The sequence below is a fragment of the Solea solea genome, chromosome 20 (assembly GCF_958295425.1).
Source record: "Solea solea chromosome 20, fSolSol10.1, whole genome shotgun sequence".
Taxonomy (NCBI): Eukaryota; Metazoa; Chordata; class Actinopteri; order Pleuronectiformes; family Soleidae; genus Solea; species Solea solea.
The window spans coordinates 2,611,203-2,755,381 of record NC_081153.1 but is presented as its reverse complement, the minus strand read 5'-3'; the positions used below and the strand labels follow the sequence as shown (position 1 = coordinate 2,755,381).

The 144,179-nt window shown below is 41.0% G+C and overlaps 1 protein-coding gene across 3 annotated transcripts; it reads left to right on the top strand.

The window, feature by feature from the left end:
* Positions 1-25,337: 25,337 nt before the first annotated feature.
* On the top strand, positions 25,338-134,115 carry khdrbs3 (KH domain containing, RNA binding, signal transduction associated 3). 3 transcript variants are annotated; one of them, XR_009234103.1, is made up of 11 exons: positions 25,338-25,827; positions 73,712-73,830; positions 85,378-85,494; positions 91,392-91,538; positions 92,991-93,130; positions 99,386-99,566; positions 112,159-112,256; positions 124,454-124,506; positions 127,384-127,535; positions 130,251-130,305; positions 131,737-134,115. XR_009234103.1 is itself a non-coding variant. In XM_058620046.1 (9 exons), the coding sequence occupies exons 1-9, from the start codon at positions 25,737-25,739 to the stop codon at positions 127,473-127,475; spliced, it is 1,038 nt and encodes a 345-aa protein (XP_058476029.1). In that variant the 5' UTR covers positions 25,338-25,736; the 3' UTR covers positions 127,476-127,884. The 3 variants fall into 3 exon arrangements, 2 of the variants coding, with proteins under 2 accessions (XP_058476029.1, XP_058476030.1); XM_058620046.1 differs by lacking the exons at positions 130,251-130,305; positions 131,737-134,115 and having other exon boundaries at positions 127,384-127,884; XM_058620047.1 differs by lacking the exons at positions 25,338-25,827; positions 73,712-73,830; positions 130,251-130,305; positions 131,737-134,115 and adding an exon at positions 79,436-79,531 and having other exon boundaries at positions 127,384-127,884.
* The last annotated feature ends 10,064 nt before the right edge of the window (positions 134,116-144,179 follow it).

The following is a 144,179-nucleotide window of genomic DNA, read 5'->3' as shown; positions in this document are numbered from 1 at the left end:
TGTTGGCAAGTGAAAACTGCATTTTACTGAATCTATTCACCCTTTAATGGTGGTTTTTAAACAGTTAAAAAAAAAGGACTGATTGGGTGACAAGTCTGTCAAATATCATCCTCATGGATGAAATCAAGTGATTTTGAGATAGATAGAGTTGTTATTTGCACTTCAGGGCCACCATACCAGGTGCAGCCGTGTTTGCTCCTGTGTTAAGAGAGAGCGTCAGCATATCAGAGACTCTGCAGTAAAAACAAGTGTTCTTAAGTGCTGGTATTCATCACACAGTAAGCCGTGTGATTGGTTGACATTTGGAAGGTAAACGCTCTGTCAAATGTCATAAATCTTGCATGTGCATCCACAGAAAAAAGCCACAGATTATTAAAGATGCAAGAATAAATTCACCAAAAAAGGAAAATGCCATGCTTTGAATGTTTCATGATTTATTGTGTTTACCCAGATAGCCTGCAAAAAACTGCAGAAGGGGCGGCAACAATTAGAGGTCATGGTGTAGTCAAGGTCAAAAATCAATGTACTGCTGTGTGCTTGTGTTATTGTTAGAAGGGCACTTGAATAAATGAATCCGTTGTTGTTTGCGCCAGACGAAAGGAGTGCAGTCAACAGCTACTGTCCTGTCTTATGACGAGGACTGTATACACAGCTATAATATAAATAACAATAACTGCAGTCCTGGGTTACTTTAACAACCCCTTATCCACTGTAATGTTGTGAATGTCACTCAGAATAACGTTTAAATAGATTGGATAGTGAAAATGTAATTTATTTTTAATCATTATAATTCAATAAATATGTTAAATAACCGTGCTGATGTCAGTGGCATGACATTTGCAAAGAGTGTTTGCCGGCAGTGAAGGTGTTGAGGTGGAACCTGAGGACACGTCTAAAGCTACGTGGCAGCCTTGTGTGTGTCTTTTCATGCCTCGCAGGTTAAACCAGCCTAACCATTAGTCTCAAACGTGATATAGTTTTTCCAAATATGACCTTGAAGCGCCACCTTGTGGTGCAATCTTTATTAGTTTATGTGAGATTTTGAAAAGGTGAGACCAGGTTAGACTCATAATGTATGGTTAAACTTTTGAACACATGAAAGAACATTGACTTTTGAACAGTTTCATCTTTATAATATATTTAAAGTATAGAACATTAATTATTTTTATATATTATTATATTATTTACATTTCATCATGTTTTGTTATTTGTGTAAAGAACAAATATGTAGTTAATTCCAAAATCTATGGTTTTAATCCACTTTTAAATTAAGAAAAGTAATCAAAATGTAATCAAATGTAATTAAATATTACTTTGAGAAAGTAATTGAAATAATGCAATTACAAGTTACCCTGTAATAGTAACCAACTACACTTCCAAAGTAATCTTCCCAACACTGGTAACATGTTGTGAGTTTGTGTGGGTGAGTCAACCACTGACTGACTGACTGACTGAGGTGTGGCGGTTGCTGTTGTTGTTGGTTGAACACAAGTTTTCTTTCATCTGACAAAGTTTGCATACTTTCTGCTTCTCATTCCTCCACGTCAGTGTTTTGTGAACGTGTGACTCGGTGCTTAGGAGGATATGAATTAAATGAAACACTAAAAGTCAACAATCACTTTTCATGTTTTTTTTTGATTTACAACATCTAATTTACTAAGTCTAAGTCACACATGACACCTGTGACAAACAACAGCATTGTTTCTTGGCCTTTTGTAGATGTTGAGATGTTTGGAACAATCCAGATAAATGTTGAAACAGTTCTTTAAGCTTGTTTGGATTAAATGTTTTGGGATTAATAGGAAAGTATGTGTAAAGTGTTTGGAGATTCTTTGAGATTCTGAGGATAAGTGTCAATGAAAATACCTAATGAGTGAATAAGTTTGTTCAAATACCATTGGTGCGAAATCGCACAAAAATAGCCGTCCTTACAGCGAAGTCCTCATTGACTTTTTGGACTGTCCTGATGCAATTAACACGTACACCAACTTTCGCATGTGTACCTGATATACGACAAAAAGTCCCCCAATGGAAACTGATGTACATGTTCTTAAGCCCCTCCCACTTCCAATTCTACCCCGCCTTTTCACCAAACGACTGTCACGGGTAAATTTTCACAAGGATTGATGCAGTCACAGAAATCCATGAGTCTTGGGGAATGGGAAAGGCTTCAAAAACGCGATTCATTTGAGAGAATAATAGTAATAATAATGATCATAATAATGATAACTACTCGCATTATTGCCATAAACGGACTTTAATAGGATTTCTGAGTGATTAGGTTACAGGGCTTCCCTCACACACATCCACATTGTCTCATTGTCTTATCCACAGAGTGCAAAACTGGAAAAGTGGTCCAATTTTAAAAGCAATCTCCAGGTCTCCGTCATAGGCCACAGGATTTTCATTAGCATCTTGTTACTGCTCAAACTTCCAATTACCTCTTGATTGGAGCTCATTTCGCACTTATTTATAGAATAATGAGCAACACTGAATGCTACTGCGGCCCAGAATATGCCTTCATCATGTATGCCATTAAAAAAGAAAAGGTACAGTTATCAGCTCACTGAGGCTTTACTGAAGTACAATAGTACCATGAGTCAATAACCTTGGTGACCTTCAGCAGTCATAGCACATCAATGACCAAAATCAGGTTAAAAATACATGCAGTCAAAGGTTTTATGTCCCAAACAGACCAGAGAGGCTCTAATATTTCCAGGAACAGTCTTCTGACAGAACTGCATCAGAACGCTGCAGCTGCAAAAGACCAGAGTGCATTTCTCCAATGCATTGTATAAAGCAATAATCAACTCCAATTTAGTCTCACATAAGCACTTTTTAAATAAATAAATAAATAAATAAACAGAAAAACTATCAAATTTGAGGTGTAACAATCAGGAAACAAGTTCTGAACAAGACTTGACTATGCTGTCTAACATAATGCAAATCAGACACTTTTACTGTACAGTTTTAGACAAAGAAGTTAAAACTCCCATAAATATGATATAGATGGATTTACATGAAAAACATAGCTGTGAGGATTATTATTTTCCCCATCCGAACATGGGCTTTCAAACGTGCACTCAAGAGAGACTGTGTTTTATTTTGAAAACCGGAAGTCAATATCCTTAGAAATCAGCTTGATTCATTGGTTCACGGGCAATTTTTTTTTATTATTCTTACCGTAAAAGCCTTTGTTTTTACAAATTCAGCAATTCTGATGAGTCAGTCCGGCAGTTTCGAGGGGTTGATTTTAAGCTAAAACTGAGAATATCTCTAACTTTTATTAACAGTAAAACTGCAGGGTTATATTCTCTCTCTGTGGCTGCTCACGTCTGTGCAGCGTATAGTAAAGTCAATATAGCTCGTGCGCACGTTGCCTGTCACTGCGCTGCTGCTCAAACGTCACAAGTCTGACATCTAGTGGTGAAATTCAAGAATGTCCTTAACGGTACAAACCTTCAGTTTCACATCTTACTCAGACAGCAATGCCCACGAAAATTCCTCTCTGATTGGTTGAACCTTTGAAAAGTACAAAAAAAAAACTTCATTTCCACCTCATGATTTTTGGATTAAACTTAATCAGCAAAAATAAAAATCACATCTGCCCTGATAAATCTCATTGCACTGGCACATGCAGGATTTAAGAAAAAGTCATAAACTTCTCATTTCTGTACAGTTTTATTAAAGTTCTTTCCAAACAATGTCAGTGAAAATGTAAGTTTCCTATTTGTCTCCATTGCAAAATCTATTTAAATTAAAATAGTGCTATAACTGAAAATACCTGATGCACAACACTGATACGACTCCTGCAGTAAATCACAGTCGACGATGCATTGACGGAACACAAATAGGGGTTAAAATAACTTTTCTTCTCACTAACCTGCCTCCTCTTGCTGATTAATGGATGAATCCAGAAATTAAGAGTGCTCTGTTAGGCCCTACACCAGCATGTCTATTTATAGACGTCTATTTTTGAGGTCACCATGAAAGCAGGAACAGGAACTCTGATGGAGCAGCACATCCTTTGATAAGGAACCTTTTTTAGTAACGGTAAACGAGATGTAGTGACGATAAGGTGACGATGACGTGACCCTCAATAGTAATGAGGATGTGTATTTTATATAAGATTGTGTTCCATCAAAAGAACACAATCTTATAATTCTGCAGTGGTCACATTGACATTTATTCCAACATAATTATCACACTGTTTGTCAGAGCAGCAGCCGGTGATAATATTCGATAAAAGGCACAAAAACAAAGCAGTGACGTTCTCGTCTTGTGTCACTTCCAGCCAGATCAAGTAAACAACCTTCTCTCAGCCTCTGCTGCCACTGATTACAGCTGAGTGTAGGATGTTTACACGAACTAAGCCTGGACAACTGTTAGCGAGACATGCAGCAGGGTAGGTTGTGGATTTAAAAGAGCGGGTCTGAAAAAATGAGAGAGAAGAGGTCGGTCGTCTGTTCCTGTGGAGGTGGAAGGCAAGTCGGCGGCAGCAAACATCAGACTGAAAGCTCTGTGGAGAGACAGCTTCCAGTCGGGGATGTTTACAGCCACAAACTACCCAGTGGACAGAAGGACATATCTGGACACGTAATGGAAAAATCTGAACGTAGGAGCAGGACTTACAAGTCGAGATGTCCTTGACAAATGAGCTAAAGGATAGATGTGTGGGCTTTCTACCTGCAGGAGTCACTTTCATAGGGGCAAGTGACATTGTGTGTGTGTGTGTGTGGGGGGGGGGGGGGACAAGGTGACACACTGTCTGCAACGGCAGATGAAGTCTTTCGATAATCCAGCGTCAAGGGCATAACTGTCTGTTTCGCCTTGTCTCCGTAACCTTTAAAAAAAACAAAGGAAGCAGAAAGTTATCCTGACCTCATTAGCTTTGTCAAGGAGGTTGCATTTCCAGCTGTCTGTCTGCCTGTCTGTCTGTAAGGACATATAAAGGACTAATATCAGCTTTATATTTTAAAGCAACGTTGTTAAGACAAGAGACTGATTTCAAACTGCAGTGTTTTACCTAGCTTTAGCATACTGATGCTGAAGATGTCTTACACAGTAATAACACACACACACACACACACACACAATAATCAACTGCCTGTCTAATGACAAACCAGCAGCGACAGCTAAGAACAACAAAGTCCGTTAAAACAACTTTCTGAGGTCTAGACCTTGATCCCGGACCGGTAAGAGAGTTCAATTGCAAACATTAACACGTTATAACCTTGGCATGTCACATTAACTGGAGCACAGGTTAACACCGCGGTTCAAACGGTTGAGCTATTGGCGGCAGTAAATAACGGTTCTGTAATGTCAGTGAAGTTTACAGATGTTCGTGAACACACTCTCTACTCTACAACAAGGCCAGCAGCTACTGTGTCCTCTCTTGACTCACTGCAACATTGAGAGGAGGAGAAAAAGCGAACTTAAAAAGCAAAACATCCTCCAGTAACACGCGTCAAATGCCGCAAACACAAGAGCGAAACGCTTGAAGTCACTCGGACTCGTCGCGGACAAACGGCCAAAGCGAACAACACAAGTGTTAGCACCTAGCTCCCGTGTTAGCCAACGACCTAGGCTACAGCTAGCTCGCTGACACAGCTAGCTCCCGTTAGCTTGCGTGTGTGTGACCCTAACCTTCTGCTGTCTGACGTCTTTGCTTACCGGCGTGTAAAACGCTTTTTTCCCATCCCGCACAGCATGAGGTCGACACGCAGAGCCGCGCGTGTCAACTGTGAATTTTGCGTGGATTTGTGCCCGTGTTCTGTGTCTTTCTGAGCAGCCTTTTAAGTTTCCTTCCGTTTTCATTCACTTGTCTTTATTTTGACCTTTGGTTACTCGACACCAACATTGACGTCACTGTCATAGCAACAGAGCCCCGCCCACCTCGAGCCTGGACACAGAGGGCAATAATTGCGTTTACATTTTCCACATTCAGTCACGACCTTAGGCTCAGGAACAGCATCTGTGACGTGGAATTTTACTCGTTTCTCACACACGGGTTATTTATGTTCAGCTCAGGATTCACCTGAAAGCAGCTTAACAAATTAAGAGCCCCAGGTGACAATGAGTAATGGTGTGAAGGTAGTATGGAATAGAGATTATCTTCCAAAGTAAAAGCACAAATATGACAATATTAGGATTTATAATTCATCTTCAAATAGTACAACAGAAATATTAGAGCTGCGTGACAAATAAGTAGTAACTTTACTGGGGGCATAAAATAACATCACAAATGAAGGCACTAATATAGTAAAGTTACTATAAAATTATACTGTAGTTACAGTATGTACAACACTGTACTTTTATGTATGTCATTTGACACATTTGTACATAAACCTTAAATAAAACATGTAGTACAAGGGAAAACTAATAAATAAAAATGGTCCATAAAATGTCAGAAAACGTTTAAAAATATAGATCAGTGTTTGTCAACCCTGTAAATGATGATGTTCTCAAATGTCTTGTTTTTGTCCACAAACCAAAATGATTGAGTTTTGAATGATTTCTTTGTTTTATGGAGCAAAGGAACAACAAAAATATACACATTTAATCATGTAAAAAGCTTCAAACTGATGAATCGATTATCAAAATAGTTGATTAATTTAGTAATCGAGTAATTGTTTCAGCTCTAAATATGACAATATTAGGAATTATAATTGACTTTCAAATAGTACAACAAATGAAATATTAGAGCTGCGTGACAAATACTCGTCATGAGTGCTTGTAAGTTTACTGGAGGCATAAAATAACATCAAAATAAAAGCACTAATATAGTAAAGTAAAAAAAATGTACTATAAAATTATATTTATCTACACTACACATATATATATATATATATATATATATATATACACATATATACTGTATATTATCCTTGTGTTCACACTGCTTGCTTGTATATATTTATTTTACACTACACTGCTGTAACATGACATATTTCTCCTTTAGTGGGACTAAATTATATATTATATATATATGTACATATATATATAAATATATATGTATATATATATATATATATATATATATATGTATATATATATATATATATATGTATATATATATATATATATATATACATATACTGCTTTGCTTAAGAACACAGACTGAGTAAGAGAAGGATTTAACCATTCTGTTCTTTTAGAAATTGCTCTGACCAGTATCCTCCACTAGAGGTCAGGCTGCTTCCATGAAATCACCTTTACTTCTTCTAACTGATGACGTTTGACAGTTGCTTACTATTCAATACTATTCAGTGCATTAGTGTGTTTTTAAGGCTGAATTAAAAAAATAAATACAATTGGTCTACAATATAATGGTAAATAAGCAAATCAAATTTTTCTGAATATATTATAATAATCATAATAATAATAATATCCATTAGGTATCACAGAGCTGCTCAGCTGTTGAAGATTTCTTAATAATTAATACAACACATCTCAGTCATTTCTTATGAAAAGCCTGGGTGAAGAAAATCCATCTATAACCTAACCAGGGAAATTGATTCCCTTGTCATTCTGTGTGGTCTGAAATTGCCCAGAGCTATTATGAGAGAGACTGATTTTCTCTGTGCAGTGGAGTGGAACATTCTCTCTTTTTTTTTTTTTTGGCGAGATGTGAACAGATTCATAAGCAAGAGACGCCTCTGAGAAGGTGCGTCGTGTCACGTGCCTTCGCTCACACATCCTTAACATGTTAGGCCCAGCGTGTTGTCAAGTGAAATGTTACCGTGCGGTCTCTGATAAAAGGTGGAATAATATTTATTAGTGTTGTGGAAGAGCGTGCATGCACACAGCTTTTTTTTCTCCCCCACTGTTTTTCTCTGGTCCACCTTCATTCATATAAATTGGGTGAAAGCAGCAACGAGAAACACCTGCACACCATGGTTTCCTTGATATTGCCAAATGAATATAAATAAATACAGCAACCCCTGAACACTCCTTAAGGAACTGATCCAGAAATCACAGAAATCCAGATAAGTTGAAGCAAATTAAACATAAAATAACATAAAATGAGTGTCAAATTGTCCAGACTTAAACGCACCACTTGCTGCCTCATTGGTTAAAAAGGTTATTTGTTCATTTACTGTTCTGAACGTGACATTGTCTTCATATCCTGATAGGCATTAGGATTCTAATCCTTTTCTTTGTTCTTATGTAGACAACGACATATATCATAGACGGTGGAGTTGTGGTGATACACTATTCAGTTTGGGCATGTAAAAAAAACATACATAACAGGCGTGATGTTGTATCACATGGTGTATCACAATAACTCGCATTTGTGATAGTGATATTGGTAGAAACTAGCATTTGTGGTATTGGTAGAAACTCACATTTTGTCATTGTGATATTGGTAGAAACTCATTTTGTGATAGTGATATCGGTAGAAACTCGCATTTGTGGTCTCTGTATTGGAAGAAACTAGCATTTGTGAAAGTGATATCGGTAAAAACTCGCATTTGTGGTCTCTGTATTGGTAAAACTCGCATTTGGGATAGTGATATCGGTAGAAACTTGCATTTGTGGTCTCTGTATTGGTAAAACTCGCAGTTTGTCATCGTGATATCAGTAGAAACTCGTTTTGTCATAGTGATATCAGTAGAAACTCATTTTGTGATAGTGATATCGATAGAGACTCGCATTTGTGGTCTCTGTATTGGTAGAAACTAACATTTGTGAAAGTGAGATCGATACAATCTCGCATTTGTGGTCTCAGTATTGGTCATTTCCTCTGTGTCCCCTTTACTCTCACCCAAAGAACGTGGTTAAGTTGGGGGCTGGTTAAGGAAAAGGAAGCATAATTTGACATTTAGAGAGCGGGGAGTTACAGTATATATAAATATCTAAAAAGCCTCAATGATTGAAAAGAGAGAAAAAAAACACTGATCATTTCTGTGGTTTAATCGCTACAATCAGGACAAATGACTCTTCTCACACATCAGTATTTACCTTGTCATACGTATATATCACGGTGCCTTATGGTAAATGACAGATGGATTGCACACAAACTGCACTTTACTACTCCAAATCAAGCCCTTGTAACCCTAACCCATACCATTCACATTCATCCATAAACCCACTCATTCACATACTCATATTACGACCAGGCCGGGACATTGTAGGGTCACGTCGATCACTCAAGGACACTTAAACATGTAGAGAGTCTCTAATGAAACTTACTTGTTAGACAGAACTGGAAATGAAATCCAAAACACAAGGTGAAGGGGACACAAAAACTCAGAGAACTGAAACACTGGGACAAATAACAAATAGACTGACAATGACACGTGGGGAACAGGAAGATAACTCACCAGAGACTAATCTCAAGAAAACATAGTCGCAGGAAAAGATGCACAAGAGACTGAAGTACAAATCTTAAGTAACAATGTCAAATATGAAGTCCATAATTGATTAAAACATTTGAAACAATGTATATGTGTAGCCTATGTAAATGAAGGTGAATATACAACTACATAAAGACATTGTAGTAGTATACGGTACTGTACTATCTATCTATCTATAGATATATATGTATCATTAGGGTACACATAAGGTTGTGGATCAAACGAGGTAAGTGATGGACCACCACTGGAGTCTCCCTTCCATCTGGAAGTCAGATTTAAATTGCTGAGTCTTTGCCGCTCGTGTTACTGCGCGCTGAAGACTGTCAAAAGTGAGAAGTTCAAAGTGAGCTTCGACAGCGTACATGCAGCTACGTGTCAAGGCATCAAGTGGAATTACGCCTTGCATGGTTTTAAGTGGAGAGTGCACCTTTCAGGAATTCACCTGACTGACTTTGGGGAGACTTTTAACCAGAAAAAAAATTAAAAATAAAATAAATAAATGTCTTCTTGCAGGTGAAAGGTGTTTGAATATTTTTGGTGGATTGTCGTAAGTCTTTCTTATGTAAATACAATCAAAGCCTCTTTGCACAAGAGCGCTTTACACTGGCCTATAGGCCATAATAAACCCGGGGTATAATCTAGCATAGGCCCGATTTAATCCTGCGTTTATTCTGGACTGGGGGATTTATACTATGGCCTGTTACACCGGGAATCATTTATTATATATATATATATATTTTCACTGTGACTACATTCATTGTTGACACAATTTTCCATTCTATGTGTTGTTTAAGGTGCTGAACTTTGACCTTAAAGGATGAGGAGGGAGTTGTTTTGCACATGTGGGAATTATGCTGTATACACTTCGCTTCTCAGAGCTGGTATCTGCAAAAATCACCTGCGAATGCCTTGACTGGGCATTAAATGCCCATCTTTCTGGTCTCAATAAGTTAGAATGCTACATTTGGTGTTATCCTAGTGTGTGCTGTACTTTGACTGTAAGCTTGATATAACTCACTGCCCATGCTGCTTCTCCTCGGTTGCCTTGAACCATTTATGTTTTGTGTTAAGTAAGGCTGAAGCGACTCATGTTATCTCACTCCATCAATAGCAAATACATTAACAATATCTAGTCGCTGCGAGCACACTATTAATTTACCACGACCTGTCCCTACAGGGGCAGAACGATTGTTGGAAGCAACGAGGTATATCCGTTTACCCCTCCCTGGGACACGGTGTCGCTGCTGGGGGATCAATGCCCATTGAGTACGGACGAAGAGGGGGCGGGCAGGCAGCCAAGCAGCCGACTGAAGGAAGCCCTCCACCTGAGCTCGAGTGACGCTGTCACCTAAGAGGTCCCAGCAGGCCTCGCAGAGACAGAGAGGAATGTGCCGCCTGATGCTGGAGCCATGTCCTCTCGCAGAGGAACATGGGCCATCGTCCCTCAAAGGTTGAAGAGGACGGGGGTAATGGATATCGCGAGCTCCGGTTCGTGACAGGAAGAAACCAGATCGTCACTGACAGTTAACTGTCAGTCAGACTTTATGATATTTATCATTATTTTTTCTTCGAAGTGCAGTTGTTCTCAATTAAGGCTCCGATATGCAACATTCACTGCCACGCTGCACATGTGTAACGGCCTTGTATATCGTCAGTAAAAATACTTTTCTCATTTCAGTGATTCAGTGATATGTTTCAGTGAGCTTGTTTAATTACAGTTTTCCACATTATTATTTACATTATTTTAAATAAATGTCTCTTTTTGATATTAACAGATTCCTTTTATCGTTACCGCGACCCTCTGGCAGAGGATAAAGCGGTAGATAATGACTGACTGACTTTTATCGTTAATGTGTTTTATTGTGAAGTATACGTCATTCCATATCAAAACAAACACTTTTACTTTTTAAATTCGGGGAAATATCATCATGAATATCTTAATTGTGATATCAAGATGCAATATTGTGTTTTAATGTTAAGCTTGTGCTACTGAACAGTTGTTTTTTCCCTCTTGACCAGATTAGACACTCACTGGCCCCCAGGTCATGTGTTCGACACCCTGATCTATTATGATATTATTCTCTGTTGTGCATTAATTTACACTTCTTTACCTACAGGAGGATATGTCACATGGTCTATGCACAGACGTCATTCATGTACGTATACTGAATTCCCTCTTACGAGGTATACATAGAAACATGTGTATGTGTTTAAACATAAATCTTCAAGAGGATGAATGAATATGTGTGATTGAATATACAGTATCACCACATGTGGTGATGAGTTGACATTATCGTCTCAAACTCAATGACCTGCACTGAGCATCTATTCACTGAGCAAGGGAATAAAAAGCCCAACTTTTCAAGGGAAAAAGCAACTGTTAAGTAGGGGTGGTTTTGCAGAATTTCAAAATAAAAGCGTCTGTGTTGACAAGGACCAATACAGTATACATATGCTAACACTTTATATTAAAGTACACATATTAACCATTAACTTGGTGCTTACTAACATGCATATAAGTAACATACTAGCCCTTTATTATGAAGCACATATTTTAATCAGGAAAAATCTTAATTCATGTCGTAATCGAGGTAGAATAAGGTGTTAAAATGTGCTTAATAATTACCAATAACGGGTTAGTATGCTACTGATTCATGTTAGAAAGCATCTAGTTAATGGTGAATATGTGTACCTTGATATAAAGTATAACCATATATATTTATATACAGTATATACATATATCTATCTATATAGATATATATAGATAGATATAGATATTTATGATGCAAAATTAATCTATTTAAAAAAAATATAAAAAAAGTTAAGAAATAACTTGATATTGAGTAGTGGGCCGCATGAAATTGATTGGAGGGCTGCATGTGGCCCTCGAGCCACAAGTTTGACACCTTTGGTATGGGGTATATTTATGTCATATATTACATTATATCCATACAGGGAGTTTGGAGTTGTTGGAAAGCGCCTTCAATTAATAAATAAGTTTGTGCTGAACAATGCAAAAAGGCAAAGGAAAAGTTAAGGTAATGACTTTTCCAAACACTGAACACTGAACTATGACTCTCACGGACCCTTTAGTGCAGTTACACCATTTATTTTACCAATGAAGTAAGAATATATGGGATAGAAAAACTAATGAAATAAAAGCTATAATGGCTCAGTTTGCTGTTTTCCAAATGAAGTAGAAATGGAACACTGTAGTATAACCAGCTCATTTTTTACATAAACTGGTGTCTTTGCCCTGCTCAAATCCAAAATAAAGACAGATGCAGTATTTCTACTGCTGCTGAATGAATAAATGAATAAATAAATAAGGGAGCACACGCGGGAGCAGGAGGAACGCTATGCAGTATAAGCATGCTGACTGTTGCCCTCAGTGAAGGTTAAAGTTCAATCATGGAGCAATTTCCAGCCAAACATGAAACACCGGGGTTTGTGGTTGGACAGCGAAGAAGTACAGGTTCTGAGTATCGTACAATAAACAAGAAGAACAAGAAGAACAAGAAGAAACCAGGACTGACAGCAGCTGCTTATCCACAGCAAATATACAGTACAACTGTGGGCAGCTCGGTGGAAATGCTTACAGCAACATTCAAACAAAGCTTCCCTGCAAAATAGGTTTGACATTGGGATTCCAGACAAGCAGAAAATTGAGTCTTTGATCAGTTCCATCATGAGGGATCACTCGGTCATGTCACAATCACGGCTCAGAGAGTGTGTTCTGCATTGCGAGCGCGCGTCATGTATCAAAGACGAGTCAGACACGGTGTGATTTTGTGCTTATTCTTTTTCCTCGATTAGCCGCTTCACTTGAAAAGACGCCGTCGTCCCTGAGAAGTCACAATTCCTGTCGCCCAGACCGGAGACGCTGCGGCACGTGGCCTCGTGCATGTGGCATTTTTTGTCTCGTCTCTGTTGCTCTGCAGAGGATTGAAATTCAAGCGTGTGAAATGATATTTGAAGTGATTAAAGCGAGTCATTCAGCTGAGCTGACAGTTCTAATGGGGGGGGGGGCAGGAGACACTTGTCCGGCACTGATAGCCAGACAGGCTTCCTGACGGCTGCCAGAGGAGGAAAAAAGAAAAGAAGAAACCACTCAGAGAGAGAGAGAGAGAGGGAGAGAGTGAGAGAGAGAGTGAGGGGAGAAACTAATGCCAACACAAGTAACTGAAGTAACATCTTTGAAGGCACGAGCTCTGTGAGGTCACACAATGCAACTCGAGTGCAACGCAGTCTTTAGAAATATATATATATATATATATATATATATATATATATACATACTGTATATAAAAAACATTACATTTTTTAGACATTGAGAGACAAAGAAACACTGAGAAACTAAAAAAAAAGATGTTTTGAACTGTGTGTATATAAGTGAAGTATAAGACACAAAATCTGGTGTCTCTGTGTTTAAATGGTTAAACATGGCAGTAAATTGTAAATGAATGCAAAAGGACTCAGTTGCAGCATCATTTTCTGGTCCTTTTATTATGTTTTTACGGTTATTTCACTCGCATTGTTGCAGGAAGGAAGCGGGCAAATCAGCATCTTTTTCACCAGAGAGGAGAGAGTTGGAATAACGCCCGTTACATAGTTTCCATTTATTTTGGACATAGAGACAAAAACTCAAACAAATGTTATTTTAAATATGTTTTATACTGTTCACATTTCAACTTTAACACAAACAATCTGGTGTTCTTTTACAACTACCGTTGTTTCTTTTTGTTTTTCTTCATTTGAAATTGTTAAAACACTATTTTAACATGCAGTAAATTGTAAACAACAGCCAGATATTGAAAGTTATTCTGATCATTTCCTGACATTTTTGGGCCATTTAATGGTTAAACTAAACAAAAAAAGTCCAGACGCTTAAGTGTTAATTTATAAAATCAATGATCACGCGCTTCAGTATTAAGATGTGATCATACTGACTTTGGCCACTGGTCATGAGGAATAAAAAGAATGGAGAATCTCCTACAGCCTCCTGTCTTCATACTTCTCGATTGATTTATTTGTAATGTGATGAAAGTAAGTCACTAATCTAAGAGTTTAGGAGCTAATTTACTGAGATTGTATTTAAATGATGCATTTCCCCATACGTCACATTTGATGGGAGCACAATTTCTACTTCAGTCTGACGGTGACAATTTTCACTCCTTCCTTCTTCCCAAAACTCCACATTCTCATGCAGACATGATTGTTACTTCCACTCACTTGTATATGTGCACAGATGGCAGTAGGTGGTCGTCAGTAACAGCTAACATTTGTTTATATCAGTGAAGTTATGAAGAACTCCTTCTCTCCTGTGACGTGTGCTACAGTTTGCTGGCATTAAATACACACACATGTGTATATAGTTTGCTGAAAAACCGCTCGACCGTGATGATCTCTGTGATGATCGCAATGTGCGTGGATTTCATCTCCAAATCTGAGGATACATTTCAGGAAAATTGTCTCTCTCTCTCTCTCTGGTGTAATTTCCAGGTCCAGATTTGTCTTCCAGGTGTAAAAGGAAAGCGATTCCCTGGCTCCCGTTCACTGACAGAACATCGAAACCCACACTGTCAAGCAATCTTTCATTACCCGGAGACCCGAGCACTTGTTGTGAACGATTCCACTTTAAAAGATAATTATCGTTCCTCACAATCTCCACCTTTGTTACCTGCCACTCACTCACGGCCGCTCCCCGTGTAATAAGCTGCTCTCGTGCTGACAGGGATGTTTCCCCGGCACCAGCATCACACTGGCTGAGAGCCAATTACCTGTCCTTCACCGCCAGGGTTAGGGTTGTGTGCTTGTGTGTGTGTGTGTGTGCATGTGTTTGTGTGCATGTGTTTGTGTGTGTGTGTTTGTGTGCATGTGTGTGTGTTTGTGTGTGTGTGTTTGTGTGTGTGTGTTTGTGTGCATGTGTGCGTGTGTTTGTGTGTGTGTGTTTGTGTGCATGTGTTTGTGTGTGTGTGTGTTTGTGTGCATGTGTTTGTGTGTGTGTGTTTGTGTGCATGTGTGTGTGTTTGTGTGTTTGTGTGTGTGTGTTTGTGTGCATGTGTTTGTGTGTGTGTGTTTGTGTGCATGTGTGTGTGTTTGTGTGTGTGTGTTTGTGTGCATGTGTGTGTGTGTTTGTGTGCATGTGTGCGTGTGTTTGTGTGCATGTGTGTGTGTTTGTGTGTGTGTGTTTGTGTGCATGTGTGCGTGTGTTTTGTGATTTGCATTTTTTGATTTGCACTTCAGGGCCACCGTACTTTTCCCACAATTGTTTAAGCTTGATTCAAGATGATTTCCCATGTTTCACTGTATGCATAATAAGATGAAAGCGCTGCCACATCATGTGTAAGTTCATTCCCTGTGAAAAGACACAGAATCACGTACTCGGTGTGATATTCCCGCACCCACATCCCCCCAGTTTTTTTTTTTTTTTTTAATGTGATTCTATAAATTGCTCTCACCGCCGACACAGACACCCTTTTTATTATTCCAGAGGTTATTTACTGAACATGAGACTTTGCACGAGCTGCACACACACACACACACACACAGAAACAATCAACATGAGAACTGACCAAGAAAAAATCACTTTCTCCTTTATTCAGGATGCGCGTCGTCTTTTCAACTCTTTTGCAAACAGCACAAATGAATGAATCATTGTATCAGAACCCTCAGCAAAGACAAAACACAGGCCCAGAATGCTTATATGACAAAATGAATATACCGTAACTTTGCTGACTGCCAATTACAAAAGCCAGTGATGAGGCAGACGGAATGTTACCCGGCGTAACTTGAGACTCTTACTTACTTCCTCTTACTTAGTGCTCTTAAATAATAAATCAATTGCATGTAATGAAACACAGACACTGTATATACTGCAGAGCTCTTATCATCGTTACTTTAACGGGACGTCGCGCCGTAACCGACTCCGTGTTCCCAGACAGGAATAAAGTGAGCGACCAGCTTAGTGTTTGATGGATATTGACATTCGTGAGCGATCAAACCGGTGACCTTCCTGTGACCTTCCTGTCATCTCCCCGTTACGGGATGAACTCTTTGAACCACTTGGCCGCCCTGTCCACTTAAAGATGTCAAAATCTATATTTGGTCTCTTGTGATTATCGTTACTAAAGTGTCTTCTCCCATAGAGAGGCCTTTTTTCCTGCTTCCTTCTCTGAGGCTGACAATGCAAGGATTTCACTAACAGCAGTTTTCCTTCATGTGCACAAATCGGTTGTGTGGACCGGGCGTGTAAATACTGCCCTTTTATCCTTCTTTCCTCTTTCATCTACAGTCACGCAGCGCGGCCGCAAACACACTCACACACCGAGGAAACACGTGTAGTGAATCTCTCCCTTTTCCCACCTTTCTTTTCCTTTTCCTTCCTTTTTCATCCACTAAGGCTGGAGATGTTTTGTTGCTTTGTTATGAAACTACGTGAGGACGTTTTTCCAGATGTTCATTTTTATCACTCACTTCTCGTTGTGAGACGTTGGAGTGCAGTATTTAAATACATTATTTCCTGGTTCTCTTGTGATGAGTTCATCTGTTCGTGCCATAGAGAAAAATAAATGAAGCAACCACGAGTAAAAGTTTGCAAAGAAATAATAATCATTAAATATGCAACACGCAGATCATGAAGCACAATTATTTGTCATTATTTGTCCGAACTTTGTGTGTTTTGGCCGTAACATAAATGAAACCAAGCCGAGCAAGAGTCAACCTGAAGTCACCTGATATTAGATAGTGAGAGTGTCGCAGTGTAAACAACCGCGGTGAAAGCTGAGGTCAGGAAGTGACCATGGTTTAACCCTTTAAAGGGGACATATTATGCAAAATCAACTTTTTAATCATTTCAATACTTATATTTGGGCCTCTGGAGGCCCTACCAGTCGCCAAAGTGTTGAGTACAAACACACACATTTTTAAGAAAAGGTCAAATAGAGCTCATAACTGACCATTCTGACACGTCCTAATTAAAAATATTTGTTCAGTACGTCCTCCATGACCGGAGCACAGACTCAGTCTGATACAGTCACACACAGCAGCAGTTTATGCAGCTCTAAGTGTCTCTAAGTGTTTTTAACTGATTTACAGTTGGGCAGTGTTCGGCTTGATCCTTGTGTCGGACGTCTCTTCCATTTTCCACGCACCCTGCCACGTTGATATTGTCAGAGAACTAGTGGAGGGAGGGGGAGAGGAATGGAGCGGAGGGAACAGGAGCTGAGCGAGTGAGCGCAGTAAAAAGGACAAATCAGAAACCCCCTGGAAGAAGTGGGTGTGTGTTTGCCTGTGTCTCATTTGCATATAAAGGGACCAGGCACAAAACAGAGCGTTCTGAAAGGGGTGGGTTTAGCAGGGTTATTGAACTGCTATGGTGCTTCATCCTTATGGTATTTTGACCAAAGCATGTCACAGACATGTTCATTAGGACACCAGGGAACTATTTTAACTTGGGGAAATAGGGTATAATATGTCTCCTTTAACAGTGAGCGCATCGCGAACGACGCGTTTGTGCAAGCGAACTTTGCATCACCGTAGTTACGCGGCGGTTTGTGCTGTCGGAAAAAAACGTCAAAGCCAACATGTGGTTTCTATGGTGATTTCACTCATGCTGTTCTAGGAAGCAGGAGAATCAGTGTCTTTGTCACCAGAGAGGAGAGAGTTGGAAAAACGCCTGTACATACTTTCCATTTTTCTGGCCTGTTTTTGGACATTAAGACAAAAACTCAAACAAATGTTATTTTCTGCTTCTCAAATTTCAGATTTAACACGCAAAATCAGGTGTTCATGTACAACTACGGTGGTTTTTTTCTCAATACAACTTTTTGTTTAAATTGTTAAAACACTATTTTAACGTGCAGTAAATTGTAAATAACTGCAGATATTGAAAGTAATTCTGAAAAAATGGGAAAAGCACTTAGTTACAGGACATTTGTGCCCCTTTTATGGTTAAATTAAGCAAAAAAAAAGTATATATGTGTTTATGTATGTGTATATATATATATATATATATATATATATATATATATACATATATTATTATTTTTTATATATGTATCTTTATATACTTTTTTTAATACTATCTCTTGTTTACTTTTTGCTAGTATTTTTGAGTGGACAGCAAAGTAAGAATTTCATTGTACAGGGAAACGTGTTTCTTGACTGTGCATATGACAATAAACACTTTGAATGTTGAAAACCGAGCGCTTGTTGGCGGCGTGGTCTGCAGCGGCTGTGAGAGGAAAGTGTACAGCTCCATGAGCAACGAGCGGAAATTTCAATCATTTCGCTTCACTCACATGCTCTGCTTACAATACATGGACGACCCAGTTAAATCTAAGAGTGTTTGTGTGTGTGTGTCACTTCTGTTTAAAACCCTTACAGCTGCATTAAAACAACATCACATCCTATATTATGTTGGCTGTAGCTAAACTGAATTTCTTGATCTGTCCATTTTGAACATTTTCCAAACGAAGCAAGCGGAGGAGAGTTTTCTCTCTGCGTTCAGGCGAACTGAACATCACGGGAAGATGAACCCACGCCAAGCAACATTTTCAGAGAATAGTCGCTGAATAGTGAAGAACAGCTTGCGGCGGCGTGGTGGTGCCGGCGGTTGCTGATACCATCACAGTATCATAGTTCTCGTGCTTAATTGCTGTGGCTAATGATGGGAAATAAATTGCTGCTGTTGACCTTGTGGCTCTCTCTCTAGTGTGCAAATACACGACGATAACGCTCTGCGCACACACTTCATCACTGCATGTGCTGCTGAAAACAGCATCATCGGTTATATTTGTAGCCACTGTTGGATTCAATAAAACTCTGCTTCTCATCATCAGTTCTGTCGCGTTCACACAGTAAAAACATGACGTCTGCAGTGACACAGACTCTAATGGAACATGTCAGTGGACAATTATAGTTCTGAATTTTCTCAGTTATTGGCTGTGATTTTACACGACTTTTGTAATTTTGTGTAATTTAGGGTTTTAGTACATTATGTTTCCACTTAAGTTGCCCTGTATGCAGGTAAAACATGCACTAAATACTATGGCAGACAGCATCGCTTTATCAAACTTTAAATTAAAGTAAATGCAACTCGTTCACTCAAGATTCCGTTTAATTTACTTTATTTTGTGAAGTTGTTTACGACTTACAAAAGTCTTTTTTTAGCTTATGGTACAAAATAGCTAGAGATGATCACTAAATTGTACACATTTTTACAGATTGTGCAACAGAAAAACCTTAATATTTTACAATTACTTGAAGAAAAATGCTAAATTAAAATCCAATAAAATGACCTCATGACCCAACTTTGGGGGAAACTGCTTGCTGTATGTGGGACATTGTTGTTCAACCGCTCAGTAAAGATAACATCGTGACCCAGTCGCCAGGATCACCTGTTGCCTTTGTACTTTTCTTCAAACACCCGCTCAGGAAAAGATCATGAATTTCCCTCGTAGCATCACAGCATCTCCAGAAAAACGCTCATGACTTCTCTACGATCTGCAACAAATCCTTCGATCTCACGCTCCATGACAACACAACACAACACAAGGTCGTGGTAACGTCCAAACAATTCACGTTAAAAACATTCTCCTTTGTTCTCAAACTAAAAATCTTAAATCAAGGTCAGCTCCGGGCTTTGTTACACACCAACAACCACCGCTTCTCCTTCCAGTAACAATAAAAGTAATAAAGTAAAGCATCTAATACGACTAAAATGTCCACATTTTTCCAGTGCAGCAGTTTTAATGTGTGTGTTTACTTTCATCGTGGTTCATCATCATAAACTTTTTTCAGGCACGAAACGATTTGCCAAAATGTAAAATTCCAACATGTAATTCTGTGCGACTAACATGTTCTCAAAGTTAGTAGAAAAGAACAACTGCTGTATTTTCCGGGAGACGAGGCTGAATATCATCATCATGTCGTAAAAACTTGGTCTCAAACTTGGGGCCCACACTCAATTTTATGTGGTCCGTACCTCAAGATCAACCTCTGGCCTCCTGAACGATCTACTTCACCTGTAGCAACAGTAGATTTTAGACTAAATATAATACTAATAATTATCATTAGCCATTGTTATGAACAGTGAGCAATATATATATATATATGTATATGTATTTATATTTGTATATGTAATAGTATGTACATCTTGAAACCAGCAACTCACAAAAGCTTTTTTGCGGTTTTTAATGGGTTTCACTGGGACATTTTTTGGCACTAAGGCTTAAAGTGGGAGTATTTTTATACAGACACATTTAGAAAATAGAAAAGAACATATTAGATATATATATATATATATATATATGTAGATATATGTACATATATTTGAGCATGTTTAGTGTTTTTATTGCAGATTTTTTTTTTACTATTGTGAACTGTGTCTCGTTCAATTTTTCAACACTTTTACTTTGAAATTCTGTGAAGTATTATACTCGCATTATCATGATGGAATATTGTGATATAATATTAAGCAAATTTCCCCCCATAGTTGAGCATTTTCTTTTCACATGGCCCCCAGGTAGTTTGAGTTTAAGGTAAAACAGTGATCTAAATCAGGGAAAAGTAACCGTGAACTCCAACATCTGATCTTTCCAAGCCCAGGTTTGTGTGTGTGTGTGTGTGTGTGTGGCCTGACCTTGGGAGCACTGTTGGGTGCCATTGATTTGTTTACCTGTGTGAGGCTGACAGTTTCTCATTAGGTTTCTTTCGCACAACACTTCCAGGAGAGGAGACCAGAGTCTGCACTTGGGAGCCGACGGCGCTGATCAATGCACCTGATAGATCGGCACTGGCAATATAATTCTGTTGAATGGCGGTTTAATGGATGCGAGTGCTCCATTTAGTGGCCTCAATAATGTGCCTTTTGTGACTGAAGCAGCTTTGTGGGAGCTTTGGAGGACACTCGTGAAGAAGGTGTGTGTCTATTCATGCCGGAAAAATCCTAACGTATAGATCCAAAAGCAACTTATCGTTATTACCTTTCTTTCAGATTGTGTGGACGCAATTACACAGAGGATAAATTATAAAAGGGCAACACAATGACATTAAAAACTAATTTTCCTCACTTTTTTACGATGCTGCTCTCACTTTTTTAGTGACCTTTTAAAAACTGATTTAATATTTGTGTCATAATAACTGTGACACCTTTGGATCTCTGTATGATGATGTCATGAGAAATGAAACAGCAAAGCCTCACAAAAAAAAGAAGCCTGAAATTTGACATGGACACTAGGAGGCAGTGTTGTCACTGTCCTCTCAAACACCTCAGTGTGGCGGTGTTTGAGGAAATCCTCCTGTTTATCTGTATCAGGTATTGATATGTTTAGTCGACCACATTTGAGTGGACAAGAAATTACTGCTTTTATCCTTTTGTTCATAGTTTTATTGTTTATTTGTTGTTTTTATACTTTCTACAGTGTTTTATTTGTTCTTATGTCTATTTAGGTCTTATGTTTTTGGTTGGTATTGTTTTATCTCTGATGTACAGCAGCTGTTGTTTTTTAAAGTGCTTTACATAGAAAGGATCTGTGGACAGGTTCATTTAAACAGAAACATATAAGCAGAGACTCAATAAAATATGAATATATGACGATATTAAAAGTATTAAAGTAGGAATAAAGTGTATAATAAAGTTTTATTTGCATATTGAACGGGAAACACAACATAAGTGCTGATTAGTTTGGATCCCATCTTGGTAAGAGAAGGGGGAAAAGACGATGAATGGAGAGGTGAACCGACATAATAACATGTGTGTACATACAGAGTTATATAGGTCTATCTATCTATCTATCTATCTATCTATCTATATATGTATATAACACCCCGGGGTGTTGCACCACAGGCTGTCTACTTCTCAGAGCAGTCAATACCATATTTAATGGGCAGGGGCAGTCTGGGGGGGCAACAGTTCTCTAATGATCAAAATAACACTCTGTCACTGTAATAGCCTGCTGTTCTTCATTCTTTGCCCACGACGGACCCAACATTTCTCATAGCTTTGTTTACAGCAGCGCTGCTGCCCCTGTGGTTGCCGCCGACTCCCTGTGTAACGTCGCCCCATCAAACATGATTACTTTCATTGGCAATTGATGGATCGCAGTCACTTAGCGGGGGGCGAGGGGGGCGGGCGTGCAACTTTGATTCGGCGACAATTGTGAGGTTTTTTCTTTTTGTTTATGAAGACATGCAGGGAGCAACAGATGGCAAGCATATCTATAAATAAGTCACTCTCCTGAACGGGAGATTAGTGCATTTGAGCTGCTTTTTAATGGTCTCTGGGAGAGATTAAAGAAGTAATCTGATTCATAATGCATCTCTCTTTGCAGTGAGTCACTCGTAAACAACAAGACTACACCATTCACACACACACACACACACACACACACATATACTGTGTATATACATGTACTATATACATATATAAATAAAATGTTGATAAATATACATGAATCCATCGTGGTTTCAGCCTGCGGGTCACAGTTTTTCAAGTTATTGAAATAAAAAGGAGTGAGTGAGTGTGTGTGTGTGTGTGTGTGTGTGTGCGTGTTTGTGTGTGTGTGTGTGTGTGGAAGAGAAATCTCAATTATATAACCAGTGCTGATCAGCCTACAGATCGCCGCCCACCTGAGGCTGAACCTCAGCCTCCTCCACAGATATTGACAGAATTCTTATCTTTTTTTTCTCCCTTATTTTCAAACAAATATGAAGCCGTGATACAAGTTCTGTCTTCCTCCACATTTTAAGGAACTTCTCTTCCTCACAGAGATGTTTTTGTGTTTATAGTAAATAAGTATGTACAGCTTACACTGCACACACACACGCACACACACACACACACAGTCTTGTACAGCATTCATAGAAAGGACACTCCCTACATTCCCTATATCTTAACCTGAAAGGTCCAGTGTGTAATATTTAGGTGACATTATTTACATTTGGCACAAATGCAAATAATGAATAGTAGAGGATTATAGCCACATGTAAAAAATAAATAAATACAATTCTGAGATTAGTAAGAATTTTTTTAGATTAAAGTCAGAATTCTGAGATTAAAGAAAAAATCAAATTCTGAGATTAAAGACAGAATTCTGAGATTTAAGAAAAAGTCAGAATTCTGAGATTAAAGACAAATATAGCGTTTTTTAGATTAAAGTCAGATTTCTGAGATTAAAGAAAAAGTCAGAATTCTGAGATTAAAGAAAAAGATTGAATTTCTGAGATTAAAGTCAGAATTCTGCTTATGTTTTATTTTCTTATACAAGTGGCCCTAATCTCTTAAAATCAAATAAGGAGCATGTTTTGAAAGGACAAACTAAAACATCTTTGGAAAGGAAAGTGTAGATTATTATATACCATCACAACTAAATGCTGAACAATGCTAATCAAAACGAGCCGTAAACAAAAAGCCTTTTAAATGAAGCGTTGAAGCCTGAGGATTTAAGGATGTTGGCTGGTCATCATAAGGTCAAAATGTCCTTTCAAAGATTGGTTTGAATCACAGTTTGTCCTCTCTTGTCCTTCGACAGACGTGCACACACACACATGCACACACACACACACACACACACACACACACAGTACAATAAGAGAGGGAGAACTAAAACGGAGCAGAACATAAGACAATCTATAAACACATTTCCAGGAAATGCAAGGCTCAGGACGTCAGATAAAGCAGATTTGAGGGCTGGATCTTCAGATATCTGCAGTCTGGACAAACTCTGTGAGCGCCTCTTAACATCACTGTACTTCTGTAGCGTTCTATGAAACCAGAGAGCCTCGGGTTTGGTTCTCGTCAACGGTCACAGGCCAAACAACAAGCCTTTCCTTATTTCATTTAATGAATTCATAAACATGCCCAGGAGAGAAGGTGAATGGATTTCCTGAGATCTATTGACAGGTTGTTCTAACGAGTAAAAGCAGCATGAGGAGTCATGCACGCCTGAAGAGAACAGTTACTGTTTCCTGTCCCAGCCACAGTTCCTCCACAGTTGTGTGAGTGAAGCTGTGTTTCTTTGTCAGGTGTGTTTTTACAGGATGTGTCGGCAGCTCTGACTCACTCAAGTCTGTGTTTAGATTTCAGCAGAATATTTCACAATGTGACGTCTGTGTAATTCATGCTCGTACGAGTATGAAAATATCAATTAATAACAGATGTTATTAAGAATATCATGATACTATCATCGATCATTTCAATGATTATATTTATGATTATAATGAAATTAATTAAGCTTTAAAGAGCAAAACAAATACAATGTGATTAAAAGTAATAATAAATGTATTATTCAATGTTCAATTCAATATTAGTTTGCTTTAAGATTCACATCGACAGGGTTTCATGACAGATTAAAAAACAAACAACCCCGAAAAAGAAAGAAAATAAAATAGAAAAAAAGAACGAGAGGAAGAAAGACAGACAGCGAGAAAGAAAGAGAGAGAGAGAGAAAGAGAAAGAATGATATAAAATTGGGATTTAAAGGTAGACTACAGAAGAGGATTAGGCCACATGTAAACAACATTTAATTTTCATTTTCTCAGAATTCATGCTGTTTTATTGTGTTTACATGTGGCCCTCATACTCTCCTGTAGTAGACAGTGATGATATTGTTTATGGACAGAATACAGACTGTACAGCACTTCTGTTGTTTTAAATGTGCTTTATAAATAAAGTTGGATTATATTGTATGAAATGAAGGGAAACACCACTTTAATCTTATATTATTCTGCACTGATTTTCACAGAAAAACCTTTACTTTTACTTCAGTCAAATATTTGAATCCTCTCTCCTCCTCTGAGTTTCAGAAACATGACATAAAACATGTCTTTCTCTCAGTCGTTCTGAACCAGGCTCACTTTCTTCTCAGGGATTCAGCACCGCGGACAGTTCCGGCTGCACGCTCCGCCCACTCGCACGGGGGCTCCGCGTCGCGCGCGCCGTCCGTCCAATCGTTGCAGTAGCAGCGCGAGCTGGAGAGAGCGAGGATAGAAGAGACGCAGCTTGAGGGGAGAGAAGCTTCCACCGAGAGAGAGAGAGCCGAGGAATCCACGCTGCGCTACGTGACTCTGCGGGTTCAAGCACGCGCTCATGGGATAAAAACCTCCCGCTCACATTTGAGCGCTTCCTGTGTGTGTGTGGCGCGCGCGCCGACCGTGTGCCTTCGCATGTGTTTTCTGCGAGGACTAAGAAATGATTTTGCAGCGCGAGCGCGAACGAAACCTCCCCACGCCTCTGTGATCCTCATCCACGCGCGGCGGTGATCTGACGTGGATCCGTTTGGACGTTGACAAACTTTTGCGCGAGCGCGTGTGAGTGTTTTTTTTTTTTTTTTTGAATTGTTGTTGTTTACTTGGAGCCTGAGCATCCAGGACGACATGGAGGGCGAGAAGTACTTGCAGGAGCTCGTGGCAGAGAAGGACACGCTCGATGCGCATTTTCAGCACTCGCAGAGACTCCTGGACCAAGGTAAATAAGCACGCTTTCAATACTGTGAGAAAACCACTCTTACTCACATGTGAACGCTTGGTGATGGAGCTACAGGCTGAACCACAGCTGCAGCAGCAGCGTTTACTTCTTCAGTAAAGCTGTGTGGTGTTTTTATGGAGTCCTGCCAGTTTTGTGAAGTTGTTGTGCACCAAAAGACACATTTGCTTTCTTTTGTTGGCCCAATGAAGACAAGAGGACACTTTGTCATTTCATCTGCAATCATAGATGATCAGGAATTCAAATTTACACCAGTGTAGGACACAGAATTTAAAAAAAGGGACTAACAGAGGGATTCAAATGTATAAACATTCCAAGTGTTGCTGATTGTGACTTGCAGGATTGAAAACTACACAAAAGCATGGTTTAAAACTATAAAAACAGTTTAAAGCACGAGTATATTTGTTGCAAGTGTTAACCCAACCTTAATCCATGATAAAGGTAAATTATGACAACGTGTGTGTGTGTGTGTGTGTGTACAGGTCTCCTCTCTACACACACATTCTTTGTGTGGACACACACAGACATAAATCCATTCCCCAGCACCTTACACTAACCCTGAACCATCACAACCTAATTCTAACCCTAAAACCAGGTCTTAAACACACACACAAACACACCTTGGAACGATGAAAGCAGCAGCTCTGCTTCAGTCACCTCCTCATGTGTCGGCTGTGAAGTTCATTTCACTCCACATTCAAAATGCACTGTATGTGTTTCCTGCTTTGAAGAAGTGGATGTGACTGAAATGGAAGCAGCAGCAGCGGCAGCTTTCATTAATCTGCAGCTTCTGCTTTGAAGCTGTCAGGATTTTTTGCAAACACGCAGACGCCGTGGAGCCGCTCACTGTTGGATCCACACTGCGAGTGCATCCCCCTCCAGCAGCACTCACTCGTGGGCTTTGTCTACAGTCAAGACTGCTGTCGTCTTTAAAGGCAACAGACGAGACAGCGGCGTTAGTGAGCTCGGTGCAAACCGTCCTGCTGCACTGGAACTCATCTGAGTGAAGATTCAAATTTTAATGCCGTTTACTTGGAATTTAGCCTCTGATCTCCATGAACTTTAAGAACATAAGAGTGGAAAATGTAATGTAATTTTAAATATTAAGTGTACAATCACATGCTTTCTATTAGCCAGAATCAGGGTGTTTGGGCATTTTTAATGAGGCCATCACATTTATTTGACGGAATAAACATCTTTTGAGTCGTTCTGCTAGATTAGAGCAACACTTCATAGTTTCTCCAAAACACTTGGAAGAGAACGGTGAGCTGCAACATGGAACTTCCCTTCCCATAAGGGTTTACCTTAAAATGCCAGAAATAAGGTGAATCTATGTCTAAAAATGATAGTTTTTATGGTTTTTGGCTGCTCGGTCCACTGTAACCACTGAAAAATGACACCTGGATTACGAGCACATGGGAATTTATTTGAGCCTTAGTGCTCGCGCGGCGCAGATCTGTGCTGCAGGTGCACCCATGGTAATTCCGGCTTAAAAAACTGGGTTATTTTTGTGCAGAAGTTCTTTTCTTTTTGTTCATAAAAACGAGCCAAGTGATCTTTAAAACACAGTACTTTTTGCTCTGGTGTGTTTATATAGTTGGTGAAAATGAAATAAAATTTCCATCAGTTTGCTAAAAAGAAAAAGGATGTGACATTTATATTGCACATTCTTATACATAGTAATGGGAAAAGCAGCCGAAATGCACTGTGTTCATATCCAACACAATAGAAAGGTACACGGAGACAAGAAAACACAGAGGAAAAAGTACTTATGTCTTTGCTGTGTATTTACAACAGTGATCAAACAGGAATCACTGGGGACACCGTCGTTGTCTCATTTTGTCCAACAGCTTGAGGCAAAGACGTCGACAGAAGCAGCAAATCCTCACAGACTGTGGAGTAAAACACTCGCTCACCGCTGTTAGTTTACCAAAAATAGTTTGTGGTTAAAGTGACTAATCACTTTAACTCTCTGAGTCTGTCACATTATCACACGTGCCAATCTCCTCTCTCTCAGATATAAACAGATTGGACCACATTAAACTGAGCCCCAAGGTCAAATGAATTGCATTTTAGGAAACTTGCTGGGAGTGGTGTGACATGAAAGCGTTTGGTGCTCCTGTGTCCTCAGATAATCTTTCATGATAAAAACCACTGGGATGAACCAGTTTTGAAAATGTGACACTTTGTTCTCAATGATTTAAGTTTTCAAGGAATCATAAGCATTTTTATTTTGATGATGGTTCTTGGGTCATATACAGTGAGGTCAAAACTTTATTCTTTATTCTACTTTGGGTGAGTTTTTTAAGAGCAAACACTGGGACAGTGAATATTCTTCCATTAGCACTATTGAGGTTTGTTCACATTCTCCCAATCCTTGATTCAGTTAGATTTTAAGGTCTTTTCACACTTGTTTAGCCTTGAACACCGCACGTATCTTTGCATCGCCCTAATCACGCACCGGTTTGTGGTTATTATGGTCATTTCACTTGTGCTGTTGCAGGAAGGAAGCCAGAGAATCGGCGCCACAAGTACATAAGTTTCCATTTGGCCTGTTTTTTGGACAAAGATTTAATTGTTTTTTATTTTAAATTACGTATTATACTGTTTAAATTTCAAATTTAACACAAAAGCTTTTTTTCTTTTTCTTCATTTTAAATTGTTAATACAGTATTTTAACGTGCAGTAAATTGAAAATAACTGCTAGATATTGAAAGTTATTCTGGGAAAAAATTGTCAAAAGCACTCACAAGAACATTTTCTTGTCGTTTCACACCTGCTGTAATAGTCTCTGCTGTTGTTTTGTTTTTTACTTTAATTCATGCTTACAAAGCCAAAGTTCACATGGACTAAAAATTGTAAACAAAAGTGATGTAAATGAAAATGCCGGTGAGTTATTCAGGTCAGATATTTACGTGGATAAAAAAGCAAAATCACTCACAATTTCCAGGTTTTGTTGAAGCTGGTCTTCATGTGGAGAGCAAACCATAGCAAGCAGTTTATTAATACATTCATTTCATTGACAAGCTCCTCCTATCGCCACGTTTGTTCTCCTCCAGTCACCAAACAGTAAATGCTGTGACCAAGACTATATCTGTATATATATATCACCTATATCACCTGCATTGACACCATGGAACTTCTGCTTTAGGATCGTACTACAAACCCATAAATGGTCCAGGGTTTGGTTTACCTGGATTTACCTGGTGTGACCGCACCATTTAAGCCATGTTTCCATTAGGAACAGAACCAAAGTAACTGGCCCCAACTGTTCCATTTTTCTGCAACCTTTTCCTTGGGGTAGCACAGTAAAATGGGAGCTAGACTGGCTTCACTCACGACAGTCAGCTGATAGAAAAGCGTCACTCCCTTGCAACCGTCTATTCTTATAAAAAGCTTTGACGTCTTCTTGAGACAGACAGGAAAGAAACTAGCTGCTGGATTTCCTCCTGTGTTGTCTGTTGGGTCGCAGTCAATGTCCTTCTTCTCGCACCGGTACGACGCTACGTATCTTTACCGTAGCGTAACCGTACCGTGATGGAAAGAGGCACTTCTCTTGGGATAACCCGAACCAAATATAAATGATGGAATAAGGATTAAGAACGATTTTTAGAGCTTTTTAACAGTTCCACTGAACTTCATTTGTGATATTTCTGGAGGGGGGCAAAGGTTGCCGTTGGTCACCATTGCGAGTGGCAGAGTTAATCTGTGACATTTCGTGAAGTGAGTGGAACTCTGTGGTGCACAGAATCCGGCCAAAACATTCAGTCTGCCACAACTCCAACACTGTAAATACTGTTATCTCTCTTATACACAACAGATGGACCCACAACGCAGCTTAAAAGAACACTTCCTCTGCCATCTTGCTGATGAGTTCTGGACTTATTTATGCAATTGTCGGGGGGGGGGGGAGTGCTACAAATGGCAAATATGAGATTAGCGCAGGTCTGGAGAGACTCGCATTCAGGAGAAATTAGGGGAGCATTGTGTTTGGGAAGCTCGGGGACAAGGCGGAGCGCTTTGATAAGTACGGGCCATTCGCAGAGCTCTTCTCCCACAAGGAGCGTATCTGTGTGACGAGCTTCAAACAGGCAGCGGCAGACACTTGGAGCGGCAGACAGACGCGTCTTAAACCAGAACAGGAGACAGGCAGGAGCGGCAGACAGACGCGTCTTAAACCAGAACAGGAGACAGGCAGGAGTTGTTAACGAGGGGCCGCGTGGAGGCACGGACACATTTTGGGAGGCGTCAGAGATTCTACATGGAATCTCGACATTTTTTTTTATCTGTTTGTTTTTATCCGTTTTCAATTTATTTGCAAAGTGTGAAAACTTTGTTCGTAACCATAGAAACAGCAGCTTTTGCAGCGAAAAACATTACGTTTTTTAGTGTTCAATTAAGAGTTCAAATGTATGAATAAATCCACTTCAGACTCACTGTCCACTTGTTATTCCCCCTTTGCCAGAGACGACAAATTAAAAAGTAACTTTTAAAGAATAAATAAAAATATTTTACAGACATGTTCTTTATATTATCACAGAGAATATTTTGTGTAGAGTCTAACGCACATGTGACGAGTGACACTTCCTCATTCAGACGACGACGACGGAGGGAAAACACAAATCAATCACCTCAATGTTAGAGGTTAAATGTATGTATTAAATATGCCATTTCACTCCCTGATCATGCATGGAAGAGGATGTGAACACAAAATAGTGAGTTTATTGGGAGTGAATAAGTGAATAAAACAACTATAATAAGTTAAAAGTGTCGCTGCAGCAGCTGCAGCAGCAGCAGCAGCAGCATTGACAGCAGCAGCAGCAGCAGCAGCAGATGCATTCAGTGTGCGGCTGCAGAGCAGCGTGGAGCCCAGTTATAACCCCAGTGCTGCACATAAGCTCCATATCTAGTGCTTTATAATTGGACATTCCACCGCAGGAGCTCCGGCAGAATGTTTGTATTACATTAACAGCCTCAGCTCTGCTTATTCACAAAAAAAAAAACCAGCCCAGCCCCAAACAAAGCAGATGGAGCAGCAGTGACAAAGCATCCTCATTTTAGACGCGATTGTTAATTCATCTCATTTAACAGAAAGGAGGCTTATTTTTAGCCGTGATGAGAGTAAATCCTGGGCTAGAATGTCCACACTAATGTTGATAGTGATAATGATCTGTGGATCTGTGGATCTGTGGATCCGTGGCCCCGTGGCCGGCCGACACACTGAGCTACACGGCGAGCACAGGTGGAGGCGTCGTGCAGCCAAACCCCCGTCTGAGGCCGGGAGTCGACTGGTGATTTGACCCGCAGATGTAGCGAGCTGTACGAGGGCAGACGAGGGAGCAACAACAACCTGCTCTGCATGCAGACGAGCAGGAGGAGGAGGAGGAAGCTGCTGCTGCTGCTGCTGCTGCTGCTGGTGCTGCTGCTGCTGCTGCCGCCGCGGTGTTTGCTTTGCTGCAGCCCCCACCGGAATCCAGGGGTGAAAAGTGGGGCAGGGCAACACAGGCCATAAAAACCCCCTAACAAGGACTCATTTGCAGACACGACGACGTGCCACAGCGGCTGCATTGATTTCACTCGCTAATGAGGAACGCATGTTCTCACTCCATATGGCAGCAGTAATGAGTCAACGGTGCCATCATCATTTAGCTTCTTTTCCCCTCACTCAATGTTTAAGCTTTAACGCAGTGAGAGACGTAAAAGCCTGAATTATTAACACGAGTCATTTATGTTTTCAGAGAAACAGACACACAGTTTGTCAGGGAATCGCAATTCAGTTGAATTCAAATCAAACACATCGTGAGTCTTTCTGTTCCTGTTGAGGTGAGAAAGTGATGATTAACTGCCCTCAGGGTTTTTATGTCATTGCAGTGTTTGAGGAGGAGTTGAGGAGTGATGCTATGTTTGTCATCAGACACGCTTTAAGGATCCGGAACACGAAAAAGAAACCTTTTACTCCACAGTTGTCGTCTTTCTTCACGTGTGAACAGGAGATTCCTGCTTTCGCGTTACAGTACATGAACATTAAAGGGTTAAAAGCTTGTTTTTGACAGTATATGTTTGGTTTAGGCCTTAAATCACACATTATTTTTAACAATATTCTATTCTATTCAACAGATTCCACTGTAAACATGACAGTAGCTAATTGGCCATCATTTCCTGAACAAAAAACGCATTAAAATAAATGTATAAATAAAAACAGGTCATAATTATTACAGAATAAATTATCGCTGATCATGTTAAATGTTACAGGTAAAGTCTGATATAAAGTACGTATGTGTGTGTTCTGTGTGTTTTTAGGGCGGAGCTTTAACACAAGAGCAGACAGGAGGGGGCAACCTTTTCCAGACTCCTAATAAACTTTATTGATCAACGCTATCTGAACATGACAATGGTTTCAAATGTCTCATAAATAATTATATATATGCTCAGGAACCAGTACTAATTAAATAGTAATTATTATTATTATTAGCGTTTATTCTCTCCATCTGTTCACCGCGCTTCTCTCCCGTCTCCATCGTCGTCATTTGCTCGATGCATAGCTGGCCTCGGGCTCAGCCTGTTGATTTAACGCTGCCACTGTCACATTTTTCCATGTAGAACAGGCTGCTCCGCGACAAACGCTGCATTCATATTTCAAATGTTCACAAAGTGTGTGTGTGTGTCTGTGTGTGTGTGTGTTTTCCCCTCTCCTCCTCCTCCTCCTCCTCCTCTTCTTCCACCTGCATGCATACATACATTGCTGAAAGGCTGCCTGGAGCTGTCTGCTACAGGACACACTGATCCAAGAGGAGACTTTCCAATTAAAGTGACTTGCCAGGGTGCTTTAAATAATGCAAAGTGCACTTGTTTAGGCAGGAGCAGATGATGTAGAAGTGTGTGTTTGCTTGGTCGGGGACTGGCTGCAGTTTTTGATACTCGTGTCATTTAACACACAGAGACCATCAGTCCCCCGAAGATGAATTCTAAAAGCTGTGCATTGTTTCAAACACAACCTCCTAAAATACCTGAGGAATTGTCAACGTTAGCTTAATCTTTATTTCCCGACCTCTGAAGCAAAACGGGAACATGAAAGGAAAAATGGCTTCAGGATAAACTTTTCTCTTTTCTCTAAAAGCAACGTTTCAAATTGACATTGCAATTTGAAACAATGCAATTATCAGACGGTAAAAAAGGCTGCAAAGTTAGTATTTACTGAGACTCACAGTCACTGTTAATGGTAATTCATGTCTTCAATTTTGGATGGTATCTCGTGTCGCATGAATATTTAAGGCTGATGACCTTGTGTCACCAGAGTTTGAGGAAAATTCTTAATTTGTGGGCTGCAAACTCATGGTTTAGTGTTTCACTGACCTCCACCGATCCAATAACAAAAGCAGGTTGTATCACGACAGCACACCAGATGCCAGCAGAGCAAGTAGAGCAGGTAGCTGCTAAATATCAGAAAGCCTCAGCACGCCTCTCAAAAACATCTTGACCAGAGGAAAAAAAACAACAATTAAATTATTAAATTAATCAAATTTAGCAAATGCTCTCTGAATATTTAACTAACCTCTGATCATACGGTTTACATTACATGTCATTTAGCATGTAATGTAATTTAGGTTTAAATTTTGCCGCACTTTTACGTCACTTGTTGCTGACATTAAACCAAAATAGGTTGAATGTTTGTAAAGATTTAAACAAACTGTGGGACAGGTATGTATGTGGATGTGTTTGTGTAACACGCACTAGCAATGTTTTCAATTGTGACTGTTTTAAATGCTGTTTCAAAGTTTGTAAATGACAGAACTGAAGAATCGTCGTGTTCCCCAAACAAGCAGCACCATTTTCCACCATTTGAAAATCCAGTTAAATTCGTTGCTGTATGTCGATTTCTGCAAATGCAGTGATTCTGCAATAGTTCAGTCAATAGTTCTTGATCCATGCTTCTTTTTTCGTCAGAGGCAGAGAGGGAAGAAAACTAAGGTTTAGAGACCCTGTCACGGCCTTATATCTTGTCAATCTTTACTTCTGTCTCTTATCCTCCTGCTTCTCTTCAAACGTGTCTCTCACTCTGAGCTTTGGCCCTGCAGCTCAGCAACAACGACGACGACGACATCAGAGTCTCCACATGTGTGAATCTAAGTCATTATTATCGTCGTTTTCATCCAAGTGTCGGCTGGATTCACAAACACTGCCTCATTTATTAATAGGATAAACACATATTTTGTTGCAACCAATCTTAATTGGTTCATGGAAGTATTTTGAGTGTTCATTACTCTGAAGATTATTTTTACTGACTAATTGATTAGTGTTGTTGTCCATAAACCCAGAGACGTCTCATTTGTCCACAAACTAAATATATTCTGTCTGCTGTCACAGAAGGGCCAAAAAAAGTAGAAGAAGAATCAGTGAATATTCACATTATTATTGATGATGATAATAATAATAATAATAATGATAACACATGATATGTCATCGGGGAGATTGAGGAAACACTGGCTTCACTGATAACGATGCTGCACTCAATTTTGAAATTGAATTTACATTGACATTACAGTTTGTGTCGGATCGGTTCCTCACACCTGGTGATCTCGAGTACTTAGTACCTGAAACCTCTGGGTTTTATTTTGAGGATGGAGGAAGTTCAGCGTCACCTCCTCGCCAACATCACCTCTGCATCACTTATGGATCCACCCATCATGTTTTTTTTTGCTGCCAGAGACACAGACAGGACACAGACAGACTTGGATTACACTGGATTAGTTTGTAAAGGAGAGGAATTGCCAGACTGTATCAATCTGTTTACTGCGCCTGAGGCCGAGAGACAAAGGGAGATGAGGTGAGAGGAGAGAGGAGAGAGGAGAGAGGAGAGAGGAGAGGAGAGGAGTGGGTTTGGCGAGGCTGGAGTGAAAGTAAGAGTCTTCTCTTCCCCAGGGGGAAGGTTATTTGTAAAGGGATTGTACCAAAGTCGGTTACAAAAGGGAAAATGCAATCTGTGGGGGGATGGGGTTGGAATGGGAGTTGAAATTGAAGGAAAAACAGGTTATGGGAGTGCTGTCGTAGATGTGATGGTGATAAATAAAAAAAAAAGTTCAGCTGTCGAAGAACGAAGAAAACAAAAGAAAAGTCCGAGCTACGGTTAAATAAAGCCTGCTTTCCTCATTTTTAACAAAAACACAACTTCCTGCATGAGTTAAGTGTTCTTACAGGTGCAAATCCAGGAGTGGTTGAGTTTCATGCGTGACTAAATCACTGTCATTACAGTGCTGAGGAAAGACAAGTGTGATTATCCCTCGACGGATCAGAGGGGTGTGATTTTCTGTTTTTTTTGACACCGTGGAAGCTTCACAAACACTTTTATAACAAAAAATCTGAATCTTTTCTTCCACTAAATCACACTTTTACACTTCACATGTGACTCTGGATCCTCCCTGCATCCTGCGCCTTCATCTCTCCCTCTCTTCCTCTTCTTTATTTATGTCGTTTTGTGCGGTTGGCACCTCTGTATAGAGAGGATTGCACTGGATTAGCTCCTCCACCTTCCACAACTGATCCGATCCATTTTGTGTAATCCAACTCAATTTAATTATGTTTATCGTTCCACCTCGCTGGTGCCGAGCAGCAGCAGCAGCAGCAGCAGCAGCAGCAGCAGCAGCAGCACCTCGCCCAAGATAAGCCCGGGGACGTTGCGTCTGCCTGAGCTTGTTGCTTCACAGACAGATGGTGTAAGTCACCTACACTCTCTGTAAATACTGCGCGAGGCACAATGTAATGTTTCAGAGCTCCGACATGGAAAAAACCTCCGTCCAAACGTCGGAGATTACAACCTCCGTTATTTGTGGTGCAATAGGAATTTGTACACTTAAGCAGGCGCCACGTCCCACGATTTAAGACTTAATGTGCCCACTCATGTACACAAGACACTTTATTACTTCTTAGAGAGCTAGGCCTTGGCATTAGATATCAGAAGCTCTCAGTACAAAGTTAAAAGCGTCAGTCTGAATGCACTGAGCTGCAGATGTTAGCAGAAGACAACACCCTGCTCTGTCATTAACACTGTTTCTGCAAAACCTCTGATCTAATGCAGTGACACTAATCTGTTCTCTACTGTTTCTGTTCCTTATTGTATTCAGGGAGTTTGTTTATAGCTTCACAGAGAACAAAACCATGTCACAAAAGAAACTGGGAGGAGAATTAATATTTCTCTCTACTCTGTGGCTTCAGAAAATAGTCTTTCATTTGAAATAAATACAACATTTGCCCATCAATCCACGCTCACGCTAACCTATGACGCCAAAGTGAAAACATCCATAAAAAATAAAAACCCTGACCTCGACTGTGATCAGGTCTGAGACGTCGTCTAAACCTCGGGAACTGGTCCACCAGTGGCAGAACGTCGTTTAAAAAGCCAACAACCACGGCAAAGATCCTCAAAGAAAAGCTGCTCTGATCTGTAGAGAGACCCGAGGACGGCAGTTAACAGACTTCCTTCCATCTGCTCGGGAGAATGAGATAAACTGCCTAAATCCAAGCTCGCAGCGACTCACACCACCAGACGCCAACAAGTCGACTGAATTAAAATGTCTCAATAATACTTGCTAGTTTAAGCTATTTTACTCGGGAATTTACAATGAATTCTTTATAATTGTGTACAAACATTGTCCACAATGAGGTGAATGAGTGAACGAGACAGAGCTGAAAATAATCATGACGTCATAGAAGAAAACTAAAAAAACTAGAAAAGTTTGTTCAAATACCACTGGTGCAAAATCGCCCAAAAATGGCCGATCAACCCAAGATGGCGGCCGTCCTGTTAAGGTTGGATCATGGTCATAATGTAATTTTTTCTTCATCCCAAACTTCTACATCTGTGCACCAATTCTTGTGCATGTACGATAATTGTGCTGTTCAGGGTGAATTTGTGCCACTTGTTGGCCCCTCGCAGAAGTCCGTGAGTTTCAGGGCATGGGAAATTTGCATGAAGTCATTTTAGACATGCACAAAATCACAAACCAATCAAGAACCAAACATTAATCCAAACGTAAAACCATCCAAAGACGTCCCACTAAGGCAGATAATGAACAAACTGTGAGCTTTATACATCCATAATTCATATATTTCAGAGGGTTTGAGTATTAATCCACATCGATGTGCACTAAGTGTTAAATATCCTTTTTTTAACAGGGGAGAAGAGAGAAGGAGAGTTAACCTGTGTTGTACTGAGAGTGTAGGAGACATGGATGCTCATTTACCACCATGTGTCCACCAGGAGACCTCTCTCTCTCTCTCTCCCTCTCTCTCTCTCTCTCTCTCTCTCTCTCTCTCTCTCTCTCTCCCTCTCGCTCTCTCTCTCTCTCTCTCTCTCTCCCTCTCTCTCTCTCTCCCCCCTCTCTCCTGCTGGGGCTGCCTGCTTCCCCATGTCTCCCGTCTCTATTTTAAGAGCCTCGTATTAAAGACTAATTGTGTTCGGCATTTGTGCGGACGTCTGCCTCTGGTTTCCTCCTCCTCCTCCTCCTCCTCCTCACATGAATGAATAAATAAATAAATAAATAAAATGCAGTTTTTACGGCCGCCGAATAATCTCATCTCCTCATTTTCAATAAGCGCAGCCCCACTGACCAGATGCAGCATGTGCATAGATTCTTGTTAGCTCATGAATGTGTCACTACCGTTCCAATGGGCTGTAAAACATTCATTAAGTCTTATGGGCGAACCGTAAACAAGGGGTCAAATCAGGATATATGACCCTCATAACAAGCCCCGTTCTCCCCTCTCCACTCTCCACTCTCTCTCTGCGCCGTGATAAAATCATACTGCTGCTGCTGCTGTCGGACTCTGTGACTGATGGCTCGTATGAGCTCCGTTCGGCTGCTCCTCTTGTTCAGAGTTTGACCTGAGTTCTGCACAATACCAGGCTTGTTAGTTTGACCTCGTGGTCAGACAGAATCTGTCTGTCTGTCTGTCTGTCTGTCTGTGTGTGTTCTCATTAAATCTGTGTCTCCGCTGCCTTCATTAGTCTGGGAAATGTTTGGGGATGCACAGCAGTCTGTTTTTCTAAATATAATCATCAACAAATAATAATATGACCTTGCAATAGAATACACATGCAGGGAGACTGGGGTTTGTTCAATAACACAGATCTACAAAGGTTTACAGTTTTATTTACTTACAAAATGACCAGTATTTAAGCACCGATATGATGCTTGCTGATGCTCCAGCACTAGAAATAATAATAATGATAATAATAATAATAATAATAATAATAATAATAATAATAATGATAATAATAATAATGATAATAATAATGATAATAATAATGATAATAATAATAATAATAATAATAATAATAATAATAATAATAATAATAATGATAATACTAATGATAATAATAATAATAATAATAATAATAATAATAATAATAATAATGATAATAATAATAATAATAATGATAATAATAATGATAATAATAATGATAATAATAATAATGATAATAATAATAATAATAATAATAATAATGATAATAATAATGATAAGAGTTTTCAGCAAGACCAGGTGAAGCTTGGTTGTTTAATTGGGGTTTCAGTGACGGGCACATGGTGCCGTGGTTAGCACAGACAGAGTTTCCTCTGGGTTCTCTGGTTTCCTCGCACAGTTCCAAAAACATGCAGATTTAAGGGATTAGGTCAATTGGACACTTTAAGGGCCTCATAAATGAATGGACAACTATTTTGATAATCGATTATTCGCTTTGAGGCTTTATTTTATAATTAAACAAACTTTGTGTGGTTTTTGAGCTTCTTAAATGTGAATATTTGTCTGGTTCATTTACGAAATCATTCAAACTGATGAATTTTGGTTTGTGGACAAAAACCAAGACATTTGAGAACATCATTTCCAGGTTTGACGATTACGATTACTCAGTTAACCGAGAGAATAATCGATTATGAAAGTTAGTTGCAGCCCTAAGGTGTAAACGCATTTTTTTTTTTTGCCGGCGAGGCGTCCGTACACACAGGGGGACGGACTCCCAGAGCGAGAAAATCTCAAAATGCCGGTGTCCGTGTCAAACAGAGAATACGATACTGACGTCATATTCACATTTTTATATACAAAATAAACTTGAATAACAAAACAGATCAGGGATCGTTCCACACGCAGTCTGCTGCACTGAACATCCACAGCTCGTTCTTGTCTGTGACTCTGCGGCGCGTGTGCTGCGCTCACACAGTGCTTATGTGTGTGTGTGTGTGTGTGACTCTCCTGTGTGTTCTCGTAAAGTATTAAGGTTTATGGCAGGAAGACACCAAACAGACATTATTATTATTGCTCTTTCCTCTGGCTCAGTTCATTCTGACTCTGTTTCTGTTTTTAATTCTGTAACGTTAACATCGTCTTCTTCTGTAGTTTCCGTGTAGATGAGGCCTAAATTGACCGAGCGTGAGAGTGGACGGTTGTTTGTCTCTCTGTGTCCCTGTGATGGACTGGACCTGTCCAGGTTGTAGCCTGCCTTTCACGCTATGTCAGCTGGGATTGGCACCAGCAACTCCCGCGAAACTCATGTGGAGGTTAAAGCGGTAGAAGATGAATGAATGATTGAAAAAAACAGAGCTCTGTGGCACAAAGTTCTCATAATAAAATCTCTTATCTCTAATTTAGCACTATCATTGCTTCATTGTTCAGCTGTGCACTGCCCCCCCCCCCCATCCTACAGCATAAGCAGAAACTTCAAACCCAAATAATGCTTCAAACCATTCATAAACTTCTTCACCCTCCTTGTCATCCTCTCAGCTCAAGCTGTGCGCTTCGATGCGAGGGCAATGTAGCTCTCAGCAGGCCGGGTTTTCCCTGACACATGAGCTCTGTTTGAGTTTCAGTCGAGGATCAGTCTGTGCATATTTTGCACATTTGTCTTTTTTTAACGGAATATTTGTTGACATAGAACATCGACATCAAAATCACTGCGTCTCTGCCGCTGATGGATAATAATTAATGAATGTAAAAACTCTGAATCCGCTGTAGCACGTCATTAATTAGCCGCTGGAAAACAAGAATCACAGCTCAATTCTTGTCTGTCATGTGTAATGCATCTCTGGCAAAATATGATGGTAATTACAGAAAGCGTGCAGCACACACAGTCGATGCCTCCCAACGTGGTGTGTCGATGGGAGGATGCGAGAGGTGAACGGATAGAAATCAAGTTTATAGATCTGTGGTTCGCACTCGCCCACCTCTCCATCGAAGGGCCCCGGGTTTTAATTGCTGTCTGACCAGAGTTGCTTCTGTGTGAAGATGCCCCGATTGATACGAGAAGCAGGAGGGGGGGGAGAGAAATGGTTTTCTTTTTCTGTGGTTGTTGTATTGACAGCTTCTCATCCTGGAGGAGCTGATAAGAACACAGGATCCACACACACGCACACACACACACACACACACACACAGAGGAGTGGATTGCATTTCAGGGCCAGGAATCAGAGCTGTTTTTCGGGGACGAGCGAGCCTTAGAGGTCCTTGTGCTTGACAGTCATATCCAGCGTCTGAGGACACAGAGGCAGGTGGAAATCTCTACAGTGGTGGTGTGTGTGTGTGTGTGTGGGGGGGGGGGGGCAGGTTGCAGGTTGCATGCAGGAGCAAAGAGGTTTTAACCTTGTAACATAAATGAATTGGCTGCATGCACAGGGAGCATCGTGTTCACAATCAATAAGAAGAGTGCATTGATTCACTGAGCAAAACACAGGAGAGCTTTTTGCATGCTGCATGTGAGGTCACAGCTTTATTTACTCCAGCTCAGAAACACAGGAGAGTTCATTCCCCCCCACGTCCTCAGCAGCTATTTAAGTGAAATATCCTTTTTATTAATCATAAATCTGACTGTATTTGTTATGTACTTCAAATTGCCAAGAGGATATGATCACCCATTGAAGGCAGATATGAAGAGTTGTCAGATAGCGTGAGGTGAGAGGTTTACGCTGATTGGCAGCCCATGAGCAAGGGGCACAACCCCCCCATTGGTCTCCGGGACCAGATAAATGCTGCCCACTTATCTGTGTGGTATAAATTATTTTTTAGTAGTGATTTAAAGTAGCAACAATTGTGCAGAAGTCACAAAAAATAGACAGTTTTTATTTTATTTTGTTCATAAAAACGAGCCAATTGAACTTTGAAATACAAATTTGATCTGATTTTAAAACATGTTTTAATATTTTTTTACTGGTGTGTTTATATAGTTAAAAGAAATGTCCTCAGATTGCTTAGGTTGTGCTGAAAAAAGGATATAAGACGCTCTATATTCTTATAGCCTCTGTATAAACTGTATGTGACGCAGTAAACCTTTATTCCACATTCTGGTTTATTCCATGAGGCTTTTGGAAACTGTATCCATAAATACACAAGAGTTGTAAAGTTTCAGACAGAAAATAATGTCCAACCTTCAGTTTTGATAAAAATGTGACTAAAAGACTTGATTTCACTGCAGAATTGTGTTGTTGTTTTTTTGGGGGGCGATTGAGCTGCCGTGCTCTGGTCAGGGAGGAGCCCTCATGTATCAGCGCAGGGATCACATCACCAATCAATACTTGATGTGTAATGAAAGCCAAATATCTACAGTAGGAGCAATAATACACGTACTAACCCCTCACATGAAATGACATCACTCCAAACACTTGACTTAGTATATAAGTCAAGTCACTTGACATATATATATATATATATATATATATATATGTATATATATATATATATATGTATATTCATGTGTGTGTGCATTATAGATCTGAGTGTCAGAAGTACATTACCCTCACTGAGCTCCTCGGGTCACTCAGCAAGAGGTAATTGTGGCTCCTGCTGAGATGAAAAAGCCCAACTCACAGGAGCCACTTTCCATCCATCACGACTCATTCAAAGCCAAAGTAAGAGTCGGAATCCTGGGCTTCGGCCTGTGATGTTTTTCTTATCACCTTTTCTCCACTTTCTCCACGGTTTGCAGTCGGAGCCGCTGCCAGCTGAGCTCACTTTATTTCACAGTTTGCAGAAATTAAAGTGGGCGACAGCCGGGTTCACACTCATTTAACTCCGAATGACTCGTATGTGATTTATTATCATTGTGTTTACATTGAGACTTGGCATGTTCATGCTGGATGTCTTTCTGTTTCTGTTACAAGTGAAAAATATAAGTTAAGTGAGTGATGCTTTATTTATGCAACCACAGTTACAAGTCACAGTGAGACGCAATATTTCATGAAGACAAATTCAAGTAAATAGAAATTTAGTGGAAGTGAAATTAGGTACTGTAGGGTAGCAAGGAAAATGTTTTTTAAAAAGTTTTTGGAGGGAATTTATTGATTGTGAGGCAAAGTGTTTGAACATTGGAAAAATATACAATCAATCTTTTGTTTTTGGACAGTTTTCAATAAATAAAGTTCCAGTGGATGATGTGAGAGCTACAACAAACACTCAATGAACTTTGACTTTACCATTCGCATCATTGTAATGCATTTTTTAACTAAATTAAAATTTCAATTCCAACTGTTTTTAAACAATATAAGGCTTTATGATCTGGACTAACGTGATTTAACTTATATTCTTAGAGTAAGTCGTTAAATGCAGTTTCAATGTGTCAATATTTCCAAACAACACTTTTCTAAGAAGGAAATGAAATGTCGATTTTAAATATTTTGTATTTTATTGTTTGAAAAAGCACTCGTTATTGACCCTCTCTGATTTGTAAATATCTAACGAAAATCCAAAACTCAGTAGCCAATCAGCAGGTAGCTTCCTAAGGCCCGCCCATGGACAGAAACACAAACAAAAACCATAGCACAAAGAACAAATGAGGGAGAACAACAACAAAGAACAAGTGTATTTTCAAACAATAAAATACTATATTTTTGAATGATTAAATCGATGTTTTATTTGCTTTTTAAAAAGTGTTGTTTGAAAATATTGACACAAATCTAATTCCATACTGTGTCTGCTTTGAAAATGACAAAGTTTTTATTAACCATTTTATTTCAAAATAAAAACCCATAAAAAGATTTAGTTATTTATGTAGAGCTGAGCATTTCACAATTTAACTCGACACACATTTGTGTGAACTCTGCAAAATTCTCACGCCAACACACCGACGGCAGCGGAACACACACCCATCACATCCACTCCATCTCAGCTCCCATGTGCCGCCGCAGGCCAATTCCCACTGAAACTGTGGCGGCGTTATTCAGTCCCAGTCTACCCGGCTGTTCTCTCCACATAACACAAATAATAACCCCCCCGGCAATCCGTGGCGTCTGCCTCATTATCATATTTATTTAAAGTATCGTATGACCCATTTCATTCCAACACGGGTTTGTCTTGTCATGATTGAGTAGTCGCGTATTTAAGGGGAGTCTCCGGAGATGCCGCTGCACATAATGGGAACATTACTATTAAGCATAGTCACAGGCTCTGTCCTTGTCATTAAAATGAAAAGACGAACACTCCTAACAAGTGCATTGTTACAAATATATCACAGAATATTGCCCTTGATCTTTTGACAGAGTGAATGTTGGAAATCCACCTCAGTCACAGATCAATAATCTGTCATGTAAGCAATACGAGATGAAATACTAAATATGTTTGCCTGCCGGTTTGTGACACAGTATATAGAGCGGTGTTGGTGAAAGACAGGGCTGCGGTGCTGCCCTTTGTAACCCGACCACTCTAATGGACCACATCTGATGGATGTCCATGATTGCACCAATAATGCGCCGAGAAATCCTCCTGATTGCCAGGTGCACACATCAGTGCGAGCGTTAATGGCTGAATCTGTCACCGGCTTGGCGGCGGTCGCCGGCCTGTGGCCTGGAATGGAAGATTAATAGCAGGTTGAGCGTCCATCTCTTATCAAAGTTATCAAATGCTCGCACCAACTCAACCCCTCCCCCCCCCGGATATGTTTCCCCGGGACTTGGCCATGTCTGGGCTGCATCGATCTGCCGCTCGCAAATTTATGGTTATGTTTCTTCAATTTGCACAATGGCAAAAACATTGTTGTCTCCGCTGGCATCAGTCATTGACTTCCTGTAGGCGGCCGGGCCTCAACCCCAGCTGCCCCTCGGTCCCACGGGGTCCAACCGTCTCCGCTCGTGCCAACATAAATGTCATCGCCGATATTTCATACATCTAATTGACCCTGACCTTCTTGATTCTTTACATTTATTGATGCGTGTTGTCTGTTGCTTTAAATAAAGCCTTACCTGCCTTTGTAGAGCCAGAGCTTTGGTTTTGATGTTTCAGATTATTCAGCTCTGCATGAGTCGGGGGTGATGGGAGCGTGTCTCAGACTTGTGGAAATCAAAGCCCGATGAAAAGCTAGCCTAACCTGGTTTCACCCGACACCTTCGTGACTTTATCCTGACTTTGATTTCACTTCAGCTCCGGCCTCAGCCTCAGATTTAGCTCCCTTTCATCCCAACATTTGTCCTCACACTGTGTTGTTTAGCCCGGGTTTCTCAGAACCACTCGTCAAATGGTTCTTGACTGATATTTCACTGGAGAAATAATTAAGATGTACATGTACGTGTGTGTGTGTCTCTCTCCTCTGGGCACAGCACTGTAAAAGGTAATATACTGTTCATACAATCTCATTTGTTGTGTTTGCTTTGGGGCAAATAAATAATTTACAATAAAAAGCAAAAAGGTTTTAGTTAAATCTCAATCTTTGGTTCTTCCTGTGTGAAATCCTCCTGGTCTCAGCAGGCGCTCTGAAGTCGTTATTGTTGTTTTAATCCGTGTAACTCCTGTTCTCTGATTCAGCTTCTCTCCCCCGTCGCGACGCTCGGGTCATCGGCTGTTTCTGTCTTTTCCAAACATCTTCACAAAGCTCCAACATCTGGACGGAATATTCTCTCCGCCTCCTGCATTACGCCTCGGCATCATTTAGATTTTTAGTTCTCTTGAGCTATTTTTCACACAATGAATTCCACACATTATTGAGTGCAAGATTTAATTAATCTTCTCATTCTGTGGCTCTCTCTCTCTCTCTCTCATGCTCTTCATATCTTTTTCCTCCTCATCTCTGTCTAACAGACAATGGCTTGTGCTGCCACAGGCCTCACAGCAACTTACGTCACTCATTCTCTAAATAGGTGGAGGAAAAACGTGACGTTATCGGTGTGATGCTGAGGGGAACACGTACAGTAAACCCACACAGTGACTTACTCATTGGATACTTTGGTAAATGTGAGTTCTGTATTGGGACTAGGTTGTACAAGCCCTTAGTGATTTGCCCTCCTGAAGTGTGAGGTGGGTTGGAGCAGGCATCCGAGGGGTTTCCAGGTAGGAGTAATGCTACTGTTTATGGGACAGAAGGGTCATCGGGGTCATCGGGGTAATCGGGTGGGCACCCTCCTTCTCTGGTATTTCGCTGACAGGCCCCCGACACCTCTGGACGGCTCAGACGTGCCCCCCTCAGCTCTTAGCCCTTCTGTGCCGACGATGCGATGTTGGAGCCCAGGTGGCATCTTTCCTCTTCATCCAGAGCCATCGGCTCGTCTGCTCAGCTGCATCTGAGAGGGCTTTGAAGGCTTGGCGTTGGGCTTGGCCTCGAATTCCCAAGTCCTTAAGCAGCCCGGTCGATGTTTGTCCCACAAAGCTTTGCTTTTCCAACCACGTTGCTCAGCATCGGCTGCCAGCTCGGCATACTTGAGGCTCTTGCGTTCATAGGCCTCCACAATAGCATCCTGCCAGGGCACGGTCAGCTCTGTTATGTACACTTTGTGAAGTAAGGAGGACCATAGCACAAGGTCTGGTCTGAGGTTTGTGGTGGCGATCTCTAGTGGGAAGCGCATTCTCTGACCCAGATCCACCACCAATCTCTAGTCTCGTGATCCTCCCAGCTGACCAAGGTGCAATGTTGTGCTGGTCTTATACCAACTTATACCATTGGGAATTGTTCATCACAGCATTTAATCCTCCAAGTTCAACAAAGAGTACGTGATCTTTGACTACAGGGCTTGAAAACACATCCATCCATGGCAAAGACCGTTGAAAAGATTGAAAGAATGGGTGATTCAGTGCAGCAGTGGAGTTGTTGTGTGCCGTCTGAAAGGAGAACCAAAACCTACGCCTGTATTTCATACATTTGAAGCCAGCTGTTGTTGTTTAAGGCAGAGACAGAGAGGGAGAGAGTGGCAGCCATCCAAAATCATGTTTTCTCATCAATATTTGATTCAGTAAAGACAGTCTAAACACTCCAGGATGGGTTATAGTTGTTTTGCTTGTGCAGTTTAATCACCGAGAGCTCACAGAAGCAGGGTAGTAAAAACTATTTACAACAAAGCTACTCTCTCTCTTTCTCTCTCTCTCTCTCTCTCTCTCTCTCCCTCTCTCGCACACAATGAGTAAAAGCCCTGTGGCGGAGCTGGAATTATCATAAACAAGGATATTCTGTTCTGCAAAACAATAATGTAATGACAGCTTTGGCACCGGGTAACACGAGCATCAAGAGGAGGTGTCTGGCCCTTAATCAACTTTTTTTTTAATTTTGTACAAATTGACAGTGTCTCTAAATGTGTGAATATGATATATATATATATATATATATATATATATATATATATATATGTATATATGCTCAAAAATTACGTCTGTGTCCATTCAGGAAAAGCAATCACTGGGTTCCACTCGTGTTTAATCTGACTGCTGCCAGAGTGAGTCCATTATTTTCAGAATAAGTTAGATTTTATTTAAACATTTCTGTTTTTCACAATTTGAAATGACTCTGAATGGCTATATTATCCACCAGCAGAATGTGGTTAACAACACATAATGTGTGCGAGTGTGTTTATGTTTGACCTTTACCTGCTGAGGTTCCATCCCATTATCACCTGCCTACAACTGGTGTGTGTGTGTGTGTGTGTGTGTGTGTGTGTGTGTGTGACCTTCACAGCGATTGTTACAATGAGAGTTTTTCATTGCCAGGTTTTATGCAAACACATTTTTCTATTATCTATTATGGCAGCACAGCGGAGAAAAACTATCAATAATGACAAGTTCTGACAAGCTAAGCTAACAGCTAAAGACAATGGCCAAAACACTGTTGAGACTGATTGAAGGTCAAAGGTTCAAAAATAATAATACTTGCAGTTTTATTCACAGAGAATTCTGCGTCTATTCTAAAGAATCGATTCATACCATTTTTACACTACGGGACAACTTATACAGTGGTTTATACAGATAAATAAATAAATATTATCAGGTTCACAATAGTATTTTAATTCGGGGGGGCGTGAAAACATTTCTGTCCTCTGGGGGGGCATGACAGAAAATAATTGAGAACCACTGAGTTAGAGAGTCCTGCCGCTTACAGCTAACTACAGAAAAATTAGCTGATAGTTAGTTAGCCTATAAAATAAAACTAAAGACTACTGGTCAAAAACTGGTGCATTTATTTATATAATTCAGTGCATTTATTTTTTTTATTATATCATTTATATAATTTATTTGAATGTTTATATAATTTATTTAAAAATAAGTTATATATTTTTTATATACTATAATTTTCAAAAAAAACATTTTGATTTAAGAAGAACTTTTTTTTTTTTTTTTAGAAAATATCAGATTCCAGGAAGAGTTCCAGTGCAAAGCTGCAGATTTTTCATAATTCAAAAATGTAATCATAGCGTATATCATAAGCTGGAGGTCGGTGAGGACGACGGTGTGTTTTGGTGCAGAGTAATGCTGTGCACCAACTCCAACCTAAAGCGTGGGTGAAGTTGATGGCAGCAATTGACAGTCGCTCGTCAACTGGGACCGCGGCGTGCTAATGATGTGCATTGTATGGTGAGGCCTTACACATGCATTTGCTATGGTGCGAGAACGGATTCTCACTTTCAAATGCGTGAAGCCACGTCTTCAGCATGTTTCGCTGTGAACTGTCATCCTGGAGAGAATGAATAGAGTATGTCTTACCTGGTAGTTAAGCTGCACAATAATTGGGGGAAACAACCCTGCTATTTCAGCTTTCCTTCCCCCATCATTTTTTACTCGTGTTGTTGTCGTCTCCCCCGCTCTGGCTGCTTGACTGCAGCGACGAGCCGACATTGGGCAAGAACATGGTTAACATGTTTCATGTGACACTTTAATTTCCTCTCTGTCAATCAGTGCAACTGCTGCATCTTTTCATTGCTCCACTGACTGATAGATGCAGTTTTTGGTTAGCTGCAGAAACTTGTGATTACACATGACAATGATGCAAATGAAATATGTATACGGTTCAATTTGATATAGAATAAGGCAAACAGCTGCACAGACAGCTGAGTATAAATCTGAGAAAAATATTCCTAAATCCATGCAGTGATTGTATTCTATCCTGGACTAAACTAGCCGTTTACAAAAGAGCCGCCACATGTTTTATGTCGACATGGGTGGCTTTAAAGGAATCTGCTATTCCCCGAAAATGGATTTTGTTTACAGTAAATCTAGCACAATCTGGGCACAGAGGTGAGGGCTCCTGGGTGCTTCTGTACGCCTGCAGTGGCCTCGGAGAGACTGTCATAAAAAGGGCGCGTCCTGAAGAGATAGCCGGCAGCACTGCTGAGTCGACAGCCCCGCTGTGTCCTCGAGTAGTCCATTAGCTTTACCTTCCCTCTTCTCCACAGGATCCTCACAACACTAAATGAAGCCAGGCATATTTTCATCTTCCTGACAGCCGGGCTGCAGGTGCAGCCATGGGAGATGGAGGTCTGTGTCAGCCTGCACATTCTGCTTGCATGATTGGCCCAGATGTTAATGCACAGACCACTAGTTCATCGATACAGAACTTTTCTCTATTCACTATTTATCTGAAAGTGAATTCCCATCAATATAAGTATGACTTGGCAGAAGTTAAATGCCAAATAACCACAGTTTATTTCCTTTAGTACCACAACAACAGCCCAGTTAAAAAGGCAAGAGGCTTCGAACTCCTTTAAACTTCTTCCACAAGCTCAAATAAAATAAATAAATGAGTGCCGAGTTGCCCATGTTAGCCAGTAACTTTCCAAGTTCAAAGGAGCTATACCAGCCTCCCTCCATCTACGGTATCTAGGCAACGCCGCAGAAAGCAGTAGCGTCGAGGAAGTTGCCACACAAAATTACCCAATGCTCACATGTTCACAAGCCACCTACAGTGTGTGTGTTAAAGTGTGTCTTTACTCAGAACACGGCATCACGGATCGCACTTAAAACCTGGAAAAAATACCAGCGTCTGAAAGAACACAGTGTGGCTGCCAAGCGAGTCCACCTTCTCGTCCTGAGATGCTGTTCTCAAACTAGTTATTTGCTTGGTGTCTCAATTTCTATCTTTTTCTTGAAATTCCAACTGTGTCCTGGAGTCTTCAGTAGCAGTTAGATCTCCCTCAGTTTGAGTCAGCCTTGAAGTGCTGTTGACTTTAACAGGGAAAGTTTACCGACCGCGGTCATTACACACTCTCAGAATTATCACTGCTTTTTAATTCAACATTCTCATCAAGAAACGTTGCTATGACTAACAATGTTGTTGTAACATTCACTTGGTTTCATCTTCTGGAAATCTGGAGTAAAAGAAGTGGACTGTGCTCTGTAGTATTTGACCGGGCTGATGAGTCCATACGTTGTGCTGCAGTCACTGGAGACACAAACCACTCACTTTAGGTCACATTACCAGCCCAGTACAGACTGTAGCACCGACGGTGGCTCAGCAGTGGCCTCTCCTGTCCACGGCAGCAGCAGCCTGTCTCTGGACTAACGTGTTAAACAAACACAGATTTTACAATCATGAGTGGTAGCCTTCCCTCCTTTTCTGCCAGGCTGTTATCTTCCGTTACTGCGCTATTCTTTTTCAAAAAGCTGACTCTGAAGCTTCATGTGCCCAAAAAAGGTGTATTTTTGTTCATATAATGACAAACGTTTGTCACCTGCTGCCACAAATGGTCCGTTTCAGATTAAAATGCTTATAGGAGAAGAAGATACAGGAAACAGATGATTGTTACCACATAACACCAGCTTTACATGAAGTATTTATGTGCAGTAAGAAGCTTTCACGTCCTCCGGGAGAAAGTTTTTCCACGTGTGTGTGGAGGCGTTGCTGCATCCGCTCAATCTTGAGCCATGGTGGCCTTTACAAAACTAACCACCCACTCCAGTCAGAGATACTTTTTTTTATTTATTTTTTTTTCAATATAAAGTACATCTGCCAAAAACTCACCATGCGAGAATATGAAAAAAGAAAATAATGTGCACACTCATGAGCAAACATTCACACGTCTCTCTGCAATGTTTATACTAACAGACAAGTACACAACTCCCAGCTTCTTCACACAGACACTTCCTATGAAGACGTGTTAATTATATTTCCCATGATGCATCACACAGCAAAGTTTTGCACAGTTGTGAAAGCAACTTTCAGACCTGTAAAAGGCTACATGGACTCTGTGGGGGTTCCAATCCAGCCACATTCAAGCCGTCAATCCAAAGAGTGAACGAGTTGGTTCCAATAACTGCTCGTATGGCTTTCACCTCCCTCCACTTCTCCTTGGTTCAGTTACGGCTTTAATTTTCTTCATCCCCATATTGTTTGGAGTCATGGTGAAGTCGGGAGGATGCAGGTGCTCGGAGCCAAACGTGTCATTCCCTCCGGTGTGTGGTCGATAATGAGACTGGGAGAGCGGTATGAATAACTCCATGAACTCTTTTTCATTTTCTTAATCTCTCCCCACAGGCCAGGCGAGCAACACTGAGTCATTATTTTCCATCAGGTTGCTTTGCTACTTGATCACACATATCACTTCCTATGGGGAAGGATAAAAAGAAGGAAAGGAGAATCTCCACTGCACAAATGAAAAAAGCTTCGAAATTCAATATCTTTAATAAAGATGAGGGAACAAATCTCCTTGTTAAGCCTCATGTAGGATTATTAACAACTGTCTTACAACTTTAAGTCAGCGTGGAACCTGTGACCTCAGGTTGTCAGACCATGAAGGCACGAGTGGAGCGAGCACGTCCTCTACTTCAGGTCTCAATCAAGGAGAACAAAGCGAGGAAGTTTTTGATCTTGTCATGAAACCATTCTCTACAGTTTTCCTCTTTCATATAATCCCACTCTTGATGCACATTACCACAGATGTGGTTAAGTGCTTGGCGGAGCGCACAGATTCAGCAGGTCGCCACTGTCGCTTCTCAAGCACGGAGCCTGAAGCAAAGCTAAAGATTTAATCACATAAAATAGGAGTGAAATGTGGGGAGGAAGCTCTGATCTGAGCGTCTCCCCCGTGCTTTTAAAAGTATCGAGGCAGGGGGATCTTGCTGCTTTTCAAATCCTAATGAAGTAGTTGAAGAGAAAATGTCAAGGGCTGCACTGAGGACTCTGTGAAACATGTGGACGGACCCTTGAAATGGATTCTATTATAGGGGAAATATGAAAATGCAAATGAATGTGCGTGTTTGCAGTTTATCTTCATTTATTGAGCCAGAGTACACACTCTTTAGCGGTGTGACCTTTTATTCAAGAGGCCCAGAGGCACATGATGATCCTATACCCCCAGTCCAGAATAAACCCGGGGTTAAAGCGGCCTACGCAAGATTATACCCCGGGTATATTATCGCCTAGGCCTCTTTAACCCCGGAGTATAAATTAACCTACACAAGAGGGGTATGGTCTGGCCTAGAGGGGTATAGTCTGGCCTAGAAGGGTATAGTCTGGCCGAGAGGAGTATAGCCTGGCCTAGAGGGGTATAGTCTGGCCTAGAGGGGTATTGTCTGGCTTAGAGGGTATAGTCTGGCCTAGAAGGGTTTAGTGTGGCCTAGAAGGGTATAGTCTAGCCTAGAGGGGTATAGTCTGGCCGAGAGGAGTATAGCCTGGCCTAGAGGGGTATAGTCTGGCCTAGAGGGGTATAGTCTGGCCTAGAAGGGTTTAGTGTGGCCTAGAAGGTTATAGTCTGGCCTAGAGGGGTATAGTCTGGCCTAGAAGGGTTAATCTGGCCTAGAGGGGTATAGTCTGGCCTAGAAGGGTTTAGTCTGGCCTAGAGGGGTATAGTCTGGCCGAGAGGAGTATAGCCTGGCCTAGAGGGGTATAGTCTGGCCTAGAGGGGTATTGTCTGGCTTAGAGGGTATAGTCTGGCCTAGAAGGGTTTAGTGTGGCCTAGAAGGGTATAGTCTAGCCTAGAGGGGTATAGTCTGGCCGAGAGGAGTATAGCCTGGCCTAGAGGGGTATAGTCTGGCCTAGAGGGGTATAGTCTGGCCTAGAAGGGTTTAGTGTGGCCTAGAAGGTTATAGTCTGGCCTAGAGGGGTATAGTCTGGCCTAGAAGGGTTAATCTGGCCTAGAGGGGTATAGTCTGGCCTAGAAGGGTTTAGTCTGGCCTAGAGGGGTATAGTCTGGTCTAAAAGGATATAGTCTGGCCTAGAAGGGTTTAGTCTGGCCTAGAGGGGTATAGTCTGGCCTAGAAGGGTTTAGCCTGGCCTCGAGGGGTATAGTCTGGCCTAGAAGGTTATAGTCTGGCCTAGAGGGGTATAGTCTGGCCTAGAGGGGTATAGTCTGGCCTAAAAGGATATAGTCTGGCCTAGAGGGGTTTAGTCTGGCCTAGAAGGGTTTAGTCTGGCCTAGAAGGGTTTAGTCTGGCCTAGAGGGGTATAGTCTGGCCTAGAAGGGTTTAGCCTGGCCTCGAGGGGTATAGTATGGCCAAGAAGGTTATAGTCTGGCCTAGAGGGGTATAGTCTGGCCTAAAAGGATATAGTCTGGCCTAGAGGGGTATAGTCTGGTCTAAAAGGATATAGTCTGGCCTAGAGGGGTATAGTCTGGCCTAGAAGGGTTTAGTCTGATTTAGAGGGGTATAGTCTGGCCTAGAAGGGTATAGTCTGGCCTAGAGGGGTATAGTCTGGCCTAGAGGGGTATAGTCTGGCCTAAGCGAGAGTATAGTTTAGCCATACTCTGGCGTAGGACAGTTTACTCCCCAGCACACTCTGGCCTGGGCAGAGTAGTTCACTCTGGGCAGGGGTTAATCTGGTCTGTCATAACCTGAGACTATATGCACATGCCAAGTCATGACAAGGAGACAATGTATGAAAACAATATGGGCTTCTTTCCCGGCAATTATTCTCCACTGAATCAATGACCTGCTGGATTGTCTTGTCCCCGTTTTTCCGCTCTCGGCTCGCAGATAAAAACATGGCATTGGTTGACGAGTCATATCTGAGATTTGTTTGTAGGGATCTCACAGGTCGACTGCTTGTGGTAGAAATGAAGCCTCTCAGATGAAGTGGCTCAGCTTCATGTTCATTTCAAAGAAGCACAGAACAAGTGTGTCCTCAACTTCAGGTCTCAGGACAAAGCGACACAGTTTTTTTAATTGCCTATTTCTCCCCCCCTCCCCTCCCTGTTCACTATAATGTTCTCTTTCATAAAATCCCAGAGATGTGGTTCAGAATCAGCAGGTCACCACCATCGCACCTCAAGATAAAGCACTCGCAATTGATAAATGGGAGAAATAAAAGAGGAGAGGAACGTGAGGAAGCTTTTGCTCAGGTCTCCCCCTCTGCTTCTAAAAGCCTCATCAGGCACAAAAAGGTTAATCAGATTTGTGACCTACTGGAGACGGCGCTATCAGAATAGCAAACTTAAAAAAAAAAAAAAAAAAAAGGGACGGCAGATTAATCAATCAATGATGACATTCAACGATTTTTTGCCACAGAAGGTAAAAAATGATGATGCAAACTAAATACAATAAATAGCAAAGAATGCTTGAACACAAAGAGGACGCATAATTAACATTGAGAGGTTGACTGATTTATCGCATACCTTACTTTTGCTCATTTAAGGGAGACTTTTGCTTGTCTCGGTGGTTTTTCCCTCATGATTCGTAATCAAAGCAAAGACAAAACAAAAACAAACAAACAACAACGCGCGAGCGCTCGTATGATTAGTGTTGTGTCCATTCAGAGATGCTCACACATGGATTCCACCAAACAAATGCTTGGTAGTGCTTCCTCTGTCGATTGTCAGAAATATGGAAGAAACGCTTAATTTTTTCATAAATTAAGTCTTTTTTCAGTTTTGTGTCTTTTTCTTTCTGACATTAATCATTTCTTATTTATTTTTGCTTTTTCATGCTTCTAACTATTGTTATTCTATCGGTCCACATCTAATTATTACCGTATAAATTGGGAGGTATTGCTAAAAAATAAAGAAATTAAAGGTTAGGTGATTAATACATACGTTGTTTCAAAGAAAACTAAGCAAAGACTTCTTAATTAGAAAGTTTTACACCAGAATCCTCTGTTTAATATTGAGATTGTAGACATTTCCCTGGTAATTGTTGGAGATGAACTCACGTTTTTGAACGGACCTACAGTTGGGCATTGTTGGGCTTGTGTCGGCTGGTGTGTGTAACGTCTTTAAGCTCAGGCCACTTCACAAAGGAAACAAAGAGAAAGAAGAGTGAAAGTTTGTTACTGGGCATATTTACAGTCTGGGCTCAGAAGTCGTTTACAATTAGCGACGATGATTGAACTGTTGACTGGTGTTACGCTGCCTCTGTACGCATGTTAATGATCACTGTGTCAGCCATTTAGAGAGAGAGATGTTTATGAAAATGGTCTATTCCAATTACCCAGCTGTTATTCCAATGATGTGCAATTATTTACACTCATAACTGTTCCGTCTAAGTTTTTTTTTTAACAGCTCTGGTGCCTCCAGGCGCGCTGTGAGGGAATCTAAGGAATAAACATTTAAAGAGTTCTTTGTTTATTTCATATATAGCAAGAGTTTTCCAAAACAAAGTAGATGTTTAACTGTGAAACATTGATTTAATTGTGTTTAAATCATTCAGTCAGGAAATCTGCTGGTTTCAAATCCTAATGAAGTGGTTGAGAAAGTGTCTCGGGCTGCACTGAGGACGCAGAGAAACACGTGGACTGTCCTTCCACACATGTCACCGCTGACACAATGATGGCAAATGTGGGGAAAAAAGCTTCTCATTATTTACTTAGCCTCTTCAACAGTGTGACCTTTTATGACGGACTGAAGTGGCCCGCGTTGCTGCTATATCAGCACACTGAGATGATAATCCCAGGCGTCACAACCTGTAAAAACACATGACAGGGAAGTCACCGTACACCTGACGGGGTGAAAACATGTATGAAAACAATATGGAGCTTCTCGACTGAATCAATGAGCAGCTGGATCGTCGTGGGTTGACGGGTCATTGCTGCGACAAATGAGATCAGGTTTGTTTTTAGAAAAAATATCTTTTCCAGGGATCTCGCAAAAAATCCACTGGCTCGTGGTCGAAACGTAGCCGCTCAGATTAAGTGGCTCAGCTGCATGTTCTCCTCCATCTTTGGAGACGTTTCAATGACGATACAGGCTGAGACATTGTTCGGGGGGGGGGGGAGGTGGTGTCCATTTACCCAGGAGAGAGCCGGTGTAATCCATCAGCACAGCCCTGGCCTCAGCTGCCGACTGCTAACCATCCCTCCATCTCACTCTCTTCACTTGACTTTCCTCCCCCAACCCCCCCACTCCTCTATCAACGTCTCTATTTTCCGTCCCTCCGATGCCTTTTCGAGGCTCGCTGTAGCAAACGTCGCACACTGAATGAAACACGGATGATTTGCAGCTGAACCGGAGCAAAAGCACGCAAATATATACATTAACTAACAGACACGTTTGCAGCAACAAGGAATGATGAGAATATTAGTGAATCTGCAAAAACAAGGGCTTCATGTTGCAGCTTCCCAACATTTCTGCAGCAGCCATTCCACTTTTTCAGCCTTTTACTTACATTTTAACTTAGTTTACGTGGTAAAAAAAAGTCAGAAACATTATATTATGACGTAAATGATCTGCTCTTATGATCATAATAGTTTATCTTTAAACTTAAAAAGTTAGTCCCGGCATTAAATGTTTGATAAAAACATTTCTCTCTCACTAAAGTTTCAGTTTCAGTTTTCATGAGCAGTGTGACGGACGCTCTCCAGAGCACTCTCTATATTATTTGCAGGTAATATTGCAAAGTTATTACTTTACCAGCTTAAGTTAATTGAGTTAATAAATAATTAGCATGAAAGTAATTCTACTCTGGATTGCCCATGATTCAATTATTCATGGGCAAATGTTTAGTTTTCCCTAATCTGCAGCTGCAGCTCATACCTGTAATCCCTCTGCTGTTGTTGTTGTTAGGCTCGCTCGTGCACACTCGCTCGCCTGCTCTTCCGGTTCACAGTCGTCTGTGTTCTGTCCTCATTATCAGCAGCAGAGAAAAGTAAGAGTGAACAATGCTCTCAGTGTGCTTCACGTCTGGAAACGAGAGATCGGTTTCTTCGCTCGTCCATTGAAGAATATCACTTACCGAAACGCTATACGGCGTCACGGGACACTGAGGAGACGCTCGACTGCGCTTCACAGGCGTCCAACTGTCCAACTGTGTCCGCGGCTGTGAGGAGAACATACGAGGACTTATGTCCAAATGACCATCATGCACATAATAAACTGTACTCACATGATGATCCTCGCTGCTTCATCGAGGTCAAGGCTCTGGAAGACAAAAGGAAAAAAAATCCCATAATAATATAAGACAATTTCTTAAATCTTTCTTATAATATGAGAGTTGGGCGCGCACGGAGGAATGATCACACTTTGCTTCGTACATTAATATTTGATCACTGTGAAATCATTTTAATCTCCTTTTCTAATTAAACTTTTGACAGTCGTGTAATGGAGGTTTGGGCAAAAAAAAAAACAAACAACATAACACATAATTATTTAATTAGTCCCCGGAACTCATTAGAGGGAATTTACTCATGTACATTAGCTATCAATCCCATCATTCCCCAGAGAACATTCCACAAAAATGTTCAGTTTTGATGCCCCTTCATGTGTCAGAGGTGAATAATTAAGCCATGATTATTTACTTATGGGAAAATAACTCCTCCTCCTCCTCGGCTCAGTCTCAGTGTGGCAGAGCAACAGGAGTGGAAACACATCGCTGTGTATCGAGCAAACACAAAGTCGAGCTGGTTGGTGTTTTTTTATTTTTATTTCCGGTCCCTGTGGAGCAAGAGTTCACCGTCAGAAAGTCTCTCTCGCTCCGCTGCGTCTCCGGGACGGGAGCTCAGATCATGGCATCAACTTATCAGCGATGACAGCTTTTACATTTTCAGCCAATGCCTTCATCTTCACTCATTTTCCCCAGATAACACACACACACACACACACACACACACACACACACACACAAACACAACTCACAAGCAATCAAAAGAGATGCTTTGGAGCTTTAGTGGCCTTAAAACATTCATGTGACCAAGAAAAAAGGATCATGTAACTGCAAAGTGAGTGAATAAAGGGCTGAGGACGGATATATGGATGTATAGATATAGACAGCCCCCCCCCCCCCTCATAGGAGGCAAATCATCTACACAACTTTTTTCAGACAGCACTGAGCCTCTCTTGGCTCATTAGGACCTCCCTCATAGCTGTAGAACTCTTCATGGTCTATTTCCCCGAGCTGGAATCTTTTTGGGCATCTGTGACGTGAATGTTCTTCAGAACAGTTTCAGTTCTTAATTCCAGTTTTCTTTACGAGAGTTTTAATAAATGAGAATAAGACAAACATGTGAAGAGACTGCAGTGCTTTCTATAACAAACGTGACACTCGGCTGAGATTTAAAGAAAAAAACTGCAGTTTTTAAAATGAAATTAACTTTAAACGGGATTTACAGCCGAGCTTCAAATTAAAAGCTGCAATTTGAAACAAATTAAATTAAAACCATGTAACACATAATAGAAACAGCTCATATCTTTGAGTTCTCATAGATTTGATCGTCGAGCAAACTTGGGATCAATTAACCCCTTAACATCTAAACGTCACATTAGTTTTTTTTTGCATATTTTTACCATAAAAAGAGCAGAAAAAGTGCTTCTGCCCAATTTCCCAGAATAACTTCCAATATCTGGCAATTATTTTACAATTTACCACATTTAAAAACACTGTTTTAACAATTTAAACACTGCAGTTGTACACGAACAACAGACTTTGCATGTTTCTCTCAATGTTTCTTTGTCTCTCAGTGTCCAAACGAATGGAAACGTATGTACAGCACAGGTGTTTTTCCCACTCTCTCTTCTCTGGCGGCAAAGACACTGATTCTCCGACTTCCTTCCTGAAACCGCACAAGTGAAATTACCATAATAACCGCACGTTGACGCAACTTCCGAGCTTTCAGAAAACATTGGGATTCTTCCGACAGCACAAACTGTCGTGTAACTACGGCGACGCAAAGTGTGCTTGTCGCCTGCGATATTATCCTGTAAATATTGAATTCAAATCAAATCTTAATAAAAAATAAAAATGTGTCAGGAAAACATTTCCTCCTTTTCCATTTATGCTTCAAGGTTGTTGTTTTTGTGTGTGTGTGTTGGTCCAGGTCTCACACACACACAGACACTTCTGTAAAGCCTGTGAATGTTGTTGGCAGCTTCATTCACTCACACACAGACTACAAAGCTTTGTTTATTGAGCTCCACGTCTCGTTTGCCGCCGCCGCCGTCTTCTCAGTTTCATTAATGCATTTTATTTTTTCCCCACTTTTTTGCAACGTGAGATTCTTACAGAGAGTCGTTAATGACAAACACAGCAGCGTCTCACTTTACGACTCTATAATCAATCCATTAATGTTTCTAATGTCCTGTGATACCAAACATTAACATAAACACTCATCTGTGGAAGATGATGAGCACACTCAAGGTTATTAAAGGTCAAAGTTCTGCTCGTCACCTTTTTTAATTACAAGAATTTAAATGAATCCATTGATCTAAATCTATTCTTTAATCTGAACATCCACTCGCCCTGTATCCCTCTTTTATTATTCAGTGGTTCAGTGGTTCAGTGGTTCGTGTTATGCTGGTGCATCGGCTCATTCATCTGTGTTTTAGATTGTCTTATGTGAGGTGATCTTTGCTTCTTTCTTTGTGTTCCCATTATTATTTTCTTTTCTACACTCTGCTCCGTTTATTTCTTCACCTTAACTGTAAATTCATCTATAGTGCCACGATGCCAGACTACGGAAGAGGATTAGGGCCACATGAAAAACAACATTTGGAAATGCAAAACAAAAACAGTCAGAATTTGAGATTAAAGCCAGAATTTTGGAGAATAAAGTCAGAATTCTGGAGATTAAAGTCAGAATACTGGAGATTAAAGTCAAATTAAATCCAGAGTTCTGAGAAAATGTCAATCTGAGATTGAAGTCAGAATTCCCAAATTTAAAGTGACTTAAAAAAAAAGAAAAAAAAAGGGAATTCTGAGAATGACTTTAGAGTTTGTTTCCAAAGAAAATCCCCTACAGTGTGACCCTAATCCTCTTCCATATCACGCTGCTGCTCAGGAAGTCAGAATCAGAGGCTTGGTCTGGGTTTGTGGTGGCGGCTGCTGCTGCTTCATGTCAGCGTCTGACACTTTCCTCCCCGTGCACACAGCCGGTGTAGAGAGGCTGCTGCTGCTGCTGCTGCTGCTGCTGCTGTTGCTGCTGCTGCTGCTGCTGCTGCTGCTGCTGCTGCTGCCGCCGCAGGACGACTGCAAACATCAGCCAGCTGAGCTTTTTTTCAACTAACTTTCAAATAAATTCATAAAAATACTTTATTGATTCCTCAAGGGGTGGAAAAAAAGTGCTCTGACAATTCACTTAAAAGAGATGACTAAAATACACATCACTCTGAAAATATGTCTGTTCACTGGTGGATTAGGTTCAAGTGGAAATGCATTAAAGTAAACCAGCACTTCACAGGTCTGAGAGTCCCTGGAATCATTGTTACATGTGGAATCAGCACGATATCCTGCTGCATGAAAAGTAAAGTATGCACTGAATGCAGCTGCAGTGCTGAGAGGCTGACAGATCGTGTGTGTGTGTGTGTGTGTGTGTGAACACCTCGAGCAGAAGAGGTGCTGCAGCAGGAATATTTCTTTCTCCTTTGTGGATTTTAAATGACCTTCTCTCGCCGCTGTGTACCACACTCTCTTAACGGCTAATTATACACTTAAGGCTGTGATATATAGAGTGTATGAACTCACTTACATTGTGCATAATATATACGTGCAGTTAATAATTTAGACTCATTTAAATTTTGATATTTGTGATTTACATAATTAATGGGCTCGTTTGCACTTTTACTTCTAACAGGGATTTAGGACTCGCTGTAGTGTAGGTGGGTTTATGGAGAGAAGATTCTGAACGCGGCTCTCTGTGCTGAACCACTCACACCTGGATTATATTACAGATTTGTATAATCTCTGAAATGCTCCACTAATATTTAAACTTTTTCTTGAAGCTTTGCACAGTGGACAGTTGTTGCCCTTGCTGGAGTAGTAAAGAACATGTGCAAGCAGAATAGAATAGAATAGCTGTTTATTGTCACTCTAAATATACAGTATAAAAAGTCAGATTAAAGTCAGAATTCTGAGAAAAAAGTCAGATTAAAGTCAGAGTTCTGAGAAAAAAGTCAGATTAAAGTCAGAATTCTGAGAAAAAGGTCAGATTAAAGTCAGAGTTCTGAGAAAAAAGTCAGATTAAAGTCAGAGTTCTGAGAAAAAAGTCAGATTAAAGTCAGAATTCTGAGAAAAAGGTCAGATTAAAGTCAGAATTCCAAAAAAAAAAAACAGATTAAAGCCAGAATTCTGGAAAAAAGTCAGATTAAAGTCAGAATTCTGAGAAAAAAATCAGATTTTAAGTCAGAATTCTGAAAAAAAGATCAGATTTTAGAGTCAGAATTCCGGAAAAAAAGTCATTTTAAAGTCAGAATTCTGAGAAAAAAGTCAGATTAAAGTCAGAATTCCGAAAAAAAATCTGATTTTAACGTCAAAATGCAAAGAACAAATGTATTTTTAAACAACAAAATACAATATATTTGAATGATTATATTCTTATTATTATTATTAAGATGATTATATTGCTTCTTATAAACTGTTTGAAGGCATTTTCCAGATATAGAGACATAAATCCCCAATGTGTTCACATAATCCAGCAAAAATAGAACACTCCCACATCGATGTAACAACGGAACGCAAACAGAGTCGGTGGAAAGTGACACACTGACTAAAATCACTTGTGATGACACGTTCAGTGGTAAACACTCACATCAGTCCAGATTTTCCCTGATGATGTTTTCAAGCCTCCCTTTAGAGACAATGAGGATATTTAATGAACCGCTTTCACAGACTTAACACCGCTCACGCTGAGGAAACTGTGTTAAACTGTGTTACAGTTACTGGAATTCTTTTTCTCAGCATGACACAGGTTTGCTGCTACACAGTGAAACTGCTCTGTGATGTGAGTGACTCGTGTTTTCAACAGTAAACAAAGAACAACATTGATATGAAAGCGTCTGCGATCCTAACGCGGATCCTAACGCGGATCCTGACGCCAATCCTAATGTGGATCCTAACGCGGATCCTAACGCGGATCCTGACGCCAATCCTAATGTGGATCCTAACGCGGATCCTGGCGCCAATCCTAATGTGGATCCTAACGTGGATCCTGACGCCGATCCTAAAGCGGATTCTAGCGCAGATCCTAATGTGGATCCTGACACCAATCCTAACGTGGATCCTAACGTGGATCCTAGCGCGGATCCTAACGCAGATCCTAGCGCGGATCCTAACGCAGATCCTAGCGCGGATCCTAACGCAGATCCTAACTCGGATCCTAATGTGGATCCTGACGCCAATCCTAACGTGGATCCTGGCGCCAATCCTACCGCGGATCCTAACATGGTTCCTGACACCGATCCTTACGTGGATCCTGACGCCGATCCTAACGCGGATTGTAACGTAGATCCTAACGTGGATCCTAACGTGGATCCTAACGTGGATCCTAACGCCGATCCTAAAGCCGATCCTAACGCCGATCCACTTCTGTTTGCCCAAGAAAACACAATAAAGAAACTTTAAACAGAGTCTGAGTTAAATAAATGTTAAAACTCAGACGTTTCCTGTGCGATCATGAACTCAGCACGGGCAGACGATTAATCCCAAATAGAAAAAACTGTCAGATAATCCATGTAAATATAATAGAAGAGAGGATGTGTTTGTGGAGCTGATCCAGAACCGTCTCTGAATGTTATCGGCCGATGTCATTTCATTTGCAGTATTGATTCTTTTTCATCTTGAATTGTTTGAAGCTCTCCAGCGTAAAGAGACGACAAATGGCAAAGTAATTGATTTGACCCAGTCAGGAACCGAGGTTGACCGAGCTTGTTGTGATTAGAGGACGAGCTGTGCTGACGGGTGGAGCGTTCGCTTCAAATGGAAATGTTTGAGGAGAATAATTTCACATAATTCATCATTCACACCACTTGTGCTGCCTTTAATGCCTCTTTAATGCTCTCCGACGCTGCTCCGCATCAGCGGGAGCCCTCGTCACAGCGGGGGCAGGCGCAGAAAAGCACCGCCGATGCTTCTGAGCATTTATCTGGAAGTCTGAACAGACACGTGAAGAGCAATTGAAATGAAAATGAAGGTGGGCCCGGGAACAGGCCCTCAGATAACGACCAACATTAAGCAGGCACAGTTTTCATTTTCATGCCCAAATCTCCTCCTCCCATCTCCCCCCGCCCCGCCCCGCCCCCCTCCACTGCCTAATGACAGTTTTATGGGAAACTTCATTAGGCGACAGGACGTGGACACGATGAACATCAGCTTATTTTAATCGTGGGATGCAGCGGCCTCGCTGTGGTCCTCTCACGTCGAGTCACCCTGAAGAAACTAAAGGGTTTTCAGTGTGGAGCTCGGGCTGTGACCTCACACATGATTTATGACTAATGAATTCATATTTAAAAGGATTTCTCTACTGTTCCTCCCTGTCCACTGAGGGTTTGATGCTTTTGGCGTCGCAGGTTGACTGTGATTCATTTAAGTTGTAATCTGAGCAGAGGACAGTTAATGGCGTGATGGTGTAAAACAACCCCATAATGACACTGTAGTCTCATTAACTTATTATTTCTGGTTTTAAATCGTCCCAAGAATATATTCCTACTCTGGTGTACAACATTTGGGTTGAGACGTGTGCTGCAGAATTTAACTGATAATTATGGTTCGTACACACCTCAATATTAAATCCAGATTAAATTTGCAGAGTTCATCTGTACGTGTAGGTTAATTACAAGAGCAGAAACAAGTACTCGATTCATTGTTTTGAAGCAAGATTTCTGATTGTTTCAGCTTCTTAAATGTGAATCATGTCTTCATTTCTTTGCTCCACATAAATAAATCATTAAAAACGGAATCATTTTGATTTGAGGACAAGAACAAGACATTTGAGAACGTCATCATTTCCAGGTTTGACAAACACTGATAACATTCTCTGACGTTTTCTGGACCAAATGATTAATCGGGGAAAGCATCAATAGAGTCAGCGATTATGAAAATAATGGTTAGTTGCAGCTCTATTTATGAGGGTTGTGTTTAAGGCTCTCACGGCTGTGTTGTAAATATGGTTGCCTAGTGACCATGGTCCCTCTATATTGCCGTGGACTTGGGTGACGTGGCATGGCGTCATGTGATGGCGGTTAACGCCAGAAAGCAACAAATGATGTAAAGAAGTAAAAGTCACTGCAAAGACGTTTGTTTCAGTGCTGTTCGGGTCATTTTAAGTTTGAGGTGTCGTTATTAAACCACGGCTGGTTTGATTTGTTTTATCTTTACATGTTAAACAATAACGTCTCGTTCTGATATTCATGAACACACGTATCTCTTTATTAACAGAGGTGTTTGTTTTCACTCATAAATATAACATCCATTTATTCATTCATATGCAGAAGCATTGCAACCAAAACACGTAACTCAGGATGAAATAAGACTTCATTTGTACGAGTGGTTACGCACTGAAAAAAACAGCCGAAATATTATTCAATTTAGTAAAAATGTTCTTGTTTTGCCAGCGGGGTTATCAACTTCTGCTTTGCTGGAATATTTCAAACTATCTTGAAAGTGCAGCCACTTTCAGACTGTAATGTGCCTTAAAACCTTAGAATTTACAATTTACTTAGAATTTAAACCATAGAATTTCTTATATTTGACACCAAATATTTTACTTCTGTTACACCATTGTTTTAGCTCGTTCATGACTTATTTAAAGTCAGCTGTAATATCTTACTTTTTGAGATTAATGAGATTATTTTGCTGGTGTGGAAACTTGCTTGCCAAGATTGTTTCGTGTCTTTTTTAGGCAAGGACAATTTCCTGCAAATGAGGCTTATTTTACTTTCTTGAAAATCTTTTTTTTTGCAGTGCAGCACCGATACTTGGTATTTGGATGGATGGTGAGGAGGATTAAAAAGCAACAACAGTGTACAATAGCCTTGAACTACAGGATGTGCTGAAGTCTGTAACAAGACCGGCAGGAAAGGGAGAAGTTATCTGAGGATGATTTTGAAATCTAAACATTTAAATCAATGCTTTCAGCGACCAACAACTTTCTCTGTGTGTCTGAGTGCCGCTGTGTTTACATCAACATCGCCACCATGCTGCACACAGGAAGTCATTTATGTCAATGACAGATGGAGGCAACAGTAGCAGTTAAGAGGATTGGGGGTGTGAACCTTGAAAAGAAGGGAATTCTACTGCTCAAAAAAACTGATACAATACATGGTCCACAATACTAATAATATCACGATACACTGTGATAATCGATGTATTGTAGGACGATCTTACAGCGATACATCACGATATCTGTCTAAGTGTAGAAAACAAAATGCGATATTGGCATAGTTCCCGGACCCGTGCATTGCTCAAGAGCTCTATAACGCTCCCCTAAGGTGAAAAGAGAGGCAAAGTTGAGTTCCACGGAATGTCCCGAAACTTGGTGGAAAGATGTTATAGATCAAGATGAACAAAAAAGTCGACCACAACCATGGCCGCAACTCAATGGGAAGTCGGCCATTTACACTTTTGGCAGATTCAAAAGTGAGGTCAGGGAACTGCTTCAGCCCTGACTTGGGTGGGGAGGCGAGGGCCGCATCATGACTGCATGACGTGCAGTCCTTAAAATATCGAGGAAGGACAATGATCACCAAAGGTTACTGCAGGTTTAAATCCTGCTGACTCATGTTTACTCACAACTAGGGCTGAACGATATGGACAAAATTTCATATCTCGATATTCATGCCAGATATCTCGATATCGATAGGATACGATATGACTACGGGTTCGGTGAAAACCAAGCATTTTTCAGAAAAATAAAAACATCATGATACAAAAGACTGTGGAAACTTTTCAGATGGAAAGTGTAGTTTTATTGATGAGAACTCACTGTGAGACTGTGTACACGGGTACCATGTCTTTTGCAATGTGGTATGTTATAGCGTCTGTAACGCCTTTGTCTGGTAGACGTCGACCCATACGGTGTAACGCTACGGAACGCATCAGTAAACACACTTTGCTTGGGCTTCTTTTGGGATGACTGAGAAGTCCCCGGTGTTTCTCTCATTGTAATACACTCTTCGTGCAGCACGCGATGGTGTTGTTTCAGGTGGTGAAACATGTTTGTTGTGCTACCTTGCTTCGTCGCAATTTTCGCTAAGCACGACCTGCACAACACCTCGCTCTGGTTGACATCATCCTTTTTAAATCCAAAATACGATGATTTATGTTTTGGCACAAAATCGCCACCGGCCGCATTATCTTCCGCGCTCATGTCACTTTCTTTCCCGCTGTGTATGTCGTGTGTGTGTGTGCGCGTCTCAGTCTCCGTCTACCGCCCGCCCTCCTATGTTTGTCATTGGTTAGCTTCAGCTGTCGATCCACAGCAAGCATGAAATAAGGTTTGTGGTTGGCTGGCCGTAGTGGTGCATTCAAGTGCAATCGTAAAAATGAAGTTTACTGTGACCGCCAGAGCTGTACATGCAGGGCGAGCGCGGGGGAAAATCTATATTGTTTATATCGTTGCTTTTTCGATATTAATATCTTGAATGTTCATATCTCGATAGCGATACGATAACGATATATCGTTCAGCCCTACTCACAACCATAGTGCATGTGACCTCAGCTCGACAGAGTGCAACTAAAGCTTCAGGATACTTGGAGATGACATGCACTCTTGATGTTTTATCCCTGTTTATTGCAGCTCCGTGTGTCACAGATGAAGGCAAATTTACAGAGCACAACCATCTGCCAGCTTCGATAATCTCCTCGTGAACCAGTCTTTAAATGAGCAGTTGTCAGTAAAAAAGAAAAGAAAAGTTCAGCCTGAAACCATCTCAACGATCAGTCACAGGTGTATGAAACGCTGTTACAAGGTGAAGCTAAAAAAAGCCTGTAGCCATTCTTTTATCTTGGAAGTGAGTACGAGAACATTTAAAGAGCCTTAAAAAACAAGCTTGTGCACTTTGAACAACCCCGACACCCACAGCGATCTTCAGGGAACTTTAATGTTCTTACACAAGCGTTTTAAATGTGTAACTCAGCCCGAGGTCGACAAGAGAATCCCCTAAACATGTCGTGATGTTTGCAGTAGAGACGCCGCAGCCGTTACCGCTGAGATCGATGGATTCAAAATCATATGGTGCCATACACGTCTATAAAAAAGGAGCCGACTTCCACAGAGATCCACAGAGCGGAGTCCCCGGCTCTCTCCGGCTGTATTTATGATGCTTCACAGGCTGGATACCGAAATGAAAGAGGCACCACTCGAGGGGCTCTCTGTCTTAATCCGCGGACATTATCACTACACTGTAAGCAGGTCTTGGCTCGTTACCTCGCAGTGGAGAGCCAGGCTGGCAGGGTTGCAGGGAGAGAGAGGCAGAGAGGGAAGACGGAGGAGGGAGGAAGGGCGGATTTTGCCCCAGCCGCTGAGAATGTAATCTCTAGATAAGGGGGGCGAGACGAATTCCTGCTGCCAGCCTGACCTTGTAAATGCAATGGAGGAGCCAGAGTGAAATTGACATTTCAGCACAGGAGCGCGTTGAGGTGTTTTTATTTGTTTATTTATTCAGTTAATCATGAGCTAAAAAAATAAGGGTCCCAATAAAAACAAGGGGTCACAGACTCGGACACCGTGGTCCGAGCTAAATGTGTGCGGTCACAGTGGAAGCACACGTGAAATGTGTGTGGGGGGAGTGATTTGATCCAAAAACCTTATGTCACCTAAATGGTTCACAGGCTGACTCATTTCAACCCTTTAACACCAAACCCTCAAATCGAAGATGTCTGCCTTATTTTACCCATAAAAGTCCTGTAATGTCCTGTAACTAAGTGCTTTTTGTGCCCATTTTTCCAGAATAACTTCCAATATCTGGCAGTTATTTACAATGTACAGCATGTTAAAATACTGTTTTAACAATTTTAAATGAAGAAAAACAAAAACATATTTATAATAACATGTTTTGAGTCTGTCAGTGTGCAAAAACAGGCCCAAATTTGAAAACAGCACGAGTGAAATTACTGTAATAACCACAACACGTTGGCTTTGACGTGAAACTTCTCAGCTTTCACAAACCGTTGGAATTTTCCCCGTGAGCACAAAACGTTGCTTAATGATTCAAAAGTGGGCTTGTCGTCAGCGATACTCTCGGTTTTAAAGGGTTAAGATAAAAGAAGGGTAATTTTGAAAGAACTCTACCAGACGGATGAAAAATTATATTATAAATGACTAAGAATGAATGCTTCCACTGTCATTGATACAAAATGTAAGAGTTTAGAGACACTCGTTGAAGCAGAGAAAGTCACGTCTTCCAATTTTCAGTTCAATTATTTACACACAGGAAACACACACACACACACACAGCAAAGTTCTTTGTGCACACAGTCTCTAAAGTGTTGAGATGAAGAGCAGTTCATGTAATAATAACCTTTCATTTCTCATATTTTTCAATATTTCATGTTAACAAATGTGTAACATTTTACATAAAAGTTGAGGTTCAACATCACGCACCTGAGTTGACGCCCCCTGGGTTCAGTTTCTCACTATTGATAAAAAGCAAAAGAGCCCACACACCAACTACACGCCACAGCGGATGACGATCAGCACCTTACTGTACGCCTTTGGAAGAATGACGTGATGTGCATGTAATTCCCTGTCGTCGACTAAAAGCAAATGTCCAAAAATAGCCTTAAAAGGACGATAAAGAGACAATTGTTACATTTCTTTTTTTCTGTCAACTGCTCCCATAAGAGTCGTCGCTCCAGTGGATTTTTCCGGTCCACATGATTTGGCACAGTTTTCACACTGGATGATCTTCCTGATACGACCCTCTCCAAATATCAAAGCCAGGGACTTTCTGCACAAAGTCAAAGCCAATCGGCACAATATGGGTATCGGCAGATATTGGCTTTAAAATGTATCTGCTGATATGAGTAATGACGACAACAGTAGGCTGAATAAGCTGCTGCCTTCTATACTGGCATCCTCTACATCTATGGGTTATCAGCCAAAGCACTCCCGATATATATGGCAAAAAGTCCAATATTGTGCACCCTACATTGGCATATAGACATGAGGGGCAAGGGATGAAACGCTGACCTTCCATTAGTGAGGACAAGAACATCGAAAGAAAAAAAGACAAACAAATATTCGTTGAAATATCATTAGTGCGAAATCAATTTGCCCCAATCGCCAAAAAATGTCCGTTCAGTCCAAGAAGATGGCTTCCCCGTCCTGACATGATCGACACGTGTACCAACTTTCGTTCATGTACATGAAACGTGGCAAAAATCACCTGATGAAAGCTGATTTTCATTTTTTGTAAGCCCCTCCCACTTCCAGTTTTCCATGCCTTGGAAAAAAATTGTGGTTTATTTTGAGGAAAAATAAAAAGAATAAATAGAACAAGTTTGTTCAAATACCATTGGTGCAAATTTGCCATTATTATGGCATGCCATGGTCATAATGTAATTTTTTCTTCATCCCGACCTTCTACACGCGATTTTCGTGCATGTACGATAATTGTACTGTTCAGGGTGAATTTGGACAGGGGGGTGGCGCACTTATTGGCCCCTCCCACATCCAATTTTCGACATACATTCCCCAAACCTTTTTCAGATGTACATTTTCACCAGGTCTGATGCGGTGAGTTTTTGGGGCATTGGAAAGGCTTCAAAAACGCAATTTATTTGGAGGAAAAATAAGAAGAGAAATGATTTGGGTTCTGAAGTCAAATATAAAATGGAATGAAATGCAACTTTAAATTCAGAATCCAGCATGGCTTCCCTCCTTCATTTCCAGTGCCAACTTCACCGGCTATTCACGCCATAAAACGGTGTCATAAACTCTATGAATCAAAGTCTGTGCTGAGTTAACTGAAAGTCAGAGATTAACACAGATTTGAGAATAACCTGGAACATCCAAAGCAACAGAAAGTGCGCAGATTAATTAGTGTTTGAATCAGAGGAAGAAAGCAGGTCTCATTATATATATATATATATATATATGTATTTGTTTTTAGCTGTAAACCTTTGGCTCACACATTATTGTTTACCAAAGAGCCACTGCTTAGGCTGCCTTATTAGAGAGCTGCTGACCCAGTCAGTGCTATTTTTCACAGTTAAATCACAGAAACACAGCAACACTTTGATATCACTGGTAATCAGTTGTGTTAAAATGGAAATTAGGATAAATAAAATAAAGTTAAGAGATAAATATGGAGCAATTACTCTCCGCAGACGAGCGTCCTCTGCACTCTTCATCCAAACACTTTTTATATGGTTCAGGTTCACTGATATTAAAGGAAGACTTGAGATCTGCAGCTCCAGAGAGAGAATGATCGGATCAATACCACGGTTATGTTTGTGCATTAACTCACAGCTGACTTACTTCTTATCACATGATGGAGAGCAGGATTTTAAAGCTGCAGCCACTGTTTAAGGCCTGGGTTTGTTCAGCAAAGCTTCACCGCACGATTTGAGCTCATGATCGTTTGTTGCTTATATGAAAAAATAAAAATAAACAAACAATACACTATGGTTAATGATAGCCAGTCTATAAAAGAGGACACATAGCTCCACCAGAGTCTGCACCAAAACTTTTTACATGGCTTTCTGATTTCGCGGCATGGAGTGATGGAGTGAACATAACGTAACATGATTATCTTCTTCCATCCGTCTTCTACCGCCTCATCCTCCACATGAGGGTCACAAAGGGTGGTGGCACAGGATGAAAGGTGAGGTACATGATTGGGAGTCAGGATATTGATAGAAAGATAGATTCAACAACTTGAATCATATGCACACACAACACATCCAATACAGCCCTAAAGCGACCTCAGACGCTTCACCACCGTCCTTGTTTGTTCATTCACACACACACACACACACACACAGCAGCAGGAAGCAGGATTTTGCTGAGCCGTATTAGTTTTCCCTAACCTGCACCATATATCACATTATTCTTATACTTTCGAGACATTCCACTCCCCCCGCAGCCTCCAGCTTATGTGTCAGCTCTGATGACAAACATTTCAGGTGCCTTACTTAAAGTGGGTTTAAGTCATTTATATCTACTTAGTATCTGTGTCGGATCAGATAATGAAAAAAAAAAAAAAAGGCAAAATCCGATATGATCCATACAACCTTAATCATGACGTAAATCCTGGACCAAACACAGGCATCGTGCGACAAAGAGAGACGTCTGCCACTAAAAGTGCAGGAGTTTTTGAAATGCCCACTATATTATTGTATTGGAGGCAAACAGTATGTACAGTGGTCGAAAAGTTACTATATTTGGTAACTTCTGCAGACATCTAAAACAGTTCCAAAGCAGTTTCCAAAGGCAACAAGTACGATCATACGGCTCAGTATTCTCCTGCATCTATGGTTATATCTCAGAAACTAATTATGTTAAGGTGATGAAATCAATCAGGTGTGTTGGAGCAGGGAAACATCTAAAACTGCTAGCCTACATAGTGCTTCATGGGTCTGCTCCCACCTCCTAAAGGCTTATGTTTCCCCTCAACTACTCCGTTCATCAAAGGATTGTCGTCTGGTGGTGCCAACACCCTCCACAAAACAATCCAGACTCACAACAGACACACAACAGGGGTAACTGTCTATCTTCAAGAAGCTCTTGAAGAACCAGCTCTTCCAAGAGCATCTTCTGTCTTAGCACTTTCCCTAATATCTCCTTCTGCACTTGGATCCACGTCGGCACTCTCACCCTCAGTCCACTGTTCCTATCTAGTGGAGTTCTTTCCAACACTACTGATTCCTCTTTTGTAAGTTGCTTTGGATAAAAGCGTCTGCTAAATGCTTAAATGTAAATTTAAAACATGAGGACAGGACCCCTATCCTCAAGGACCAGGATGATTGGGAAACACTGCTCTTAAATGGTCCTTTTCACTTTGTGTTTTTCTTGTATATTCTCATAAACGCTCTTTTCATTTTCTACATGGAAATCTTCTATATCCTTCGAATAGTTTAATTTCCAAGTATTTCAGTGAGTGTCCTGTAAAGGGCTCAGGCTCAGACACAAAAAGTGTCCAATACTTAAGACGAAACGTCGCTGATCATCGTCAAAGACACCTGCACTCGAGCTCTTTGAGTTCCAACTATTCACTCGCAGCCTGAAGAGGGAACTCTCCACAGCGAGCACACGTCAGTGATGTGAAGAATGCTCATATCTCTTTCTTTTTGAAACCTTGATAATGACTCCAAGGCGCTTGTAACTGTGCTTAGTGAAAATCACACGAGCTGATTCTGTCGTGCCACATTCACAGATTATTACACCTGCTGACTGATTTTTTTGGAACTAAAATGTAAAATGTGTTTCTCCTCCAAAACAAAAACAGGGGTTTGTAGTCGTCTGTCATCGTCTCCTAACATCAAATCAGAGTGAGAGTGTTTCTGACGAGGGGTAGAAGGAGGAACGTCGTCCAGACTCTCGGCATGTTGCTAGGCGATGCATTAATATTAATGTCGTCTTTTCTCTGAACGCGTGCCCTCCCAGGATACATCTCCATCTCATGATCTTTTTTCTCCTTGTTGCAACTCATATCAGGCTTTTAATTCCATTCTGCAAATGTAATGCCGCGGAGCGTTGTGGAGAAATCCATTCCAGTTTAGTAGCTTACGGTGCCAATCATGTTCAGCTCAGTTTTCTATCGAAAAGCATAATTGAAATAAAATAAAAAGTGTATATAAGATATGGTGTTTGAACATGTGAAGATGTTTGCGCTTCAAAAATCCATATCAGCACAGAAACAGCATCATGATTGCTCTCTATTTAATTCTTTCTTTCCATTTAAAACCATTTTGTGTGTGAGAAATAAATCTGTAATGGAGTTCACTTTTCACTTCCCAGCCTTGAGTCTTTGTCGTAGCCTCGCTGCACCTTTCAGCTGCCCTCTCTCCGCACAAAAAACAACAACACACATTTTCCCTGGCACTGAAACACAGATGTTATCCGTCTGATTAAATGTTCAAGGTTAAATCTCCGAATACATCAAAGTCCACACCTCTCTCCAAATAAAGACTCGTGTGAGTCGCAGCCAATATTTTTGCTTGTTGCCTGGAGGTGTGAGTGTTGAGTGTCCCGACCATCGTTTCTGAGAGGAACTCCAGCACGTGGCGCGTCGAGTAACTCGGTATCGACATGACTGAGAATCAGTGAGAATTCTTCAGTCCCAAACAGACAACAGCTGTTCAACCACTGCACTGAGTCGATATGCACATTAACGACGTTACACCTGGTCTGGAATGAAGTGAAAACAAGCTTGATGTGGATTTTCAGCCACAGACGAGGATGATTACGACTGTTGTAAATGTCATTGTCGCACTAATCAATGAATCGGTTGATTACTTTCTCAGTTTCTCTTAACTTTATTTGCTTTTTTTGGCCCATAAAATGATAGAAAACAGTAAAAAAGATACCTGAATTTGAGAAAATGAAACCTGTTTTAATTTATTAATTATCAAAATAGTAACTAATATACGTACAGTTCATGCATGTGCAAGTTGACTCATCGTTTTAGCTGTGCTTATTAGTGCTGAAACAATTACTCGATTATTAATCCATTACTAAATTAATCGTCAACTATTTTGATAATCTATTCATCTGTGTTTTTAAGGAATTAAAATGACATTTTCTGATTTTCCAGCTTCGTAAATGTGAATATTATATAATTTATTTTTTGTTTTATTGTTTTGAATAGTTTTTTTTCTTCTGTTTTTCGGAGTAACTTCCCCCCGTTTTCGGAGTAATTTCTTTTCGGACTTATCGAGACACTACGAACTCTCGCGAGATCCTCCAACCTGCAAGTGACTCCCATGGACCTATGGTGACTCCCGCTCACACATACATGCTGATAAGTCCTCAGGTGCCTGCATGAAGTCGACAAACCAATGGTGATACCATCTATGTGACTTAAAGACAGATCAAAGTCAAACTTGATTACTAAACAAGCTGTCCATGTCGTTACTGTTAAATCGAGCTCTCAATAAAGGAATGAATGTGTTTATTGTTCTTTCTAAACTCAGACAAAAAGAAATTACTCTGAAAAACAAACCAACAGTTTTTTTTCCCAAGTGAATGCCACACGCCTCCATAACAAAGAAATGATTAAAACTGAATCATTTTCCGACATTTTCTGAACCAAACGATGACTCAATTAATCGAGAAAACAATCGACAGATTAAATGATTATGAAAAGAATCGTTATTATATTATATTTGTACACTAAATAATGAGCTTGAAATGACAAATAGCAGATAACAAACAGTGGCTTTAAAAACAGAGAAACCACTAATAACAATCACAACACATCCACCGATGCCTCATGTGTTCACTAACCTGTCATTTATGAACACAAACGTCAACTCGAGTCAAGTGTAATTGGAAGAATGAACAAACGATAATTGCCATCTCTCTCACCCCTGACTCATTACCCTTCTTCTTCTTTCCCTCTTTTCTTTGCAGAGATCGAAAAAGTCCAGAAAGACGACGACAAAGAGGAGGAGAAGTTCATCGACGTCGTCATCAACAAGAACATGAAACTGGGCCAGAAAGTTTTAATACCAGTCAAGCAGTTTCCTAAAGTAAGTGTTGTAGTACATGTCGTACATGTCGTACATGCACCGCCACCACCAGAGACTTCACTGAGAATGTGATGAGCAAAGACACAGAGTTTTAGATGTGTGTTATTTATAGATAATGAAGACAACTACAGTTGCTCTGCTCACAACAGCCACTTGACAGTTTGTCTTGATGCTTTATGTTATTAGACGTAACACATGTGGAAGACAGTAAACAGGCAGGGGGGGGGGGGGGCTGACAGAACTGGGCTAGAAATTCTACTTCCTGTCAGAGGAAGGAACTTTTTTTTAAGCTTTTTGTTAATGTTACAGCTCCTCCCTCACTGATAACATTCATCTGGTGTTGTTGGTCTTTAGTTTCTAGTAGATTTACCCCTAGGGGATTAATAAATATATATAACTAAAAAAAAGTGTGCAAATACTAAATATCGCAAATAAAAACTGTGAATGGAAACACTTCAATTTCAAACAAACCTCGCTAAAGTATTTTTACTCTCTCATGAGGTGTTTTTTTTCAGACGTGTTGATATAAAAGTTTAGCACAAAAGCGTCACAGAAACCATGGAAATGCAAAATGCTTTCAGGCATCTTCCTCAGAGTGAAGGTGTCGGGGGCGGTTTCTCAATAAAGTACGCAAGGATGTACTTGGGTACTTTGTACGACTGGAGTACATACTCGCCAAGTACAGGAGTACACAAGTACGATTGTTGCAACTGGAACAGCAGCGCACTTCCTTATTCTACTGTTAGAATGGCACCAAGCACTGAAGCCTCATTACCACCACCAACAGAGTGTTGATAAGCAAACGCATAAAACACTTTAAATAAATGCATATACATAGATATATATATGTAATACATTATACATTTAATTGTTTCATTCATTTAAACGGTAAAACTGTACTCACTGCTCAGAGAACAGAGAAGTACAGACAGCACTTCACCAGACAATGACAATTATTGCTAAAACAGTACTTGTACTTTGTTGAAAGTTTAGAAATACCACTTTTATTTCTCCGTTGTAAAATAGGGGGTAAACAATGAATCATGTTCAAATCAGAATTTAGTAACAGCTTGTTTGTTATGTTACTAAGTCATTACTATTATATGTTACACAGTGAATATTGAAATGAAATTTCATTTAAAAAAAGATCTCAAATCATTCACGAAAAAAAAAAAAAAATAATAATCCCAATTATTTTGTGAACAGTGTGAAAACCGAGCTGTGTGATCTCAGGTGGCATTATCCCACTGAGCCTCTGGACCCTCTGACCTGCTGTCCACGTGCTTGTAGGTCTTTCTCAAGTCCTCATAATAATTAACACCATTCAAGGTGAGAGTGAATTCTAACTGTGGCACAAAATGTCACGCGAGTCGTCCTCGTCAGCCTCTCAGCGACCTCCACGTGAAGCCGTCGCTGTGAGCAGTCGCCACTTTTAAAAGCACTCAGAGCCTCAGCCGACACACAAGGAGCCACACAGCAGTTTACTGACGCCACGCGCTCTCTGCGTGACAGGGAGCTCCCGCTGGGAGCACGACTCAAAGGCTGATGTAAAAGTGAGAGCGAGGGAGGGAGAGACACTCTTTTACAAGGACATCACTCCAGCTTTCAGTCTGGACTGAAGCCCTGAGAAGAGCAGCGGAGAAACGACAAAGGAAAGAAAAGAAGTCACAACGTGGAAGCAGTAACACCTCAGAGGTGAATCTGGCTTTATTTCCCTCGTGCTCTTAGAATCCTTTTTAATGACATGCACTGTAAAAACAATTCAGTCAGTTTCTAGGTGGTAAAATCTGCAATATACCAGATTTTATATTAGTCCACACTCAGCATTTACTTTAACACTAAATTGTTGCTTTTGAAGACTCACCACGGAGTCATCTTAGCAGCCGTGTGACAAATGCACTCACAGTCGATGATTCTCTTTAATTCAAAACAAGCAGAGAGTACTCTCCTGCAAATATTAAACTAGTGTTTAAAAGATTAAGAGGCTTCTCTTACACCTGCCGCACAAGCAAATCCCAAACATGAACACATGCACTTTTCTATTATTCATTATTTAAATTAAAAATGTACTCAGAGTTTTAGGCCCATGTGGCCGAACACACAGTAATCTTAAATAACATGTAACGAGAAACCTGCACAAAACCTAAGAATGAACATGTTTTCATTGAATTCCTGGAAAACAAACATTCCACAAAACTATGAACTGAGCAGGAACTGAAACCCTGATCTGATCTGAGTGACTTTGCATTGGTCTCACTGAAGAGGGAGGAGCCAATCCCAGGTGACACTGGGGCGAGAGGCAACATACACCTTAGGCCGGTCACTCGCATCCGGACGAGCGCACGCAGACACACAGACAAACAAACAAACACACAGAGACAAACAAACAAACACACACACACACAGACAAATAAACAAACACACACACACACAGACAAACAAACAAACACACACAGACAAACACACACACACATACAAACAAACACACAGGGACAAATAAACAAACACACAGAGACAAATAAACAAACACACAGAGACAAGTAAACAAACACACAGGGACAAATAAACAAACACACAGAGACAAATAAACAAACACACAGAGACAAGTAAACAAACACACACAGACAAATAAACACACAGAGACAAACAAACACACACAAACAGAGACAAACAAACACACACACACTGACAAAAATAAACAAACACACACAGAGACAAACAAACAAACACACACAGACAAACAAACAGACAAACACACAGAAACAAACAAACTCACAGAGACAAACAAACAAACACACAGAGACAAACAAACAAACAAACACACACACACAGACAAATAAACAAACACACACACACACAGAGACAAACAAACAAACACACACACAGACAAACAAACAAACACACACATACAAACAAACACACAGGGACAAATAAACAAACACACAGCGACAAATAAACAAACACACACAGACAGACAGACAAACAAACAAACACACACACAGAGACAAACAAACACACACACACAGACAAATAAACAAACACACACACACGCACACACAGACAAACAAACAAACACACACAGACAAACACACAAACACATACAAACAAACAAACACACAGGGACAAATAAACAAACACACAGACAAACAAACAAACACACAGAGACAAACAAACACACACACACACACAGACAAACAAACACACACACACAGACAAATAAACAGACACAGAGACAAACAAACAAACACACACACACAGACAAACAAACAAACAAACTAACACACACAGAAAAACAAACAAACAAACACACACAGACAAATAAACAAACACACACACACACAGACAAACAAACAAACACACACAGACAAACAAGCACATACAAACAAACACAAAGGGACAAATAAACAAACACACACAGACAAACAAACAAACACACACACACACGCAGACAAACAAACAAACAAACACACAAACACACAGAGACAAACAAACACACACACACACAGACAAACAAACAAACACACACACACAGACAGACAAACAAACAAACACACAGAGACAAATAAACAAACACACAGAGACAAACAAACACACACACACAGACAAACAAACAAACACACACAGACACACAGACAAATAAACAAACACACAGAGACAAACAAACACACACACACACAGACAAACAAACAAACACACACACACAGACAGACAAACAAACAAACACACAGAGACAAATAAACAAACACACAGAGACAAACAAACACACACACACAGACAAACAAACAAACACACACAGACACACAGACAAATAAACAAACACACAGAGACAAATAAACAAACACACAGAGACAAACAAACACACACACACAGACAAACAAACAAACACACACAGACACACAGACAAATAAACAAACACACACACACAGACAAACAAACAAACACGCACACACAGACAAACAAACAAACAAACACACAGAGACAAGTAAACAAACACACAGAGACAAATAAACAAACACAGACACACAGACAAACAAACAAACACACAGAGACACACAGACAAACACACACAGACAAACAAACACACACACACACACACAGACAAACAAACACAGACACACAGACAAACAAACAAACACACAGAGACAAGTAAACAAACACACAGAGACACACAGACAAACAAACAAACACACAGAGACAAATAAACAAACACATAGAGACAAACAAACAAACACACAGAGACAAACAAACACACACAGACACACAGACAAACAAACAAACACACAGACAAATAAACAGTCTATGAACTATGGGAGGAAGGTGGAGTTTCATCCCTTTGAGTTATAGAAACATCATTTCTATTTGGGAGGACCTGGAGCTTAAATCTGATCTACACCTTCATTATTTGCCCTACATGTGTTTAAAACATGTCTTTTAATGTCCAATTATGACGTGTGTGTATTAAATTCTTCAGTGTTTTAGCATAAAAGAAGTGAAAAAGAGGAATAAGAGAGAGTTTGTAGTCTCTGCAGCTCAACATGAGAGCTGGTTAATGTGGCCATGATGGTTATAAATCAGTCATAAATTATTACACACACAGCTCACACTGTTCAGACAATCACACATGATATTGGTATCGGAGCTATTTTTAAGTTCTTGACTGTTTAAAAAGTGATTATTGAGGATTTGACTCACAAATGTCAGAGAGATAGAAGATAGACAGAAGTCTTCATCTCAGATATTTGCACACATCACACATCCACAGGTGCACACACACACACACACATCATATAAATATATGAGTCTTACTGTGCACATAACTGGTAATCCCTGCTGTTTATCAAACATCAGAATCTGTCTGCGGTTCTGCTAATGCTTTAGGTTTCATGAGGGATTATGAGGCTCATGGAAACCTGTCTGCATGGGGCTCCTTTCACTGTTCATGTCTGCAGGCTTTGTGAGAGGATTGTGCTGCTGCTGCCGCTGCTGCTGCTGCTGCTGTCTGTAATCACCAAAATAAAAGCTGATGTGTTTAATCACAGGTTGTTGCCTGCTGTGCTACAAAAAGAGAGACAAATAAAACACGGAAAATAGAGAAGCAATGTTGGGATGAATGATGAGGAAAAGGAAACGGATGATTAGCAAGACAGCGGACACAAGTCTGTATGATTAATCACACTTAACTTGTGGGTGTACAATCCAAAATATTTTCATCATGTCCTAAATGTTTTACTGCGAGAAGTGGTGAGAGGTGTGTGTGCGTGTTCACAGAGAGTCAGCAGCAGCAGCAGCAGCAGCAGCAGCAGAAGCAGCAGCAGCAGCGTGATTGTGCTGAGGACAGCAGGACAGGAACGACAGCGGAAGAATAAATCACCCGCTCGCAGCACAGAGAAAAAAAGCCACAGTCTGAACTGGAAATAAACCAGTAAACTCCTTATGCCTCACTAATGGCCTCAGTGCTCTCTGCCAGGAGAGGCTTTCTACAGACGTTACGACCCTGATCGTTTTCATTCCTGAGCTGCTGTGATGTTAAACGTCAGAGCAGGAAGTGTGTTCTCCACAACTGTAAACAGAGCTCAGTGGAAGCTCAAACAGACAAAGTCTTTGGCTCGGCGTCGTCATTATGGCGTTTGCACAGTGTCACTGTGTTCAGAACGTCTCCCAGAAGACTGGAGCTTCCTCTGTTACACTCTCTGGCACCAGGGTGAGAAAAAAATCACAACTTCTGTTTCCAAAAGCAATAAAAGGGAATAGTGTTTACTCAATATATAGAGTTTCATAATGGGCTGCTTATTATGACACCACGGCAGCTCTGAGGGAAAGTCAGTAAAGTCTGGCGACATCAAAGTTCCTCTGGCTTCTTTTTTCGACTTAAAACGCTTGAATACTTTAATTTCACGTCCTGCTGTGAGTCACACTGCGCGACACGTCTGTCAACAACATGTCCTCCGTACGCTCTAGTTTTCGGCTGCGATACATGACTGAATATGGTTGTATTTGTTTCTATTCAAATTTAATTGATAATTTAGGATAATACTGTAAGTGAATGACCAGACCATGTTAGTGTCACACAGTATCCTTCCATTACAATATTGTGTTTTGACTTGAGGGGGAAAAATAAGAACTTTCCAAATCAGGTTGTAATATCTGTCAAAATAATCACTATTAGACATTTTCCCCATATGCTTTGGCTGGATGTGGGTTGAGAGAAGTTGTTTACATGTTTACATTCACATCGAGCGTCACTTCAAACACAATCATACCCTATATTTGTGACCAGCCACGAGAAAAATGGATTTTGATATTTATTGATAACCATTGTTCAAATTACTACCATAGTTTCTGTCCTGTGAGACAACAGACATCACAGGTCACTGACAGCTTAGACCACTTAACAGGACCAGGTTGGACCTTGGTGGATTATTCCTTCACCAAGAGGGAGAAACTGAACGCCAGCGTGACCAATATTCCTTCCAATATTCCACTTCTTTTTGTGTTGCCTCTGCCCTGACATCCACACAGTGAATAGTTTGTTTGCTTCCTCGTTTAAGGGGCTGGGATTGGATTGGGTTAAAGTATTATGTTGAAAACAGAAGTTATATAGCTTTGACGGAGATGCCATTCATCCTGTTGTACATTAATGCACAATCAAAATAATCTTGGAGAGATTATTTGAAGGTTGAAAAGTGTGTCGCTTTAATAAATGAGGGATTAGACGGACATGGCTCTCCATCTGTAGTTTCCAAGGATCAGAAATACAACACCGATGCAACACAATGAAATCATTACTCTTGTGCAAATATCCCAGCATCTAAAAATCCATCAGTGCTTGGTTTAAAAAAAGAAAAGAAATCACCTGTGAGGAACAGCTCTATCACAGAGAATCAGCAGCGTGGAACTCGCGTCCTTTACCCGTAAAGCTGCGTTTGGCCGAGGATGGATTTAACCTCTCTGCACATGCGTCTAAAATGTCTATTTTGGAAAATGGCTGTGCCACTTCAATGCCAGGAGCCAAAAGGTGACGCTCGCAGCTCAGGAGGGAAAAAAAAAAAACCCATTGGAGTCAAAGCGATCACTCTTGCCACTGCTGCCTGTCACACTGAACAAATTGAATTTGTCTTCCTTCGGTGGCTCTTGTTGGGGCTCTAAACAGCGTATTAGTGGCTCTACTTATCAAAGCTGTCAGGGCAAATCTGTTTATGTGAACATGAACCTGGGAGACGCAGATCCACCTCCACATGACTTTACACACACGTTACATACGTGTGTGTGTGTGTGTGTGTGTTACATGCTGAGCACTCATGTCACTACCTGGGGATTTATTACATTCTTCCAACAAGGTTTGTAAATGTTGTAACTACAGTGAAATACAGATAAATATCCATCCATTTGTTATCCTTGCTGGAGCTGGAGATTGGAGTCAATCCCTCTCTTGCTTGTGTTTTCTGTCCTGCTTGTGTTTTCTCTCTTGCTTGTGTTTTCTCTCTTGCTTGTGTTTTCTCTCTTGCTTGTGTTTTCTGTCCTGCTTGTGTTTTCTCTCTTGCTTGTGTTTTCTCTCTTGCTTGTGTTTTCTGTCCTGCTTGTGTTTTCTCTCTTGCTTGTGTTTTCTCTCTTGCTTGTGTTTTCTCTCCTGCTTGTGTTTCCTCTCCTGCTTGTGTTTTCTGTCCTGCTTGCGTTTTCTGTCCTGCTTGTGTTTTCTGTCCTGCTTGTGTTTTCTGTCCTGCTTGCGTTTTCTGTCCTGCTTGTGTTTTCTGTCCTGCTTGTGTTTTCTCTCTTGCTTGTGTTTTCTCTCTTGCTTGTGTTTTCTCTCTTGCTTGTGTTTTCTGTCCTGCTTGTGTTTTCTGTCCTGCTTGTGTTTCCTCTCCTGCTTGTGTTTTCTCTCTTGCTTGTGTTTTCTTTACTTAGTCAGCGATCTCACTCACACGAGCATCTGTCGTCGTGTTTGTCACTCACATCAAAGGCGGGTAAAAAAGCACACAGATTCACAGTGCGACAAAAACATCAGCGACTAATTCTGTCCCCGGGTTTTTCCCACTTCTGCCTCGTCTTCTCTAGCATTGTTGTTTTCTTGGGTTTAACCACTGTCACCTTGTCCTCGTACGTGATTGCTTGGATGCCTGAATTGTATCCACAGATTGTGTCTTTGAATATTTCATACATGACCGTCGATTGAGGGCAATAAAATTCATTGAGTAAGAAATATCGACTTCACAGCAGCTCGAGAGTGTGCTTTAGCATAGATTTCGTATGAAGACGAATACTTCCTGTGTTTCTTCAGCTGCATTTATAAATATTTCGGAGGAAACTCTAAGCTCGTCTCAAACCCCTCATGTGTTTTTAAATTTTTTATTGCTCTTGCTACAGTTTCAACGATGTAACCAGATCCAAACTGGGGACATTATTACAACCTCGACTACTACGAAGAGTACTTTGGACTGGATTTATTGGATGTGTGCACATATTATGTGAATTCATGTTTTCATTATGTAGAAGGAGAAAAAGGATGTCCACAACAAAGAAAAGAAAAGAAAAAGGTTTGTCTGCCAGAGAAAAAAGCATATTCTTCCTTACATTAAGTGTACTTTTAATTTACTTTCAGGACATTTAATTAAAGTAAAACATAACCTACAGGTCATTAATTACATCAACACAATCCAGCATAATTAAATTCTCGAAATAATGAAGTAATCTTTAGTTTAAAGTGTATTTTTGGTGGCTAACTCTGTTAGATTAGTTATTACAGGACGGATTTAGATAGAACACGTTCGGTTTCTGTGTTACAAGCTGTGCATCGCAGTCGCTGTTGCTTCTGCTGTGATAAGAAAATAAAAAGCATTTGTTCTGGCTTTAGCTCAACAAGACAGACTCTAATTGTTTCCCTGATTCCAGTGAAACTCAAGTCTGCAAACACAGTCCATTTATGTCTGCGTTACATTCTGTTTCACAGTCTGTCTGATTTCCTTGTTCCTGTAAATTTGCTCCTTTGGTGTTTGCCGCTCGACACCAATGCCATGCACGGTTGATAATGTGCTCCTGCAGTTTTATATTGAAACCAACACAAGGGCACTTTGTTCTTGATTGAGCTTTTTCTCCTTCAGGTATTTTTCTCCATCGTCACCTGGGAAAAAAAAACCCTGAGCGAGTCACACAACCGTCGTCGTCCCAAACTCAGCCTGTCAGAAGGAATGAGTGCACAAAAGGTGTAATAACACAGGCATGGAGATGTCAGCTGTGTGATGTGGCTTTGCAAATCATTGTTCAAGAGACGGGAACAGCTCAATGATCAAGGCTTTTTTTCCCAGGTGGAAATGATGGATGCGCAGGACATCAGTTAAACTCCGGCTCTGCCGTCTCCTTTCATCATCCCTTTGTTAACTTGAAAACATCAGAGCCAGGGCACGCTTTATCTGCTCGCATTACTTTCAACTGCATTTTACTCTGAAACAGCCACTATATTAGCCAATAAGAAGCAAGTACAAGCCCACTCCTATTTCAACACTTGCTCCTTAATCCCACACCTCCGCTTTGCACGTTGGATCATCGACAGATACATGTCACATTATTGAAGGAGTGTGCTGTAATGTAGTTAGTATATTAAGTATAGTATGTAATCCCTTGTTCTATGTGACAAGGAGAATGGGGTAAAAATGAGAAATGGGATTGGGCAGTAGTTGACATCTGGATTATGAAGAATGCAACATTCATCCACATTAGACACTCTAATGTGGAGCCACATTTGTCTCACATGTTCATGTTGGCCAAGGTCAAAACTTTGCAGGAGGCCACTTGCTCCCATTTGCAATTGTGGGGTTTGAATTAGCACAGTGGGGCATTTACTGTGAGGGCCGAGTGAGGGCCTCTGCGACCACATGCAGACACTGGACTTTGTGTAACACCGTGGAAACCAACAGTGCAGTACAGTACAGTACAGTACAGTACAGTACAGTACAGTACAGTACAGCAGCAGCTGACAGGCGCTCGTGTTCAGTCGAGCCCGGATAAAAACCCAGCAGTCAGTAACTGCATTAGCAGCGAATCACAAAAGCTCACCTCCCAAATCCCTCACCCAGGAATTGGCAAAGCTTCCTAATAAGCACTCGCTTTTGCAAAAAAAACGCAGGGGAGGTATAGTCGAGTGGTAGAACAAAACTGGCCCTTTTTTTTTTTACCTCCTGCTGGTTAATTGATGACCTAAATAGTTGGGGGAGACAGATGAATAATTCACTGCAAAAGAGGAACACGGTGAAGGGGGAGAGAGGCATCGCTCTCCTTTTGTCTCTTTGACCACTGTCTGCTGCTGCTGCTGCTGCCGCTGCTGCCGCTGCTGCCGCTGCTGCCGCTGCTGCTGCTGCTGCTGCCGCCGCCGCCTGCAACACAACGTGCCTCGACATTGTCGTGCACAACATTCCGCTGTTTATCTGCTAAAAACAAACGATGACCTTGCGAAAGCAATCTAAGCCAAGACGCTGGGTGACGGACGGCTGAGCTCCAGATGTGGTCAAATTTAAATTTAGCTCAGATAAATATTTCTGTAACATCCTTGAAACATTTGGAACTAAGTCCAGGACATAAAGCTGTGGACAATCGAGCAATTTTACCTAATATACGCCTTACAAGTATTATGTTGTTTAGTGTTTGTCCATACTTGTGATGTCACTGCTAACATAAAGCATCATGGCTGCTTTTTCCTTTACTATGTTAAAACTAGAGCTAAAACAATTACTGGAATAATCCCTTCATCATTTGAAGCTTTGATTAAAACAAGATTTCTGATTTTTCAGCTTCTTAAATGTGAATATTTCCTTTGTTTCTTTGCTGCATAAAACAAAGAAATCAATAATAAAGTGAATCATTTTGGTTTCTGGACAAAAACAAGACATTTGAGAACCTCATTATTTCCAGGTTTGACAAACACGTTTTCTGACATTTTATGGACCAAACCATTATTCTATCAAATGAGAAAATAATCGACAGATTATTCGATTATGGAAAATAATGGTTAGTTGCAGCTCTAGTTAAAACGTACAGTACATACAGAAGCTATAATATATATAATATAACAATATATAATATATAATTTTCACCAACTCTATAAACACACCTGAGCAAAACGCACTAAAACTGTTTAAAATCAGATGGAGGAAACTTGGAAACACGTCACAGTTCAAAGTTCACTTCGTTTTTATGAACAAAAAGAAAAGAAAAAAGTTCTAACTTTGTGATTTCTGCACAGTTATTTCTACTTTATATCGCTAGATGAACAAAAAGCCTGAATATGTGACCTTTAAACACACACGCCCAGGATGTCCATATAAGGAGTTGTGCATTATTCCCACGGTAATTTACCGGCAATGCAACCATGATGACCGATGAAAAAGTGACCCAAAAATGATGGGAAATGAAGCAGACACAGACTCCTTCAAACATGAGACGTCTTTGGTCTTTAACACAAGTGCACAGATTCTGATTTATTCTCTCTCTCTCTCTCTCTCTCTGTCTGTCTGTCTGTCTGTGTCTGTGTGTCTCTCTCCGTCTCTCTCTCTGTTGCAGTTTAACTTTGTCGGCAAACTCCTCGGGCCGCGTGGGAACTCGTTAAAGAGACTACAGGAGGACACTCTCACCAAGATGTCAATTCTCGGAAAAGGATCCATGCGAGACAAAGAAAAGGTAAAACTTGACTCTTTATTCCTGCTCTGCTCCCCTGACTCCCTCCACTCTTTTACTGCACTCCACCATCTCGTGGTTTAAAGAGAGAAGAGGTGGGCTGGACAAATCTTTGAAGACGGAGACACTTTTATGTAAAGTCTCGACCACGGAAGACAACGACTTTGTCCTCTTGTTCCACTTCTCCTGCGACGCAGCCAAGCCTCGTCTCAAGTGGTTAAACATGTTGAAAATAGTAAAAGTGAAAAGAAAATGGTGGCTGCTGACAAGCGCCAGGCCAAGAGAGAAAACACAGTAAATCAAAGTGGAAACAAGGGAACACTGTAATTAAACTCTTCATATAATTGTTCTCCATGTCCCCAAGGTTCTAGGCGAGTGAGGGAGGGTGGAGCAGAGCTTTCTTCTTTCATCTTCTCAAGTTTTTCTCTTTAGTTTTTTATATATATATGTGTGCGTGTGTATTTTGACCGCACACATCAAAGCCCCTGCTTAATTATTATGTCACGTGACCAATTCCCATTCCCAAAGGTAGTATAGCTGATGTTGCCCTGACATGATAAAATCAGTACTTCTTTCCTTTGTGCTTTGCTATTTTGTGCCTGGATCACCTGACGTACACTCGATCCATCCTTTCAGAAGAGAGAATTCTCTAACTTTTGTCTCCTGACCACCCGCCGCTCTCAAAGCTCAGCTGTCAAACACGCGGCGAGCGGCTCCATGTTGAAAATGTGACGGCTGGAGTTTCCCACGTCAGAGTTTTTGATGAAATTGGTTGAACAGTTTAGCTCGAGTGAAGCTTGGGTCGACACGGTGTCATCATGACAAGTAAAATACTAACAATGGTAAAAACTGTTCTATAAATGACTTTTCTGTAGGATTTCAACATTTCTATGGTCAAAATCGCTGAATTTACACATTTCCTGTGTTCAAATACACGTGAGAAGGGTATCCATACTTATTGTTGAACAGTATGGAATCGATTAAAGCATAATTTTAAAATAAAATTGAAATATAAGCTGTAACCTCACCACGCGTCACTGGATCGACTGCGTTTCACTTTGTCGAGGTTTGTTTTGGACGGTCAAGCTTTTCATATTCTGCATAAACAAGTCAGTTTCTGTCTGTGACATATTGTGCAGATCAAACTAAAACACCTTCATGTGACGTGAGTGAGGTCACACTCTCTCAGCGTGGCGTTTGCTCTGACTGATCCTTGTTTGCTGCACTCACTCTCTCCTCTCTCCTCTCTCCTCTCTCCTCTGCACGACGTTATGACACCGACATCTTTACATCATCTGCCGTGATAGTGGGAAGACAAGGTGTCATCACCCGGTGGGCGGGCGGGAGGGAGAAATGCTCGCAGGGTTTCAAGCTCTCTGCTCTCACATTAACGTCAACAAAAGATCAAAGTCCCGCAGGAGCAAATATTTGAACAGTTATCTGCGTTCTTTGCAGCGTCACCACTGAATATAAAGAGGTTGGCCGTGTACAGTTTGAACTCTCTGTGTAATGCGGTGTGAAAAGCAAACCTTCCTCCTGACTCCTGACTCTCTGCTTGTGTACAGTGTGTGCTCCATCAGTGCACTGAGAGTAGAAACATGTTGTTTCTGACAGCAGAGCCTCACGTCGCTCTTCTGCCTCGTCTTGGAAAAAGCCTTCAGGTAAAAAGTCGAGCTGTCTCCTCGCTCTGCGGCTGCCCGGCTGCCCGACCTACACACGGAATTTTAAGTGGCCAACACTACAACGACACATGCTGCGCAGCCGCAAACAAAGAGTCTGCATCCAGCTGAAGATGAAGCAGTGGCGGAGGAGGAGGGTGTATCCCTCCCTCCCTCCCTCCCTCCCCTTTAAAGGTAGAAGAAGAAGAAGAAGAAGATGAAGATGATGAAGAAGCTCTGCTCCGCACAGAGAAGGCTGTCACTCATAAATCCCGCAGTGGGTTTGTGCAGACAGGTGAGGGCTGCCGAGGTCAGCACATCTCAGTGACACATCTTTTCCTCCAGGTGCTGGAGACAGAGAGACACACAGACCTTTGATCACAGAGAATCTGCTGCCACCAACAAATCACCTCTGACAAACCGAGGGTGGAGAGACACACACGGGATAAGAGACTATTTATTTCCTGTTCGTCCACTTTGTCTCCAGCTCAAAGGGAAACTACATCATCTCTACTTGTGTAATTCAGCTGGAATGTGTTTTCAAGTTTTCATACATACACCAGCTTTTCATAAAAGTCCATCCTTACATTACTGAACAAATCATTAGTGCATTTTCTTTTCCCAGAGTTCAGCTGAACAGACGCTGCACAGATCTGACAGACAGACAGAGACAGACAGAGACAGACAGAGACAGAGTGAGACAGTGCAGGCTTCAAAGACATCAGACATGTTTGGCAGTCCTCACTATCGTTCACATTTGCATAAACTTTTCAAAATGAAGCTGTTTTCAAAGCCGTGTGCAGCCCATGTGACCCAGTGGCTGTCAGTCAAATGTAGACCCATTAATGTGGAAGTTTAGGCACATTTTGGAGTGACGAAAATAACAAATAAAATGTACAGTATTTGTGTAATTGTCTAAAAACCCATCAATTTATCTAAATCTGAAGGGAAAAATAAACAGGATCCTGACTGTGCTTTTAGCTCAGGTTTATCTGATATGTAAAGAGGTCAAACTTAGCCTGGATAATAAAAATATACTCAAAGTAAGTCGAAATGATGAGATAAAAATAATTATGGATGGATGAAGGGGCCATTACAAACATGCACACTTCTTTATCTCATAATTATGATTTTTTTGTCTCATAATTTCAACATTTTATCTCATAATCACATTTTTTATCTCATCATTTTGACTATTTATCTCATAATTTCGACTATTTATTTCATAATTATGACTTTTTATCTCATGATTTCCACTATTTATCTCATAATTACAACTTTATCTCATAATTTCGACTATTTATCTGATAATTACAACTTTATCTCATAATTTCGACTATTTATCTCATAATTATAACTTTATCTCATCATTTCGACTTACTTTGAGGATATTTTTATTATCCAGGCTAAGTTTTAACTCTTTTTTTTTTGGCTGGGATGGGCTTCCATAGATATTTAATTGTTGATTGGGGGGAAAGGAACATACCAATTGTACAGGGTGGGGTTAATGTAATAAATCACCATTAGAGAAAAAGACAGATGTCCATGCATTTATCAGAAACAAACAACAGGCAACGACAAAAGAAAAATCCCTAAATGGGATTGAAGTGGTTGCTCGGTTGACGTCCACAGTCCATTTTTATGTTTTCGCCTAGACGCCAGGCGCGTGGCCGCCTCCTGTTTTCATGAGCAGATTTACTAAGAAAACAAAATGTAAATAGAAGGAAGGCAGATGCCTGCGATAGATCGGACAAACAGACCGCACTAATCCGCCGCTGTGGGCAGCTGCAGAGCTGGATCCATCTCATCACTCCTGACAGAGGTGCCTTCATGCACTCCAAAGTTTTTACGGTTTTCTATTTCTCTATTTGTTTATTTTATATCTATTATTTATCATTATTGGGTTCTATTTTGATGCCAATGCTCAGCTTCTTAAAATCCAAGTCTTGTTGACACTCACCGATGTTCACACGGTGCATCTACAGTATACACAGCAGTATTTTCCTTCTCTATATCACCCATCATTCACATGCTGCCAGCACAGCTGCCACGAGCAATTTGGAATTCCATGTCTCACCCAGGGAGGCATTGGCATGTAAGGTAGAGAGGAGCCAGAGATCAAAGCTCTGGGTTGGAAGATAACTCGCTCATCCACAGCCTTTGCATTTGATTTGTTTGGAAAAAGTGCTGTAAAAATAATTAGCATTTGATTGATTGATGACACTTAAATCACACAAGTCCTCAGACAACAACATGTGCTGGAATTTATTCCTCATCCATTTTCTGTCGTGCAAATACACGGAAGAGCACATCAAAGAGGAGAGGAGAAGAGAGGAGAGACAGATCTGCATGAAGTCATCTGTCTCTCTCTCTCTCTCTCTCTCTCCAACACCCCGCTCATCACCATCAGAGCCGCTGCTGTGTGCAAAGGAGCCCTTTGCTCGTAAAGCACAGATTTATGGAGGAAATTAACATATCATTAACATACCACAGGCACTCTTAAAGGAAGGTTATTTATAATTAGATGATATCAGAGACACTGGCTTGCACGGTGCTGGTGAGGGAGCAGGGGAAGAGGAAGTCGCTGCCATTGGAGAGGCCCAAGAGAAGAAACTGGGACACAAAACGTGTTGTTGTTTAGTTTGTGTAATTTGGTGAGAGACATTTGGGGGCTTCGCTGTCCTATTTCCCCGCCATCGGTGACATTCTGCTGGCCTGCTTCTGTCGTCACTGTTTACATTTCCAAACGGAACTGTACTTCTGTGGAGAGCGGCGCGCTGCATTTTGCTCCAATTTCACTGTTTTGAGCGGAACTTGTCCAGGAATTCATCTTCTTGAGGCCTTTAGAGGTGAAAATAGACTTTGAACAACTTTACAGTACGTCACGATGAAGCTAAAACTGACAACGACGCCTACGGCATCTGTATTGGTCCCCTGCAAGTTGTTCTCTTGTGCATCAGGAGGCAGTTTTCCCGTAAAAAGCCTCACACAGGGATTCCTATGAAGACACTAAGTGTTGTCACATTATCTGTCGCTCTGTTCCTTCATCTGAAAACGGGCTCTGCTCAGCAATACTATCAGACCTGATCGAGGGAGCTTCTGTGTCTTTATGTCTACAGCAGCAGCACAACAAACATTAATCCCATCAAACCATTGAGCGACTGGGTTTTTTGAAGACTTCTGAAACTGAAGCACAAAGTCGGCACAGCCTTAAAATCTCTTCCTGTGTGCAGTGCAGGGAGACTGCAATAGAAGATCTAAACACAGCTATAGTGACAAAACACAGACTTAATCATCACTGTGTGGCCTTTGTTTAGATTTAAAGTTTGTGCAGTAGACTTTTAAAAGGACCTTTGTGTATGATTTGGTGGCATCTAGCAGTTAATATGTCAACTTGACACTCAAGTTGACATATTAACTGCTTTCCTCCTCTGTGTTGTAGAAGACGTATGAAGAAAAACATTTAAGCCCCAGACTGTATGTCAGAACATGGATGTCCACAAAAGTCACTCTGGACGTTAAGGAGAAAAAAGCTGTGGAAAAAGCCCCGACAATGTCCGGCTGACAATGTCGTTCAAATACGATTATGGGCCAAAACAAACCAATTATTACAAAATGAGTAAAGATACTGTATATACAAGTTATTTTAAGGTAAATTCAAAACGTTTCATTCAAAATCACATGTTTAAAGACTTTCATACATCCAATAAATTCAATTTGTTGCAAGTTCAAGTCAAAGAGTAATTTGAAATAATTTCAATTATCACCCAAATAATGACGTGATTATTATTTTTCTCCATTATCGAGCAGCCCTAACTTTGAATAAAGCTCTTTATTTCTATTTTATTTACAAATATATATATCTATATATTTTATCCTCCCAATCATGATGCATTTGCTTTGCAGGAGCCACAGTCACGACATATATGAGAAACAATGAGAGCAGATATTACGATGTGTTGCACGAGAACACATTCCTCATCTGTACATCGAGGACAGGCAGCTGTGTGAGGACAAGAGCAATCGATTCAATGTGACACCTACAGTTCAAATGATTAAAGGCACTGCCTTCACCTAAAAACAGTGTGTTTTTGTTCTGCAGCACGGAAGCATCAAACCTCATTATGTAACCATTATGGAAAAAAGAGGAAATTCTGCGCTAGATTCTCACTGAAATCCAAAAAACAAATGCATCTCATGACAGAGGATTATGACGACGATACTTTGTTCTTGTTCCATCAGGAAGAAGAGCTACGGCAGAGCGGCGAGGCCAAATATCACCACCTGAACGAGGACCTGCACGTCCTCATTGAAGTGTTCGCCCCCCCGGCTGAGGCCTACGCCAGGATGGGTCACGCTCTGGAGGAGATCAAGAAGTTCCTCATACCAGTATGTTCTGACACACTCATGTTTTAGGGTTTACAGAGCTTGTGAGGACTCTGAGGTTTACGTTCATTCATTTGGACAACCAAACCAAAACCTCATCCTAACCCACTCCATCCATTGCCAGTCCATCACAGGACCACATAAAGGACTAACAACCACTCACTCTCACATTCACACCGACGGTTAGTCTACCTAATCCTCCTAACCTAAACCCTAACAAGTCAATACCAAACCTTAGCCTAACTCACAATCCAAATCTTAAGCCCTAAACTTAACCAGAGCCTCAGAAATACAGTTCTGCCTCATTAGGACCCAGCTTTGGGTGAACCACTGGTTCTGAGAAGAAGGTCAGACAGAGGTCATAAAAGCAGAAATACACACATTCTTGTTCAGTATTCTTAGTGAGGACATTACGCTAACCTTAACCATCTCAACTAAACTCCTTTAACCCTAAGCCTAAATTCCAAATTTCCACTATGAACAGCAGCTTTACTTGGTAGACGGGGTGGACTCTGTGCCCGACGGCCGTGTAGCGTGATTTTGAACCACGACATCCAACGGGACCCAACGGACAACAATGGAGGACGTCCAGCAGCTCTTTTTTCTGCTCGGTTTGTGGTCACAAGGGAGTGACTGCCGTGGTTCTAGCTTCACCTGTACCATTACTTTGGTACCTCAAGGGAAGGGTACAGAAAAAATGGAACATTTGGGGCCAGTTATTTTGGTACGATTCCTAAAGGAAACCAAACCGTTCCGCTTGGTGGAAACACGCCATTAGAGTTGTGAGGAGCATCCAAAGTGTCCTCCCTTTTTGGTCCTCACAAAGATACTGTATATACAAGCCTGTTCACTCTGAAGCCAGTGAGTAACAACAAAGGTAACCAGCCCTTTCACTCAGTGTCCGTACGTGTGTGTGGTTATAAAGTGTCTGATGAAGCGTCTGAGTTCTGGTTCGCTCCCGTATCAGAAAACCTCCTCCTTGGCAACATGCAGCTTATTTACTCTCCCCCCCCATTCATTATGTATGATCTCTCCAATGCTCAGAGCAATGATGATCTACATCTCATTAATTACCTCCATCCCCCACCTCCACCACCACGGTAGCCTCTTCTTGTCTCCATGAAACACATTCATTGATAGAGTGAAGAAACATGACAATCATATCAATCGTTTTAGGATTAAACACTCATTTCCATAGTAATAATAATAAAAAAGGAAGAAAATGTTTGCGAAAATAAAGGTAAATGGGATCCGGGGGCTTTTATCATTGTGAGATCGGAGCAGTGGTCACGGCAGTACCGTAAAGTACATCATTAGATATTCCCGCGGCTGTAGCCCTGGAGATAAAGGATGTAATTTAATACAGAGTAACTGAAAGCCAGTTTATTGCTGACTGAGCACGTGTTTGTGTGTAAATGTGTGTGTGTTGTGAACATGCTACTTCTCTGTGTGCAGGATTACAATGATGAGATCAGACAGGCCCAGCTGCAGGAGCTCACGTACCTGAACGGAGGCTCGGAGGACGCCAAGGTGCCATCAGTGAGGGGCAAGTCAGTCACCCGTACAAGAGGGACACCTGTTCCTGGGCCTCCCAGGTGAGTCCGCACTCCCAAGCACGTGTGTGTGTGTGTTGTATATGTACGCCGTGGTTCAGCTGGGGATCCGGTATTATTTACAGTTGGAGAAGCTACTGGGAAGACGGTGTTTGTTCTTTGCTTTCTGTAAACGGACGTGTGCGGTGTCTCGTTGCAGTTTCAGAGTTAATGGTGTCATTTAGAGTTAGAGCACATTTACGGTCGCTCGCGTCTCGTGCGATAATACGAGTAATATATCCCCGTCCATGTCACAATAAAAATTCTCTTTTTGTGAACAGAGACGTTCCCGTCATTGTGAGTCAGTGAATCTGGTTGTTTGTTGAAAATGCTTAAACGACCGGGATTGGGGCCGGATTTTCCGAAACGTTTCAGTGCAAATGTTGGCAGCCGGCGTAATGTACTGGCTCCTGATTTACCAAGGCGACAGCTCATTACACAGTCAGCTCCTGCACTGATCCTGGGACTGCCCTGCAGGAGCGCGCTCTCAGTGAACAAGCAGCATGAATGGGACGCCTGTGCTCGTTGCCAGAAGCCGGGAAACAAAGCAGAATGAGACGTAAGTCACACAAACGTAGCGGGACTCAGGCGGGTACTGACGAGCGCGCTGATTTTTACGCTCCGCAGCTTAAAGAGAACAATGAACGGTGGGAAGACTCAGAATGACGTGCTAACAACTATTAGTAGAGCTTATATACCATTACAGCTTTGGTAATTGTCGTTCCTCATCATTGTCAATGTATGCTTCAGGGGTTTCACTGATCTCCATGGTTAATAGAACACTGTTTTAGGTACGTTGCATCATCCACATCACTAAATATCATCTCGCTTGTTTGCGTCCATATTTATTCTATTTTGATATTTTGGTGTGAGAGTTTAATGAGATATTTTAAATGTACTTCAACTAAGAGGACAAAGGGAGTGGAGGTGGTCAGTGTGTCCCTCAAAGCAGAGAGAAACAGGGAGTTTTGATCGGTCCAATCAAACGACAAAGGGTTGAATTATTCCCAAAACTAATCATAAATTAAGTGTTTTCAACTGACTGACTCAGCATTTCTCTTGACCTCGCTGGGCCTGATACTCAGAGGTTCTATTCCATCTTGTTAAAATTCAGTTCCCCATTAAAATGACTTAAGCAACATTATTATTTATTAAGGCGGCGAAACAAAAGCTGCACTGTGCTGCGTTTACATTTGATATGAGAGGAAAAAAAAGTAAGTAAAGAGAGGGAGAGGTGTGATCAGCGCGTTCATAAGATTCATTTACACACAAAGACAGAAGACGAGCGCTGTTACATCCTGAATAATTAAACAACAACTTTACAACTTTATTTAAACAAGTGCGACTCCCTGCTCCCAAACCATTATAGATATTTGCCAATATTAATAACTACTCTTCTATTATGATTTAGTTAAATGTCAGCTGACACCACAGAGTCGGAGCTGAATTGTTGTTACAGCCGTTTGTGAGAAGCCTGTTGTTATTTAAGCCTCGCTGGTCTGGGCTGACTGACAGAGAGCAAAGTGTCTCATAATGTACCAGCACAGAGTGATACAGGACTGATACAACTTCAAAGAAACCAGACAAAGACTTCCTGTCTAATGTGATGAGTTATCTTCCTCTCCCTCCCTCTGTGTGTGTGTGTGTGTGTGTAGAAGTTGTTTCTCATTTTCTACAAGAATGAATGGCAGCTTCGCGGCGTCTGAAGGCAGGAAAATGAGCCCTGATATTCCAAACTATGCTGACAGTGTGCAGACCTCAGCTGGAATTACAAAGAAGAGAAGAAACCCACAGATGATTGGCATAAAACTACAACACCAAAGTGTGGCTGATATCTTTTCTTTTTCTTTTTTTGTTAAAGTTGCCCTGTGCAAATATGCAAATGTCTGGCTGCTTAATGAGCTTAACGTTCTGTGTTCTGTACAACAAAGAAAGCAAGAGAAACAAACTGGACCAGAGATGAAATACATCTAAAGCTGATGATTTCTGGTTTGCATGGACTGAGCTGTCAAAATCTTTTTCTTCTCTCTTTCATAAGAAGTTGATTTAGAAAGAACTATCGCACTAATTATAAGGACTGTTGCAACGCTGGCCTTGCTCCATTAATATATTCACTCATTCCCAGTTCTTCACCATTACACTATTACAAAAATAGAATATTTTTCTTTATTCAATTTGTAATAAACATGAAGTTATTTTCTTTCCTCTTCTTGTTACCCCGTCTGCTGCACCTGATTAGTTTCCACATGACATTTACTGTCCTGTAGAACAGCAGCGCTCCGTGCAAGCAACATTAATTAAACACAAACTGGTCAGCGTGTGGTTTTTGGATTCAGAAATGGGGAAATCTGTGGTCCAATTATAGTCTATACAAGTGTTTTTTTCTGTTTGCTGCAGCACAGTTACAGTGAGCAGGAAAAAAAGAAAGAGCATTGACCTGTTAAGAGGTGACATAAATGCCAGGATTCCTCAAGGCCAAAGCTGGGTCCACTAGCATAGTACCTGGTACCAGGTCCTTTTTTTAGTACCTGCCACTGATTGGTCAGAGTGTCGTCACAGGAAGAGACGTCTGACACAAGAATCAAAGCCGAGCAATGTGGAACTGTTAAGTTCAGCATTGTGGGTTGTTTAACTCGGCTAAAACAGATCCACCATCAAACACTGCCCAGAGACCATCATGTCCAATTTCTCTCACAAACAAACAAACAAACAAACAAAAAAACTATGTGTAGCAATTTAAATGCTTTGAATGAGGTCGTTCTTCAAATCCAGCAAAGTCCGATGCTTGAAATTGTGGGATGTATTATTATTATTATGCTAAAAGGTTATTATGGAATGATTGTTCAAACAATGGCAAAAAGAATGTTGCCACTCCAGCTTCAAGACTCAACAACAGGATACATCTGTAGTGAAATAAGCTCGGCGGCTCATTAGGGAGCATGAAAAACAACAGTAACAGTAAATACATGTACCATTATGCAGTGACTAGTGTCAATAAACATAAGTCTTTATATGTAAATGAGCACGAGCTCACCTCCCTTCTATCGCTGTGCACCCACGCTAATTCCTTCTCCTCTGAGATCCCACAAGACTCCAAATAAACACACTCATGGCCATTAGAGGACTTTAACACTCGTGTGCATTAAAAAAAAACAACAAATAAACACCATTGTTTGTTTGTTCTTTTGTAGTCTTTCATTAGATTCTCAGATAAACAAGGTCACACAGAGACGCCGTTTGTTTTGAGTCAGAATAAAAGTGCTCTTTAATTAGCTGTAATTTACCTAATGTGAGAGCGACAGGACTGACTGAGGTCCCGGCGGCTCCTGCACAGGAAGTAGCTTATGTGCTTGATGTTGATTAGCACCGCTGCTCAACGGAGACTCTGCAGCGTCTCTTTGACTCGACTTTGACTAGAATCACTGCTGCTGGAAGAGAAGCTGAGCTCTTAAAGGAGAACAAACTCAAAAAAACTGAACTCTTTTTCTTCTCTGCTCGAGGGGTGGCCTCATTTCCCTATCAAGTAAACATCTATTCATCACTGTCCTCGTTATTCAAAAAATCAGATGTTTCCTTTTCTTGTCCTTCTACCCTCAACTTTGCGATGCCCCTGCCAACGCGGCGCATGCAGCACAGATGAAATGGGAAGCATAGAAAAAAAGAAATGACCCGCAGAGCAATTCTGCTGCTGCTTCAGATCATTTAACTGCTTTTTTAAAGAAAAGCTCAGGCGAAATGACATTTCTCCAAACCACAAGGTCAGACTGCCTTTGATTCCCAGCTCGACACCGCCTCCATTTTGACTACACAGCAGCTTTGACTGTGGGGTTTGGTGTTAATTGGTGGAGATGACTGTACAGATCAGTTATCTCACAGCGGCTCGTTCCTCTGTAAAGGACCATGTTTGTTTACCTTGACATTGGAGGGTGAGACGAGCAGAAACGTGCACGACTGCTACGTGTACAGGCTTCACGGGGCCAACGCACGATAAGATTTGCAATATTGATAATGTCCCGTTGACGAGTGTGTGGAAATCAATACCTTTAAGGCGATCACAGAGTGATATGTCAACACTTGTCGAACAAAGGAAAGAAGAAAGTGCAGTGTTTGCATTCTTGACTTTACCCTCACTCCTGATTCAAGCATAAAGGGTCATGAAGTTCATACTCTTTACACTTCAAACTTTAATCATAAAAGAAGTGATTACCTGACCGTGCACACATTCACTGCATTCATGTGCGTTCCTGCGCCTTCGTGCAACAAGTACTTGCAGCGGGAAACCTATTTTTCGGACTTTCCCCAGCAACAGGAAATGTTATTTTCCTATTGGCTGAAGGGTTGCTAATTCAAGACAGCTGTAGGAATGAAACCTGCCTTCGCGTCATCGAATTCATAGATTACTGATTCATGTGCGGAGAGTTTTATCACTTCTCAGCATGATGAATGAAATGTCACGATGCGATACTGCGCGTGTGTTAGTTGCTGGTGTAACAGACTGTTTTCGTGGTTGTGGTTGGCAGACTTCCACTGCTCTTGTTCTACGCCACAGGTTCAGCCCGAGAGATTACATGTTATGTCTTTCCAGCTTTTTTTCCACAGATGTAACAATTAGTACCATTAAATGTGGACTTTGAAAACACAGAGCCGGAACCAGAGGGGGGTTATAAGGGGGCTAAGCCCCTCATTTGTATTTGGCTCCCTGTCGTTTAGCTTCATACATCGATGTGCTGTTCCACTGAAATACAGCAGACGAAATCAGGCAGGACAGATGGAAACGGACAATGGAAAATCGTTTGTCCAAGGTTTTGGTTATTTGACCTCATCTGGCCCTCGACTTGGACACCGTTTTTGATTTCGACCCCATCTGTGACTGAGTTTGACACCCCTGTTACGCTGATGATAAAAAATATGAGTGGGAAGCGGTGGCTACTGCTACCGGCTAAGTCGCATCTCGTCCCGTTTGTTGATGTTTGCCTATTTATTGTCTGGCGACCCGCACGCTTGGTTACACTGGCATGATTAGATCACAGTAGCCACACACACGACACGTCACAGCAAGGAAATCGGCACGCTACTGACACACACTGGGCGCTATGCTAAAACATCTAACGTCTAAATGTAACGCCCCCCTATTTAAAGGAATAACTCACAGATTTGCATTTATCATTGTATTACTTGAATAGTAGCATTTTTGAAAAATTGTGCTTCTCAACCTCAGTTTCCCCTGAGTTGAGAAATATCTGTTGGCGTAACTGTTAGCAAAGATGGCGGACACTGTTTACATTCTGGGAATGAGGTCCCGCCCCCTATCAGTGGGTCTAAAAATTGCGGAGTTAGCTTTGCAGTTTCAAGCCTCGGACCAAGTGTCACTGGTGAGCACGTAACAAAGAAAAAAGAATGAAGATATCTTTCGCCTCGGGAGAAACTGAGTTTGGGAATCACCATTTTCCAAAAATACTTCCCCTATTCTAGTAATACAAAGCTAAATGCAAATCAGGGGAGTTTTCCTTCAACGTAATGCCTGCAAATTATAATGTAGCAGGCCGTTACAATGAAATGCGCTACCTAAAACCCTGTATAATGCCATATCAATATTTTCTATGCTATACTTATGACTATGTGAAGCAGTTGTTTTTTTTGTCTGTAAAAATGTCCTTTGTTCGGTTTCTGTCGTATTTTTCAAAAACCAGAAAACATCTGAATGTTCACAAACACACAAAAGTGTAAAACATCAATCACTGAACTGCCAGAAGCCTCTTCATCTACATGTTCCTTAATCGACAACAAAGCCATTCAGCCACAAGAAATGTGTGCTGTGTTTCTTTAGTAATGGATGTGTGACTCACTGGATTCTCGACAGGAGGAAAAAGCTGCCCTCCATCCTCGCTGTGCCCGTCTCTCTCTCCACCTACACACACATATAACCTGACGCTCAATGTGTCAAAGTCACCGTCAAGTCACGCCGGCCGATGTAGGAAATCATTTCATGGAGTGGAAGTAGAAGAGCTATAAACATAATAAACTCCAGCACCTCATCATAAAGACAAGAAATATAGAGTGGACACCGCCACACTCATGAAATATAATAGTATCCTTGTAATTCTGTCATTTCTGACTCCTCTGGATGTCGATGCATCTTATTCATGTGTTTGCACGTGTCTGTTTCTCACTTTAATTAACAGAATATTTTAAAAAAGAAAATGTTGTTTTGCTCTTTCATCTCAACCTGCTGCGGATGTTTGTGTCTTCTTGTGTCAGGAGTCGAGGAGGAGTTCCTTCCCTGCACGCAGCAGTGCCCCGAGGAGCAGCACCCAGAGGAGCCCCACTCAGCCGGCCTCCGGCCTCCAGAGGGAGGGGGGTGCAGAGAGCCAGAGGTGCCCCACCAGCTGCAGGGTACCGGCCAGCTCCTCCCCTTGTCCAGGACACATATGGAGAATATGTGAGTGTTATTTAGAGAGCGCCATATAAAAAAATCCTGGTAGGAAATCCACTTTCCCAGTGGCTCCTCGTCAGCCGAGTGACTTTCTAAAGCGATTTTCTATTCTTATCTCAGTCACATTATCATTTTCTCTCCGACAGCTAACATTTCTCTGAGCTCATCATCTGTGACAGAGCTAATTCTTAGACATTTGGGAGATTTTCTCTGCTGAGAACTCTCTTTTACTTGGTGTAAATATACTGTATTTTACAGCGTTACAGAAAAACAGACGTCAGATTTACTGGACCGGCAACAATAGAACAGCAATAACTGGCTTTGTGATACCGTGGTTGAAATTCAGCCCATTAGTAAACTGAAGGGCACAAACTTTGATGGCTTAATTTGACCACAAAAGTCTCTTGAAAGGCCTCTGTCCACTTCTCTCTGACACGATTGCTTCATTGATTTGGTGGAGACAGATGTCAGGGGCTTAAACTACTGCTCTGTTATTGTTAAACTTCCCATTCATTTACACAAATGCAAGTCAAAACTACAGCAGGTGATTGTGACCATGTTAGAAACTTAAAATATTAGCATTTACTGTTGAAATGTGGACTTTTACACTCAAATGTGGCCAATGAGCGTATATTTTTTATGATGTAAATATCATGTTTACGGATAAATTAGGAATATGGCTCATTAAACTAATCCCTAAATCCATAAAGCTAATCTTTTAACCCCTTTAATCACCTAAATCCCATTTTGACTGACATACTATTATGAATTTGTTTTCTTTGAATTGTTGTAGATCCGTTTGTTTGTTGTTGTAGAATTGATGACAATTGCCAGATTTTAAGTAAAGCTTGTTATCATTATATATAAAATGATACGGATTTAAACAATTTAAGTTCTACTCCGTGTTGGTTTAGAGACAGACACTCTAAAGGACAGTGAATATTATATTGTTAAATAATGCGTGGTCGTGTCATTTCTCAGGGATCAGCTGCAGCGTGTGATAATACAGCCTTTGCTCGACACCAGAGTGAGATCTGGACACTTTTAACAGTCTGGAGACTTCAAATGACTTCATTTTGGTCACAACAAAGCCAGTTTGGATGCAGCGCAGACGGTGCTGTCTCGTAACAACGGAGCAGTCCGTGCCTGTTCTAGCTGATCAATAAGAAATGATGCCTCCTCCAGAGTTCACGGTCTCTCATTCGTCTTTATAGTCCCATGCATTTTTAAATCCTCTCAGTGATCGTAAACCTTGTCACAGCATCGTCCACTGTTGCAGCATTTTGCAGAACCTCGCCATTGTCTCCAAGCAAATGTAGGAAAATCAATAAATAAGAAAACAACTTCAGGACCTATAATTCCTCATTTTGATGGTTGTAAATGTCAACTCAACTCGCCGCCTGTCAGACCATAGAAAACCAAAGTCACCTGACATCATGGAGAGCAATTCACATAATGAGCAAACACTAGGCATCAGTGGAGAGAAAAAAACAGAAGACAGAAGAAAAGATGCGCAGCCATCTGCCAAGACAGGTTGGGGTGAAAGGAAAAAAATGGGGGACAGAGGAGAGAGACCAGGAGCAGAAATACAACATTGTATCAAGTTATATGTTTAGACAGGACAGTTGATGACGTGTTTATAGAACTACGATGTCATTTATACACACCTATAAATTATTTTTTAAATTTAAAATGCCAATTTCAACGATCCAAAGTCAAACAGATACATCAAGAATTTTAGTGTGAATTTCTCATTGAAGTCCTTATTGAGATCTGGTTTTATGGCTTTCATGCGTAGCCTTACGGCCAAAGACGAATTCGTCATGACGTGTTTCCACTGAACGGAACGTTCCGGTTCAGTACGGTGTGTATTTTTTTTGCAATTCCCTAAGGAATCGTACCAAAATAACCAATAGCCGCAATCGTTCCTTCCCTTGGGGTTAACAGAGTATGGGTGGTATGGTAAGGTATGGGTGGAGCTAGACCTACGACAGTCAGCCGATGGGCGTCAGAAAAGCGACAAGTGTTTCTTCAGCGCATTCAGTCTACTCTCATACAAAGCTTGACGTCTTGTTGAGACAAACAGACACAAACCAAGCAGAAACCTGACCCAGGACTTTACTGTTCCAAACCGTTCCAGACTGAACTGTACCACGACGGATAAATGGCTTTAGACTTCAAGCCTTTGTGCATTAGCCGAGAGCGTCTCTCAGCGCACTGTCAGAGCAAGTTTCCTCAGGAATCCAACATCCACATTGCATATTTATCAGATAGAAGGCGGAGAGATGGTGCCCCCGTGCTGGAAAATTGCCCCAACAGCCCACACCTAATCACATGTGACAGGTTTATTCAGAGGTTGCAATTCAAATGCATGGAGGTCGTAGAGAATGACTTCTCCACCAGCTGTTTCGCATCATTGTCGCAGTTGTAAACCCCGACATCTGCACCTGTGTACTTGAGTAGGGGGAGGGGGGTAGAAAACAGACCTCCAGCCTCTGCCAGATGATAAATCTAACAACACTGCTGCAAATTAGAAGCCGAATGAGTTATCTGAATACTCTATCACCATCCCAGGACAAGTGTTCTCCATCGAGTGCTAACAAATAGGCTCTTGTATTCATCAGTGAAATGACAAAGTGATGTTTCTTGTTCACGTTTGTTGCCTTCATTTATCACTGCTTAGCATCCACTCATGCGTGTTCCCAGCATTCTCTGGTTTTTTTGCTATGGGCCAAAAAAATGTGTTCAGCAGGAGAAAATGTCACTCCTCTCTCTTGTTTTCCGACAAAAAGACAGAACATAGTAACATAACATATGGGCAGAGTATTTTTATCTCCACTGTTTTTGGTCATCATAATCCACTGGGTTTATAGCCTGGAGATGTATCACTATCAAATGTCCCTGAATCCATTTGTTAGCAAACACAATAACAGAAATGCTATTACTCCTCGATCTGTTCTTGGCAGAACGGTTTCTATGACTGCGGCCAAATCTTATTTCACGTAATTCATTAGGTGCACGGAGATCTTATGTCTTACCTGCGGCTAATCCCATCGGAGAGGAATTAAATGTAATGATGCCATATGTGTGTGTGTGTGTGTGTGTGCGTCATCTTCTACTGCAATTTGAACTCTGCAAATGTAGGAAAGTGATGAGGACAATCAAAATATGACACTTAACTTCTGTTTCTGTTTGTGTGGAGGCTTAGCGCCGTCGGCCATGGAAACCTACACATGCAGTGCACATGAGCAAAATCCTCTAGACACAATAATCCATTCAGAGTATAGTGGGTCCTTGAAAGATGGCACTTCTCCGCATGTGTTCTCTGCGGCGCCGTCCTTGTCGTCGTATTAACCTAAATAGGTTGTAATGGGCAGGAAAATATTGCAGATACAGTAATAAAGAAGCTGCATCTAACTAAGAAATGACTGAAATTGTTCGCGTGGGTCAAACTTATGACTCACGACAGTAATGTAATTATACTTTTCTATGTTGCAAATGTGATTCAGTGACAATTTCCTTGAGAAAACTTCTCTAATTGCTTCTTCATTTCGTCTGAAAAGAGCTGTAATTTGTTTTTTTCGCCTTGGAATTATTTTCTTTTTTGTCGACATAACACAGCGAATGAAGCAACTTAACAATTTATTCACATTCAATCGAGTCGAATCCCATTACTGTGATCAAAATGAAATTGGATAAGTTAGTGCAGATAATTATGGTGCCCACAGGATGAACCCCACAAACTTCTCCTTCCTGACTCTTTCTGGTGTGAATGTTAAAGTTTTGGTGATTTCTCTTGTTGTTATTATTTTGCGTTTTCCATCCATTTTCTACCGCTTTATCCTTCACATTTGCTGCTTCCTTTGTCTGAGAATGGGCTCAGTCAAGGTCAACACCATCACACCTAACTGAGGGAGCGCTTGTGTGTATACAGTGGCAGTGCTGTGGTGGGCGGGGACAAAAGTTTTTTTTTTTTTTTTTTTTAAACTGCTGAATGACCAGGGTTTTCTTGAGCAGTAAAATTCACTTCCACAAATATATATATATATATATATATATATATATATATATATATATAAATATATATATATATATATATATATATATATATATATATATATATATGTATATATATACATATATATCGCGATATTCTCGATAGAACTTCGATAGAACTCCATGTTTTGACAGACAACCCAAGTAGCCAATGACAATGAGAGACACGGTGCTTTGAACCAATCATGTGGCTGGAATAGCTGCAGCTACGTCATGTGACAAGCAGGGGGCGGCACGTGTGCTGATGTTTTCATTAGCGCGGCCACACACAACACAAACACACCTGAAGCAAGAGCGTGTCAATGGTAAAACTGCAGTGAAGTTAGTTTCATGTTCGATATTCAACAGACATTGGCTCCGCCTCCAACAGCGGCTCTTCCATCAGGATTGCGGGTGTTTCTATCCACTCACTACCCACTGATAAGAAAATGACCTTTTCCTATGTTTACATTTCACTTCAGAGTAAAGGGGAAACTAAGTTTGACAGAAATATGAATGTGATTTATATCGAGACCATTAGCTCAGCCCTAAGTGTGGAGGCTTCATCAGCAGGGAACTGAGTTTCATTTTTAATATTATAAGCATATCTGCAAAATAAAAGAGATCAACACTAAGTGTACTCAGTGTTTAGTGTTAAAGAACAAAGTTCAAACCCACCCAGCTGTTATTGTGTGAACTTTCCATCTGGTGATGAAGATCAGTGGAAATGAGATGCACATATTTATGAGTTCCAGTGTGAGAAAGGGCTCGACCCCATGACTCTGCTCAGTGTAAGCAAACACGGTCAAGTACAAGTCAGTTTTTTTATTTTATTGAATTTCATTTCCATTGCAGATTACAGTAGTTGCTCAGATTATAACCTGGCAGAGGGAAACAGAGTTTATTAAAAAGCAAAGATCAGGAGGATCAAAATAACACAAAAAACATTTGTCAAGCGTAACGCAGAGTAGCGATACTTCAACTTGATGCATGGGGCCAAGTGTCTGGCATCCGCACTCTGATAACACGAGTACTATTTCAACCCCTGCAGCTGAAAAAGCCTCGGCAAATTCCAGCTTGTGGAGCTCTCAGAAAATATGCTGGCAAGAGAAGCTGAATAAATGACACCGAGATACTCTGAGAAACTTAAGACCAAGACAGATGACTGAGGAATACACAAGTACACGGTCATGTGTTTTCTTTAGAGCAACATCACGGGGGTTGTTGTTTTTGCCTTTATCTGTGAGAACTGATGTATGGAGGCGAGACGCTGTTCTCTTTCAACAGATGGTATCATAATCCAATCACCTGGGAGGAACAAGACCTTTTCCTGTTTGATTGGATCATTTTCTTGCTTTCTTGTTGGCACTTTGTGACACATTTTTGAGTTTTCTGCACAGGCTAATAAGAGAGGCTTTTGTCACAATCACAGTGTAACACGATACTCTTTTCCTCATTTCTTTTCATCCTTGAACCAAAATTCAACGATACAATTTCTTGAGGCAAAAACCCAAGAGTCACATTTCCAAAATCAATGCACATCACTCGTCAGTCAGTCTAAAGTGAAAAGACAGCTGTAAATAAAAGAATGTTGTTGTTTCTCAAGTTAACCGCTACATTTAACTGGCCCCTGCTAATAATAAGATAAATACAATCAGGCCAAGTGGAAATAAAGTGTTTTTTGCCTGCTCTGAGTTTATTGATCTTGCTGCTGTAAATAAATAAAATACAATTCTGGACCAAAATGAATAAAGCCAGGACACAAAGGCTTCAAATTAAAACGACAGTAGTGGTCAACACTCTTGTCTTTGCAGGTCGAAACAATACGGAATTAGATATGTGTAAATATTACACGCTCCCTGTTTCTTTTTGTTTGCGATTCTGTCCGTGGGCGGGGCTTAGTAAGCTGCCTGCTGATTGGCTACTGTGTTTCGGAGCGACAGCTCAACAGACCAGATGTACAGTAGACACAAGTTTGGAGTCGCTGTCCGTCTGGAACTTGTTTGTAAAATATCTCAAATATAATCTGACAAACGTTAGATTCTTACAGAATAATTTGTCGGGGGGAAAACGAGTGGAATTAGGACAAAAATCTAATTCCATAGAACAAGGTTCTTTCTGCATGTTCTCCCTGTGTGTGTGTGTGTGTGTTTTCTTCAGGTTCTCCAGTTTCCTCTCACAGTCCAAAAACATGCAGATGTGGGCAGAGGTAAATTGGACTCTAAATTGAATAGAAGTGTGAGAGTGAATGGTTGTTTGTCCCTGTGATGGACTGACTATCTGTCCTTTGGCACCGCCTCCACGACCCTCATGTGGAGGATAAAGTAGTAGAAGTAGAATACGTGAGGTAAACTGGTTAGTTGCTAGAGCTGTTTCTGTTCATCATTCTGAATTATCTTTGAGATGGTCTTTAAAAAAAAACGCACAATACACTGCGATCCAGCGCCGCTGAACTCATTTGGATTAAGAACAGCAGATCCAGTGGCTGAAAAGCCTGCTCTGGGCGTCAGTGTCATCCTATCTGTTACAGTGGTATTGTAGAGCACAGTGGAGTGGCTGTGATAGCGCTGTTGTAACATGCAGTGCCAGGCCCTCTGTTAGTCCTCCGTGGCCTCAGAGGCCAGTCCTTATCTTTTAACAACACGCCTCTCAGCTATCCACTGGCATACAAATGAAAGACTCACTTAGAGGCTGATCTCTCCCTCCCTTCTCTGTCTCTCCTCCCCCCTCTCAACCCCTCACTGCACACTAATCCTGTTTAGTGTTGAAAAACACACAGCGCTGTTGCAGTGCTGCTGCTGCTGCTGCTGCTGCAGTTATTCTGAATAAATGACAAATCAAAGCGAACACAAGATATAAAAGCCTCACGTAACTCACGTGTTGCGTGCGACACCAAAGAAATCATTTTAAAATGTGACAATATGATTTAAAACTGAGCATGTTTCAGCGTAACGCGGTGGTGCACGAGATTATATCTGTTCTTTTAATTGTAACCCACAGACCTTGTTGATTAAAGGACCGTATTGAAATGCAAGGAGTTATGAGGACCTGAGTCACAAATGGCAGGAGTCGAAACAGCTAATGAGGTTAACCTCGTTATCCTTCAGATTAGTATTATATCTGTGTCTTTGCGGTCATCTTTGAGGGCGTTAACGTGCATAAAAACTCTTGGCGAAAATGCGATATCGGCATAGTCCCGTGCATTGCTCAAAGGCTCTATAGCGCCCCCTGAGGTGAAAACAGAGGCAAAATTGAGTTCCACCGAATTTTCCCAAACTTCGTGGGAAGATGTTATCAACCAAGACGTACAAAAAACTCAACAGGAAGTCTGACATTTTGAATTTTGGCATCCATTTTGGTGATTTGCACCCGACGTAAATGAGCGAACTCGTCCGAGCGCGTAACCCTCTGCGTTTTGGCGAATTCTGACCCTTTGCCACACAACAGGAAGACGTCCATTTTGTCGACTTGCACCCTACGTAACTCCCTGACTTACGTGGGGACGCTTCCATCTGGACGTGAGGGCCTGATCATCACTGCGTGCAGTCCTAGTTATTTTTCCTCCAAATGAATCCCATTTTTGAGGGCCTGAACACACACATAGATTTTTGTGACCACATCAATCCTGGTGAAAATGTACGTGTGAAAGTCGTTTTGGAAATTGGAAGTGGGAGGGGCTAAAAACTGATGCAAAAAACCTCTATTAGGCCACCTGGTGTCGAGTTTGACGTACATGAACGGAACTTGGCGCACATGTTTTTTTAGGTTGGGACGGGCAAAAAAAGCAATGATGACCTATTCTCTAAACCTAACACGAAGACTGCCATCTTGGATTGGTATTACACTGCTATTTGAGCAAACTTGTTTAGGAATTAAACGGGAATTATAGTTAAAAACACATTTTTTGTTCACTTCCCTCAACTTGCTTTGATCTGTATGTGGGTTACCGTGGCAACTCCAGCAATAGCCAAAAGTAGGTTTGTAGGAATAGCACACAGCAAGCTTCCACCCCGTCTCTATTCTTTTACATCTTTTATCTTTTTAGGTCCAATCGGTCCATGATGATGAACCTGAAGAGCCAGTCATTGCGCCACCTACTGGCAACATGAAGGACGCCTTCAGTAACAACGGTTTTAGTTTTTAGAGTGTGGTCTACTGTACGTTTGCTATATTCTGATATTTCAAATTATTGTCGGCCTATCACGGAGGGGCAAAGCAATGGACATTGCAGGTCGTAAACAAAATGTAATAAATGACTCTCGTTAAATCAGCATAAGCCATTTAAACTTCTCCTCAAGCCTCATGTCGTCAGCGGAATTCAAAATATGTTCCACCTTTCAGCACTTTGCATCATGTGCATCTACGTGTGCTCATTTTAAATATAACACCGTTGTCTTTGTTTTGGCCACAACATCCACGTTTTTGTCCATTTGCATGGGGGCATAAAATCAGCCGTGTGCAGGCTGCCAGCTGCCGCTGTCATTACATCAAATCATGAAATGCTGTACATTAAAGTTGAATCTCTCCAGTAACTGGCAAACAAAGTCCTGATGTAATGTGGACAGGCTGTGGACAGGCTGTGGACAGGTTGTGGACAGGCTGTGGACAGGCTGTGGACGCCCTGCATGGTCTAAACTGGCAAGTGCTGGCTCCGCTCCACAACTGTCCATGAGAACTACGTCACACTAACACTGTTATGGTGATTGTGTGTGAGTTGGTGAATGAGGGGTCAAACACTTTGGATTAAACCTTACAGTTTTTGTAATGACTGCACTTAAGAAAAGGCAAAAAACAAAGAATATCATGTATATTAAATCAGTGTAAAAAGCTTGGAGAGAACATAGTGTTCTATACTTTTTTCCTTTCATAACAACATTTCTTCCCATAATGCTCAGCTCAGGCTGCGTTTATGTATCACATGCAGTCTATTTTGCTAAACATCATTATATGAATAATGGAAACCTGACTTTAATTGAGAAACATCCATTTCTTTTCACAAAGCACTGAATTCTAATCTATGTTCAGTCAGTAGATAGAAATGTAATCACAAAAGGAAATGAAATTGATTACATTTATTTGTTATTGTGCCCAAACCTTCGCTCTCTCTGTTAGCCGGGATTAGCACCAGCGCTCCCCCGCGACCTTCACGCGGAGGATAAAGTGGTAGAAGACGAATGAATGAATGAATGAATGAATATGTGACCAAGTGTTGCTTGGTTTTCTGTTCACCGCTGTGTTTTCCATATACAAACGTATAAATATAACCCAGCGACCGAGCAGCATGTCGGCATTAAACCTGGATGGGGAATCACACACGGTTCCTTTTCTGATTGTTTCCTACTGAAATATCACACCCTACACATGTGACATCATTTAACAATTTCATTTTTATTAAAGTCATTCTGTCGAGCCTGACGTTAACGGAATAAACTAACAGACTGAATTTGCGGTTAATAAAGATAAATTAGACTGTTACATTACAATTACACTGTTTATATTTGTCTTCTCTTCATTTATGATAATTCAATATTTCATCACATCATTCATTTCTCTATATAGACTGTAGCCTGTGGTCAGTGTTTAGCAGTGTTGTAATGTAACAAAGTTTGTTTATATTTTGAGCAACTTGTACTTTTACTCCACTACATTTCCTCTAACTTTCTTTGTTATTTGTTACTACTGAATCAAATCAGAAGAAGAAGAAGAAGAGTTGATATTATGGTCTGTAGTTATTATAGTGCTTCTCTAATATTGATGATCTTTCATACACATTCACACGCTGCAACATGGGGTTAAGTGTCTTTGCTCAAGGACAATTCGCCCTACCACTGAGCCACCACAGCTCAATCCTAACTCCTCCCTTTTTTAATACTTTTACTTCTAAAAAGTACATTTTATACCAGAAAATGACTTTTGATACTTAAGCACAGGACTTTGTGACTTTTACTTACGTAATGTTATAAAAAGTGATTTTAACTTCCACCTCAGTCGTTATCTGATAAGATACTTTATCTGAGACTGGTGTTTAGTGACCTGTTGTCCTCAGGGTTGTGACTCTTCATGTTTTTATGATTCAGAAAGAATCTGATTTGACCTCCAACAACTCTTCCCTTCATCACTTCAGCGGCTTTGTTTCACTTTTTTTTCAGTATTCAAAACCACGCTTGTTTATCGCAGCCTGGAATAAGTGCAGTATAATGGAGAGACACACCTTTAAAACACAACACAAAAGAATTAGTGAGATTTGTGTTGTTTCGTGACAAAAACAGCGGCATTGCACTGACGTTTCCTGCAGCTCACACACACACACTGTAACCTCAGTAGGAGTCTTTTAGTTAAAGCGCTCTCAGATGTTTCAGCTTCAAAGGCTTCAGCTGTGACTTTGAGCAAACTTGCATTGTTGTTTCCACCACTTTAAGACGCTTTGAGCGGGAACACTTCATATATGAACTACAGTCTCTCTCTCTCTCTCTCTCCATGTGTTTGTGAGTGAGTGTCTTTCAGGAATAACTTCTCTGTCTAACCTTTGTTAGAAGTAATAAACCACAACAAGAACACAGTCACTGTACGACCACTGACATGTCTGGACGAATATCTCAAACTAGAGCTGCAGCTAACGATTATTTACGTAATCGATTAATCTGACGATCATTTTCTCACATTAATTGAGTAATCGTTTGGCCGATAAAATGTCAGAAACTGTTTCAGTGTTTCTCAAACCTGGAAATGATGATGTTCTCAAATGTCTTGTTTTGATGATTTTGTCCAAAAACCAAACATGTTTCACTTTTAATGTTTTTGTTGTTACATGGTGCAAAGAAACAAAGAAAATATTCACATTTAAGAAGCGAAAACAATCAGAAATCTTGTTTTAATCATGAAGAAAAGCTTCAAACTGATTCATCGATTATCAGCTCTATTTCAAACTATCACACGACTACAAACCAGTTCCCCTCAGATCACTTTACATCATTTTTCACTTTATTTTCTTTAGAATTTGTAGAGGTCATTTCATTTTTTATACAACAATAATAAGATGTGGAAAAGTGCAAATTCAAGTCTTTTAATTTAATTTTAAAACCAAATCCTTTTTTGACAAAATCTCACTGCGTTTTAGAATGTTCAGCCCGATAGTATTTAAAAGCACCTGCACCTTGGAGAAATCTGAGTGGGCTTACATTAAAGAAACCGTTAACTGTATATACAGTATATATACATATATATACATATATATATACATACTGTATATATATATGTATATATATATATGCATATATGAAGGACTCTTGCGTGTGTGTGAGCAGTTCTGTCACACACCCTTGGTAAGTGCATGATTAAAGATAAAAGAGTCAACTCAAACGCTGTCATTTGGCAAATGCATGTTTCTAATCAGGATTTAGGGCCTTAATAATAACAAGAAATGTGATGAACACTTTCTTCTTCTGCTGCTGCTAAATCTCAAACATGCAAATCAGGGCCAGATGGAATTAGCCAGGACGCGTGTGGGGGGGGAGTTTGGTATCAGAGATGTGTCGCGAGGGGTCGATGCCTTTTGTGGAACATAAGTCCCATTTATGCCAAATTAAGACGGTGCGGCACTGCTTTCCTTTGATGTTCTTCTTGGCAGGGGCCTGGGTGTGGTGAGGGGATGTGGGGGGACGGGGGACGGGGGACGGAGGGGGGGTGATCGCTGGAACACAAACAGATGTTCAAGGCTCATGCTTTGAGGTGGTGATGAAACGTGGACCCAGCAAGAGTCTTTACATCCCACTGTCAGGTCTTTGACACAGAGACAAGGGCAGAGTCTGCTCCACTGACATGAAGCACATGAAGCGCTTTGACCTACATCTGTGCCATGACGGCTTCAGTGCTGAAAAGTCCACTGAAACAATGGGAATGAATGAAATGCCACCCAGCACTGTAACACTCAGTCACTCCTGTCTGTGGAGAGACATTTAGTGTTTCCACAAATGGTCGCAGTTCCGTTCGTACTGATCAAAATTAATCAATATTTTATTTGTTTCTTAAAAAGTGTTGTTGGTAAATATTGAAATAAGTCTAATTCCATAGAGTGCGTAGTTGGCGCCGTCAAAGTGCAGCTGTGCTTGCTTTCGTCTGCACGTGGAGAGCCAACATTTGCATCACGTGGTCCCTCGTGGACACGGAAAGTCCAGAATACTTTTATTATGCCGGAGGCAATTGTTTAGTTACAGTTGCCCCATGTCAGAATCAATAACTTAAGAAAAGAAAGAAAGCAACCGAACCACCAAAGTAAACCTTCTAATGAGAAGCTTACAGTACAAGAGAGAGCACAAATGTTTAAAAAAATTAATTAAGAGCACCAAAAGATTTAAATTAAATTCAATTTAAAACAAAAATGGAAAAAATATACAAAGTTTACAAGGTTACAGTTAACCCCCTCCCCTGCACTGTCACCCTCTGTCAGTCCAGTGTTCCTATGGAGTGCTTAATGCTTAAATGTAAAGTATGACTGTGTATATCTCAGGTTTCCCTCTGTGAACTCACCGAAGCGCTTGTGCATTTGTTGTCTCCGCTCCTTCAGGAATACGACGACGGCTACGGAACAGCGTACGACGACCAAGGATACGAGTCGTATGACAACAACAACAACAACAACAGCTACAGTAATCAAGGACAAAAGTAAGTCAATCTCCCTTCCAGTCAAACGTTAGTGCTTTGGTTCACTTCCCTCACTGAACACACAAAACAAACAAAGGTTAAACCTTTACAGCTAAAGTGAGGGATTTTTGGGTTTAGTGTCGTTTACACTCAGAATCTCACTGCGTTCCTATTATTGTGTGCACTTCATTTAGATCATTGGAATTTAAGGATGAATAACAACACTCTCACTCAAGCTTATGATAGAACAAACCTCTTTATTTAAGATTCATTCCAGGATTGTTGAATTTTAGGGGAGGGTTTCCCTCAGTGTAAAAAGGCTAATTGCTCACTTGGAGTTGAGAATAATATGAGTTGAGGCTTCATTTTGAGGTGAAACTGGGAGTTTCTAAGGTTTTTGAGAACAGCTGGATTACAGCGTGTGAGCCGCGGAGTCATTTGAGCTCATTTTCTGCCTCGTTTGAACTCTACAGACCGCTTCCTGTTAGTTGACTTATTTTGTGAAGGGTGAAGGGAAGTGTTTTCTGACTGACCTTTCAGTCGTCCTTTAAGATTAACCGCTGAGACGAGGAATTTAATGTCAGTGTCTTCAAACGTGGACAGCGGGATCTTTGTCTCTTTGTCATTCCCTGCATGGAATTCAAAATATCTCATTGCATTAAATGCTTTCACTCTATATTACATATACTGTGTTTAAGCTTAATGGCACGTTGAGGGTCCTGCGCGCCTAAATGCAGCATATTGATTTTCTGCCACACTCTCCAAATGACACAAGGTCAAAGGCTTTGTGTGGGTTTGTTGGTTTTCACCACAGTATTCATGCACGCCTGTGCATGTGCATGTGCATGTGCATGTGCATGTGCATGTGCATGTGCATGTGCATGTGCATGTGCATGTGCATGTGCATGTGCATGTGCATGTGCATGTGCACATTCAAAGGATTCAAAAGGATTGTTGTTACATTTAGAGTCAAATATTGGAGTGTATCGGCAGCCGGAGGGGGGAAAAAAAGGGGGAGGGACAGAGAGAAGAAAAGAAGAAAACAAAAACATTATTCTGTCTCTTGGCGTTTGCGAGTATAGGGCGGTCAATGGTTTGTTTTGTGGAGGTGTGAGGATCTATGTCACTGAGGTGTCATCCATCTTTTCTACTATCTCTCTCTCTTTGTTTGGCCAGATCTCACACACACACACACACACACCTCTTCTGTGGGGGTGGGGGGGTGGAGAGCTCTGGGTGGATGCAGGTCTGCCTGCAGTGGTCTGCCTGCAGTGATCTGCAGTGATTTGTTTTAAAAGCAGCCTTGTGAATAATGGAGTCTTGGTCGGGCCACAGATTTTTTAAGTCCCTTATTTGGCAGGAGACAAAGCGACTAAAAGGGGGACGAGACGATGAAGTCTGAGCCTGCGGAGGAAAAATCCACAGAGTAACTTTCTCTTCTGATCGTATCAGTCTCGTGTCCTGGATTTGGTTTAGAATTCAAACACTTTATGAGAGGACGCGTCTGTGCTCACTGGGTTTGTTTGATTTGTCTCTTGTGGACAGAATTCACTTAATCAATTGTAGAATTCGGAGAATCTAGCAAAATAAATTGCATACAATATCTAACGCAGAGGTCTCAAACTTGCGGCTCGAGGGCCACATACGGACCTTCGATCGTTTTCATGCAGTCCACAACTCAGCGGGAAGTTATGAAGAGTAATAAAAACATTTTAACATCATAAATAAGTTTTTATCCTCAACAATAAATTGGTCCATATCGACACAAGTCACTTTTATTTTGAAGTTTTGTGAAACCACACCTCCTGAACTGACATGTTTACACTTGACCTGCCCCCTACTGGTCAGATGAGATGCTCAGTGGCCCCCAGGTCATTTGAGTTTGAGACCTACTGACTTAATATAATTATATTATTAGACTTACTTTCATAATCGATTAATCTGACGATTATTTTCTCGATTAATCGAGAAATTGTTTAATCCGTAAAATGTCAGAAAATGTTGATTGAAAGGATGATGTTCTCAAATGTCTCGTCTTGTTTTGTCCAAAAACCAAAAACTATACTGTTTGAATGATTTCTTTGTTCTGTGGAGCAAAGAAACCTGAAAATATTCACATTTAAGAAGCTGAACAATCTGAAAACTTGTTTAAATTCCATAAAGACACTCAGACTAATTAATTAATTGTCAAAATAGTTGACGATTCATTTAGTAATCGATTAATAATCAATGAATCGAGTAATTGTTTGTAATTATTATTACTGCAAGTCAGACAGTGTGCAGAGTTGTCTGTTGCTGCTCACCTGTGTCTGTAACAGACGTATGAATATTTAAAGCAGGTCAGTTGGTGATAATCACTGTATTGCCAGGTCTACAGGGTTTCTTTAATTCTATTACTACAGATAACATTATTTGTGGATTACTATCAGGATTATTTTTTTAAATAAATGAGATGAAAAGTGTTTCAGAAACCAATTACAGACACAAGTAATCCCATTAAAAACATGGACTCGAGGTGCTGCAACTGGCATTCTCTTCATTTTCTCTGAATCCTGTGCACAAGCACAGATTCCCACTGATGCTGATTGGCTGGAAACATGGAAATGTTGCGTCAAACACACACAACAGATGGACTTAATTACAACAGAGCAACATAGCACTGTGCTTCCCCAGATTCTCTTTCGCCCTCACAATCCCATTTAGCTTGGCGATGGACAAAGGTGCATTATTTTCAACCCAAGCCTGAAGTCACAGCAGGGCCCAGCTGCTGCAGGGCCTTGAGGGGTGTGTGTGTGTGTGTGTGTGCAGGTGTGTGTGCTGGTGTGGAAACCAAGTCTCTTAACAATGTTTCTCACTGCCTAAGGAGCTCCCACTCACCAATCTGAGCTCTGACTGCGTGGCAGGATTTCACTTGCCGTGGGATAACAAGCAGAACAATTTACAGACTCTCTGTCCTGGTATTAGCCCGATGGCTTTTTCCAGGAACCGCTTGTGCACATAAGGGGAAAAGGGATGTGGATTGTTTTTTTCCCAGGCTGCAACAGTGCATGGATTTACTGACACCTTCATTAACTCATTTAGCTGTTGCTGGTCATCACGTATTGACAGTGGCTCGCCATCTGTGTAAAGTTATTTTACTGAGAAAAATGATTGTGAAATGTATTGCACAATGATAAGTTATCATTATAATGTGATGACAACATGCTTTGGTCATTATTTAAATGATATTCAAGGTAAAAGGATTGAAGATTTGCCCGATATTTACCGTTATATCAAGAAAACTGGAGTGCACTCACTTGCTGGTCACACAAACAAATTAAATTTCTAAAAATTGTCTTAACTATGGCTTTTAAAAGGAAAGGAAATCTCCATAAAGCTATAAGATACTTTTTAAATTGTGACCATAGACCGAAAGAAGTACGACTGCCACATTTAAATTATCTATAAACTATATAAACACACCTGAGCAAAAAAGTACTAAAAATGTTTAAAATTGGATTGAATTTGTGAAATGTTTGCTCACAGTTTTTAAAAACTGTTTTAATTTTGTGACTTCGGCACAATTATTGCTACTTAATATCATGACTAAAAAGGTCATATAAAATGAATCAAAACTTGATTCATTTTTTCATTTTTCATTTTTAAAAACTTGACAGACTTGTCCCATAAGATGGAAAAAAACACATTTTTAAAGCCTGAATATGTGACCTATAAACAAATCAAATCAAATAAACGCCTATATTATTATTTTAAATACATCATTATTTCATTCCAGATGATGAAAATGTGCTCTTAAAACTGGGATGAGTAGCTTTTAAATATAAACAAACTATTGTCAAATGAGTGAAACACACCTAACGGTTCCACACGACAACTTTAAGACCTCTGCCTCAACATTAGTGGACAATCGTACCATGTTGGACATTAGACTCATTGAGGAGACAACAGTGAGGACTTATATAATGGCTTATATAATGGCTTATATAATATAATGGCGCTAATAATGGCGTTACAGTGACTAGAACTGTCATATCAATGAAATGTTCACGTACTCTAGATGTAGTCAAAATGAAAACAGAAAGACTGGATTAAATAAAAAGACTCCTCTGCACTGAGGAACGAGACACGACGGCCTGTGTAACTGTGCTGCACACATCCTATCACACACAACAACAACAACAACAACAACAACAGGGTATATTTTAGACATGATCACATTTGAAAGGCACAAAATAACACTCACAAGCGTCAGACATGAGACTTAAAGTGAAGAGCAGTTGTTAGACGCCCTGAAGACGTCTCAGTCATTTTCTAAGAGAGCTGACGGCTGGTGGAACCTCGTGTTTATACAACATACTGTTCCATTCTTTCACCTTCTTTCTGGAGAGGCTGCAGAGCTTCACCTCGAGAGAGTTATCACAAGCCATGGCTGTTGGGTACCAACGGAGTGCTAAGGTCAAAGAGACTGGAGGACGCCGCTTCTTTAATTTTATTAGCGACGAGAAGGTGATGTCTCTGTAGGGAAATGAGGAGGATGACAGCCATGGCTGGACACTCGGCGAGGTCACAGCGAGGTTGTCTCATGCAGTTCGGGTGCAATCAAAGCATTATTTCATACTTGACACCTCAGAGACTGCTGGCTGCTGACACCTCGCACCTTGCTTTGGTCGGCGCGCGCGCCGCGGGCCGGATCCCAGAGGCCCGCGGGTAAAAGGATAGCTGTGTGGCAGTGTTTTAAAGGGCAGACACGTCCTCGGGGATCAAGTGTAAATCTTAGTACAAGAGATGGGCACAGAAAAGAGCAGGTTTCATGGTGTAGAGCACTGCAGGACTGATTGCTCAAGAAGAAGAGCCCTTAAACCACTCCACTACACACACACACACACACACACACACAATGCCTCCAGTCGGACTATTATTCAGTGAATCCCTTTGGGATTATTAAGTCATTCTTTTTTTACACTGCACAATACTTCCAAGTGCCTATAACACGTCTACAGCGGCTGATCACACAGAAAACCAAGACATCTCAACACATCCTTGAAGTTTAATCAGTGCAGCACGTTCACACAAGAACAACCTTTTAAGCGTCTCGCATGCAGGTTCTGAGGTAGTTCCAGCTTCTATTCGTAGGTATGCCTGACGGCTGTCAAGATGTTGTTGTCACAAAAGAAAATACCACAAAGAAGCCACCGATATCGGGCTCACGGGTATGAGAAAGTAGTCATTACAGCGGTAAATTATCGAGTACACAGCCAAGTACTGCAAGCACCTGTGATTATAGACGTAAAAGGAGAGAGTGAGGGAGTTTATAATCTACCAACACTGTTCATATCATTCAGGGGAGACAGTCAGTAAATTATAAACGTTTTCTTTAACAAAGAAACAAAGCAGGAGCTAAAAGAAAGATATGAGCAGCACATAATGGCCTTTTTCAACTATAAAGTACAGCTCTACACGTTTTGGTTGGTTTTCCTCCTTAAAATGGGCGGAGTCATGATGAAACTGCCGCGACACAAAAACACAAACTAGTGTCTTGTAAAGCAGTTGTTTTCAATGTAACTGAATCATTGTCCATCCATCATCTACCACTTCATCCTCCACAGATGGGGGTGCTGTGCCAATCTCAGGAGTCACAGCCTGGACAGTCCCAGTCCACCGCAGGGACACACATAGAGACAAACAACCATTCACTCTCACATTCACACCTACAGTAATTTACCCATAATGCATGTGTTTGGACTGTGGGAGGAAGCCGGAGGACCCGGAGAAAACCCACGCTCACACGGGGAGAACATGCAAACTCTCTGCAGAAAGACCCTCGTTCTAACCGGGGCTCGAACCCGGGTCGACTTGCTGCAAAAGTCAAGAGTGCTAACCACTACACCAACCGTGTGGCCCAGATTAAAGACACTGCCTTTGCTAAATGTCAGGGATTAATGCACGTTTTCAGGATTGTTAAAGGAAAACTTCACAGATTACCATTTCTTTTCTTTGTTACATTACAAAAAAAAGAAACCGGGGGAACTGAGTTTGGGAAGCACAATTTTTCAAAATGCAAATCTGTGAAGTCTTTTTACTCATCTACAGTCCAGCTTCGTTCGGTTTGATTCTTGTGTCTCTTCCTGTGACCACACTCTCTGACCAGTCAGTGCACGGCAGTCTGACGGCGTCACGCAAGAATACCGCCTCGGCTCTTGTGGATCCTCGTCAGAGCAGCTACTAAAAACAAATAGTATGCTAATGGAAAAGCAGAATAACCGTGCCGAGTCGTGTCGTGTTGTGCTGGTGGAAACTGTCTGTCTGTCTGTAAACACATATTTAGTGACAACGTAGGCTGCACGCAGGACTATGCAGAGAGAGAATCTCACTTTCTGATTCATTGATTTTATTTTCCCACCCACAGTGGCAGCCACGGTGAGTCTGAAAGCTCACACACACACACACACACACACAGGGAAGATTTACTAACACAATAGCAGCAGAAACCCATTCTAAAACTGTTATTCTATATACTGCCAACATGCATAAAAACACAGTATGGAACGTAGAAAAAAAGACTGACTGTCTTTTTACTTTGAAGGAGCGCAGACAGGTAAACGGCATCATGGGAAAGTCGACGGGGGGAAATGAGAGTTTACTGCAAAAACACTGTCCAGAGGGACTGATGATGTATTCCAACATAAAGCACATACATAAATCTTTTATCATTAGTCATATTGTAAAGGTGCAGTGTGTGAAATTACAGCAGCTTTCCCAAGAACATACAGTTAGCATCAAAACTCCAAAGAACAGAATTGTCCTCCGTAGATCTGACCCAGCTCCTGATACAAGTATAAAATGTTCATTGTGAGGTAATAAAAAAACAATGATTCATTCAGTTATTTTGCCAAATGAAAATCGTTTCACCTCTTCCACACCGGGCGTTAAGAGATTTCACCTTTTAAAAATATTAACGACGTACAGTTCAAGGCGATTTCACTGGTTTGTTTTTATCAAGTGCTGCTTCCTTAAGTTGCTGCTCGTCACATCAGAAAAAGCCAAGGCCGACAAAATCCATTCAGCACAAGACGTCAGAAATACACGCTGCTGCTTCACAGGTGCTCGGGATATAAAAGCGTCTTTCGCAGGTGGAACAGCTCGTCAGGATGAGTGACATGTGCATTAGCCAAGAATGAGGCGATCCGAGGAGACGGAGGGCGGGGGTTTTACAACACTCTACCCCCCCCCTCCCCCTCCCGAGACAACTTTTATGCACTTTCAGTAAAACATAAGGACGACTTCTTACGTCCCAACTCCTGTCCCCGGGGGAAGAACTGCATACATGAGTCACGGAGAACAGCAATCATCATCAAATCTTTGGGTTGAGGCTTTTGTAATCTTTCTATGACTCTCCAGGAGGTCAGGACTGCAGATACCTTTGCAATCAGCCACCACATGGAGCAATCACTATTCTATCCATCAGGATGCTCTCCATTCAAAATCATGTCAGCCAGTTATTTCACACTAATGGCGTGTTTCCACCAGCAAGACTCGCCTTGCCTCGGCACGGCACGGCACAAGTTGTGTTTCCACGAGCATAGTACCAGGTACTTTTTTTAGTACCTGCTCTGGTGAGGTTCCAAGCGAGCTGAGGTGATACTAGGCCAGACTGCCGGCCACTGATTGGTCAGAGTGCCGTCACAGGAAGAGACGTCCGACACGAGAATCAAAGCCGAACAATGCCGAACTGTAGATGAGTTAAAAAGACTTCACAATCCTAAAAATGTGGGTTAATCTCCAACAATTACCAGGGAAATGTCTAAAATTTCCATATTTAACAGAGGAGTCTGGTGTGATAGGGTCAGACGGAGTCTGTGCTCCGGTCATGGAGGAAGTACTGAACAAATGAGGAGGCTATTTTGTCGTGCTGTGCCGTGACGAGCTGGGACAATAGTGGAGGGAAAAAAATCAGTCAGCATTTAATTTTTTCACATAATGTGTTTCTTCTTTATCCTATTTCTGCTTAAGGATTCCCAGTCACGACCGGTTTAAATCTGCAATAATGCAGGACATCAGACGCCGGTGCCACGTTACCTCCACAGCCCTTCCTGTGTAATATCCTCCTAGATTTCCCCCCAAATTTATCACAGAGCACGGGCGAAGATTGATAGTGATGTAAGAAAACAAAGACCGCAAGGGACATGTACTACATCATTCAGATTTAACACCGCCATCTGTTTCCTGATGCCCAGGAACGTCAACATCAGTGCTTAAGACAAAGATGACAGATGTGCTGGAGACGCTGGGTCTTTCACCTGTGGAAAAGTAGCCTGGAGTCAGACGCCTGATCAAAGACACACTTATGTAAGAGGTGCTGAGCTGGAGACAGATGGGCATTTTCTTTTTATTCTCGGTCAGTGAAGCTGAGGGAGAAACAAAGCCTCAGACACCGAAGAGTGCTAATGAATGTCAAATCAAAAGCTGGTCCTGTTTAGAAAGTCAAAGCACTTTTTACACCTGTGCGTTAATGAGGTCTAAACACACAGAGCACCTCGTCTCCAGCTCATGAGTGAAGCTGTGATTCCAGATGATGAATGACACAAGTTACCAAATACATTTATCTGAGGACGATGCAACAGGGGAAGGTAACGCAGGCAACGCAGAGAGAGGTCCATCACACACGCCTCACACAGAAAACACCTACGGGGTGAGATAACTGTCAAAAAGACGCACACGTACTCGCTCGTGATTTATTCAACATGACTTTAAAAAACACGTATCCACACGAACAGACACATTATTTTCCCTTCTTTCCTCTGGCTCGGTCCATTCTGTCTCTGTTGCTGTTTTTATATCCAATGTTGACAACGTCGAATAAAATGCATTGAATAAAGTTCTGTGCCTGAAATCTTTAAGCCCTGATGTTGACGGGATTGTTTTTGAACATTAGATACTATTAGATGGACTATATTTCATACACAGTCCTGCACTGATTTGGAGTCATTAGGTCACGTGACCTAAATGAGATGGCGGTAGTTAAGAGTGACGGGTCGGACTGTGAACGAGCCGCGATCGCGCAGCTGTCGCTGGGTGGAGACGGACGAGGGTGCCGCTACATCTGGAGCAAATGTCCGTTGAATATCCAACCTGAATTTGTTTTTTATTTTACTAATCTATTTCTAACTCGCTGTTGATTCATTTTTTGATTTTTTTTTTAAGTCGTAACTTTTTGAATCTTATTCTCACAGTTTGTCAGTTCATATTCATGTTGAATAAATCACGACTGAGTATGTGCACCCCTGCCTCTCAACAACCACCGTACGTTACGACGTTTTTACGTCGGAGTTCCCGTCTGACAAATGCGAACAAAGCCAGAGACCATCCCATACCATCCCATAAAGACCATTAACATTCATTTCCCTACCAAACCAAATCCATTATGCACTACAGCACATTAAGATTTTTATTTTCTTGCTGTGGGCACTGGAGGAATGTACAAAATGAAATGACTCCATTACATTTTATTGAAGTAAAGTTAACTTCAAAATTGGGCTAAATTATTAAGCCCAAGTGCTCAGTTAATCTACACCAGAATAACTGTTGCCTAGTGGCCTTTACATTCTCATAATCCTGCCTATCGTCAAACCAGATTCCAGATGATTCCCTGACTGACCTCAGCGGTGCAGTGAGGGCAGCAGATGCTGGCGAACCCCTGGCCATACAAAGCAGAACTCTCCCAGTCTTTGTCCTTCACTAAACACCTCCAGGCTCCGTGGCCTTTCTGTAACTGAGAGGAGAAAGTATCCAGGCAGAGACCATGTGAGGCGTTATTGACAAAACGTCACCTCGGGAAATTAGAGGCGCTTTACAGCTTTTGTTGCACCCATCTTTGCACAAAGAGCAGGTCTGCGTTGGCAGCCGTCAGCGCAATATTCCACCGTTATCGGCCGGTTCCATCTTCGGCAGTAAAGAGACAGAAAGGCTTAAGTGAACAACGGTACTTTTTTAATTTTTTTTCGTGATGTAAACAAAGTGAAAATAAATTAAGGGGGAAAATGCTGACAGCAGAGCGCATGTAAGCGATGAGTTTAGGTTTGTATTATCTGGATTTTCTTCTTCTTCTTCTTGTTAAATATGACACAGGGCTGTGCAGCAGAGCCTGAAATAATCCAGCATTTCACGCGCGCCTGACAACGTGTCTGCATGCACCTGTGAAAATTGATTTCCTGACATTCATAAAAATTGATGTTTATTTTCAAAGGCGACCTCTGCGGAATAACATCCCCTAGTTTTAGCATGGCGTGAAATCTAATTATTTAGTAACCCTCGTCTGCGGGGTGCACGACACGTCGAGCCGTAACATGCCTCCACTTGTCACATGCGCCTCTGTGTCCCGCTCCCCTCCCTCCGTCTCTGTCGGCCAGTGAGTTGTGTCACGGATATTCCAGTGACTTCACATCCACGGCAGATGCACGGTGGCACCTCAGCCACGGGGGCTGACTTGGAAACCTTGCTCTTAGAGCCACAGCAGCTGGCACGGCTGCTGTGCAGCTATGAGAGAGGCTGCAGCACCAGCACAGGGGGGAAGAGCCTCGCTTGCTCCCACCGGCTCGGCATTGTTTACAGCTGAATTATGGGCTGTGTAAAATTTATGCTAAGCCTGACTTAAGGCACAGGTCTCTTTAGAGAGCTGTCTCATGTCTCATTGAGCCACCATAGTGCTCTTAAAGTGATCCATCCCACAGTCTCAATTGGTCATGTTGTCTGGTTTCGACTCGAGCAAAGAAAACGTCGCAGGAAAAACAATGAAGCCAATCAGTTTGTCACGCTCCTGCTGTTGAAGGGCATTATCAGAGGCAGGGGAAGCTGCCAGAGTAACAACCTTTGCCCCGGTACAATAGAGGTAAACAGTGTTGCTTGTGGCGCCCAAAGAATTGCAGAATTACAATCCAAGGTAATGTCATAGATATTTCTTTTGTTTGGTTTTTGCAAGTGACAGACTGCATTGAACCTACTGTCAAATACAGAAACAATAACTGGAAGAACTGCTGAGACATTTGTGCTGTGAGCTGCACAAATTAAATCAGACATTAGAAATTAAAATGACACCCACATAAACTGTAACAGGAAGTGTGTTGTGCAGCCTCTGTTACTAAAATATAAAATATAAAAACTGCCATCAGCAGAAACCACACTGTAAAAAGATGGGACCCTCATTCTCTGACAGAAATGATATGATGCTACCAGTATTTCTCACTCATTTTCTAATCACTCAACCCTAATAATCCCAATCATGAAGTCAGATGACCTGGCAACACATGGTTGCATAGAATCCTGAACTTCTATTCTTGAGGAGGCTCGTGCCCAAAGAAAAGAAGATTTAATAGCCGAGTGAATTTGTAGAAATTGATTTCCCGGATCTCTACCAAACATGTGTAATTTGATAAAGACGCAGAGCGTCTCAACCCCTCGACTCCGCGAGCTCAGTTTGGCTTTCAGCGACCGCAGAGAGCCACTCCATTACAGTAACAAGAGAAAGTAAAAACTTGTAATTCGTTACTTCCACACTGGCGTGTCACCGCTGTCACCTCTTTGCCCTCGGCAGTCGGGCGGTGTCGGTGTGATGTGTCGCAGGCTTTGGATGATGCCTTCAGCGCTCTAATCCGCAGGGCTGAAAAGGTGCTGCTGTCGCTGACGGACTGACAGGCAAACGAAGACGACCCAGCTGTGATGGCTGGTGTCGGCTCAGTGGCAGCCTTATGATGAATTGCCTCTCTTGAATGATAGTCCTGTTACTGAATGATACCGACGCAGGATTGTTCTGTCAGCATCTCACCGCTGACCGTGGACAACAAAATAAATAAATAAACAAAGTGTACGGGGGGAATGAACCGCCATGCCGCTCGCCTCCACCATCTTTTTATTTGTCATTTAAGTTGCCACCGCTCATAGATCTCCATATGCAGTGATATGGAACCAGAGGTTGGGGCAGTTATGCGGTGGAGGAAATTGCCTCGTAGAACCACAAATGTGGCCAAACTTTTGAGTGCTTCTTGTTTGTTATATTCTCTATTTTGATATCTGGGTCTAGAGAGTATATCTGATTGTGTGTGTCATCAGTGTATTTGTGATGCTCTGCAGAAAACATACAAACACCTTATTGTTGCTCTCCTGCATTTTGTTTGATGCAGGGTGCATTATTTTGTATTTACCTCAATCTGGTGTCTTGTTTACAGCTCAGACGACTACTATGAATACGGACACAGTGGAGAATCATACGACGCATATGGTGAGTTGTTGCTAACTTCTCTCCCAGGACATCTTCTATTGTCAGAAGTGTCTTCTAGTCCCTGAATTCACCATCTTAGTTGCCATAGCACCTGGTTATTTTCATGATGTTCAAAAATAGTGTCAACGATAGACGATGACAAGAAGCATACACACAAGAAACACGAGTAACTTATCACTAAGGGTGATCCAGGTATTTGCCAAAAATGATGAATTCAAATAAGAACATTTCTTTAGAGATTTTAGATCCACTTTAATTACTGCAACAAATACAAATCCTCATGGAATTATTATATTACAGGATGAATAAATGTACTGGGCCCAGCCTTGAGCCCTGGGGAACTCCACAAGGATCTTCAATACCTTTAATAGACTTTAATGAATTAATTTGGATATTTTTGATGCCTTCTTTAGGTTTGTATGTATAAACTAGGCCACACACCGGATGTATGCGACACTTTTGAATCACAGAACATCCAGCTTTTCCGTTTTGGCACTCATTAAATTGTTTAGAACGAGAATAACACCGCTCTCCCCTATTTTCTCAACATGCCCCAAACAGTTCACAGGAAAATAGATGATAGTGAAAAAGGTCTTTCAATGTCTTTATCTGTCACACGGTATATCACAAACACAACACTATCTGTTCCTGTTTTAGAGTAAAAGCAGTTTAGCTTTTCAGTTCCCTGACATACATTCTTCTTTTGTAAAATATTTGCAGGGCTGTCAGATGAATTATTAATTCCACAGAGTCCTGGCATATACCTGAGAGGCATACTGAACATATTATTTACTACAACTTTTGAAAGCAATCCCTATTCGAACGTGGCACCCAACCCCAACTGAACAACGGTTGGGGTTGGGGTTGGGCGACGCAGCTGCATCGAGTGATGCTCAGTAACTGTCCTGAAGGTCTAAAACCATATCACTGATTACACAGTTGTTGTATTTTGTTTGTTTGTTTGTCTCTTAATAGATTTAAAATATACAAAATGGTGGTGTTGATGGATTCAAGGTTTAAAAATTGTGAATTGGAACAAAACAAAATATCGGCCTTCAAAAGAAGTGATGACATCTAATGGGGAAAAAACTAAATACAGTCCATCAAGCTAATGTTCACGAGCAATGACTGTACTATCGCCTCTGCTGTCAGTTAAACAGAAGAGATTCACAGTATGATTAGGTCCACTTTAAAATAACTGCTTTTCAGTTAAATGTGATTTATCGCGCCTGAGAGACGAGGTGCGAGGAGCTCCACTGACTTCAAAGTTCAGACAAAATGGAACGGAGACAGTGTTTAACACGACTGTGTCAGCTTTACCGTCACAGTACAAAAAAAGTGGGCCAAGGTCAAATCTGCCGCAGCGCTGTAACGACAGTAAAGCTATTATACAGTAAAGCAGAGCAAAGTCTGACCCGTGGATGTACAACACGACACGGAACCACCAAACGCTCTGCACTGACCACTAATTGCACTGCTGACAGGACACCTTATTATAAGTTTGAAATCCTGATGTTTAATTCTTCCTTAAGGACAGAAAATCCCATTAAAATGTTCTTTGTGTTCTTACAGTTGAAGGTTGTGAATGTGTAGCTTCTGTATTAACACTCAGATATCGTTAGAAACAGCTCAGGTGATACGGGAACACTTTTGGCAGTAAAGTAAAGGCCAGAACGCCAGACCTCGTCCAGCAGATAATCCCGGAATCGCTGTCACGTCACGTAGTATTGCGTCTAGTATGTTCACAGTCAAGCGAATGAGTTTGACTCAAACATACTTTTTTCAAGAACTGAATGTCCACACACACTTCATACTCGTCTAATCTCCCTTTGTCCTCCATTTCCAACAGTGACTGTATTTCTCATGTCAAGCAACTCATCCACTCACATTTTGATATTTAAATTCAGCCGAATGAAGTGAACGCATCATTACAATGACTCAAAGTCAATATGAAAATGTGATATGTTCTATTTCAAACACAGTGGTTTACAGAGCATACACCTAAAACCACAAATGTGCCGCTCTCAGATGACACTTCTCACATACTGTACTGTATATTAAACATGTAAATGTCTTTTTTAATATCCAAAAGGATTTTTTCCTTTTCCTTTTGCATCACTGAACTTACCGAGGACCTACTTTTTTGTGTGGTTTTTATCTTGTAGAAAATTTGAATTTGACTAATAAGTCAGAGCAAAATAAGAACTTCCCTCCCTAAGAACTTTTGTGACCGCACAGGCATCCTCAGCTCATTAGGAGCGCTGGTGTGCATACACACACACACACACACACACACACATGAAACAGAGAGTGCAGCCACGTGGGTCACACACACACACACACACACACACAGCACTGATGTGCATCTTCAGAAAACACAAGGTTACCTTGGTGTGTTTCTTCAAAGTGACTGTCAGTGAAAAGGGTGACAGGTTTAATTAAGGGGTATTGGCTCGTGTGCTGGCGACAGAAAGAGCTTGTGCACATAAAAACAACAAAAAAACAGCTCCAGGGAAGTGTGTGCGGCGCTGGCTGCAGATCAGACAAAAGGGTGCCATCGATACTGGCACTTTCACATTGACAGTAGCGGGGGTGAACAGGAGCTGATTTAGGCTAATGGTAATTGTGACCTTTTATGCCGGGAGCCACTAAATGGGTCCTTTTCAAGTAGCTATTTGATCCTCTCGTTCAATTATCTGAGATGCATCTTCCCAGGTGAAAGTCAGGCTATTTGTGTCGGCCTCTTTTGTTAATATAAACCGCGTCAATACCAGACACTTAAAGTGCTCCATTGCTCACTCTCTGAATGAATGAATGAATGATTTAAGGTTTTAACGTCTCTGTGGTCACTACTCTCTCCTGTTCTTCTGAAATCAGGTCAGGAGGAGTGGGCAAACAGTCGCGGCAAAGCACCGTCGGCACGGACGACCAAGGCGGCGTACAGGGATCCGCCGTACTCCAGATATTGAACTGTTTATACAACCTGCACAACCTGAGTCCCCCCCCCCCTCGTGGCGGTTTCAACCCAAGTAATGGATTTTTTATGGACACTCCCATCTTTTTAGAATCGAAAAAAATATTAAACCACACAAAAAAAAATAAGACAAATGAAATACTGACAGTCTGAAAATGAATTAGGTTACTATAAAACTGTAGCAAAAACAACAACGAAGAAATCAATTATGGTATGTATGGAAGCTCATTTCTGCCAGAAATGAAAAAAAAAGGTCAAACTTAGCCTTGAAATTATGAGATAAAAAGTCAAAATTATAAGTCGACTTTTCATCTCACAATTTCGACTTCTTATCTCACAATTATGTATTTTAATCTCATAATTTTGTCTTTATATCTCATAATTGTGTCTTTATATCTCATAATTTCGGCTTTATCTCATCATTTTGACTTTTTATCTCATAATTTTGACTTTTTATTTCATAGTTATGACTTTTCATTTCATAATTTTGACTTTTTATCTCATCATTTTGACTTTTTATCTCATCATTTTGACTTTTTATTTCATAGTTATGACTTTTTATCTCATAATTATGACTTTTTATCTCATAATTTTGACTTTTTATCTCATAATATTGACTTTTTATTTCATAACTATGACTTTATCTCATAATTATCAATTTTTATCTCATCATTTTGACTGTATCTCATAATTATAACTTTTTATCTCATAATTATGACCTTCTATCTCATTATCTCATTATTTTGACTTACTTTGAGGATATTTTAATTATCAAGGCTAAGTTTAACCTCTTTTTTTTTTTCTGGCAGAAATGGGCTTCCATAAATATGTCTTTTCCCCGTAGAAGAAATCGACTGGACATTAAGATTAGAGAAATACATTAAGTTTATCTCTGTGAATGTGAAGAATGACATTGTATCAAGCCAAGTTACTGGGTATTGATGAGTAAAATCAGCACAGGCTGTTTGATACAATGTTTCTACACAGCTGCCGGTGCAACTTAATCTGTCGGCCTCTCTCTATCTCTATTCTTTAAACCTTGAACTGCGTGGTTGATCACTTTAAAATGTCGTAGTTTAGTTCTAGGAAAGTGCAGTTACAGTAGATATATATTTCTTTCTGAGGGGTCAAATTTGGTGAACTTGTGTCCCTTGTAAATTGAACATTATCAAAGTGGAAAAAAAAGTTAAGTCATACATACATACTGTATACATATTGTATTGCTGTTCCCTCCTCTCTCTTTTTTTGTATAAATAATAGTTCTCTCTAGTGTTAAAGGGCTTATAAAAGCATGGTGTGCAAACTGTGGATATTGTCAGCTGTTTTATTCTGAAAAGCCTGTGTAGTTGTGTTCATGATTTTTGCCCATAAAACATCCACTTTAATACGTCTATAAATAGCTGCTCATGCATTGTGTGCACACACATCACCAGAGCTGCAAAACAGTCTTGATTTTTGTGATTTTTTTCTCTAAATAAGTCATTTTGATGTCATTTTGATTGATGAATTTTTGAATTTTTTTTCCTCCTGACTGTGTAGGCGTCGCAATCAATTTTCAGATAATAAATCACATTGCTGGTGAATTGGTAATCATTTCCATTATCTCGGGAGATTTGTTCAGCTATATTGATTCTGAGCTTATGTAAGCCCTTTAATATTTTTTTCCCTCTTTGTTGATGCTGAATAAACATTTTCAAAGAAAAACATTTCTGTGTTTGAGGAATAATTATGGATACCGATAAAAAGACTCATAATTTAAACTAACCCACCTAAATGAACATGCTTGGAATACCTCGTTAAATACAAATGGTATCATTTTTACTACATTGTGCATATATATATATATATATACATACACATACATGAATAGCAAGATTACCAAAAAATACTTACAAACATACGGCAAGTGGCTGTTTGTGACCTTGCGTATGACCTTGGTAATCTGATAAGAATGGTTTACCATTTGTATTTGAGCTCAATGCGATGCATTTTCTGGCAAATCTCTGTCTCTCTCGCTCACGACGGAGAGTTAGAGGGATTTAGCGATAGCGGCATCGCCACTCCTGAAACTCTAGCCGCTCTGTTTGCCCGTGCACTTTAACGTGAGGCAGAATGCCGATCACGTCGAGCGTTGTCGGTAAACACACATTAACTTTCCTGAGTGTTTACCCCCCCCGACAGACGCCAAAAAGCCTCCTCGACCTCCTCCTCGTTCGGTTCAGTGCGAGTAGGAAGTGGGTTGGGGAGGGTTCTCTCTCTCTCTCTCTCTCTGTCTCCCTCTCTCTGTCTTCTTGGTTCTGCTCTCCTCCGATCACGTGAGCCTCTCTCTCAGCCGCTTTAAGAGCCTCTCTGCCTTTGCCCCGTCCATTAAAGAGACTCTAAATGACCCCAAGCCGACCTCCACGGAGCGAGCTGTTTAAAAAGACCTCCGTCCCACAAGGTAAACAACCTGAGCCCGTTGAACCTCTCCCCTCTAACCTAAGTTGCTCATAAAACCTCTCTAAACTTTAATGTAACACATGTTTTCCTTTCATCTGTTAAATCGATAATCTAGACCACAAAGCTAGGAATAATTAGTCTGTATAAAACATGATAAACAGCAGTAACATTTCAACTCACTGTGTAGTAAAAATAACTTTGTTTATAAACATGTAAACTCTTGTTACAAATAATTGAACCATAAACAAATGATGTTCTTCTCATATGATAAGCTGTGTGACGTATTAATGAACCTGCACGGTCATAACATGTTTGTTTATATTCTTTTCAGGTCGATATCACAGCTAAACTGGGCCATGTGACCGAGGACCGCACTGGCGTAGAAGGTATGTTTGTCGTCTACATGATTATTCAGTTATTTACCTTAAAACAATAATTACATTATTACTAAAATGACTAAACAGTAAGACTTATGCATGATCATAGTCAAATAAAAGTCAGCAGCTTCTTTTTTTACAGTTATTAAAAATGTACGTTCTTGTGTATGGATCTACTGCAGTGGACAACACTGAATATGACTGAGATGATTTAGTGACAATATTGACAATATTCACAGTTTATAGGGGTTGAATGAGGGTGAAAGATGTATTTGAACACGGTGAATCTTCATGGTCTACAGGAAAAATACGGAATCATTAGGTCTCTGATGATGTGGCGTCGATAAACATGATAATGTACAGCAAGGGTGTCAAAACTACGGCTCTCTGTGAGATGTTGTGCGGCCCCCAGCTTTGGTTTTATAATGTATTATTTATGGCCAGGGACGGACTTGGACAAAGAAATTGCCCCTGGTCATCTTTCACCCCCACTAGCTCAGCTCAGCTGGTAAGGTATTGCACTTTCAAACCTGGGTTTCAAACCCACCCGTGATATGCACCCATCTCATATTATGTTATCTGACTCCAGATGTTTGAAAAAAAGTAAAAAATGATAATTGTGACAATGAAAATGACACCTTTATAAAACAGTTCATTTGTATGTAAATGCTGGGGTGTGCACTGTCATGTCAGCGTAGCATGATGTTGCACCCGGGGGGGGGGGGGGGGGGGGGGACGCACCATTAGCTAACTTTCTATGACTTCGGGAAAGTGTACATTTTTATCTATACAATTCCATATAAGCTGTTACACGAGGGCTGGGGGATAAAGTGTTATGTTAGGCCAAGGATTAACAACAATCTGACAAGAGGAATCCTCTCAGATGAAGGGGTCACCCTCACAGAGAAATTCTTAAAAAATCCCTCAGAGGGCACCAAATGAAATATGCTACAGAGGATGCAGCATTATCTTGACATATCAAATATTAATGCGACTTTGAGGCAACTTGAGGCCTCTCTTGACAGCTGTTTAAACGCAGGGAAAATATTTCTCTGGTGCTCCTTCAAAATCGCCTCTAGTTTGGAGTTAGTCGACCTTCAGCTCTCCTGCTATTACCCTCCCACAATCACCTCAAGGGGATCCGCGTCCCGCCGGACTCTGTCTCGCTGTGCACCTCTGCAATTAGTGTGCGAGAGCACTCGGTGTCATCTGAACCGCTGTTGAGCCCTCGCTGCTGCTGCTGCTGCTGCTGCTGCTGCTGCTGCTGCGTGAAAATGACACCCTGCACTTGTATTAAGCAGAGACGCTGTAATGCCTGATTGCATTATTTAAAAAAAGAGGAAGTGCGGCCTACAGAGTGTGACAGAGGACACTTTTCTCCTTTGTTTCAGTAGAAGCTCATGCCCTTCTCTCTCTCCCTCTCTCTGTGTGTCTCTGTAGGCTCGATGAACGACACCCCCCCCCTAAGATCTCCCTCCAAACATTCAAGCGCGAACAACGTCAAAGTGAATCCACAAAAAAAAAGGCCCATCATCCATTTTCACATGAGACTTTGAGGTTCTGCCTGTTTCAGACTGAAGTGAACCCTGCTGCGTTTGAGCGATACATATATCACAATATACATCTTCAATCTTTTCTCCTGAAGAAATGGCCGGAAAGAGGAAAAGCACACGAGGCAAATGGAGTTCCTCGTCCTCTGGGAGGGTCTGTCGGAGAACATTTATTTGAAATGCCTCTATATACATTTTCCACACACACACACACAGGAGAGTGTGTGTCTTTCTTCAGACTACCTCTTATATTAGACATTAACTGTAGCCTGTAATGGAAGAGGAGTGAATAAATGATGAAATATGGTAAAGGTAGTGACACATTAACCGTTATGGAATCCACTTCAGTTCCTGAATGTGCCTTATTGTTGCATTGTAATGACAGGTTTGAATGTTTCGGAGTTCAAACACAAGCTGTTTATTCTTCTTTCCTTTGATGCTGCCGGAGATCACCGCGCGGCCACCGACACAGAAGCTTATTCCAGATGTATCGCTTAATCAGAAACGACTTCAGTGGATATTACAATTCCAAAATAGCTTTCCCTATCGGATAGAGAGCTTCCCGTGTCGGATAGGCCGAGCCGCGTATCCCCCACCGCCACATGTCCTTAGTGGCAGACAATGGTTTTCCATTAGAGGGGAGTGATTCTCTCTGGAGCCTCAGGCCAAGCCTCAGACAATAACATGGCAGCCCCGGAGCTCGCCGAGTTGACTCTCATCGCCCTCGGGGGCTGATTCTCCCTCTGAAGTGGCTTATAACGACAGGCTTATCTGAGCCACGCTTGTCCGACTTAATAAAGCAAGAGCGGCTTATTTGATTAAGCATGCATACAAAGGGAGCATGTAGTAGTTGTCTGTCACCACGAGACAACTCCATTTCAACACTCGACTTCAGAGAGAGCGCGAGGGACTTTACGTTTAACCAGGAACAAAATAATAAGAAATAACGTTACATTCAGTTCAAAGTCGGGCTGTCAATCTTCCTCTATAATCAAATTCCAGTTCCATTCCTTATTATTTTTAATATTTGAATTATATTCAAGTTTTTAATTAAAATCTGAATACATTTAACAAGCAGGGACACTGGCGGCCGCAGGTGCCTCGCGACGGCGTTAATAGAATTAGCCGCGTTGTCTGTGGTGATGTCGGACTCTGACTCACGCTCCACTCTCCCGAGTTTGTCGCCGATGCATGTGGCAACGTTTTCGGCCTATCTTTCAGCTCCCACTCCTCGGCTAAGATCCGTGTGCCGTGTGATGAAGTCTCTGGGAGATGTTCACCGGTCTCATGTCTTTGTAAATAAAGCGCACCAGTTTGTCTGTGACAGCATTCTGACCAGCAGCTGTGAACCCCGCGATGTGGAGGGAGGTAAAAACGCGTTATTCTTGCCTGCTCGGTGATCTCCGTGGGTGCTTTGTCTGAATGAACGTGAGATTGTTGTGATTCAGAAAACTTTATTGTTCCGTGACGGTCGTACGTGACCAAAGCATTCTGTTTTTCACACGAGGTATTAGAAAGAGGGCGGGGCTTCCATCGCCACGCTTTAACACGTGTATAAAAAATATAATTACAGCATTCGATTATCATTGATTTTTTTATTATTTGAATAACATTTGACTCCCACAATTCATTCCAACAGCCCTGGTCCCAAGCAGCTTCTTTCTTTCTTAGTTATTGTAACTGTAACATTAAAAACACATACGTTTTAACAACTTTGAATATTTCAAATGTGAAAAACTGCTTTAAAATATGGTGCAGTCTCCATGCATCAGTGAGATTAAGCATATTTTGGTCGACTCAATACATACAACCTCATATCATAACTGTTTTCTGTTTTTTTTTAAAGTGGATTTGTGTTTCTCTTCCTGAGTCATGCTCAGGATTGTTCTGTAATTAACAGGAGGGCTCTTAGTCTTAATACTGAGATTAAAACAGCTTCAGATTGTGTGTCCCCTCCTTAGTGGAGCACTCACATTGTGACGGATGGATTATTGCAGGACTGTGAGTGAACTATGGTGAATATTATAATAGCAATAACGCTGAAACCATTTTCCATCACCACTGTGACGCTGACCAACGGACATACAATAAAATACAAGCATGTGCCCACAGCAGGTGCACATATGGGGAACAACAACATGTGTACAGTGTCTGTCCGTCAATATGTCCCATACACTGTTATGTGTTCAACTCACTGACTCTGGAAGTACATACATGTCTGTGTTGCTGATAACCCCAAACAGTAATAAAGTCTGGTCAAAAATAAAAGTGAGAACGTGCGTGTGTGACGACGACGACGACAACGAATCCTCAAAGTCATTATGACGTCAACTGCCGTAAAACACCAAAGAAGAAGAAGAAGACGATGAAATCACAAAGCCAACTCCAGTGTGAATTTTGAGCTTCCTAACTTCACAACCGTCACCTGCAGCAACATTATTTACCTCCACACGTCCTTGAAATGAACGTTAGAGCTCAAACAAGTTTGTGTTGCAAAGGCTGTGCCTCAGTCTTCCAACCTTTTAAATATTGTATGTTCTCTTTCACTGCAGCCTCTCCCTCCCTCTCCCTCCCTCCTCAAAGGCAGTTGCTTCTCCGCCGTGTGTGTAATCTGAGAATAAAATGGGGCTGTGTGTCTTCACCAGTCAAATGATTTGATACAATTCCCATTGCACAGGGTTATATTTTTGTTTTTATCAATAAACGTAAAATAAGATCAAAGATAAAGTCAGATAAATATGAAATTAAAAGGTATCGGCACGAAACATAAACAATCGTTTTCTTTGCCGTCTTCAAAAGCTTCCCCGTGAGGACGGCATCCAAACGCTGTAGTACATGTGCCAGGACTGTAAGTGGCGCTGTAACGCATTACAGATGAAACAGAGGAAGGAAAGGGAAATAATGTCTTTTAACTCGGAGGTTGTGGGTTTGATTCCCGGCTCTGCTAGTCTACATGCCGATGGATAAATGTCAAAACTGTAGCAGCAGCTTTGAGTGGCCATCAAGAGTAGACATGCGCTAAAAAAATAATAAATACTAACCATTTATGGTTGGAGCTGTTTCTGTGTGAATATTTAGTGACTTTTAAAAAAAAAATTAAAAAATCAACTTGCGACAAATCCACCGACTTCCTGTCATAAACCTAAATTCTTTACGACAATGCACGTTTCTGCCGCACGAGATCCATCTAACTGTGTTTACTGCGGATTGAGAGTCGCACACACACAGAAGCACTGTGTGAGCGCAGCGCCCGCACACACACACAAACAGAGCGAGCTGTGGATGTTCAGTGCAGCTGATTGTGTGTGGAACAATCACTCATCTGTTTTGTTTATTCATCAAGTAAAAATATTTTTTCAGCTCCCGTGTGTGAAATCTCCAGAGACAAGACCTTGTGTCCTCGTGATATCTAGCGTCTTTTCAGACTGCTTTTTATTGACAGTAGTTGTTAAAGGTAAACTGTCAAACGTTCTCCAGAGAGAGAGGGAGCAGGTAGCGTATTCTCTGTCTACATGGAAACGCAAGGCCGGCGTTTTGAGGATGTTCCCACTCTGGGTGGCGTTTTCAAAAAATACTCTTTCATTGCCTACAAACAAAACAAGGATGCGTAATCACCTAAACTCCATTTTCAGTGTATGGAAAAGTTGTTTCCCAAAAACGAAACGAATGCTTCTGCAGTCAAAGCGTCAAAGTTTTTCAGACAACAATAAGTTTTCCTTTACCTTGTTACCCAGTGGAGGCGCGGTCGGACAGCAGGAGGCGTGGTCAACCCGTCAAATCTGACAGCTGATACGGCACGTCACCAATCTAACAGGAAGGCAGAAGACACAAGGTACAGGAAAACTTACTGAACCAAAACTTGTGTGCTGCCACTGTGTGCAGTTCTCTGTTGGTCCAACACGTTGCTTTTTCATATCTGTCCTTCAGGTGAGAACAGCAGAGCCTTATATTCCCCCACAGTAAACAATAAAGCCAGAGTAAGGATGAGGTTTCAGCACTTTTGTTGGTTCCTCCACTCCACTGGTCAGCCTGGTTAATAAAGGGTTGTGTCCTGATGATTTGATGATTACCCAGTCCCCAACTTTTTATTGTTTTCAACCTCGCTGCTGCTGCTGCTGCAGCGAGGTTGAAAACAATAAAAAGCAGGAGTAAATATTTCTGGTATAAATATTCTCTGTAAATCAGCGGCGCGAGCAGAGTCGGGAGATTAAAACAATTGTTTACTTTCAGTGTGTGTGTGTGTGTGTGTGTGTGTGTGTGTGTGTGTGTGTGTGTATATACTGTATATACACATACATACATACATATATGTGTGTGTGGCTATAAGCAATAAAATAAAAGCAGAGCAAGTGCTGAAAATGTGATAACAGAAATTACGCCATCGCAACTCACCATCGACAGTGTAAAACATTGTTTTCAGCCACTTCTCCTTAATGCAGCTCAGTAACACGGTAAATAACGAGGAAAAGAATCAATGTACTCCTGTGTGTGTGTGTGTGTGTGTGTGTGGAGGGGAAACGTCTGATTAAACGTAGCTGTGCTTTAACAACGCTGGACTGAGCGCTCACACTGTAAATTAGCCTCGGTCAAACAGGCAGAACAGCATTAGTGTAATGACACAGTGGAAGTGTAACGAGCTAAATGACTAACAAACAAACAACATACGCACAATAAATGAGTATATGTTGCTCACAGGAGGAGGAGGATAACACACACACACACACACACACACACACACACACTGTATATAACATTTTTCTGATTTCATAGACTGGAACATTTGAATTATGCTATTATCTCATTATCTGAGATCAGTGAAACAATATGAAACTCCTGTATCCAAGACATCATGTCCTATAATATAAAAAAAGATTCTGAACTAGGTCAGGTCAGATTGAGGGTGAAAACCAAACCCACCTCTTTGTTCTAACGGTCACATTTAGCTTACTAAAGACAAGCTTGTAGTTGACCTTGTATACACGTTTTTATATTTCATATTTTAAGGATAAAGCGGTAGAACATGTATGGATGACATGTTATGTTACTTGAATGGTCTCGTTATGCCACTCAGCACTATTATAAAGCACTTTATAGAAATAAAGTTTAATTACTTACTTGTAAGATCCAGGGTTCCTACAGCTTAAAGCAAATCAATTTAAGACTTCTTAAGATTTTAAGACTTTTTAAATGCCACTTTATTTATTTAAGACTAAATGTACTAATCTGTGTGATGTTACTGCACGAGGCATTTAATAAATTATTCTTTTTAAATAACTGTTATTATTTTGACTAAGCCAACTTCCTATGTGTTAACATTTTCAAGACTTATAAAAGAGGGATATTTGGTAATACTAATTAATCTATCATTTTTAGATTTATGAAGTCAATGCCTTTTAAGACTTAAGGATCCGTGGGAACCCTGAGGTTATTTAGTTTTGGATTTTTCCTTAGCTTTAGTTTTTATTTTGTTTTGACTTGTGTTTAAAATGATTTAGTTTTAATTAGTTTTTAGAGCAGGTTTGCTAGTTTTTATTTTTTGTAAATGCCTCACTTTTGTTTAGTTTTTATTAGTTTTACTTCTAGTTTTTTTTCTAATGTGCCAGTAGAGAATAAATAAATACACTTCATATGAACCCAAACGGATTACACATCAAATTAATTTACAAAGATGAAAACTAGGCCCAATTTTAGTCAGTTTTATAAAAACACACAATTCAGTTTCAGTCTGAATTGTGTTTTTTTTTTTTTTCTTTCAGTTAACGAAAATGTTATGTTTTTTTTTTCAATTTTAGTTTTCGTTAGTTTTCTCCTTAACGATAATTAGTTTGGTTCCTTGCCCTGAAGCATGAGTTCAGGTGACACCGAGTAGGTCAATGTAACCTGTTCACACGCACGTTCAAAGAGATACATGTGCAGCCAGTGTTAATCTGCTATAAAAGGTTTTCATCAGCATCATGTGAAGGTTAAACAGAGAGAGGATTTCTCAGTGTTCTCATGATGGGAACTCAAAACTGTGCTGCACAAACTGGATCAGTTATATTCCAGGCGTGTGCGGGTGGAATCCAGTGACCACACATCACAGGATCCAGGCATGAAGCTGAAGTTTCCTGTGAGATAGAAATGCAACTTCATCACAGAATAATAAGACAAAAAGTCTGATTTGACAAAGTGTCAAAGGCCAAAGAGAAAGGTGGGTTTTAAGGAGGGATTTAAAATCAGACAAGGACGAGGCCTGTCTTATGTGCAGAGGCAGATCATTCCAAAGTTTTGGAGCTGCGACAGCAAAGGCACGATCCCCTCTGAGCGTCCGCTCGGTTTTAGGATGATCAGCTGACCTGAAAGAGCGAGTGGGTGAATTATGTGTGTAGAAGCTCAGAGAGGTCGGGCAGGGCAAGGCCATTTAGGGATTTAAAAACAAATAAAATCATTTTAAAATGGATCCTGGAGTGTATGGGCAGCCAGTGGAGTGAGGCTAAAATTGGGGAAATGTAATCCAGCCGAGTGATGACAAATTTGTCTGGAAAAAATTGACTTTATTTTAAACCAGCTGCCTCAATTGTAAAAAGCTCGACTTAACAACGAACCTGATCTGGTTGATTAAATGTTAAAACGGGTTTGTTATAACCCGCTCTCTCACCCAATGTCACCGAGGATTATCTCTGCCTCTCCTGCAACAGTAATGCGTCTCTCATTGGGACCTTCCTAGCTAAATAAAACGTGTCTTTTTGTCTCAGCTGGCTGTAGAGGACGTGTTTCTGTCTGTGTGTGATTGACAGCAGCTGGAAGGCAGACGTCGTGCCGCTCTAACACCGCAGGGAATGTCACCTAAAAAAAGTAAGCACAGCTTTAGCTTCACCACATCAGCAGATAAGTGGTTATTGGTAGTATTAAGACGTGAGGATCACACCGGCGTCTAACTGCACCCAGCTGACATACACAGGTGCTACAACGTGCCGCTGCTTAGCAGCTCATTAGCAAACTGTAGTTTTCCTCTGTGAATGTTTGTTTTGACGACGAGAGCTCACGTTAGATCCACAGACACCAGCATTAAAAGTTAATGTGGGCTGTTTGTCTGTCTGCAGCAGGAGCTTTTTTGGCTGGTGCTTGTGTTACTGCTGAGTGCAAAAGGGTTTAAAATGACATAATATATGATTGGTAATACAGGAAAAACTTCATCTACAGAGGTACACACACACACACACACGTATATAACAGATGCAGATGAGGCTGTAAAAAATCTAAATGATGCAGTAAATCCCTCCCTGATGCCAACATTCTTCCACACGTTCCACTTGACAGTGTATTTGAACTGTGTACTCTACTCTAGCTTTATAATAAAAAACAAAGTCTGCAAACACTAGAGTTCAGGAAAGACGTGAGGGTGTCACTTTAGCAGAGTTCATGCAGAATTTTTAACCTCATTTTTTATCACTGAAATGAACTTGGGTTTCACAGCCATCTGCAGAGCTGAGACCCATCTTTAAGGCCCTGGTATACTTCTGCAAACTGAATTACCGATGCACCAGTAGGTGGCGTATTAAGCCCCGCTCACCAAGCAGAACAAACATTACACAAGAGAAGAAGAAGAAGTATCTGAGGTAGCTGAAGCATCGTTCTCTTCTTCTTCTGTCTTATTCCCTGCGTCCAGACTTGTACAGTCAAAGTCAGATACTACAGGACCCTGACGCACGACTGTACCAGGATCTTCATAAGGAGATCCAACCAGCTCATTTCTTTTTACTTATTAAAAACCTTTGATTAATGACTGCATGAATGCATTCACGTGACTGGCTCACAATGAAATTGGAAGCATTAACAAAAACAACAATTGCTACAAAGGCCCATTATGAAGGCCATGTGTTGAGAGACTTAGACGTGATCCCTCCGTACAAACACGGTGTCGGTGGTCAGTCAATTGTCCCCCATCACTGTGTCTGAGATTGTGGGGGCCATCCCCAAGGCAACACGTCTCAGTCAGCTTTGGCGTTACATCAGTGTTAGTGAGGTGATGAAATGGACCATGATCCTTTTCTTCAGTGCCCTTGAAATAAAAAGATACACAGACAGAGATAGATTCAAGATACCTTGAAGAGTGTCTGTCTGTCTGTCTGTCTCTTTTTTCTGTGCTGGATTTCATGCACTTTTCATTGTACTGACCTCTTTATTCCTGTCCTCTAACTTTCTCCCATTCACTTTTATTCTCTTTGTTATTTTAGGTCAGTGTGGTGATGCTGATTAGAAAAAGTCATCCCTGGGTGTTAGACCTCTCACTGTCAGTCAGTGTGAACTCACTGCACTTTTCTCAGCTTTGATTCAGAACTTTAAACACAGACACATCATTTTCAAAAGTCCCATTGTGTGCCATGCTCATTTACCTTGAATGTGAATAAAAACAACTACTACAGCACAGTATCACGCTGGAATTAATTGATATCCTCAAGAGCAACTAAGTGGGTAAAATGTATTTAATTTTGCACCACAGCCACACTCACTCAGACCAAAGGGCAATTAACCTTTGCATGTTTCTGCTAAATTGATGTTATCAAAATGATCTTGGGGCATTTTTAAAGCATTTCTCACCAAATCCCATCTTTTGTATCCTTGAGGTTTGACTCAGGACTCATAGATTTACTCGGTGGATTTTTTGAACATTTCGAAACATGAATTGTCTACATCTATTCCTTATACCTTGAGATAATGTATGTTATGATTTGGCCCATTAGAAATAAAATTGAATTGAAAATGTAATTCCTGCTGCCACACACTGGCAGGACTACTTTGTACAAATACACACATTTCTGCTCAAGTGGTTTCATTCATTTCTTATTAATCACCTTGCAACTATACTTTTTACCCTGTGAACACCTGGTTTGGAATCACCGTTTAAGGCCCTTCTGTTATCACTAATGACCAACCAATGACCAACCAACCAATGACCAACCAATGACCAACCAATGACTGACCAACCAATGACTGACCAACCAATGACCAACCAATGACCAACCAATGACTGACCAACCAATGACCAACCAATGACCAACCAATGACTGACCAACCAATGACTGACCAACCAATGACCAACCAATGACTGACCAACCAATGACCAACCAATGACCAACCAAAGTTCAGGCCAGCAACTATGGACAAATCATCGTGGTTTGAGGCCATTTGTGTTACTGAAGTATATGAACTTAGAAGAACACATTAACACAGCTAATGTTTAATCCTTAAATGTATTGATGACTGATATTAATAAGTAAACATGAGACAAGAAGGTCTTTTGGACACATGACAAGTCAGACCATGCGCTTAACAATAGGCATCCTGTATAGGACAGGAAGCTTGAGGGTCTGTCCTGGATATGGTTTGTTGGGAAATATAGAGGTCTCTTGTTTGACTAAATGGTGATATTGTCCAAACTTTATAGATCATGGGACAGTATGGTATATCCAGACCCGACTTGTTTTTCAAGTATGTTGCACCATGGAAACAGGAGAACGGCGGGTGTCGAAACATGTGATGCCTGCAATGAGAATGCTAGATACTCTATATGGTTAGTTTTTGCCTTTCTGGGGCAGAATTTTTCGGAGATTCGGAAGGAACACATTCTCCTGAGCTGCTGCAGCGGCTTGGTCTGGACGCCTAACCAAATAAAATCCCTTTGTTCGGTATGAGTCCTGTGTCAGTAAGGGTCTTTTTCTGCATCATCAAATCATCACCTATCATTCATAAGAAGAAGGAAGCCTAACAAAAACGACATTACATTTATTGACCTGAAGCTGTAAATGTAAAGCACATTCTGTACAAGAAAAGCAAATTGGAGCTTACTTTTGTGTGATATTAACTTGTGAAAAGGAAATAGGCATTGTGCATTGGTGTCGCAACAAAGAACCAAATCAGATAGCTGGATATGAGGTATCTCATTTTGTAAAACTAAATGTATAATCCCCACACGTACACAGTTACACAACTGTTAAAGTACAAATATGCAAAGGTGTTTACCAGTGTGTCGTCCATTACAGCTAAAGGTCATTTCACTTTCATCTTCAGCTCTTCTGTGTGTTTATATAAAGCAAACAAATGGTTTCTCTATCATATACAGACAAATGCATTCAGATCATACTTCAGGACATTAAACTGCACAACAGTTAGTTTTAATTAAACACTCAGAGCTGCAAAGAATGGACAGTCAGAGCTGCTTTGTGTTTCCTTTACCTTGACGATCATAAAAACGGCTGCAGACGGAGAAATCTAACGTGGCCGCCCATCCTGAAAGATCACTGGCATGTTATGGCGGGTCATATTTAGGGCAAACACAACGAGGTAATTTAGTGTGAGATTTAATTAAATGGCTCCGTTTTATGTGGCTGAGAGCTGCAGGAATGGTCAGGGTGGCTGTGTGTGTGTGTGTGTGTGTGTGGGAGAAGTGAGATGACATAAATCAGCAATAAAGAATTCAAACACCCACCTGCAAAAAAAAAAAAAAACCACCCTCTAGAAACAAGAGGCACTTTTTGACGTTAATTTGTCACACTGCTGCATGCACACACATCTACAGGGAGAATGATAGCAGGGGCCTCCTTCACTGTTCCACACCCAGCCCCATTTAATAAATCATTTGGGGAAAAAATATCACATCTCTGAGGAGCCTTAAACAAGAAATCCTCCAGCAGACTTCCAGCAGGGTCACGCTCACACAAAAACACAGTGAAATAAGCTTTTTTTTTTTTCTTTGTCTTTATCCAAGCAATTCTTCACAGGGAATGAAACTGGCTTCGACGAGTGATGCTCAGGGGTGCTCTGTGCTTTTGTTTTTACTGTCTTTGTTAAAAGACAACGTTGTCCTAATTTCAATTTAGCACTTTCTTCCCCATCAGCCATTTGTTGGACACTGGAGCAGCTTTTACGAGGAAAGGCGACTCTAACATTTACACACGTCTGATGTCCTATTCAGCATGTGGAGGATAAAGCGGTAGACAGGGAATGAATGAATGAATGAATGAATTTCGTTTCTCGCAGGACACACAACTGAATACTTTAATCGCAATGAGGTGATCTATCAGCATGAATAGAAAACTCATACACAACCACATTTCAAAAACTGGCATCGCAACACGAGCGTAAGGTTCTAAGAATGTTTACACTTTTAAAGAAGCTCATGTTTCCATTCAAGAACACCACAGGAAATGAGACAAGAGGGGGTCATCTTAGCTTTCCCTTTCAAAACCATCCTATTTTAGCGCTCTGCTGGCTGCCAATCACCATTCAGTCAAAAAAAAAACATATAAATAAATGAAAGACCAACTCACAAGGACATGCAAATGTGATTTTCTCACCTCTAAAAGAAGTCTTGAGTTCAAAATATACAGCTTAGAAGCACAGAAGACTGTCATGCCCCAAACAGAAAATAATGGAGAACCACTGGTCTATAACATCGCTATAGAGCCCTTGAGCAATGCACGTTAACCCCCTCAAAAATGACCACAAAGCCACGGATATAATAATAATCTGATGGAGAACGAGGTTCCTCACACAAATTCATGCCAGCAGCCGTTTCAGCCTGTCATTCGTGGCTCGGGCCCTAAACTAGTGGTGCACAGCTGTCCTTTGATGTTTGAACGGCAGGGCTATTGTCCATGACCTTCACCACTGACACGCATGTGTTATAGCACGCGGCTTTGCAGCTTCTCATTAAACTCTTCCTCTGTTTTTCCACAGCTGAGGATCCACCATGTCTCCTGAAACTGCTTCAAGTTTGGATTTTTTTCTGAAAATGCAATTATGTCCACGGGGGGAAGAAACAATCAACTTCTCTCAAATGTAATTAAATATGACAAAAAGAGCAAAATTACAGACGACATTAGTGCTCGGCGTGATTGACAAGGGCTGAACCCACGGAGAAGACGTTCCACAGAGGTTTACATCCACGTTGAATAGCTTCAGCTGCTCTGCCCCGGAATTTGATAGGAACACCATGACCGTACCCTCGATGGTTAATGAAGGCTTTGTCCTCCACACACACGCAGGATGTAGAGAAAATGGGCTTTGGAGTGGATCATATTTAATTCCCCTCCGTGTGTCAAACACAGAAAATTAACCAAGGGTGAGAAGATGTTCCAAAACATGAGTTTAAAGGCTCCGTCAGCAGGGAGAATTTCAACATCAATCTCTCTTCACAGGTCCCACTGACACCAGATAAATGCTGGTGTTCACTCAGGGTGGGAATCACAGGGTACCTCACGATACGATACAATCTCCACGATACCGATAATATCGCGATACATCACGATATCTGTGTAACTGAAGAAAACAAAACGTCCGTGAAAAGTTAAA

Bases quoted from the DNA above. Each gene is read 5' to 3' on its own strand.
- khdrbs3 (XM_058620046.1), top strand. From the start codon at position 25,737: ATGGAGGGCGAGAAGTACTTGCAGGAGCTCGTGGCAGAGAAGGACACG. The intron at 25,828-73,711 runs GTAAATAAGCAC...TTTTCTTTGCAG, and splicing joins GCAGAGACTCCTGGACCAAG to AGATCGAAAAAGTCCAGAAA. The intron at 73,831-85,377 runs GTAAGTGTTGTA...TCTCTGTTGCAG, and splicing joins CAGTCAAGCAGTTTCCTAAA to TTTAACTTTGTCGGCAAACT.